The sequence below is a fragment of the Oncorhynchus mykiss genome, chromosome 14 (assembly GCF_057628025.1).
Source record: "Oncorhynchus mykiss isolate SJ-2025 chromosome 14, ASM5762802v1, whole genome shotgun sequence".
NCBI classification, from domain to species: Eukaryota; Metazoa; Chordata; class Actinopteri; order Salmoniformes; family Salmonidae; genus Oncorhynchus; species Oncorhynchus mykiss.
In genome coordinates this window covers 35,250,843-35,395,021 of record NC_143035.1, presented here as the reverse complement: position 1 = coordinate 35,395,021, position 144,179 = coordinate 35,250,843, and the positions used below count along the sequence as shown (strand labels likewise).

Here is a 144,179-nt window from a genome sequence, read left to right as displayed (position 1 = left end):
TAGACGGGTAAGGTATTTGTTCTATTAGAAGTCAGTCCTAGACTAGACGGGTAAGGTATTTGTTTTATTAGAAGTCAGTCCTAGACTAGATGGGTATTTGTTCTATTAGAAGTCAGTCCTAGACTAGACGGGTAAGGTATTTGTTTTATTAGAAGTCAGTCCTAGACTAGAAGGGTATTTGTTCTATTAGAAGTCAGTCCTAGACTAGATGGGTATTTGTTCTATTAGAAGTCAGTCCTAGACTAGAAGGGTATTTGTTCTATTAGAAGTCAGTCCTAGACTAGAAGGGTATTTGTTTTATTTGACTTTGTGTCCGGGAAACCAGCCCTTAACATTACTGCTACTTCAACATTCTTCTCAGGTGACCTGATCCTTTAATAATGAATATACCAATCCTCAATGTAAAAGAGTGATAGCACGATATAAAAAAAGGAATGGAAAGAAATCCAATTGGAATGACTGGGAAAGGGTCGTGTATTGGCATTGGGCTAAATTGCTTTGGGAAATCATAAAATGAACGGCAAGGCACCAACTCCTCGAGGAGAAGGTGATGATGGTTAGTCGTGACACTTCCCAAAATGACTTTGTGCAAATCAGCATTTTCCTTTTTTTCCAAGGCTGCATGACACCGCGACCCACGCAAAGGCAAAATGTTTAGAGAAAACATAGGATGGAGCCTCCAACTAGTTGGCTTTACGGTTCTCTTTAATCTCAGCCCATTAATCACATCACCACACACTAAGAGATATACAGGCATCTATCATGAGGAAATAATGTGATGGATCGAGGAGTCAAGACGTCCTTCTCTCTGTGTCTCACTAGACACCAAACAACTAACCAACCGGTCACCTCTCTTTCAATTCAATCTCAATTCAAGGGGCTTTATTGGCATGGGAAACATACGTTTACATTGCCATAGCAAGTCAAATAGATAATTAACAAAAGTGGAATAAACAATTAAAATTTGACAGTATACATTACACACACAGAAGTTGGAAAAGAAGAGAGACATTTTAAATGTCATATTATGGCTATATACAGTGTTTTAACGATGTGCAAATAGTACAAAAGGGAAAATAAATAAACATAAATATGGGTTGTATTTACAATGGTGTTTGTTCTTCACTGGTTGCCCTTTTTCTCGTGGCAACAGGTCACAAATCTTGCTGCTGTGATGACACACTGTGGTATTTCACCCAATAGATATGGTGGTTTATCAAAATTGGATTTGTTTGGGGATTTTCTCTCTGACTTGCAAATGCAAAAGGAGGGAGGGAGGGAGGGTTGAGCCTGATACTGCTTTCGTTCCAAGCCATACATTGTCTCCCTCACCATACACAAACCCAAAGGGCACCATTCCTCTCTCTCACTATTTATCTCCCCTTCATACAATAAGAGTCTCTGCCCAGCTTACTGCTTTAATGGTGGAATGTTGAATTAGGGGGTAATGAATCAGACAGCCTGGACTGGGCGGTGTGAAAATATATGTGTCTCAAATGACATCCTATTCCCTACATCGTACACTGCTTTTGACCATAGGCCTAAGTCGAAAGTAGTGCACTATGTAGGGAATAGGATGCCATTTTGGGACGCCATCCTCCGCCGTCCCTCTTTACTGCTCCACGTCACGTCCCCCAGTCAACACATTAATCATACGGCAGGAGGAATGAATACTTACAAATGGTGGGCCAGCGCCACTGAAGGACAAGGGAAGGTTGACGCACAACGTAGCCAGCATTAGATGTCTCAGGCACTGTTAGTGGAGTGGAGGAGAAGATCCAAAATGGAGGAGGAAGGAGAAACGCCGTCTCCCCTCCTCGCGCGTGTGCGTGTGTGTGTGCGTGTGCGTGTGTGTGTGCGTGTGTGTGTGTGTGCGTGTGTGTGTGTTCATCCATTCAGCCCAACACACATGAACAGTTATAACTGTGGAGGTATAAAGACAAGGACAGAAGGAGGACATGGAGTCTACAAATGGAACCTAGAAAACTAAGGCTTGTATTTTAGACAAGGACAGGAGGACATTTACATTTTTCACACCAAGCAAAGACAGATAAGGGACCCTGATTGTTTGTGTGTGATGAGGTATTGTGGAGGCAGGGATTGTGTTAACCTGTAATGAAATTGCAGTCAATAGGAAAATGCAATTTACGTAGTATGATATCGAGATAACGTGAGATAGCGTGTCCTTTATAACATGTGCAAACCTTGCCTCAATTTATCAATATTTGTTATTTTCAGTGATGTCATAGCTAAAATGTGAATCGTCGACCCATGCAATCCATATTTATCACAATGCATATCAGTGGTTAATGAGATAGTATCTGGATCATGTTGGACTTTGATTTTTAAGGCTCAACCATATGTGCCTCATTATGTTAGTTAATATGTCTCTGCATTACTTAAAGGCCCACTGTGATTTTCACAGCTATTATATGTGTTTTCAATTCATGAAATCTGTTAAGAGCCTTTTCCTTAATGGCCCACTATGATTTAAGTCTGTTAAGAGCCTTTTCTTTGAATGCCCACTATGATTTAAGTCTGTTAAGAGCCTTTTCCTTAATGGCCCACTATGATTTAAGTCTGTTAAGAGCCTTTTCCTTAACGGCCCACTATGATTTAAGTCTGTTAAGAGCCTTTTCCTTAACGGCCCACTATGATTTAAGTCTGTTAAGAGCCTTTTCCTTAATGGCCCACTATGATTTAAGTCTGTTAAGAGCCTTTTCCTTAATGGCCCACTATGATTTAAGTCTGTTAAGAGCCTTTTCCTTAACGGCCCACTATGATTTAAGTCTGTTAAGAGCCTTTTCCTTAACGGCCCACTATGATTTAAGTCTGTTAAGAGCCTTTTCCTTAATGGCCCACTATGATTTTCAACATATGTTTTTACGACTTACGGTTTGGGCCTTTAAGAGATATACAGAGAGAGAGCAGGCCTGGATATCAAATGTGTAATGTGTTTTTTGATTCCTAACAGAATGAATATTCGGCTGTGTTACAGGAGGATGAGGGCGGTGAGGGCCGGTTCAGCTTCACCGCCTATGGCATGGGCCCTGCCTGCCTGCAGGCCAAAGACGGCATGGCCATCAAAGGGAACAACAACAACGCCCCGACCGCCACTGCCGGCCCTCAGGAGAAAACGGTGGAAGAGATGCGCAAGCTCTTCATCGGCCGCGCGAAGAGGATCGACACGGTCTCTCGCGTGGCTTTCCCGCTAGTCTTCCTCATTTTTAATATTTTCTACTGGCTCGTATACAAGATCATCCGAAGCACGGATGTACACCAGATGACGTAAGCAAGGGAAGAGAGAGAGTTCAATACCACACCATCCTTCTCCCAAACCCAATACTCCTCGCTCTTCACTTGCTCACTTGCTTTTGGTGGCTATCGCCTTGGCAAAGGTAATTTATCAATATTTGTTCTTTTATTTAATTTTTCCCCCCTCTTTTCAACCTGAATAATCCGGACCAGTGCAATAGCAATGCAGTAAAATGCATGATATATGAATGTGGCAAAATATTTACAAAACGATAAATCAGTAAATGTTACGACTTTTACCGATACATCGGGGAATTTATGATAACTGAGAATTTAGAAAGAAAGAGGTGTTCTTCTAAGAAGTGTTCGTTTAATTTTCGCAACTCAAAGAAGACAGACACTGCATTCTAAAGAAGAAGAAGAAGAAGTAGAAGAAGAAGAAGAAGAAGAAGAAGTTGGGAAACATACAGCACTGTAATATAGTATATATCTATCATATATTTAAAAACTGTTATTTCTCTCGAAAGGCAGATGTCTGGATGGAACACTGAGGGATGGATTTTTAAAAGGATACTAAGACGATTTTAGTGTTTCCGTTAATAAAGTGTCGCAAGGATCGTGTGTCCTATATATCGCAATTAGCTTCAATGTGTGTTGCAAGCACTTATCAACGCTCCCTGAGCCCTCAACGAAAAACTGACATTTCATGTGGTTGATGCTGCTATCAACTATATGAAGGAAACTTAATGAGTCAAAATAATATTCTATTGTTTCTAACCGCTGTGGTCAACGTGTTCCTCTGTCGGCCCTTAACTTTATTTCTCAATTGCATATCGTTTTGAATTTTAGTGCCAAGTATATATCATGTTGCTGTAATCAGCTCAAGCTCTTCTTGGGAACTCTAAATTCTAAAGGGACATTTGCCATCATTCACATATCCTCATTGTTGCATTCGTTCATTCATTTATCCATGTGCTTTTTTTTTTTAAGGATTTGGTACTTAAATCAAAATAGGATTCATTAAAAGTGAATCTACACTGGAAAAAATAATAATAATTGAATCCTAATTCTTCCTACTCATTTCATTGAAGCTGTACTGTTAACATTTGTTTTGTTATTTTCATAGTTTATTACCCAGTTACGGTAAGATACCCAGCAGGCAATGGAGAAAAATGTAGTGAGTTAAGATTAAAACAAGAAAACACCTACTGTACCTTAACAATTATTACCATTAATATATTTACACACATTAGGAGAAAGGCAATGGAGAAAAATGTAGTGAGTTAAGATTAAAACAAGAAAACACCTACTGTACCTTAACAATTATTACCATTAATATATTTACACACATTAATAATGTAGCTAAAAAAAAAACATATGCATTATTATCATCATTTACTAAATAGGCCTAAAAGATATTCACTCAAAATCATGGAAAATAGTGTGATACTTTAACAACAACGATCGGCACAATGTTCTCATTGGTGTGTAATACAGTACATGTTATAGTTCACAATACTACAGTATACTGTGAAACTGATTGATTAATACATTCATTCAACTAGTCAGTGGCTTGATTTAAGATACTGAAATCCATTACTTCTCACCAGGCTTTTCTATGCAATGATTAATATATGCAATTATTTTTTTAAATTAGCTTTACCATTTACAAAACATTATCATGAATCTGTTTGAACTTGTGAGCCATCAAGTTTTTTTAATTTAAGACATCACAGATCACAGTGCTCATCTTTCCAAAGGTGGACATACATACCAACACACACGAGGCCTTCAGATCTACACCCTTAAGCATAATGTAAACTATTCACCCTCCTCCTAGGCCCATCATTCTCCACGCATTTACATTCAACTACAAACGGGCCAAGCTACAGTGGCTTTTCATATTGCATATTTAAGACTCTCTGCTCTCTGTAGCCCCACCTCTGGGACATTGTTTAGCTAGCCTAAAGTGCTGTCACCAAGCCCCAGAAATAAAGACTACACTACTGCTACCACAGGAAGTATGGCCTGCGACACATTGTCATGGATGGGAGACTCGGACACAGTTGAAATAAACACTGGTCGAGTGAGTTTTTACATTTAACTTTAATGCCAAATGTTATTTTCCTCTACTTGGTTTTTATTCCAAACCAGATAAGTGTTTTGTTAACCTATGATCATTGCCTTCCTGGTTCGGTTTTGAATATGACGTCATAAGGGGAAAGATGCCAGAACACCTTTGGACACAATATTATATACTGGTTCAGGATATTGTTTAGGTTTTGTTGTCGTAACTTAGATTGATTCAGTTCTTTCCATTGACTTCCCAGTGTGTGGATAAAGTGCTTCCATTTCTTTTTGTGGGAATACGATGCTATTCAATTAACAATATTATATATATTTTGATATGAAACGTTTTCTCTGCTTCTTCATCCCTGTTTTCTTCTTCTTCGTGAAAAGTGTAATCCATTACTTTAACAGGTCATAGATTTTTTCGAATGTGTTAATGATAGTTTGAGGTAGTTTGATGTTTGAGGCTTGATGGACTTGCACAAGAGATTATAACAATATTTTACATTTCGGTCAATTATTTCTTAAATTCATATTTACCTTCCGGTTGAGGCAGTATTTGTCAAAAGATATGTGTGTTTTTAACAGACACAGTCCATGTGGGTAAATTGATTTGAAGGTCTATGTTTTTGCATTAGTGTTATTTTATCCCAGAAAATTAACTTTTCTACATGGGGCATACTTATGTACTTTATAATGTTATGCTTTACCCAAAACTATGCATTTATAAAAGTTCATTGTTAGAATAGGGTTAAAACATAAAGGGCCTTTTAAAATATCAGCACAGTAATCAATATGTTTTGAAAGTGCTGAATGATTTGTTGATACAGATACAGTATTTATTTGTTGGCTGTAATACATCAGTACAGAATTTGACCATGAATCTTTCCTCAGTTTTGACTTCCTCCGACTAAACTATCCATTAAATAAGATTATATCCAGTGTTGAATATGCAACAAACTAGTAACTAGTCATATCATGTACCTCCACTCAACCACCATGATATTCACTCATCCATTCAATAGTTATGGATTGAACTCTATGCCCTGACCATGCGAAGGATCACTGCACTTGGGACAATGCTATATGGATTTACTGTAACCAATTGCTTATTAAGGTGCATTATTACTAGCGACCTGTCCAGGGCGTGTACTTGTACATCAAGCTGCCTCATGCTACAGAAACAGGAGATAGGCTCCAGGGTTGGGGTCAATTCCAATTTAAATTGAATTTTAATTCAATTCAGAATCGAGCTGGAATTAGAATTGAATACATGGGAAATGAATAGGCAGAAAGAATTGAATTGGAATTGAATTTCTGGAATTTACCCTGACCCTGATAGGCTCCTGCCCTACGGGACAAGGGGCAGGGGCTCGGACAAGGCTTACTTTGTTTATTATGTTATTCAAGATGGAAATGACACTTAATGCTCTGAATAGACAACGTCAACAAGGTCTAACGTATTCTAGAACACTGACACATTCTACAACAAGAATTGTATGTTTAACTTAATTGCTCAGCAGATCAATGTTCAAAGTATGGAAGTGGTAGGAATGTTCACTGATGGGGAAAACCCTCCATTGAACAAATAGGACTTCCTCCCCTTCATATCAACCTGACCTATCATAATGTCAAATATTATTGACAATGAAGGAAGTTCATATAATATTTGGCATATAGGACAGTGCAATATGAACATTTTAAAAGTATGAAATTCAACTAGCATGTTATGATTTGTTAGTAATTGCTGATAACAACAGCTGTTTGATTCTGTTTATTGTCTTTTTAATATATCAGATGCCCTGGTTGTGGTGATGCACTCACCGCCCAGTGATAGAGATGGACACAAATAACCAGTCATGAACTGAACTGTACACAAAAATGGAAACGTTTCTATTTATGTATTTTTATTCATTTTTAGCACACAAGTTGGAATGGCCTTAATTTAGTTTTACTTGCTTAAATATTGTGTATTGGCACAAAGTGCACATCTTAATTTGCTAATTACAGTTATGATAATAATCCAAGAGTGCACTTCAGAAGAAGGAAAAAAGTTCAGCAAATCCTTTTTTTTTTATTTGATTAAAATGTGAAAACACTGAATATTTTGCATGAATATAAACACGATGGCAGATATTTTTGGCTTGTACAAAAATGTTAGCAATTTGAAGAAGAAAAAAGGAATGTACAATTTCTGCTGTAACTGTATATAACTAAATATTTATTGAAATATGTCATTATAAGTAATTCTAATTACAATTAAAGGTTTTCTGAACAAAAATCTCTTTGACCTCTTTTTTTTTTTGTTAATTGTCAAGAGTTGGACTATTTCTTTCTGTTTACACAGCTCAAGGATCTGTTTACACAGCTCAAGGATCTGTTCCACAGCTCAAGGATCTGTTCCACAGCTCAAGGATCTGTTCCACAGCTCAAGGATCTGTTCCACAGCTCAAGTATCTGTGTATAATCATTAAAAAAAAATTTGGGGGAAATGTCAAACAATAAATTATGTCCGTAGGTTGTTGTATTCATTCTATCGTTAACTAGCAAAAAGCCCTTGAGGAGACAATTATTTCTCTCTTCCTTTATGATTGGATTAGGCTTGCTATAATTGACTTTTAAAAACATGTTATATAAATGCTACTCATTTAAAAAAATATATAAAAAAATACAAATTGGCATTATTACCATTTGTAAGATCATATTCCTAAGATTCAGTGGCCTAAAGGTAAATTCGCACACAACGGAGATGGAAGGTACAGTAGCAGTGTTTCAATGTCGTCTTTCGCCACAAAAGGAACGGCTCCTCCGGCGTTCCTTCCGCATCCGTGGGGGCAGTGTTGTCACTGCGTTCCTTGATTTGATCTATAGGCTATATAGGCTATTCATCAAAGCGGTCTATTTTTCATTGATAACCAATTGTAATCTCAGCAACTGTTCAAACAGTAAACCAAACATCAAGAATCCACCCAAAACGGTATTTTGTTTACAAGTATAGACGGATTAGCTGACAACATCACGAAAATGATGCACACGCTTCAATGGGGCAAAGGTCCGTGTGCTGTTGTGATTCTGGAAGGCCAGATATCTAGCAAAAATGACAAGAAGCTGAGAGATTTTTTTCTCCCAGCGCTGCTAACGACAATTTTGGTCCGCTCATACAGGAGTAATAAAGGCACAGTGCACTCATTTTATTTAAAAAAAAAATATATATATATACATTACTGTTTTTTAATGGAATATCAAAATAGGCTACAGAGGCCCATTATCAGCAACCATCACTCCTGTGTTCCAAAAACCTTTTTGCAATTATGTTAGCACAGCTGAAAACTGTTGTTCTGATTAAATAAGCAATAAAACTGTCCTTCTTTAGACTAGTTGAGTATCTGGAGCATGCTTTTCGTGCTTTTCTTTCAAAAACAAGGACATTTCTAAGTGATCCTAAACTATTGAACAGTAGTGTATATCTATATACTTATATATATATTTTAAAATTCTGATTTATCAGGGGGTGCTGCAGTACCCTCAGCACCTCTACTTCCTGCTTTTTGGTCTATAGCACATATGTCAGAGTCAAGGCCCGCGGGCCACATCCGGCCCGCAAGAAGGTTTTTTACGGCCCCTGGGATGATCTTGATTTATTATTAGAACCGGCCCGCAGCAAGCCGGCAGCCCGCAGATCTTTTACACGCACCAATACTACATTTCCCACAATGCAAAGGTGACGCACCGAGCAGTAGGCTGCTTCATTTCAATATTTATTGGCACAGCAGTCGTCAGCATCACAGTAAAATTAACTTTCAGATACCCATCAAAAATGGCAAAACGGAAGGTGGATACTGAGAACCGGGGGTTTCAAACAAGGTGGGAGTCGGAGTATATGTTCACGAAGGTAGCTGGAAAACCTGTGTGTCTTCTGTGTGGAGAAAGTGTGGCGGTACTGAAAGAGTATAATCTGAGACGACATTATGAAACGAAACACGCGGACAAAAACAAGAATATGGACATGGAACAAAGGCTACAAAAGGCAGAGGAATTAAAACGAGGCCTCAAATCTCGACAGGCTCTGTTCAAAAAAGCCAAATCACAAGGCCAGGCTGCTGTCAAGGCCAGTTTTATTTTGGCAGAAGAGATCGCTAAATCAGCCCGGCCATTTACGGAGGGGGATTTCATCAAAAACTGCATGATTAAAGTTTGTGACGAAGTTTGCCCAGAAAAAAGGCAACTCTTTTTAAATGTGAGTCTGAGCAGAAACACCATTGCCGAGAGAGTAGACCAGTTGTCCATCAATCTAAAAGAGCAGCTTGTGAAAAAGGGAAAAGATTTTATTGCATATTCCTTGGCTGTGGATGAGAGCACCGACATTTCTGACATTGCCCAGTTGTCAATTTTCATCCGCGGAGTGGACTCCAACCTAAGCGTGACAGAGGAGTTTTTGGCTTTACGTCCTATGCATGGCACAACTACGGGGCATGATTTGTATGAAGAGGTGTCAAGATGTGTAAATGAGATGGAGCTGCCTTGGGAAAAACTCGTGGGTTTGACAACCGACGGAGCACCTGCGATGTGTGGACACAGGAGCGGACTGGTGGCGAAGATACGGGAAAAGATGCAAGAGGAAAACGCGACAGGTGAGCTGACAGCTTATCATTGTATCATACACCAGGAAGCGTTGTGCGGTAAAGCCTTGAAAATGGAGCATGTAATGAGCATCATCACGCGCACAGTTAACTTTATCAGAGCCAAAGGTTTGAATCACCGCCAGTTCAAGGCATTTCTGACGGAGTTAGAAACGGAGCATGGTGATTTGCCTTATCACACAGAGGTGCGATGGCTAAGCCAGGGAAAGGTGCTTCAAAGATGTTTCGAGCTTCGTGAGGAGATTTGTCTGTTCTTGGACAGCAAAGGGAAAGACACAACACAACTCCGAGACGAAATGTTTCTGTGTGAAATGGCTTTTCTGTGTGACATTACGAGTCATCTGAATGCAATAAACTTGCAGCTGCAGGGTCGGGATCGTGTCATCTCTGATATGTACAGTACAGTGAAGGCATTTAAAACCAAACTGACTCTGTGGGAGACGCAGATGCGGAAAGAAAATTTGAGCCACTTTCCCAGCTGCCAGACCATGAAAGAGAAGCTCTCTACCAGTGCGTTCCCGAGCACACAGTTGGCTGATAAAATAGGTATGCTTGCCGCTGACTTTCGACGCCGATTTGCTGACTTTGAAGCACAAAAAAGCAGGTTGGAACTGCTCGGTAACCCATTTGCTGTTGACGTGGAAAGCTCACCACCAAACCTCCAAATGGAGTTGATTGACCTCCAATGCAATGATGCACTGAGGGCAAAATATGCGGCAGTGGGTGCTGCGGAGTTCGCCCGTTTCCTCCCCGGCACAATGCCCCAGCTGCGCATCCAGGCTGCTCAAACGTTGTCTATGTTTGGCAGCACATACCTGTGTGAACAACTGTTTTCTTTGATGAACCTGAACAAAACATCACACAGAAGTCGACTTACTGCTGAACACCTCCACTCAATTCTGAGGATTTCTTCAGCTCAGAGCCTTACCCCGAACATTGATGAACTTGTGGAAAAGATGGGACACCACCAAGTATCACCCTCAACCTCAAACAAGTGAACATTACTGTGCAATCACATATTTAGAGTTTTTACTCAGTTCAAGTTTAAAAGTTAAAATTTAATATTTGTTTTCACTGCATGTTACTTCTCCTTAAACAAAGTGTTGTTTTTGATTAATAGATTTTTGCACTTTATTTTTTTGTATTTCAATCCAATTATATTTTAAAAATATTTCAGTTGAGTGGATGATAGAAAATTGCTATTATTGTTTTTTCTTTGAAGTAAATTTAGCCCACTTTTGCTAAAATATAAAATATAGTCTACTGATGGTGCCTTGAATACCGGTTTCTTTCATTTAATGTTCATGTTATGGGGATATTTATATAAAGGAAATTTGTCTTTTGTGTCTGTTGAAAATTAAAGATTACTGACAGAGCCATAAGAAAATATTGCTTTATTTATCTGATCATATTGTAATATATTTGTTAGGTTTTCAGTAGGTTCAATTAGGTTCACTAGACTATATGCGTCATTTAAAAATTTTTCAATGAACATTCGAACAGTCCGGCCCTCGTCTTGTAGCTGATTTTTTTATTTGGCCCTCCGTCCATTTGACTTTGACACCCCTGGTCTATAGTGACTCCAGGCTGTTGTGAAATGGTAGCCAAATGCTGCAGCCAACTAGCTAGACATGAACTTTTTTGTTATCATGTGACCAAAACATGATGACTAGCGAGGTAATGTGACTCTTTGTTGCTTTCACGAAATGAAATGACAAAACTTAGAATACACTTTGCTCTAGCCTCCTTGTGAATGGGAGTGGGACCAGTGAGAATATCATGTGACCACAATGTGCCCCGATGCTCAAAAAAAAAAAAAAATCCTCCCCCATGCGTACGCACATCATGTTCCTGCCACGTTCCTTCCACGTTCCTGTCACGTTCCTGCCACGTTCCTGTCACGTTCCTGCCACGTTCCTGCCATGTTCCTGCCACGTTCCTGTCACGTTCCTGCCATGTTCCTGCCACGTTCCTGTCACGTTCCTGCCACGTTCCTGCCATGTTCCTGCCACGTTCCTGCCATGTTTCAGCCATGTTTCTGCTTAGGGCCTCGATACTTACATCCACCTGCAGTTGACTGAGCTGTTAATTGTGTTAGATGACAAGCTCACAAACACACACCACACACACACACAGCTGTTAATTGTGTCAGATGACAGTTGGTTGATTGGCTGTGGGTGGTTCACCAGGTGCAGAAATGTATTAATGAATTCATCAGTCAAGGAGCCCAATATACTGTAGACCTACAGATGTATATGTAATGTAAGACATAGTGTTTTCTGACTTATAGAGGGAGACCATAGAGAGAGGGAATCTAGAGAGGGAGACCATAGAGAGGGAGAACCTAGTGAAGGAGACCTTGGAGTGGGAGACCCAAGAGAGGGGAAACCTAGAGAGAGGGAGACCCTAGAGAGAGAGACCCTAGAGAGAGAGACCCTAGAGAGAGAGACCCTAGAGAGAGAGACCCTAGAGAGGGAGACCATAGAGAGGGAGATCATAGAGAGGGAGAACCTAGAGAGGGAGAACCTAGAGAGGGAGAACCTAGAGAGGGAGAACCTAGTGAAGGAGACCTTGGAGTGGGAGACCCAAGAGAGGGGAAACCTAGAGAGAGGGAGACCCTAGAGAGGGAGACCCTAGAGAGGGAAACCCTAGACAGGGAGACCCTAGAAAGGGAGACTGTAGAGTGAGAGACCCTAGAGAGGGGAACCTAGAGAGGGAGACCATAGAGAGGGAGACCCTAGAGAGGGAGAACCTAGAGAGGGAGAACCTAGTGAAGGAGACCTTGGAGTGGGAGACCCAAGAGAGGGGAAACCTAGAGAGAGGGAGACCCTAGAGAGGGAAACCCTAGACAGGGAGAACCTAGAAAGGGAGACTGTAGAGTGAGAGACCCTAGAGAGGGGAACCTAGAGAGGGAGACCATAGAGAGGGAGACCCTAGAGAGAGAGACCCTAGAGAGAGAGACCCTAGAGAGAGAGACCCTAGAGAGAGAGACCCTAGAGAGGGAGACCCAAGAGAGGGGAAACCTAGAGAGAGGGAGACCCTAGAGAGGGGAACCTAGAGAGAGAGACCCTAGAGAGGGAGACCCCAGAGAGGGAGACCGTAGAGTGGGAGACCCTAGAGTGGGATACCCTAGAGAGGGAGAACCTAGAGAGGGAGAACCTAGAGAGGGAGAACCTAGAGAGGGAGAACCTAGTGAAGGAGACCTTGGAGTGGGAGACCCAAGAGAGGGGAAACCTAGAGAGAGGGAGACCCTAGAGAGGGAAACCCTAGACAGGGAGACCCTAGAAAGGGAGACTGTAGAGTGAGAGACCCTAGAGAGGGGAACCTAGAGAGGGAGACCATAGAGAGGGAGACCCTAGAGAGAGAGACCCTAGAGAGAGAGACCCTAGAGAGAGAGACCCTAGAGAGAGAGACCCTAGAGAGGGAGACCCAAGAGAGGGGAAACCTAGAGAGAGGGGGACCCTAGAGAGGGAGACCCTAGAGAGGGGAACCTAGAGAGAGAGACCCTAGAGAGGGAGACCCCAGAGAGGGAGACCGTAGAGTGGGAGACCCTAGAGTGGGATACCCTAGAGAGGGAGACCCCAGAGAGGGAGACCCCAGAGAGGGAGACCCTAGAGAGGGAGACCCTAGAGAGAGAGACCCTAGAGAGGGGAACCTAGAGAGAGAGACCCTAGAGAGAGAGACCCTAGAGAGGGAGACCCCAGAGAGGGAGACCGTAGAGTGGGAGACCCTAGAGTGGGAGACCCTAGAGAGGGAGACCCTAGAGAGGGAGACCCTTGAGAGGGAAACCCCAGAGAGAGGGAACCTAGAGAGGGAGACCATAGAGAGGGGACCCTTGAGAGAGGGAGACACTACAGAGGGAAACCCTAGAGAGGGAGACCGTAAAGTGGGAGACCCTGGAGAGGGAGACCCAAGAGAGGGAACCTAGAGAGAGAGACCCTAGAGAGAGAGACCCTAGAGAGGGAGACCCTTGAGAGGGAAACCCCAGAGAGGGAGACCGTAGAGTGGGAGACCCTAGAGTGGGAGACCCTAGAGAGGGAGACCCTAGAGAGAGAGACCCTAGAGAGGGAGACCCTAAAGAGGGAGACCCTTTAGAAGGAAACCTAGAGAGGGAGACCATAGAGAGGGGGACACTTGAGAGGGAGACACTACAGAGGGAAACCCTAGAGAGAGAGACCCTAGAGAGAGAGACACTACAGAGGGAAACCCTAGAGAGGGAGACCGTAAAGTGGGAAACCCTGGAGAGGGAGACCCAAGAGAGCGAACCTAGAGAGAGGGAACCTAGAGAGGGGGACCCTAGAGAGGGAGACCCTAGAGAGGGGAAACCTAGAGAGGGAGATCCTAAAGAGGTATACCCTAGAGAGAGGGAACCTAGAGAGGGAAACCCTAGAGAAGGAGACCCTAGAGAGGGGAAACCTAGAGAGAGAGTCCCTAAAGAGGTAGACCCTAGAGAGGGAAACCCTAGACAGGGAGACCCTAGAAAGGGAGACCGTAGAGTGAGAGACCCTAGAGAGGGGAACCTAGAGAGGGAGACCATAGAGTGAGAGACCCTAGAGAGGGAGACCCAAGAGAGGGAACCTAGAGAGGGAGACCCTAGAGAAAGGGAACCTAGAGAGGGAGACCCTAGAGAGGGAGACCCTAGAGTGAGAGACCCTAGAGAGGGAGACCCAAGCGAGGGAACCTAGAGAGCGAGACCCTAGAGAAAGGGAACCTAGAGAGGGAGAGCCTAACGAGGGGGACACTTGAGAGGGGATCCTACAGAGGGAAATCCTAGAGAGGAAGACCGTAGAGTGGGAGACCCTAGAGAAAGGGAACCTAGAGAGGGAGACCTTAGAAAGAGGGAACCTAGAGAGGGACACCCTAGAGAGGGGAACCCTAGAGAGGGACACCCTAGAGAGGGGAACCCTAGAGAGGAAGACCCTAGAGAGGAAGACCCTAGAGAAAGGGAACCTAGAGAGGGAGACCTTAGAAAGAGGGAACCTAGAGAGGGACACCCTAGAGAGGGGAACCCTAGAGAGGGACACCCTAGAGAGGAAGACCCTAGAGAGAGGGACACCCTAGGGAGGGAGACCCTAGAGAGAGGGACCCTAGGGAGGGAGACCCTAGAGAGAATGAAACTCTAGAAATAGAGATCAGAATGTATACTGAACACAGAGGGTATGCTATATGAACACAGGCAATATGCTATATGAACACAGGCAATATGCTATATGAACACAGACAATATGCTATATGAACACAGACAATATGCTATATGAACACAGACAGTATGCTATATGAACACAGACAGTATGCATTCTGAACACAGACAGTATGCATTCTGAACACAGACAGTATGCATTCTGAACACAGACAGTATGCTATAGGAAACACAGAGAGTATACATTCTGAACACAGACAGTATGCATTCTGAACACAGACAGTATGCATTCTGAACACAGACAGTATGCATTCTGAACACAGACAGTATGCATTCTGAACACAGACAGTATGCATTCTGAACACAGACAGTATGCATTCTGAACACAGACAGTATGCATTCTGAACACAGACAGTATGCATTCTGAACACGGACAGTATGCATTCTGAACACAGACAGTATGCTATATGACCACAGACAGTATGCATTCTGAACACAGACAATATGCTATATGAACACAGACAGTATGCATTCTGAACACAGACAGTATGCATTCTGAACACAGACAGTATGCATTCTGAACACAGACAGTATGCATTCTGAACACAGACAGTATGCATTCTGAACACAGGCAGTATGCATTCTGAACACAGACAGTATGCATTCTGAACACAGACAGTATGCATTCTGAACACAGACAGTATGCATTCTGAACACAGACAGTATGCATTCTGAACACAGACAGTATGCATTCTGAACACAGACAGTATGCATTCTGAACACAGACAGTATGCATTCTGAACACAGACAGTATGCATTCTGAACACAGACAGTATGCATTCTGAACACAGACAGTATGCATTCTGAACACAGACAGTATGCATTCTGAACACAGACAGTATGCATTCTGAACACAGACAGTATGCATTCTGAACACAGACAGTATGCTATATGAACACAGACAGTATGCTATATGAACACAGACAGTATGCTATATGAACACAGACAGTATGCATTCTGAACACAGACAGTATGCATTCTGAACACAGACAGTATGCATTCTGAACACAGACAGTATGCTATATGAACACAGACAGTATGCATTCTGAACACAGACAGTATGCTATATGACCACAGACAGTATGCATTCTGAACACAGACAGTATGCATTCTGAACACAGACAGTATGCATTCTGAACACAGACAGTATGCATTCTGAACACAGACAGTATGCATTCTGAACACAGACAGTATGCATTCTGAACACAGACAGTATGCTATATGACCACAGACAGTATGCATTCTGAACACAGACAATATGCTATATGAACACAGACAGTATGCATTCTGAACACAGACAGTATGCATTCTGAACACAGACAGTATGCATTCTGAACACAGACAGTATGCATTCTGAACACAGACAGTATGCATTCTGAACACAGGCAGTATGCATTCTGAACACAGACAGTATGCATTCTGAACACAGACAGTATGCATTCTGAACACAGACAGTATGCATTCTGAACACAGACAGTATGCATTCTGAACACAGACAGTATGCATTCTGAACACAGACAGTATGCATTCTGAACACAGACAGTATGCATTCTGAACACAGACAGTATGCATTCTGAACACAGACAGTATGCATTCTGAACACAGACAGTATGCATTCTGAACACAGACAGTATGCATTCTGAACACAGACAGTATGCATTCTGAACACAGACAGTATGCTATATGAACACAGACAGTATGCTATATGAACACAGACAGTATGCTATATGAACACAGACAGTATGCATTCTGAACACAGACAGTATGCATTCTGAACACAGACAGTATGCATTCTGAACACAGACAGTATGCTATATGAACACAGACAGTATGCATTCTGAACACAGACAGTATGCTATATGACCACAGACAGTATGCATTCTGAACACAGACAGTATGCATTCTGAACACAGACAGTATGCATTCTGAACACAGACAGTATGCATTCTGAACACAGACAGTATGCATTCTGAACACAGACAGTATGCATTCTGAACACAGACAGTATACATTCTGAACACAGACAGTATGCTATATGACCACAGACAGTATGCATTCTGAACACAGACAGTATGCATTCTGAACACAGACAGTATGCATTCTGAACACAGACAGTATGCTATATGACCACAGACAGTATGCTATAGGAAACACAGAGAGTATGCATTCTGAACACAGACAGTATGCATTCTGAACACAGACAGTATGCATTCTGAACACAGACAGTATGCATTCTGAACACAGACAGTATGCATTCTGAACACAGACAGTATGCATTCTGAACACAGACAGTATGCATTCTGAACACAGACAGTATGCTATATGAACACAGACAGTATGCATTCTGAACACAGACAGTATGCATTCTGAACACAGACAGTATGCATTCTGAACACAGACAGTATGCATTCTGAACACAGACAGTATGCATTCTGAACACAGACAGTATGCATTCTGAACACAGACAGTATGCATTCTGAACACAGACAGTATGCATTCTGAACACAGACAGTATGCATTCTGAACACAGACAGTATGCATTCTGAACACAGACAGTATGCTATAGGAAACACAGACAGTATGCATTCTGAACACAGACAGTATGCTATAGGAAACACAGACAGTATGCATTCTGAACACAGACAGTATGCATTCTGAACACAGACAGTATGCATTCTGAACACAGACAGTATGCATTCTGAACACAGACAGTATGCTATATGAACACAGACAGTATGCATTCTGAACACAGACAGTATGCATTCTGAACACAGACAGTATGCATTCTGAACACAGACAGTATGCTATATGACCACAGACAGTATGCTATAGGAAACACAGACAGTATGCATTCTGAACACAGACAGTATGCATTCTGAACACAGACAGTATGCATTCTGAACACAGACAGTATGCTATATGAACACAGACAGTATGCTATATGAACACAGACAGTATGCATTCTGAACACAGACAGTATGCATTCTGAACACAGACAGTATGCTATATGAACACAGACAGTATGCTATATGACCACAGACAGTATGCATTCTGAACACAGACAGTATGCATTCTGAACACAGACAGTATGCATTCTGAACACAGACAGTATGCATTCTGAACACAGACAGTATGCTATATGACCACAGACAGTATGCATTCTGAACACAGACAGTATGCATTCTGAACACAGACAGTATGCATTCTGAACACAGACAGTATGCATTCTGAACACAGACAGTATGCATTCTGAACACAGACAGTATGCTATATGACCACAGACAGTATGCTATAGGAAACACAGACAGTATGCATTCTGAACACAGACAGTATGCATTCTGAACACAGACAGTATGCATTCTGACCACAGACAGTATGCATTCTGAACACAGACAGTATGCATTCTGAACACAGACAGTATGCATTCTGACCACAGACAGTATGCATTCTGAACACAGACAGTATGCATTCTGAACACAGACAGTATGCATTCTGAACACAGACAGTATGCATTCTGACCACAGACAGTATGCATTCTGAACACAGACAGTATGCATTCTGAACACAGACAGTATGCATTCTGAACACAGACAGTATGCATTCTGAACACAGACAGTATGCTATAGGAAACACAGACAGTATGCATTCTGAACACAGACAGTATGCATTCTGAACACAGACAGTATGCATTCTGAACACAGACAGTATGCATTCTGACCACAGACAGTATGCATTCTGAACACAGACAGTATGCATTCTGACCACAGACAGTATGCATTCTGAACACAGACAGTATGCATTCTGAACACAGACAGTATGCATTCTGAACACAGACAGTATGCATTCTGACCACAGACAGTATGCATTCTGAACACAGACAGTATGCTATATGAACACAGACAGTATGCATTCTGAACACAGACAGTATGCTATATGAACACAGACAGTATGCATTCTGAACACAGACAGTATGCTATATGAACACAGACAGTATGCTATATGAACACAGACAGTATGCTATATGAACACAGACAGTATGCATTCTGAACACAGACAGTATGCTATATGAACACAGACAGTATGCATTCTGAACACAGACAGTATGCTATCTGAACACAGACAGTATGCTATATGAACACAGACAGTATGCATTCTGAACACAGACAGTATGCATTCTGAACACAGACAGTATGCATTCTGAACACAGACAGTATGCATTCTGAACACAGACAGTATGCATTCTGAACACAGACAGTATGCATTCTGAACACAGACAGTATGCATTCTGAACACAGACAGTATGCATTCTGAACACAGACAGTATGCATTCTGAACACAGACAATATGCTATATGAACACAGACAGTATGCATTCTGAACACAGACAATATGCTATATGAACACAGACAGTATGCATTCTGAACACAGACAGTATGCTATATGAACACAGACAGTATGCTATATGAACACAGACAGTATGCTATATGAACACAGACATTATTCAAAATGCATTGATTAAACACTGATCTGTTTAGGTCTTTTTTTTACAGGTTTAGAGAGTAGATATTTCTGTGAAATTAAATATTATACATCGTAATTGAAAATCATGTAAACACAAAGCTCATTAGTGCAAAGCCTCCCTATAGGTTTCAAGTGAACAGCATCTATCTATATTATACGCATGATTCTGTATTATGTTTCATGTTTTGTGTGGACCCCAGGAAGAGTAGCTTCTGCTTTTACAACAGCTAATGGGGATCCTAATAAAATACTACATACCAAAAATGGGATCCAAATAAAATACCAAAATACAATGTGAAGGATGTCAGTTTCCCTCTTATAGCCCAATGAATGCAAAGGGTCTGATGGTGATGTGCCTAGCAATCCAATAAGAAGCACTTTGGATGCATTTAGACAGCCCGCCCAATTTTGATATACTTTTTTCACTAATTGGTATTTTGACTAATCAGATCAGCTCTGAAAAAGATCTGGTGTGAAAAGATTTGATGTGATGGGTCAAAAGACCCATGTGAGGAAAAAATATCATAAATGGGCTGTCTGCCTTAATATGGCCTCTATAAACATGTTTCCATCCAACCGTTTCATGTGGGTGAATTATCTGATGCATGAAAAACGTCACGACATGGCTAACGGAAACAGGATATGCCAGTACAATTTTATAACTGCCGACAGTCAATTTGTTCATCATTTTTTCACATATTTTTGTGTAGATAAAATTAATTGTGCGAAAAAAATGCGTTGGAAACGCCTTTATCTCCAAATATTTATATAATAAACATCATATTGAAGTAAACTTGGAGTCACGCAATGTTGTGTTGTGTGGTCCTCACAATATTAATCGGGAAACCATGCAGTTTATTATGCTACAGATTAAATAAATGATTATGAACTTCACAGGGTGGTGAATGTGCACACTATGAGCTTGATGCTCATCAAAAATATATATATTTTTTTCTGGTGACATGATGATGCTTAAATATCATATTCTGGTGACATGATGACGCTTGGCTGCCATTTGACAAATAAAACACATATCGCTCTTACCCATTATAATGTCATAATGCCATAATGCAGGTAGTTAACCCGCACTGTGTCTGCGAGCTGTTGGTTAGAGCGCACATAGCAATACCAGAGTGGGCACGTTTTCTAAATAACACAACCGTTTTTGTGACAAAACCATCAGTAGAATTGAAAAAGCCATTAAATTGTATTTTTAAATCAGTAAAATGTAATTTAACCGCAAAATTATTGTTTATGCGTCATCACGCACAGCTTTCCATTTGGGACATAAACGAGCTCTCTCTAATCTACCTACCTCCAATAAACATATTAAGTTATGATGTAAAACAAAATCTCACCACACACGGTGACTGACTGAACTTCCTTCTCCTAAACACACAAGCGCAGGTTTCCATTAACCAAGGTTTTTTTTTTTTTTTTACAAAAGCGATGTCGCAACAAAAAAAATCTTGCGATATGTGTAATGGAAACGTCAGATATAGGATGCATTTTTATCTGTTCGACAGGGGTGGATTTTTCTTTTGGTCGAGCCTTCTTTATTGCGACATGATGGAAACAATATTTTTCAATAAATAATTATTGCCGAATAATTTTGAAGGTACATGGGCACGTCATGTCGTCACTTCACGATAACGCTCCACTTCACATTTGATTCTAAATGCCTGAACTTCCTCCACTGTAATGTGATATTTTTAGCTGTTGGATGATGATGACCCATTAAAGGACTGGGCTCAATCATACGCCCTAAATGGCAGCCTATTTCCTATCAAGTGCACTACTTACCCCATAGGGCTATGGGAAATAGTAGTGCACTATATAGGGAATAATGTGTCTTTTGGGACATTGTCATAGCTCTGACTCCTCTGCCCTTGTTCAAGTGAGTGGGTAACAACTCACTGCCCATCCCCCACCCCCTCTCCCAGACCACCCCGTTGCAGAAACAGTATACTACAGGGGGACTCATTGGAATGACATTACAGCTGACACTGAAAACCACCCCGGGGCCTGAAAAGCCAGTGAAACATGAAGGCTTTGACAGACATTTGTTTCACAGTGTTTGAAATCAGAGCATTAGCATGTTTTTTGTGACCCTGCAAATGCTCCCTAAAATAAGTAATCTGTTTTAGTTGTGTTGATGGTGATGACTAAACCTTTGTGATTTCGCCCCATGATAATGAAGCCTTTTACACTTCTTCCCACGCCAGGATGTGAATGCTAATAGATTCAAACAGTATTAATGAGAGTCTTGATTGCCTCCAACGTGTTTGTGTTTGCTTGACTGCATTCCTGTGTGTGTGTGTGTGTGTGTGTGTGTGTGTGTGTGTGTGTGTGTGTGTGTGTGTGTGTGTGTGTGTGTGACCCAAATGGCGTCCTATTCCCATAGACCCTGGTCAAAAAGTAGTGCACTATGTAGGGAATAAGATGCCATTTTGGGAAGGGTTTGTCCAGCTGGAGGGCCTTATGCTCAGAGGGTTGTTGCCAGCTGTAGCAGGATATTCTCAGCCCATGTGGGTCACAGGGTGGGGGTGCCAAATAGGATACGACCGATACACCCTGAGAGGTTACGTTGCATCCTCCTCCACATCATGAATACTAATGAACACAGTATCTGGCCACCTGCTGGAAGACCTTGTCCTTGTTAGTGAGGAAATCTTCAGGACCCTTTGCTGGGGGTGTATTCATTAGAGCACACTGTAGCCACCCTGTTTCAACCTAAGTTCAGGTAGTACCACCCTGTTTCAACCTAAGTTCAGGTAGTACCACCCTGTTTCAACCTAAGTTCAGGTAGTACCACCCTGTTTCAACCTAAGTTCAGGTAGTACCACCCTGTTTCAACCCTAAACCCTAAATATATTGATTATATTCTTCTTACTATACAATCATAATATAAAATAATGGCACAGGATTTAAGCACGTCTTGTCTGCTAAATGAACAACCCTACGGCATGGTGCAAAGCCAGATAACATACAGTGGGCCAGCTCATATTCTGTTCTTTTGAAATACATTTTCTTCATATCATGTTTCTTTAGAATAGTTATTGTGATAGTGTATATTAAATGGCTTTATTTGTCTTCTAAAGGTGCGCATCAGCAGTTTGTACGCGGCTTATACAGTGGGGCAAAAAAGTATTTAGTCAGCCACCAATTGTGCAAGTTCTCCCACTTAAAAAGATGAGAGAGGCCTGTAATTTTCATCATAGGTACACTTCAACTATGACAGACAAAATGAGAAGAAAAAAAAAATCCAGAAAATCACTTTGTAGGATTTATTTGCAAATTATGGTGGAAAATAAGTATTTGGTCAATAACAAAAGTTCATAGGGCATCATTTTAAATAAGAATTTGTTCTTAACTGACTTGCCTAGTTAAATAAAGGATTTTAAAAAATCATCCCAAAGGTGTTTGATGGGGTTGAGGACAGGGCTCTGTGCAGGCCAGTAAAATTCTTCCAAACTCAACAAAGCAACAGTTATTGTGCTGACGTTGCACCCAGAGGCAGTTTGGAACTCGGTAGTGAGTGTTGTAACCGAGGACAGACATGTGACCTTGTGACCTACCACTTAGGCTTTGATGCTCCTAGACGTTTCCACTCCAAAATAAAAGCACTTACAGTTGACCGGGGCAGCTCTAGCAGGGCAGAAATTTGACAAACTGACTTGTTGGAAAGATAGCATCCTATGACGGTGCCACTTTGAAAGTCACAGAGCTCTTCAGTACGGGCCATTCTACTGCCAATGTTGGCCTATGGAGATTGCATGGCTGTGTGCTCAATTTTATACACTGGTCTGCAATGGGTGTGGCTGAAATAGCTAAATCCACTAATTTGAAGGGGTGTCCACATACTTGTGTGTGTATATATACTTGTGTGTGTGTGTATATATATATATATATATATATATATAGTGTAGGTTGACCTATTCAATTACAGTCAAGGTAATCCCAAAGAGGGTGTTGGCCTGACAATGGTGTGCCCTTTGAAACCCTATGATAGATACAGATGCTCCTGAATAGCACTATAATATGTTATATATATATATAATACTGATTTGACCCATGCCATGGCTATTGTGTACTGTACCAAAGCATCTGTTTTGATGAAGTCCTCCAGAGCCGCCTGTCGTCCATTGCAGTCGGCAATTTCCTCTTCCGTTTGGTGCCGTTCTTAAACTAGTCCACGTGATCTCTAGTTTACATGAACATGCTGTTAAAATGGTTAGCATTGATTTCCATCCGATGTAGGAAACACTGTGTTGACCCTACAAGAGAAGGAAAACTACTTCTTGTAAATGAGACGGAAAAACAGACGTACATCTTAGCAACACATTTGCTCGGTGATAAAATAATGACTTCCTTAATCCTCTTGGTTCCTGTGCGGAACATAAGGCATCGACTACAGGAGTGCCACTGCTTCTGATCTTCTGTCTTTTTTTTTGGGGGGGGGGGGGGGGGGGGGGGAGGCATCTCTTTCACGGTTCGTTGCCAGGTTTCCTTAGGGCGGCCACAGTTCCTTTCCTCATAATGAACAAGGGCTGATTTCCTGGACACAAATTAAGCCTCATCTTGCACTAAAAAGCAAGCTCATTGGACATCTCCAGACATGCTTTATAGTCCAGAAGTAGGACTAATGTGTGTCCAGGAAACCAGCCCATAAAGATGAACTCGATGTATAGACTACAGAAGTCAGGTTTAAAACAGTAAAACATGTTTATTCAGTTCTCTCATCAGCTGATTTGTCATGATGAAGTGCATCAGTAGTGAAAGGCAGACCGGATTTGTTACATGCTCGATAATAACCATTTACAACCATGATTCAACTTCACAATTTAAAATAAAACCATTACTTGCATTTGACCTGAAAAGACAATGGTAGCAATACACAGGACTGCCCAAGCAGTACATACACGTTCCTTTAAGAAACAGGGAGAGAACGCCAAAACCAAACTGGGCTGTTCCAATTCAACTAGTTAGTTTAAGACCCTTTTTAAATTATTCTTTTTTTTTTAACTTTCAAAACAAATTCAAGTTCAGGATGATGTAAAAGATGAGGAGAAAAGCCCAGATCATGTCAAAGTCAGGAGAAAAGGAGAGATGGATCACATTCCAGAATCCCAAGGAACAAAACAAAACGCGAAGGGAGGGAGGGATGTAGAAGCCATCTTTGTTTTATAATACTCGAAGAGTTGGGGCAACTGACATCAGCAGTAGTAGTAGTAGTAACTGGCATGGTAGGACATCAGACCAACTTCAGAGTGACATTCACTGACGAGGTCCCATGTAGCGACCTCCTTCACTGGGTCCAGTACCTCGTCCAGAGCCAAAGCTGGGTTTCTGTGCCATGCCACCCCTGGTGGGGGGGCCCCTGGGCCCTCCTATCCTCTCTCGGGGCCCTCCGGGGCCACCTGGACCTCTGGGGCGGATGTCTCGCCGATCCCCTTCCCGGGCGGAGCGCGTCTTCTTTTCCTCCACGTTCAGTCGGACATCGCCTCTGAACTTAATGGGCTACAAATGAAAGAGGACTGTTAGTATATTAACTAATTTAAATGATCAAAAACTGTAAAGATCAGAGTGGGCTTTTAGAAAGGATCGTCTGTACATGCATTAAGAATTTTTTGAATGACATGTACTGCTTCCAAAACAGACATGGGAATGTGAAGCACCTTTCAATCATCATTGAAATGGAGCCGAAGGCTTGACAAAGTGGAGCCGAAGGCTTGACAAAGTGGAGCCGAAGGCTTGACAAAATGGAGCCGAAGGCTTGACAAAATGGAGCCGAAGGCTTGACAAAATGGAGCAGAGTTCATCAAAACAGCATGTTGGTAATTAAAACACTCAGGCTTAACATAATGTAAAAATAATTAGTACCCGGTTGCTTAGGATTTTCTGTACAGGTTCCGAATCGTCAAACACCACAAACCCAAAGTTAGGAAGCTTTCCTCCGCTGTTGATCCGTAGCTCAAGCACAGTACCATACTCTGTAGGGGGAACCAGATCATATTCAAATGACACAACACTTTCAACCAATCAATTACCTCCATCAGTTGCTGCAAAGCATTCTGTGTTCTGTTGCAGAGACGCAGATCATTTAAAATTAGAAAGATCAATGATTCTAATAAATTATGTCTAACTGTTTTACAGGTCATTTGTGGACTATGATCAATTAAGACTATCCATCTAAAATGTGGTACTACTACACCCCAGGACTGATTACCATGTGCTGTCCCTATTTAAATCAATTATTTGCCAGTTGAAACCATACAAAGCCATTAATTCAAAAGCTTTTTTGCAGACCATTAAAAATAAAAAGAGGGACATTACGTTGGAAAAACTCCTTGAGCTCTGCCTTGTCCACATCATGAGGAACGTTTCCTACAAAGAGCTGGTGAGCGTCTGGATACCGCACCACACGGCCAACCTCCGACGACTCTCCCTGCTCTCCTTCCCGCACTGCAGACCAAGAGCAGAGAACCGACAGAGGCATGAGAGGAGATCACTTTAGGTCACGCATACACGCCTGATGTTTCTTCAAAGAATAAGCACTACACACACACACACTAACAGACAGACAGACAGATTCCCATTCAGAGTTCAGACTAACAGACAGGGTTACATCCAACGTAGACAGCATACTGTAGCAAATATATATATTTTTTTTTACAACGGAAAACAAATCTGTGTTCTTATTGGACGAGAGGTAAGGTAGTACATCACAGTTGCACTTCATTTCGATACATTTTCTACATCCTGAAGATGATCCAGCTTCCTGGTGGATGGTACCGTGTGTTGGGGGCGAGATGTTATCCGGTGGATCATACCTCCAGGTCGGGGTCCTCTGACTGGTGGGGGGCCGGGTCTTGCTTCCCGTGGTCTCTGGTCTCCTCTCGGTTGTGTTCTCTGTGCTGCGGCTTCTGTTTTCACCTCCACCCTGGGCTAAAGCACCAAGACAAGACCCTGAGAAACCAGGCTAGAAGACCAAGACAACAAGGCTCCAAGCTAAATCACTAGTTGATTGTGTTCGTTGTCCTTTTTAAGAGGAACATTGACTTTAAAAAAAGTCACACGTAAATGTTAATTATACCTAATCATAAATATAGTGCATGTGGTCTTTCAACTGGTTGGATACATACAAGATGTGTAATAGGTGATTTTTAATCGCCTTAGTAACCAATATAGAATGTGTGGTTGTTTCTTCTGCTGGTATTTAATACATCATGTCTGCTACAGGAGGACTGTTTTTTTTTTTTACACAGAGAAAATAACATTGTATGTTAACATACCGGTGCTGAGGGAACTTTGACGACGTGAGGGGGGATGCCAGAGACGGGGACAACGCCGCTAGGGGGAAGGTTCTTACTGGTGACAGACGCCCAGGAGAAAGGCTTGAGGAGAGACCAAACAGACGTTATTAAATCAAGCTGAATGAGGTCTGGTAGCTGTACAGGGAAACCACTAGAAGCTACCTTTTTATTTTACCTTTATTTTACTAGGCAAGTCAGTTAAGAACAAATTCTTATTTTCAATGACGGCCTAGGAACAGTGGGACAACTGCCTGTTCAGGGGAAGAACGACAGATTTGTACCTTGTCAGCTCGGGGGTTTGAACTTGCAACCTTCCGGTTACTAGCGCATTTACATGTGACTAGGCTACCCTGCCACCCAAACATCAAGGGTCAAAGGAAGGAATTTCTCAGCAATAGTAGTTAATCTAGAAAATTAGCTAGTAGTTAATCTAGAAAATTAGCTAGTAGTTAATCTAGAAAATTAGCTAGTAGTTCATCTAGAAAATTAGCTAGTAGTTAATCTAGAAAATTAGCTAATCAAAGCTGATGCAACCAAAATGGTTCTTAAACCAAACTGGAATAATCAGAGGTGTAGACAAGTCACATATTGCCTAGTGACCTCTACAGTGGATAACCAGCCAAAACACAGCATCCAGAGAGGAATAGACAGCCAGGTCACACAAAGAAGGAATCACAACCACCATGTTGACATGACCACAGCGTAGCCAACAGAAGGGTTGAGACCTACCCGGTTATCTTCAGCGGGTGCGGGGGCAGGGTCAGCAGTGGCAGAGGGGAGGGGCGAGGAGACTGGACACTGCTCTCCCTGCTCCTCTGTGGCGTGTTCCTGCTGCTGCAGGGTCTCTGGCTCCAGGTCCCCTGGCTCCAGGTCCCGTTTTCCATCCACCACGTTTTGCTCCGCCTCTGGCTCCGCCTCCGCCTCAGGTTCTGCCTCAGGCTCTGGGGTTAAAGCCACCTCTTCCTCTGGTCTCTTGGCCTCGGTGCTGATATAACCCAGACACACACGTCTAATATTAACCCAAGCATAGACTAGAATGAAGTGGCACTAAATAAGTTGCAAGTAATTTATTGGGTAAACCACCACTATTTCGCATCACAGAAAAGCCAATAAATGAAATGTGACATCTAAATTGTCTGGGGGGGGGCGCAGTGCAAAATAATGTTTCCAGTAAAAGTGCAATATGTACCATGTAAAAAAGCTAACATTTAAGTTCCTTGCTCAGAACATATGAAAGCTGGTGGTTCCTTTTAACATGAGTCCTCCAGCTAAGAGGTTTCAGGTTGTAGTTATTATAGGACTATATCTCTATACCATTTGTATTTCATATACCCTTGACTATTGGATGTTCTTATAGGCACTAGAGTATTGCCAGCCTAATCTCCGGAGGTGATAGGCTTGAAGTCATAAACAGCGCTGTGTTTCAAGCATTGCTAAGAGCTGCTGGCAAACGCAGTAAAGTGCTGTTTGAATGAATGCTTAAGCCTGCTGCTGCCTACCACTGATGTCAAACTGCTCTTAAACTTAATTATAATAAACACAGAAATACGAGCTTAATATGGTCAAACCCAGAAACTATCATTTCGAAAACAAAACGTTTATTCTTTAAGTAAACCCTCCCCCAACCCGGACAACACTGGGCCAAACACTCCCCTAACCCGGAGGGCACTGGGCCAAACCCTCCCCTAACCCGGACGGCACTGGGCCAAACCCTCCCCTAACCCGGACGGCGCTGGGCCAAACCCTCCCCTAACCCGGACGGCGCTGGGCCAAACCCTCCCCTAACCCGGACGGCGCTGGGCCAAACCCTCCCCTAACCCGGACGACGCTGGGCCAAACCCTCCCCTAACCCGGACGACGCTGGGCCAAACCCTCCCCTAACCCGGACGACGCTGGGCCAAACCCTCCCCTAACCCGGACGACGCTGGGCCAAACCCTCCCCTAACCCGGACGACGCTGGGCCAAACCCTCCCCTAACCCGGACGACGCTGGGCCAAACCCTCCCCTAACCCGGACGACGCTGGGCCAAACCCTCCCCTAACCCGGACGACGCTGGGCCACAGGTCTTCCGGTTGAGGCCGAATGCAACAGAACCTGGACTCAAACCCAGAATATCTAGTGACACAGCTAGCACTACCTTAGACCACCGCGCCACTCAGGAGGCCCCTAGATTGCGCCTTCCTGAGAACAAAGTAACGAGGCTGATGGATATCGTATGCTGCTTTAATAAAGGAGTGGGACAGTTTTGATTTCCCAACAGCAGCGGCTCACTGAGCAGGCCAAGGACAGTCGCAAATTAGAGACAAATTGTGTTGGTCAGGACAGTTGTAGAAGTTCTGCTCCCCTAGGCAAGATCAACATGTGCTGCCCGTTTCATGTATAGCAGTCTATAAAGATTTGGAATGGATTGATAGACAAGATGATGTGCAATCGGTGCATTTCAGTTGAGCGTATTCAGCAGCCAACTGCCCATAGTACGAAACTGTCGTCAATAGGTCACGTGTAATCACATGACCTCACAATAGTTCAAATTACAATAAGCATAACATTTATTAACATCCTCCAGTAGAAATGTAAACCTATAACACGGTTGTCCAAATTTGATTGGACAACATCAGTGTAAGAACTTCTTAAATTTTGTGGCTGTCTAGTGTTCCCTTTCATTTGCTGTGGTGCTGAATTGCAACGGGAATGGGGCGGACCAGCCCGGGTCATAGCTAGAAGGGATATAGATTGTCAAATGAACGTTAAAAAAAAAAAGTTTCATTTTAGCTAACCCTATTCCTAATTCTCCAAACATGCTCTGTAAATACTCCTAACCTGATACGAAAAGTCAAATCTGATGTTAATTCGACAAGCTGGATCCATTCTAGCCATGACCAGCCTGCTCTAGCGTTCGCAGACAGCCAGATGTGGTTATTTATTTAAAAAATGAAATGTCAAGGCTAAATTAAATTAGACCTAGAGTGTACTTGAAAACCCACGCAGTTTTGTTATTTATTAATTTAAAATGTTTATACAAATAGCCTACAGGACAAATAATATATTTGGAGTTATGGTGTAGTACTGTCTAGGTGACTTGTTCCTTCTAGGTTAAATGTTTGTTTATGATATATAGCTGGGATGAAGATTCAACGGTCAATGTTTTGCTTTTCAATAAAAACCTGTCATGATGGTATAAGAACATAGTTCTACCCTTTACATTCTGTTAAGATTAATTACGATCATCTAAAATAAATAAATAAATAAATAAATAAATAAATAAAATATATATATATATATATATATATTGAGCACCATGGGTGGACACCTCTCTCTGATAAAAGGCATGTTTGCCACCATTCATGTTATAGTATTACAGACTTAACATTGAGGATGAAAAGTGGAATAGGATTGCTGATGCAGTCAAGACTAAGATAGATACGTTTCCTTACCAAGGTGTCTGTTTGTAGAAGGCTGCAGCCTCTTCCTGGGCCACCTCAGGTGATGGTACTCTCTCCTCCATCTCCTCCACATCCTCATCAGACTCTGAAACACCAAGAACATGACCGAGTGCCAATTACAGAAGTTTTAGAGCGAAATTAAATACCTGTTACCTTTTAGTCATTTAGCAGATGCTTCTATATACCTAAACGGTGAAGGCATATTATTCATAATAGTAGCGTTGACCCAGAGGTACAAAGCACCGCAATGGAGTTCAATAAGAGCAACACCTCTAACCATTATGTATTAGTCACGAGACACAAATTACATAAGAAACCAAAACAAGCCAAATGTAAAGAAGCTTCCTAATCTTTAACTGGCTCACCTTCAGGGGGTTCTGAGTCAGAATCCCCAAACACTTCGTCTTGGTAACGGAACACATCGTTGTGAACGTAGAACTTGTTTGTTACAGTGCCCTGAAACACCAAGGTCATTGAGTTTAAAACAATTAATCCTTTAACTGAACTGGACACCAATACATAAATGAAAAACGTTTCAAGGACAAATTTCCAATGTTCCTCTATACAGTTGAAGGACCTACCTCAGGGGCCAGCACGAATGTCTGCATGAATTTGCGCATGGGCTGCATGTCGTTGGACAGCTCCCCCATCACTTGCACCACGACGCCCTCGTTCAAGGTCGCATGGGCGTCCACATGTCTGATCTTGGTGTGGCAGTCACGAAAGTTCAGCGCCAACACTTTTTTATGGATCTCCTTTATACGGAAATAAAGACCTTGATGAGAATCTCAAACTTAAAATGTGTTAGACTTGTATCAGAAAACCTAACTGACATTATATTACCCATCTTTAATATGAACATACTGATAGATCTTTGCCATAAAATCATGTGTGGATGTGTCGCGTTGGATATTTTACAAAGGAAACATATAATACTGCTTCACGAAGTGATGCAAATATAATTTGGGGATATTGTATTGCAGTACTCACCGACTGTCCATAGACTGATTCAACCGGTTTGCCATTGTTGTCCAGACCTCCATGTACATAGGAGGAATTTTTCCCATAAAACCTAAAACAAAAAACATTTAAAATCAGTTATTTCTCATCTTTGTAGTAGAGGGATAGATAACCCATTAATATATTAAAGCAGATCACAATGGAACAGATACTGTTTGGGAACAATTTTCTAGTACTGTACTGGCTTTACCTGTGCAGGTAGTCGGGTGACTGGTTGAGTAGTGTGTAGTACTGTATTGGCTTTACCTGCGCAGGTAGTCAGGTGCCTGGTTGAGTATTGTGTAGTACTGTATTAGCTTTACCTGTGCAGGTAGTCGGGTGCCTGGTTGAGTAGTGTGTAGTACTGTCGGACAAACTCCCGCCCCACGAGCTGGGCACTTGGTTTCTCCATCACCATTTCTTTGGTCAGCTGAAGAGAACTGAAACAAGGTGTGGTTGTCATGGTGTGGATAATGGAGTCTGATCTGTACCAGTCACCATCCGTGTCTGTTCTGTCTGACAAACCCGGCAAGCCACATCACCCAGCTATTTATTTAGCCAATCGTGGCGACAAGAAACGTTAACATTAGCACAAACGTTACAGGAGGCTGTGCAAGAGCATCATTTGCATTCAATCTAATCTATTGGATGACTAGCTCGCTAGACATCTAGTCAATTCAACCAATAATAGGTTTCAGTTTATAGTAGTATGAAATTAATTACAGGAGACAAATGAGTCGCCCAGACCCACCCAGTTAAACTGTCTAACGTTATTTAGCTAAGCTGTGCTTCAAGGGTTTTATGCCCAGAAAGGCCCGACTGCAACACTGGTCACGTCATCGACAGAAAAACAATGTTATCGAAATGTAACGATTTTGGCCGGTTATGTCGATGGCCAGACAACTATATCTTATTACCCAAATGAACTCGGACAGCTGAAAATAGCGAACTACGATATATTGTATCACCAACACGTGTGGTAAATACAATGCTAACTAACTAGCTAGCTAATTAGCCAAGGTTAGCCACGGCTCCTTTTCGCTCAGTTTATTTAAAACTAGCAAAATATTTAGTTACCGAAACGTAGCAGACTAAACAGCAGCCGACTGATAATCTTCGACGTCAAAACTGATATCATAAACATTTGAACAGACAAACATCGCTAACTGGGCAGCCATGGCTCGCTAGGGGAAAGGCCAGTCTTTCAACCACCCCAGTCGGATTAGTTGGCCATTTCGACGGTCCACTCGACTGACTGATTTAACCCACGTCACCCGATGTAAGTCTAATTTCGTGGCACAATCAAATAATTTAAGACAAGTATGTACTAGCTAGGTGACGTTAGTTAACTGGCTAGTTAGCACAACTAAAAATGACTTAGCTTTTATCATGCTAACTAGCGTTAATAAGCTTACTAGTTAGCATCAAACAGCGCCTTAATAAGATTACAAATATTACTGCAGCGGATATTTATTCAATAATTTCAAACAGGGTTTACTTACCAGGAGGCAATTGTTAAAAATGGTTTATTAAAAAATATATATATGTGTGATTTCACTGAATCACCTCCGCTCTGCCAGGCGGTAACTAGAAAGATTGTTCTAGCAGGGCAACGCAAAACGTGTTCGGCTGCTCTTTTACCGGTCTCAAACGTGGAACGTGGACAACCTACCCAGAATTTACAGTCTTAGATGCACGAACCAATGAATTTACTGCGAGAGGAAATATGTCGCCAATCAAACGCAAAAGCAGTTTAGTGAACAACCAATCGTCGTGGAGTATGTGTAGCCCTGTCAGTCTAAATGTAGCCAATAGGAAACGAGTGTGATGGATTCCGATTATGGGTATGATTGGTTAAACATTTTACCGAGCGGCACACGCTGGATCATGCCCCGATCGAAATTAATGGGCGCGTTTTTCGCTGCATTGATTTAACACTCCCACCACACATTTTTTATTTATTTATTGAACCTTTATTTTATTAACAGGAAGTCGTGCTGAGATGAGCCCTGTATACACACCAATACACACCAAACACATCAATAGGCTGGCTATACATTCTGTATATACACATTTAACATTTTAGTCGTTTTAAGATTGCTGGGTGGGACAACTGCATTTCACAGTCATAGTAAGTACATCTTTCCTCAGTAAAGTAACTATCTGCAAAGTCTGAGCTAGTAAAGGGGGGAAAAAAGTCAAGTGCAAGTTGTAGATCACAATAATATATTTTTTTGGGGGGGTGTACTGTGTTTTTTTTTTAAGAGGTAGGGTTTCAGCTGTTTTCAGAGGATGGGCAAGGAGCATGATAATGCATGAAAGGCATTTCAAGAAATTGCCCCTTTCAAGAAATTTAGAACCAGGAACAGATGTAGCCCATGGTTCTCTACAGACCTGACTGCCCTTGACCAGCACAAAAACATCCTGTGGCGTTTCAGAGCTGGTCATGGGTGCTCTTCAGCCATACTCAAGGTCCTAAACGATATCATAACCGCCATCGATAAGAAACAATACTGTGCAGCCGTATTCATCGACCTGGCTAAGGCTTTCGACTCTATCAATCACCACATCCTTATCGGCAGACTCAACAGCCTTGGTATTTCAAATGATTGCCTCGCCTGGTTTACCAACTACTTCTCAGATAGAGTTCAGTGTGTCAAATCGGAGGGCCTGTTGTCCGGACCTCTGGCAGTCTCTATGGGGGTGCCACAGGGTTCAATTCTTGGGCCGACTCTCTTCTCTGTATACATCAATGAAGTCAGTCTTGCTGCTGGTGAGTCTCTGATCCACCTCTACGCAGACGACACCATTCTGTATACTTCTGGCCCTTCTTTGGACACAGTGTTAACTACCCTCCAGATGAGCTTCAATGCCATACAACTCTCCTTATGTGGCCTCCAAATGCTCTTAAATACAAGTAAAACTAAATGCATGCTCTTCAACCGATCGCTGCCCGCACCTGCCCACCCGTCCAGCATCACTACTCTGGACGGACTTAGAATATGTGGACAACTACAAATACCTAGGTGTCTGGTTAGACTGCAAACTCTGATTCCAGACTCACATCAAACATCTCCAATCCTAAATCTAGAATTTGCTTCCTATTTTGCAACAAAGCATCCTTCACTCATGCTGCCAAACATACCCTCGTGAAACTGACCATCCTACCGATCCTCGACTTCGGCGATGTCATTTACAAAATAGCCTCCAAAACTCTACTCAACAAATTGGATGCAGTCTATCACAGTGCCATCCGTTTTGTCACCAAAGCCCCGTATACTACCCACCACTGCGACTTGTACGCTCTCGTTGGCTGGCCCTCGCTTCATACTCGTCGCCAAACCCACTGGCTTTTGGCCATCTACAAGACCCTGCTAGGTAAAGCCCCGCCTTATCTCAGCTCGCTGGTCACCATAGAAGCACCCACCCGTAGCACACGCTCCAGCAGGTATATCTCACTGGTCACCCCCAAAGACAATTCTTCCATTGGCTTCCTCTCCTTCCAGTTCTCTGCTGCCAATGACTGGAATTAACTACAAAAATCACTGAAACTGGAGATACTTATCTCCCTCACTAGCTTTAAGCACCAGCTGTCAGAGCAGCTCACAGATCACCGCACCTGTACATAGCCCATCTGTAAATAGCCCAAACAACTACCTCATCCCCTACTGTATTTATTTATTTATCTTGCTCCTTTGCACCCCAGTATTTCTACTTTGCACATTCATCTACTGCACATCTACCATTCCAGTGTTTTACTTGCTATATTGTATTTACTTCGCCACCATGGCCTTTTTATTGCCTTTACCTCCCTTATCTCACCTCATTTGCTCACTTTGTATATAGACTTGTTTTTCTACTGTATAAATGACTGTATGTTTGTTTTACTCCATGTGTAATTCTGTGTTGTTGTAGGTGTCAAACTGCTTTGCTTTATCTTGGCCAGGTCGCAGTTGTAAATGAGAACTTGTTCTCAACTAGCCTACCTGGTTAAATAAAGGTGTTCTCAACTAGCCTACCTGGTTAAATAAAGGTGTTCTCAACTAGCCTACCTGGTTAGATAAAGGTGTTCTCAACTAGCCTACCTGGTTAAATAAAGGTGTTCTCAACTAGCCTACCTGGTTAGATAAAGGTGTTCTCAACTAGCCTACCTGGTTAGATAAAGGTGTTCTCAACTAGCCTACCTGGTTAAATAAAGGTGTTCTCAACTAGCCTACCTGGTTAAATAAAGGTGTTCTCAACTAGCCTACCTGGTTAAATAAAGGTGTTCTCAACTAGCCTACCTGGTTAAATAAAGGTGTTCTCAACTAGCCTACCTGGTTAAATAAAGGTGTTCTCAACTAGCCTACCTGGTTAAATAAAGGTGTTCTCAACTAGCCTACCTGGTTAGATAAAGGTGTTCTCAACTAGCCTACCTGGTTAAATAAAGGTGTTCTCAACTAGCCTACCTGGTTAAATAAAGGTGTTCTCAACTAGCCTACCTGGTTAAATAAAGGTGTTCTCAACTAGCCTACCTGGTTAGATAAAGGTGTTCTCAACTAGCCTACCTGGTTAGATAAAGGTGTTCTCAACTAGCCTACCTGGTTAGATAAAGGTGTTCTCAAATAGCCTACCTGGTTAAATAAAGGTGTTCTCAACTAGCCTACCTGGTTAAATAAAGGTGTTCTCAACTAGCCTACCTGGTTAAATAAAGGTGTTCTCAACTAGCCTACCTGGTTAAATAAAGGTGTTCTCAACTAGTCTACCTGGTTAAATAAAGGTGTTCTCAACTAGCCTACCTGGTTAAATAAAGGTGTTCTCAACTAGTCTACCTGGTTAAATAAAGGTGTTCTCAACTAGCCTACCTGGTTAGATAAAGGTGTTCTCAACTAGCCTACCTGGTTAGATAAAGGTGTTCTCAACTAGCCTACCTGGTTAAATAAAGGTGTTCTCAACTAGCCTACCTGGTTAGATAAAGGTGTTCTCAACTAGCCTACCTGGTTAGATAAAGGTGTTCTCAACTAGCCTACCTGGTTAGATAAAGGTGTTCTCAACTAGCCTACCTGGTTAAATAAAGGTGTTCTCAACTAGCCTACCTGGTTAAATAAAGGTGTTCTCAACTAGCCTACCTGGTTAAATAAAGGTGTTCTCAACTAGCCTACCTGGTTAGATAAAGGTGTTCTCAACTAGTCTACCTGGTTAAATAAAGGTGTTCTCAACTAGCCTACCTGGTTAAATAAAGGTGTTCTCAACTAGCCTACCTGGTTAAATAAAGGTGTTCTCAACTAGCCTACCTGGTTAAATAAAGGTGTTCTCAACTAGCCTACCTGGTTAAATAAAGGTGTTCTCAACTAGCCTACCTGGTTAAATAAAGGTGTTCTCAACTAGCCTACCTGGTTAAATAAAGGTGTTCTCAACTAGCCTACCTGGTTAAATAAAGGTGTTCTCAACTAGCCTACCTGGTTAAATAAAGGTGTTCTCAACTAGCCTACCTGGTTAAATAAAGGTGTTCTCAACTAGCCTACCTGGTTAAATAAAGGTGAAATATGTTTTACATTTGTTTTGAAACATGAACCTGAGAGTCACTTCTTCAGTGTTTGCATAGAACGACATGGTGTTTTTACAGGTTCACTCCAAAGTTTGTTGCACTCTGGGAATGGGACATCGTGGAGTCAATCATGATGGAACGGTCTTGGAGCTGGCAGGCCTTTCCCAGGAGGAAGAGTAGCTCTGTTTTTTTTAGGTTGAGCTTGAGGTGGTGGGCTGAGATATCTGAGATATCTGCACGCAGAGATGCGTGTTGCCACCTGGGCATAGCCGCGTGAAGTAGGGGTTCTGACGGTGCTGCAGCACCCACTATAAAATGATGATTTTTTTTTATTTTTTAAATGTCACTGGGCCTTTAATAGTCCTATATTAGTGGACCTATATAGCAGTCTGCAGGGCTGGGCCTTTAATAGTCCTATATTAGTGGACCTATATAGCAGTCTGCAGGGCTGGGCCTTTAATAGTCCTATATTAGTGGACCTATATAGCAGTCTGCAGGGCTGGGCCTTTAATAGTCCTATATTAGTGGACCTATATAGCAGTCTGCAGGGCTGGGCCTTTAATAGTCCTATATTAGTGGACCTATATAGCAGTCTGCAGGGCTGGGCCTTTAATAGTCCTATATTAGTGGACCTATATAGCAGTCTGCAGGGCTGGGCCTTTAATAGTCCTATATTAGTGGACCTATATAGCAGTCTGCAGGGCTGGGCCTTTAATAGTCCTATATTAGTGGACCTATATAGCAGTCTGCAGGGCTGGGCCTTTAATAGTCCTATATTAGTGGACCTATATAGCAGTCTGCAGGGCTGGGCCTTTAATAGTCCTATATTAGTGGACCTATATAGCAGTCTGCAGGGCTGGGCCTTTAATAGTCCTATATTAGTGGACCTATATAGCAGTCTGCAGGGCTGGGCATTTAATAGTCCTATATTAGTGGACCTATATAGCAGTCTGCAGGGCTGGGCCTTTAATAGTCCTATATTAGTGGACCTATATAGCAGTCTGCAGGGCTGGGCATTTAATAGTCCTATATTAGTGGACCTATATAGCAGTCTGCAGGGCTGGGCCTTTAATAGTCCTATATTAGTGGACCTATATAGCAGTCTGCAGGGCTGGGCCTTTAATAGTCCTATATTAGTGGACCTATATAGCAGTCTGCAGGGCTGGGCCTTTAATAGTCCTATATTAGTGGACCTATATAGCAGTCTGCAGGGCTGGGCCTTTAATAGTCCTATATTAGTGGACCTATATAGCAGTCTGCAGGGCTGGGCCTTTAATAGTCCTATATTAGTGGACCTATATAGCAGTCTGCAGGGCTGGGCCTTTAATAGTCCTATATTAGTGGACCTATATAGCAGTCTGCAGGGCTGGGCATTTAATAGTCCTATATTAGTGGACCTATATAGCAGTCTGCAGGGCTGGGCCTTTAATAGTCCTATATTAGTGGACCTATATAGCAGTCTGCAGGGCTGGGCATTTAATAGTCCTATATTAGTGGACCTATATAGCAGTCTGCAGGGCTGGGCCTTTAATAGTCCTATATTAGTGGACCTATATAGCAGTCTGCAGGGCTGGGCCTTTAATAGTCCTATATTAGTGGACCTATATAGCAGTCTGCAGGGCTGGGCCTTTAATAGTCCTATATTAGTGGACCTATATAGCAGTCTGCAGGGCTGGGCCTTTAATAGTCCTATATTAGTGGACCTATATAGCAGTCTGCAGGGCTGGGCCTTTAATAGTCCTATATTAGTGGACCTATATAGCAGTCTGCAGGGCTGGGCCTTTAATAGCCCTATATTAGTGGACCTAGAAAATATTCTTACAAAATTTGGAAAGGAGAAAAGTAGTTGAGTGTCGTCCGCATAGCATTGATGAGAGAGACCATGTGAGGATATGACAGCCGAGTGATTTGGTGTATAGAGAGAAGAGGGCCTAGAACTGAGCCCTGAGTATTTGGTGCAGAAAAATCCTCTCTGTGTCACCTGGTAGGAGAGGCCTGCCAGGTAGGATGCAATCCAGGAGTGTGCAGAGTCTAAGATACCCAGCCCTGAGAGGGTGGAGAGGAGGATCTGATAGAGCCTGAGACAGCCAGCCCTGAGAGGGTGGAGAGGAGGATCTGATAGAGCCTGAGACAGCCAGCCCTGAGAGGGTGGAGAGGAGGATCTGATAGAGCCTGAGACAGTCATCCCTGAGAGGGTGGAGAGGAGGATCTGATAGAGCCTGAGACAGCCAGCCCTGAGAGGGTGGAGAGGAGGATCTGATAGAGCCTGAGACAGCCAGCTCTGAGAGGGTGGAGAGGAGGATCTGATAGAGCCTGAGACAGCCAGCCCTGAGAGGGTGGAGAGGAGGATCTGATAGAGCCTGAGACAGCCAGCTCTGAGAGGGTGGAGAGGAGGATCTGATAGAGCCTGAGACAGCCAGCCCTGAGAGGGTGGAGAGGAGGATCTGATAGAGCCTGAGACAGCCAGCCCTGAGAGGGTGGAGAGGAGGATCTGATAGAGCCTGAGACAGCCAGCTCTGAGAGGGTGGAGAGGAGGATCTGATGGTTCATGGTTTCGAAGGCAGCGGATAGATCAAGGAGGATGAGGAGACAGGAGTCTGCTTTGGTAGTGCCAAGAGCCTCCGTGACCTTGGGAGGAGCAGTCTCATCAATATTCACATCAATAATCAATATTCACATCAATATTCTCATCAATATTCACATCAATATTCTCGTCAATATTCACATCAATATTCTCAACAATATTCACATCAATATTCTCATCAATGTTCACATCAATATTCTCAACAATGTTCACATCAATATTCTCAACAATGTTCACATCAATATTCTCAACAATGTTCACATCAATATTCTCAACAATGTTCACATCAATATTCTCAACAATGTTCACATCAATATTCTCAACAATGTTCACATCAATATTCTCAACAATGTTCACATCAATATTCTCAACAATGTTCACATCAATATTCTCAACAATGTTCACATCAATATTCTCAACAATGTTCACATCAATATTCTCAACAATATTCACATCAATATTCTCATCAATGTTCACATCAATATTCTCAACAATATTCACATCAATATTCTCATCAATGTTCACGTCAATATTCTCAACAATGTTCACATCAATATTCTCATCAATGTTCACATCAATATTCTCATCAATGTTCACATCAATATTCTCATCAATATTCACATCAATAAATGAAACACAATCATAGAAAACAAACACATTCTTCCGTAAAAAAGGTATTGAATCAGTCTTTTGAATAGTGCAACAGGCACCAAGTCATCCAACTATAGAGAGTCTTGGAGATCATTCTACATATAAGGTGCAACAAAACTAAAAGCAGATTTACCTCTCATTGGACATCGTAGGGATCTCCAGAGTCAGCTATCCCTGAGACCAGGGCTGCTATCTCGTACGTCTGTAACGATGAAGTAAGGTACAGCGGAAGTTTATGCAGGAGGGCTTTATAAACAAAAAAAGAGTGCAATGATCTACGATCTACGAGACTTCATTGATGTCCAGCTTACTTTCTGATACAGAATACATTGATGTGTCCTGAACCCATCCATTCATTGATTGAACCCATCACCGGTAATAAAGCATAGTGCGCTAAGATAAAACAGTGTTCAATGGCTTCCATACAGTGGCAGCTTCACCTGGTGGGCAGCGTTCTCTTTCAGCACCGATGGAATGAACCCACAACTAAAACTTTGACCAACCGGTGCGACAGGCGAGTTAAATCAAGCGTACCTATATTTTCTAGAGAAGTTATGCATTCATCCACTAGGGGGCGACACAAATACACACAGACTATATGGGTGGTACTGGATGATGTTAAGAGATAGACGGGAGAGGTTGAATAGACCTGAAGGGTGGGACTGGATGATGTTAAGAGATAGATGGGAGAGGTTGAATGGAGCTGAAGGTTGGGACTGGATGATGTTAAGAGATAGACGGGAGAGGTTGAATGGACCTGAAGGGTGGGACTGGATGATGTTAAGAGATAGACGGGAGAGGTTGAATGGACCTGAAGGGTGGGACTAATAACAACAAGATAAAATGTACTGTGTCCGTAATCTGTATATAGGTTCAGAACTTGTGTGAAACAGCACAGTTAAAAATATATGGCATATTCAAATCTAACTGGATGGACATCAGAAATAGATGAAGGTCAGGACTAAAAACAAAACATATAGAACTATTGTAAAATAGACTGTGTCCGTAAAATGTATATAGGATGTATAAACTGGAAGTGTTAACTCCACTAGTGTTTACTCCACTAGTGTTAACTCCACTAGTGTTTACTCCACTAGTGTTTATTCCACTAGTGTTAACTCCACTAGTGTTTACTCCACTAGTGTTAACTCCACTAGTGTTTACTCCACTAGTGTTTACTCCAATAGTGTTAACTCCACAAGTGTTAACTCCACTAGTGTTTACTCCACTAGTGTTTACTCCACTAGGTGTTTACTCCACTAGTGTTAACTCCACTAGTGTTAACTCCACTAGTGTTTACTCCACTAGTGTTTACTCCACTAGTGTTAACTCCACTAGTGTTTACTCCACTAGTGTTTACTCCACTAGTGTTAACTCCACTAGTGTTAACTCCACTAGTGTTTACTCCACTAGGTGTTTACTCCACTAGTGTTAACTCCACTAGTGTTAACTCCACTAGTGTTTACTCCACTAGGTGTTTACTCCACTAGTGTTAACTCCACTAGTGTTAACTCCACTAGTGTTTACTCTACTAGGTGTTTACTCCACTAGTGTTAACTCCACTAGTGTTAACTCCACTAGTGTTTACTCCACTAGGTGTTTACTCCACTAGTGTTAACTCCACTAGTGTTAACTCCACTAGTGTTTACTCCACTAGGTGTTTACTCCACTAGTGTTAACTCCACTAGTGTTAACTCCACTAGTGTTTACTCTACTAGGTGTTTACTCCACTAGTGTTAACTCCACTAGTGTTTACTCCACTAGTGTTAACTCCACTAGTGTTTACTCCAATTAAGGGAGGGGTGGTTAGTGGAAAACAATAAAGGGAAAATATATTTTTAAAAGATATCTATACCGTACTAGTGAACATTTTGGACACACCTACTCATTCAAGGGTTTTTCTTTATTAAAAAAAAACTATTTTCTACATTGTAGAATAATAGTGAAGACATCAAAACTATGAAATAACACATATGGAATCATGCAGTAACCAAAAAAAGTGTTAAACAAATAAAAATGTATTTTAGATTTTAGATTCTTAAAAGTAGCCACAATTTGCATTGATGACAGCTTTGCACACTCTTGGCATTCTCTCAACCAGCTTAATGAGGAATGCTTTTCCAATAATCTTGAAGGAGTTCCCACATATGCTTGAGCACCTGATGGCTGCTTTTCCTTCACTCTGCGGTCCAACTCATCCCAAACAGTCTCAATTAGGTTGAGATCAGGTGATTGAGGAGGCCAGGTCATCTGATGCAGCACTCCATCACTCTCCTTGGTTAAATAGCCCTTACACAGCCCGGAGGTGTGTTTTGGGTCATTGTCCTGTTGAAAAACAAATGATAGAGCAAACCAGATGGGATGGCGTATCGCTGCAGAATCACAGACAGTGTCACAAGCCAAGCACCCCCACACCATCACACCTCCTCCTCTATACTTCACGGTGGGAACCACACATGCAGAGATCATCCGTTCACCTACTCTGCGTCCCACAAAGCCACGGCGGTTGGAACCAAAAATCTTACATTTGGACTCATCAGACCAAAGGACAGATTTCCATCGGTCTAATGTCCATTGCTTGTGTTTCTTGGCCCAAGCAAGTCTCTTCTTATTATTGGCGTCCTTTAGTAGTAGTTTCTTCGCAGCAATTTGACCATGAAGGCCTGATTCACGCTGTCTCTGAACAGTTGATGTTGAGATGTGTCTGTTGCTTGCATTTCTTTAGGCTGCAATTTCTGAGGCTGGTAACTCCAATGAACTTCTTCTTTGCAGCAGAAGTAACTCTTGTGGCGGTCCTCATGAGAGCCAGTTTCATCATAGCGCTTGATGGTTTTTACGACTGCAATTTAATAAACTTTTGCCAGATTGGCTGACCTTCATGTCTTAAAGTAAAGATAGGCTGTTGTTTCTCTTTGCTTATTTGAGCTGTTCTTGCCATAATAACTTGGTATTTTACCAAATAGGGCTATCATCTGTATACCATCTCTACCTTGTCACAACACAACTGATTGGCTGAAATGCATTAAGAAGGAAAGAAATTCCACAAATGAACTTTTAACTAGGCAAACCAGTTTTATTGAAATGTATTCCAGGTGACAACCTCATGAAGCTGGTTGAGAGAATGCCAAGAGTGTGCAAAGCTGTCATTCAGGCAAATGGTGGCTACTTTGAATAATCTCAAATATAAATTATATTTGTTTTTTGTTTAACACTTTTTTGGTTACTACATGATTACATATGTGTTATTTCATAGTTTTGATGTATGTATGTATGTATGTGTGTATGTATGTATGTATGTGTATATATATATACTGTATATATATATATATATATATATTATGCAACATATATATATGGGGAATTGGAAATGATGCAGACAATCTATTAGCAAAAACACTTTCTGGTTTGTTAGTGCATCCTGTGAACGATCAGTATCTCACCAGAACGATACAAATGATCTGTGGTCGATTCAACATTGAACATCATAATAAAGGTGAACACATTTTCTTCTAGTCAGAAAAATGAAGAATATGCCCAAACATTTGTTTAATTCACGTTGTTTATTAATACCCGCAAAACCTGTGAGGGATTGTTGTCAATTATATCATTGTATTCAGCTTTTATTTCCACCGTTTGTCTTGGAGAGAAGGGAGGATATTTTCCCCTTGTGGAGGAAGGGGCGGTGCCTCTGGCTGAGCCTTTGTGGATGAGGCTCTCCAGCTGTTCCCTGTACTGTCTGGCTGAACGGGTGGAGATGGTAACAGGGTGCTGTAATAATGCCCTACGGGCGTCTTCTTTCTTCTCTCTCACGGGACCTTTCTTAGACTGTCTCGAGAGGAAACTCTGAGCTTGTTCAGAGTTTATGGAAGTATGGCCATTTGATCTTCTTTCTCTTGCTTTAGAGAATACATTTCATTAACTTCTCTGATTATAATAGATACTATAATGTTATTATATCTCTAACGATTATAGAAAGCTAAACTAGCCTTGTCCTGGCAAATCTATTCATCTGGGTTCACTGGGACAGGGTGTCCAGCTGGTTGTACAGTATTTTTTTCTCATAAGTTATTGCATTCATGACAACAGAAGCAGACGGGACATTTTATTAACTGCACAAGGTTATTGGTCTAATAAAGAAGTTGTTAGTTGTGCAAAGTGCCGGTTTGAACTTTTTCAAAATAGACTCTTAAATGTAGGGTTAGAAAACGTTTGCATTCTGGCATACCAATGTTTTGACAAAAACATACTGGACTCAAGGACCAGGAGCACACTGGGGTTCTGAAATCTGAAGGCGTTAGTCGTTGCCAGATGAGTCATCACAGGATGTTGAGACGTGCACTGAGCCTGTACTCATAAGTCTAAGGCGTAGCCTACCATGCAGTACAGGACACCTTGTGCTGGAACTGTACATGTGGCATTTAGTTTTTTGTTTTTTTAAAGGGAAAGGTGATTCTTATAAAAAAAAATGTGAATGTATGAATACTTCATGATGATGTACTCCATATCTGTGATATGGACACTTTAGAGGTCTTTTTTCTCAAAAACCTACCAGGTAAATACAACTAATTCCCATGAAGTGCTCTGAGTCCGTGTTAAGATGTTTTCCATTTGTTCCAGTTGAAATGTATCAACGTTGTGAGGATTCTGAAGAAATGCAGATATGAAAGCATGCAACAGTGTTGGACATTTCAGATCATTTTTATTTGAGGAAATAATTCTATTGTGTTCACACGGTATCAAAAAAAAAAGAGTATAAGGAACGTCAGTAAACATGCTACGGTATAGTGTGAGGAAAGAAACGCTCAACCTGCAAGATGCTTTCCTCGTAGAGTTTAAACAATATTTCCTTTTTATTGTCTCAATCATTTTTTCAGTACACTTATGCCCTTGTTGTGTGACAGAATCTATGTCAGAAAACCCACCTGTGGATAGTCAGGCCTTAATTTAAAGCAGTAGTCAAAGTCAGTGAACTAACAAACAAAAGAACAGAGATAACAAAAGGAGTCCACCACCAAAAGAGTGAAAACAACTAAATATGTTTAAAAAGCGAAAGGAGCATTTATTTAGAATTTATTTGATTTTTACAAATTTGTCTCCTTCAAAATAATTTTCAAATTGAAGTTATTAAATCACAGCCCTGATTAAAGTGAGAAAAAAAAGATAAATGTTGTGATTAACATCCATTATCACAACCTGTTCAACATACATTTATATCTCCCTCTCGTCACAAGTCTCTCTCTGTTACTAATCTATCTGTTTTTTTTTTTAAATGCTTATTTCTTTGCCCAAAAACAAGCCAAATTTGAAGTTGCATCATGCTGACGTTTTGTGATTGTTAGTTCAGACGGTGCACATCTCTTTTTTTTTCTTCATCAATGTTAGTGGTATAGGAGGTCGTTAATTAGTTACAGTTAGCACCGTTACAGTGTTCCTTTAACTTAGGGATCAGCTTAGCACCTCGTCCCAATAGAGACTAGTTTTCATACTGGAGGTCAGCGGGGTGAGTTTAGATGACAAGGTCCTTGTTGACATCCTCTGAAAACAAACAACAACAAAAAACACGCCCAGAATTAACAAGCGGTAATGAAATGAACCATTTTAAAATCAACAACCAACCAGTACAATACAAGGACGGGAAGACATGGCTACGTTTGAAATGGCACCCTGTGCCCTATATAGCCCAAAGGGCTCTGGTCAAAAGTAGTGCACTATATAGGGAATAGGGTGCAATTTCAGACGTAAACAAGGAAGACATTTTAACAGCCCAAAGTGTGTCTTGGTCCTCCTGGTTTCTTTTGAGGCAGTAAAATAACGAGTGTAAAACTATGAACGAGGTGTTTTTAAAACTACTCACGCTCCTTGATACTGAAGCAGTTGGCCCACTCCTCCAGGGCGATGTACTTGTCATTGTCAGCGTCGCACTGCTCGAAGAAACGAGTGGTGCAGTGCTCCATGGGGATGAGAGGGGCGCGCAGGGGGGCCAGCTCTGTGTGGGACAGGAACCTACAACACCACAGAAAACATGTTACGAAGCATCTATGTAGGCCTTGTAAAGGATTTATAACGGCTTTATGAAGACTTTCTAAGCTATAGTTTTAGACCATAGAAAACCCATACGATCCTTTAAATAGTCAGCATTATGAAGAACGTAGCATTGTCAGTTGCTTTTTTGCTCATAAAACAATAGATTCAGGCATGCTGCCAATATCCTTTCTGAAACATTGTAGAAATGTTTCATTATTTATGTCCTGACCGGTACCGAGTTGAATCAAAGTTACAGCCCAAGCAAGCCTGTATTTATGTGATGTTGAAACAATACAGCTGAAGCAGAAGTCAGGAAACTCTTCTTCTTCTCCTCAACCTACCCATCGACGGGGTGCTGGTCCAGCTGACCGAACTGCCAGTGGACGGGGAAAATGTACATGTTGTAGTTCTTCTCAAAGTCGTGGGCCAGCAGGTCCAGGGAGTGCTCTCCAGCCTGCAGTCTCTTCTCGTTCTCGTAGATCTTCTTCACCTGCAAGGCAATTCACATTTTTTTTTGCAAACATTAGTTTGTCTAATATTCTTTTGAATTGAACCAACTGATAAATAATTCCCAGTAGGGTTGGATGCACAAAAGGAGTCAACTTCATAGTGAGAGCAGAACATCAAATCCTATAATCATATTTGACTTGCCTAGTTAAATAAAGGTTAATTATATATATATTTTGGCCCATTCGCAGAGTTCGGTAAATGAATGCAAGCAAAATGAATTGGTTCTGTGCTGTGTTTAATAAGGACTATGACCCATCCTCAGTAGGCAAACAGTAAACGGTTTCTGTGCTGTGTTTATAGAAATTGATAATTGGACTTACTCTGAGCATCTGCTTCTCAGTCAGGAGGTTGTTCTCCTCATCGCGCTCGTACAGGCTGACCAGAACGTTCTTCAGCCAGTCCCTCATACGCAGGGGGAACTCATTCAGCTCAGCATCCATGCAGGCCTCGATGACTGGAGAATAAACAGGAAGGAGAATTAGTTATATGTCAGAGCTGTCCACACAGGGCTCAGTGACTGGAGAGACACACAGGAAGGAGAATGAGTTATATGTCAGAGCTGTCCACACAGGGCTCAGTGACTGGAGAGACACACAGGAAGGAGAATTAGTTATATGTCAGAGCTGTCCACACAGGGCTCAGTGACTGGAGAGACACACAGGAAGGAGAATGAGTTATATGTCAGAGCTGTCCACACAGGGCTCAGTGACTGGAGAGACACACAGGAAGGAGAATGAGTTATATGTCAGAGCTGTCCACACAGGGCTCAGTGACTGGAGAGACACACGGGAAGAAACATTAGGTACGGTCAAGAGAGAGAGAAAAGGAAACGGGGAATACCCAGGAACAATTGGAGAAGGCAGGTTCAATGACCTACGGTCCGCAAGGAGCCAAAGGGTTTAATTTAATTAAGTCAAGTAAGTCATGGTCAGAAAGTTGTTTTACAAGTATGACATTTAAGTCCAAATCCATTCTCAAAAGGCCTTTTGTCATAGAACATAAAACCCACAACTCACACAAAATGTGACATTTGTGTCACACAGCCCCTAAGGCAAGTATTCTCTACCTTTTATTTTATTCCTTGGTTGAACACTGTACCTGACATTTAGAGGCCAATAGTTTAAAAAAAAAAAGTGTTCTTTTAAGTTTTTGGATCCACAACGTGCAACAACATGATCTCCATCTGCGCCTTTCAGTCCTAAGGTACTCATCACCAACAGTGAGAGATGCATGGGCTTGGTTCTGTTATTTAATGACAGACATTTAGCTGCAGATTCAGCGGTAGTTTGAGAAGGGCGGCGATGCAGTGAGCATGCTACAGCCTGTCCTCCACTCTGTGTGTTGGAGTCCCTAAGGCAAGGTCCCTCTAGTTCAGCCCATTAATCACTCCCCTGGAGAAGCTTTCAGCAGGGCTTCAGCTCTAAGACAGCATAACCAATTGTAACGGATGTGAAGCGGCTAGCTAGTTAGCGGTGGTGCGCGCTAAGTGGCGTTTCAATCGGTGACGTCACTTGCTCTGTGACCTTGAGGTAGTGGTTCCCCTTGCTCTGTGACCTTGAGGTAGTGGTTCCCCTTGCTCTGAGACCTTGAAGTAGTGGTTCCCTTTGCTCTGCAAGGGCTGCGGCTTTTGTGGAGCGATGGGTAACGATTCTTTGTGGGTGACTGTTGTTGATGTGTGCACAGGGTCCCTGGTTCGCGCCCGGGTATGGGCGAGGGGACGGTCTAAAGTTATACTGTTACATAATCACACTGGGAACGGAGTCTCGGAGGAAAATGTGTCTAAGGGGGATTCTCAAAAAGGTGAAAATTATTTCACTGAATTAAATGGTTGGATTAAAACATTCTCAATGGCCCCTGGGAGGGTTAATACATTGAATTGATATTAATTAAATACAATTTGTAACGATAAAGCATAGCTCACATTTGCATGGCCCGATGTAGTCTAGGTGCAGCTTGTGGCCCTTCTTGGTTCCCTCCAGACTGCACTTCTGGGCAAAGAAGTGGCAGGAAGAGTCGTAGGTTGTATTGTCTGTGGCGCAAACCTGGGATACACAGATTACATTCATGAATCAGATATAAATCAGAATCTATATCAAGAATGAGCCAATGATGCATATCAGTAGTAGCATTAGTGTACAGGGCAAGGTTACACTGTAATAGGAACAGTGTTGTGTATGAGAAATGTCTAGGACTACTTGATGTTGATGCTGAACAGATTAGAATATAATTTCTATGATGATAACTCACATGCTCAAACTCTTCAATGGCAGCAGGGCAGGTAGTGGGGTCCTGGCAGACACACATGGGGGTGTTCTCCTCATCGACCTCACACACCTTTCCCTTCTTGCAGTGGTGGTTCAAACAGGGGTCTAACGGAGGAAAGTGTTAAAAAACAATTCTGGAACATTAAAAATGGAACATATCGGAAGTGTTCTTTTGCCCTTGAATTTCCTACTCAGCTATTCAACAGATACAATGCATTTGGAAAGAATTCGAACCCCTTGACTTTTTCCATATTTTATTACGTTGCAGCCTTATTCTAAAATCTCAGCAATCTACACACAATACCCCAAAATGAAATGAATGAAAATTTCTGGGGAAGGGTACCAAAAATGTTCTGCAGCATTGAAGGTCCCTAAGAGCACAGTGGTCTCCATCATTCTTAAATGGAAGTAGTTTGGAACCACCAAAACTCTTCCTAGAGATGGCCGCCCGGCCAAACTGAGTATTTGGGGGAGAAGGGCCTTGGTCAGGGAGGTGACCAAGAACCCGATGGTCACTCTGACAGAGCTCCAGTTCCACTGTAGAGTGGCTAGATGAAAGCCACTCCTCAGTAAAAGAGTTTGCTTGGAGTTTGCCAAAATGCACCTAAAGACTCCCAGCCCATGAGAAACAAGATTCTTTGGTTTGATAAAACCAAGATAGAACTCTTTGGCTGAATGCCAAGCATCATGTCTGGAGGAAACCTGGCACCATCCCTACGGTGAAGCATGGTGGTGACAGCATCATGCAGTTGGGATGTTTTTCAGAGGCAGGGACTGGGAGACTAGTCAGGATCAAGGCAAAGATGAACGGAGCAAAGTACAAAGAGATCCTTGATGAAAACCTGCTCCAGAGCGCACAGGACCTCAGACTGGTGGAGAAGGTTCACCTTCCAACAGGACAATGACCCTAAGCGCGCAGCTAAGACAATGCAGGAGTGGCTTCGGGACAAGTCTCTGAATGTCCTTGAGTGGCCCAGCCAGAGCCCGGACTTGAACCCCATCGAACATCTCTGGAGAGACCTGAATATAGCCGTGCAGCGATGCTCCCCATCCAACCTGACAGAGCTTGAGAGGATCTGTAGAGAAGAATGGGAGAAACTCCCCAAATACAGGTTTGCCAAGCTTGTAGCGTCATACTCAAGAAGACTCAAAGCTATAATCGCTACCAAAGGTGCTTCAACAAAGTACTGAGTAAAGGGTCTGAATACTTATGTAAATGTGATATTTACATGTTTTATTTTATAAATTAAATAAAAAATGTTTTTGCTTTGTCATTATGGGGTATTGTGTGTAGATTGATGAGGAGAAAAAAACACTTGAACCAATTTTAGAATACGGCTGTAACATAACAAAATGTGGGAAAAAGTCAAGGGGTTTGAATACTTTCCAAATTAATTGTATATATATATATATATATATATATTCCTGGCAGTAGTTAGCAAAGAAGGAGTGTGGTGGAGCCCCTGCCAATTAGGAGAAGGGTTTATTTTTTGTTTCCAAGAAGCTTGGTGGAACCATTGGATGGAACACATAATGAAAGGTCTGTCTTTTGAGACAGAAGAACTCTGTCATTACCAACGTGTACCCCCCCCCCCCCCCCTCTCTCAATTCACAACACAGCTGCTGCAAAGGATCACCAACATACAGCTTCATTTGATTGATGTTGTCACAAATCTTTCCTAAAGCTAATGGTTCCTAAGCAGCTTAAAATATATACTAGCCCAGGGATCCTCAACTAGATTCAGCTGCGGGACAATCTTTTCTTGAACGGATGGTCAGGGGGCCGGTACATAATTACAAATAATTTGTAGACTACAAATTGACCACAAGAAGCCCAAACGGATATAATATTTGACTAAAACATAATCATTTCAAACCTTGCTTACATTTTTTAGATGTTTTACTATTTTCTACGTTGTAGAATAATAGTGAAGACATCAAAACTATGATATAACACATATGGAATAATGTAGTAACCAAAAAAGTGTTAATCAAAAATTAAATATATTTTATATTTGAGATTCTTCAAAGTAGCCACCCTTTGCCTTGATGAAAACTTTGCACACTCTTGGAATTGTCTCAACCAGCTTCTCTCAACCAGCTACAATGTGTATTTACTCACTCTCAGCGATGTCCTCTTCCTCCTCCACAACATCAATGGCCTCGTCAAAGTCTCCAATCTCTACCTGCACTGGGTTGGCTCCCACTTCTGGCTGTGCCTGAGACAAACCAGTCAATACATGGAGCCGCCAATAGAGACGTAGTACTTCCAACAGTTTGACTCATCACATTTAAAGTGAATTATATACCATATCAAAGATGACAGTATTGTACATAAGCTATGGGCAATGGGCATGATTTGGTAGCACAACTTCAGTACCAGAAAATTGAGCTGTAGCTAAATGTCTTTAGTTGTCAAGGTGCAGAAGGAAGTGTAGCCAAAGTCTGTACTTCAGACAGGTCTTGAGAGGTGTAGCAGCCTACAGCTGGATGGGGTGGATAGAGTCTGAGCCACATGTGGTGAAGCCATTAAAACGTCATGGTTTCCTGTCCGCTGTATTTATAACCTGTGGGATTCTACTCTCTCTCTCTCTCGCTCTCGCTCTCTCTCGCTCGCTCTCTCTCTCTCTAACTCTCTCGCTCTCTCTCTCTCTAACTCTCTCGCTTTGGTGGAGAAAAATTATTTTAGTCAAAGTTGTACTGTTTTGTTTTAGTTTGTTAATTTGTCAAAAGACAGAGAGAGTAAAGAATATACATGTAGAGTCATTGCTTTTAATCTGTGTTTTAATTCCTACACTACAATATTTATAATTATTTTAATCTGGCTGTGTTTTAATTCCTACACTACAATATTTCTAATTATTTTAATCTGGCTTTGTTTTTATTCCTACAGTACACTATTCCTAATTCACTCCCACTAGGAACAGACATCAATTCAACATCTAATCCATGACGTGGAAGCAACGTTGATTCAAACAAACCAGTGTGTGCCCAGTGGGTATGTGCAAGCTGTTTAATGTTGTTTTCCCCCCTTATTTAGCACACCTGTCCATAGAATTCTGTAAACAAGTCAATGACCTTACCTCCTCAACGACATCATCAATGATGGGCTCCTCCTCCGTCTGAAATGGTTATGATGATGGTGTTATTATGATTGCTTTTCAGTGACAAAACAAGTGAACACACACACACACACACACACACACACACACACACACACATCAAAGGGACACTTACAATGGAAGCGGTGAACACCTGGCCAGCTAGGCACAGGAGGAAGACGATACACACCCTCATCGTTCAGTCTAGAGAGAGACACAAAGATGAACATTTTAGTACACATTACACACATTCAATTCAACTGACGTTTGGTTTCATAACGAGGTGCAGGTGAGACCATACTCCTTTCCAGTTTACCGCCTGTCTAGATTGCAGCGCTATGTACTTTATAATACACAGTGTATAAAGTGTACGGGCCGGACACGGGCCAGACACGGGCCAGACACGGGCCAGACACGGGCCAGACACGGTCCAGACACGGGCCAGACACGGGCCAGACACGGGCCAGACACGGGCCAGACACGGGCCAGACACGGGCCAGACACAGTCCAGACATTTGCTCAGGTGTGGTCAAACAAGTCATGCAGGGACAAGACAAGATGCTACTTCAAGAATCACAAAAGGCTCATGGGTAGTGTTTGGTTCCAGACAAACCGTTCACTGTCCTGTCTGATTATAAGGAGATCGCTACGTTCACATTCTTTGTGGATAGCTCAAATGACTCTCTTCAATTCAATCACTGGAGCTAAATTCAATCTCCTGATTGACTTTTTGTATTTACACCTAGATAATAGATAATAAGAAAAGTCATTTTGAATGTAGTCTAGTACTAGTGGCCTGCAGTATTACATTGAGGTAAACTTGTATAGACTTTTAGTATAGACTTGGATCACATAACACCTTCTTTATGAACAGGCATCTCACTGGGCACACCACGTCATTTGTGGAAATGTGTGTCACATTTGGTTGAGACGTTTCAACCTATTTTCACCCACTCAAAAAGACTGATATTGATGAATGAGATTCCAACCTATTTTCACCCACTCAAAAAGACTGATATTGATCAATGAGATTCCAACCTATTTTCACCCACTCAAAAAGACTGATATTGATCAATGAGATTCCAACCTATTTTCACCCACTCAAAAAGACAACCAGAAATGTGTTGAATTTCCAATGTGTTATCGCCATGCTTTCAACCAGTCCAACCGGAAAACTATTTCACATTTTTGGGGTTTGGTTGTCATCTAAATGGGTGTTCACTGCACTATCAATGTCAGATATTTTTTGTTATTTTATACAACAACTTATTGTGTTATCACTGTGCTTCATCTAATAGAAGGGGGTGGCAGGGTGGCCTAGTGGTTAGAGCGTTGGACTAGTAACCGGAAGGTTGCAAGTTCAAATCCCTGAGCTGACAAGGTACAAATCTGTTGTTCTGCCCCCCGAACAAGGCAGTTAATGATGGTCCTAGGCCATCATTGAAAATAAGAATTTGTTCTTAACTGACTTGCCTAGTTAAATAAAGGTTAAATTAAATAGAACAATCAAATGACCTAGATTACATCAGTAGTACAGTACATGAACGATGCTGTTCGAGATTCTGAACAGCTTCCTACAGCAATTATGAAGATCTCCACAGACCTGAAACCTTTCACATGCATGATTACATTTAAAGTTACAATAACCTAATTTTAAGGTTATTGTAACCTCTCCCCAGGTCGTTGCTGTAAATGAGAACGTGTTCTCAGTCAACTTACCTGGTAAAATAACGGATAAATAAATAAAATAAATAAAAAACATTTGTTTGTAAGATAGCCTTAACTAAAGTAATCTTGAATTGTGTTTGGTTGACAACCCAACCAAATATCAACTAGGTATTATGGGTATTATGTAATGTTGAATAGTTTCAATCCGTTTCTTTAACTTGTATTGTTTGGTTTAGTTGGAGACTTGAATCCAACATATCATTTTTTTAAACTGAGATCCCAGCTAAAAATGACTTTCATTTGTCCAGCCATTATATTTAGCCTCAAGATTTACCATTTTATTATCACGATAACCAGGGATACAAGTAGAACACAAAATAATTTGACATAAACAGTTGCTTTCATTAATTTTAATGACAAATGTCAAATAAAAAAAACAAGTTGAAAAAGCAAAAAAAAACGGATAAAAATGAATTTATATATTTTTTTCTCAGTGGGAAAGTATTGTCCAACTAGTCAGTGACAACTGTGTGGAGTTTCGAGTTTGTGACAGCAACTATGTGCGCCTATTACAGTATTATAGACACTACGTGTGTGTTTGTGAGACTCTCAGCTTTTCATAGATAACTTTTAATAGTTTGTAGCTCAAACCATTCAAATCCTATAGATGTTTTTGTAAAAAGACCCCCCCCCCCCCCCCCCGCCCATTAATCACACAGACTAATTGTTTTGGTTGAGATGGAGTCGTGATTCCAACATATTAATGATTCATTTGCGGACAATCTGTAATTAAAGCCAGACTAAGTCAGTGGTACAGATAGAAACTATCCAAGCAGAAGAAACATCTCCTTTAAATGTTGATATTTGGTTGCGTTGACAACCGAATACAATTCAATATCCAGTTTACAAATTAATAATTGATATGTTGGATTCACATCTCCATCTCAAAAAAAAAAAATCTAAGTTAAAGACTAGGACGACATCGAACTTTTTAAAACGCACTTTAAATCAAGTTTGATTTGATTTAGACCTATTTTTGGATGAGATGGAGATGTGAATCCCGCACACGAATGATCAACTTGGCAGATCATACTTGAAGCTCTATGGTCTCTGTATGTAGTGTCTGTTTTTAGTTGAATCCTCTGGGAAACAATATCTGGTGAGGACTTCCTTAATAATGCTCCACAGGCCTAAACATCATCCTTGATGATACAGGAGGGATGAAGTATGAGTCACATGTCATTTGCTCTGTTAAACCTACCCTTTTTGGAATGACTTGGATAGCAGCAGTGAATCTATTTCAATTATTTAGAGATCGCTCAATAATCATTCTCACCATAGCACATTGGTAGTAGTCAGTGACACACATCAAAGCTAATCAGGGATTGGTTAAAACTCTGGATGGGAGACCAAAGATCAGCTGTAGATGGATCTGCTCTACACTAGGAGGTGCTGCCCAGTCAATTTTTTAAAACGTTTTTTTTTTTGAGGGGGGGGGGGGGGGGGTAGTTGATATAACGTTGTAGATCTGACGTTGTTTCAAAGGTAAAAAATTAAACATATTTTATAAATAAGTTTGTCTATGTTGAAAATTGGTTGCCATGATGAATGACACAATTCTGTGGTTGAAATGTCAACCTATTTTCCACCGTCAATACGTTGACAATTTACGTTGAAACAATGTTGATTCAACCAGTTTGTGCCCAGTGGGATGTTCCCTCTCCACGCTGGCTTCTTTACTGCTGTCTATGGTGTTATGGTAGGGAGTGTTCCTCTGTCCAGTGTCTGTGTTCTTTGGCCCATCTTAATCTTTTCTTTCTATTGGCCAGTCTGAGATATGACTATTTCTTTGCCCAGCATCCCGGAGGCACCTCTTCACTGTTGATGTTGAGACTGGTGTTTTGTGGGTACTATTTAATGAAGCTACCAGTTGAGGACTTGTGAGGCGTCTGTTTCTCAAACTAGACACTGTAATGTACTTGTCCTCTTGCTCAGTTGTGCACCGGGGCCTCCCACTCCTCTTTCTATTCTGGTTAGAGCCAGTTTGCGCTGTTCTGTGAAGGGAGTAGTACACAGCGTTGTACGAGATCTTCAGTTTCTTGGCAATTTCTCGCATGGAATAGCCTTCATTTCTCAGAACAAGAATAGACTGACGAGATTCAGAAGAAAGGTTTTTGTTTCTGGACATTTTTAGCCTGTAATCAAACCCACAAATGCTGATGCTCCAGATACTCAGCTAGTCTAAAGAAGGCCAGTTTATTGCTTCTTTAATCAGAGCTACAGTTTTCAGCTGTGCTAACAAAATTGCAAAAGGGTTTTCTAATGATCAATTAGCCTTTTAAAATGTTAAACTTGGATTAGCTGACACAATGTGCCATTGGAACACAGGAGTGATGGTTGCTGATAATGGGCCTCTGTATGCCTATGTAGATATTCCATTATAAAATCTGCCGTTTCCAGCTACAGTAGTCATTTACAACATTAACAATGTCTACACTGAATTTCTGATCAATTTGATGTTATTTTAATGGCTTTTCTTTCAAAAACAAGGACATTTCTAATTGACCCCAACACACACACACACACACACACACACACACACACACACACACACACACACACACACACACACACACACACACACACACATCAAAGGGACATTTACAATGGAAGGAGGCCAGCCAGACAGTGAGCCACTAGATAATGGATAAAGGAAGGAATATAAGGGACTATATCTTTGTCCTGTAGAGCAAAACCCCTGTTTTCCATCTCTCTCTTCCATCTCTCTCTTCCATCTCTCTCTGACTGAGCCCTGTGAAGAGTTTGATCTGTGCTTCAAAACAAGGGCCCTTTGTCTCACAGGTGCACTCCACTCTCTCTCTCTCTCTCTCTCTCTCTCTCTCTCTCTCTCTCTCTCTCTCTCTCTCTCTCTCTCTCTCTCTCTCTCTCTCTCTCTCTCTCTCTCTCTCTCTCTCTCTCTCTCTCTCTCTCTCTCTCTCTCTCTCTCTCTCTCTCTCTCTCTCTCTCTCTCTCTCTCTCTGCATGCACGTGGACCCCAAAAAAACGTCTGGGTGTCAGAACAGCCCTGTTCACCTCTCCTATCCTCACTAAACTAGGCTACAGCAAGTGTCGGCAAGGTTTGTTATAGATTATATTATATTACTATGCTCTATATTATCTGGATACTTCTTATATATTTATTTCAAAATATTAAGCTAACAATAGGTTTCCGCACTGCGAGGACGGTCAGCTGTCCGTCCTGTCTCCCTGTAGCGCTGTCTTAGGCATCTCACAGTATGGACATTGCAATTTATTGCCCTGGCCACATCTGCAGTCCTCATGCATCCTTGCAGCATGCCTAAGGCACGTTCACGAAGATGAGCAGGGACCCTGGGCATCTTTCTTTTGGTGTTTTTCAGAGTCAGTCGAAAGGCCTCTTTGGTGTCCTAAGTTTTCATAACTGTGACCTTAATTGCCTACCGTCTGTAAGCTGTTAGTGTCTTAACGACCGTTCCACAGGTGCATGTTCATTAATTGTTTATGGTTCATTGAACAAGCATGGGAAACAGTGTTTAAACCCTTTACAATGAAGATCTGTGAAGTTATTTAGATTTTTACGAATGATCTTTGAAAGACAGCGTCCTGTAAAAGGGAAGATTATTTTTTGTTGCTGAGTTTAGTAATGATAAATAGTGGTATAATGGCCTAAAGTTTTCTGGACATTTGGTTTGAATTATGGCAATGGGCTCATGTTTTACCGGTACGGCCGGCGTTCCACCACGATGTCTTTTGCTCGGATGATGTACCGGACTGTACCGCCTAACTTTCACCCCTGACAGATACTTACGTCACAGATACCCCCCCCCAAAAAAGGCCAGGGCGTGGATCAGAAAACCCGTCAGTATCTGCTGTGACCATAATTTGACTCATGGAGCGCCACACATCTCCTTTGCATAGAGTTAATCAGGCTGTTGATTGTGGCCTGTGGAATGTTGTCCCACTTCTGTTCAAAGGCTGTGCGAAGTTACTGGATATTGGTGGGAACTGGAACACGCTGTCGTACACGTTGATCCAGAGCATCCCAAACATGCTCAATGGGTGATATGTCTGGTAAGTATACAGGCCATGGAAAAACTGGGACATTTTCAGCTTCCAGGAATTGTGTACAGATCCTTCCGACATGGGGCTGTGCATTATCAAGCTGAAACATGACGTGATGGCGGTGGATGAATAGCACGACAATGGACCTCAGGATCTCGTTATGATATCTCTGTGCATTCAAATTGCCATCAATAAAATGCAATTCTGTTCATTGTCTGTAGCTTATGCCTGCCCATACCATAACCCCACTGCCACCATGGGGCACTATTCACAACGTTGACATCAGCAAACCGCTTCTCCCCGGTACAGTTGAAACCGGGATTCATCCATGAAGATCACACTTCTCCAGCGTGCCAGTGGCCATCGAAGGTGCGCATTTATCCACTGAAGTCAATTACTACCCCGAACTTCAGTCAAGTCAAGACCCTGGTGAAGACAATGAGCTTCCCTGAGACGGTTTCTGACAGTTTGTGAATAATTTCTTTGGTTGTGTTTTATCAGCTGTCAACAGACCACTGCTGATGAGGACCATATGCAGTTTGGGTCATGTTCCTGCAAAAGTTGGGTGACAATGTAAGCAGCCAATCACAATGGCCTAAGATGTCACCACAACCAATCATGCCAAGCCTGTTTAGTCTGTTCAATCCCCATTCACATTTTTTTGATTGGCCAGGGAGGAAAACTACCCAGTAGGAGAAGGGATCAAGGCCCTGGTCTAGAGATGAGCCGTGTCAAGCTATGTGTTCCTCTGCTGCGTCTGGAACTCTGGATGTGGAAAAAAACCAGTGACTAGCTGGCAGCAGTTGGGGATGATGACGTCCCAAAAATACTGTGCACAAGGAAAGTTCTCTCTGCTTTGAAAAATTAAAAAAAGGTGTTTATTCACTGAGAACTTGGACTACCACCTCTAACAAACATATAGCTAGGTAGTGTCTGAGAGGAAGCTAAAGATGTGAAAACAAAGATACTGGTATCATCTCCAAGAAATGTCCATATTTAGCTTGGAGGGCTACTGTGTTCCCAAACTTCCTATTTAATGATATTTTAACATATTCGTACTTAGTCTTGTTTTCTTAAATGATGTGTAAGTCAATCAGTTCATTGGGAGGATGACTGACGTAACAGCAAAACAAATTATTTTATTTGGAAAGAAGTGCTCATAATCAAACAGGGTAGAAGTAGAGGAAACTGTGACATAAAGAGGCCCTTTTTCAGCAGGTATTTCATTTGGATGTTTGTTGGGTTGGGGTGTAAACTCGACTATGAGGGGAAAACAGCCCAGGCAGATCTAAACGGTTTTCAAAGAGGCTTTAAACGGCTGCAGGATTAGGGAATTCTTTCTGCTTATCCAGGGTGATATAACCGGTGGTTAAATGTCTTGGAAAAGAAGCCTGGTGGCTATAGGGGGACTAGTGGCTCAGTCTCTGTGCATGTCGGTCAGAGGAGGACCTCAGCATGGTAAATAGACAAACATTTACCGGCATTAAATGTACATTCTGAAAAACACTGGTAAAGTCCCTCTCAAAGACTCAATGCATTTTTTGAACTCATGCACTTATTTAGAAATAAAATCTTAAAAAAAAAAAAAATGAATAAATTAATCTAGTCATAGGTTGTTAGTGTCTTGAGAAATATACTAACAAAATATTTTCTGAATTAGCTGTTTTTCTCTGGACAACTAGGTCCAATGAGATACACGATGCCGTACAGGAACCAGGTGGCATCTGTCACAGGACACACCTGTCCATTCCATTCCTGAACCTTTACTGCAAATCTCACAACATGTCAAATGTTGAGAACCTATTCCAGAACCTTCCGAATAGGTATGTTCACAACGTATATCCCAATCTTGATGTTATCGTTCTTTGAATAGCAAGCTATTTGAATAGCAAGCATATTTTACCGTGCTTTAAATGACACCTTTTCACAACAAATCAAAGTGCTCCATCTGAGAAAAAGTCTCAGGAGTTTTTATATTGACACACATGGGCCATTCATAACACATGGGCCATTCATAACACATGGGCCATTCATAACACATGGGACCTCTAAGCTACACAAAAGAGAACGGGAGAAAAGTCAAGGACTGATATATGGAGTCCATGTAACCCAAGTTAAGACTTAGTCACCTGACCTGTTTAAATCATCCCTATCCCACCATCACCTCTCTCTTTCTTCCTCTCTGTCTCAGAGGGTTAACCTTAAAGCAGTGGGTTGAAACATGTGCCTAAGATACATATCTGAATGGAATTCCTGAGTCCTATAACTTAAATCTGTGTTAAACCCTTTCACTGTCATTCTCTCTGAACTTAAATCCTCTCAGTTTGTCTACTGGTCCCAAACTTCAAACACACGCCTGTCTCACATAAAAAAAAATACAATTTTCCAGAAAGCTGTAACTAATACAAAATCTGTGCCAATCAGGTGTTTGAGTTTGTACTGAGTATGGAGTTTGCTGTACATGTGTTTCTTTAATAAACACATTTCCCTCTGAAGTCTGGCCTGATGTGGCCATATAGAGTATGTCAGTCATTTACAACGTAACACAGAAGCTCTTTTGTCATCTACAGTGGGCTAGTCAGCCTGCAACACTGGATACAGGCCTACAGACCCTCATCGCTCTAGCTGTACTGGCACGGAGCCAGAGGAGTGTCGCTAGACAATACGTACCTGCTTCCTGTAAATCTAAACCTCTCTCCTCTCTCCTCCTCTGAGTCTCTCTCTCTCCCTCTCTCTCACACCCATCCCCCTGTGTTTCCATCCCCTTGTGATTCTGTACATTTGCTCAGTGGTTAAAGAAGTGAAGGAGTGAGATCCGGCGTTCCTGGTCTAGCTAAGGACTCTATGGTTAATTCCATCGTATTTTTTTTAATGCTGACTCGAGTTTAGATTTTTGCCCTGTCCACGTCAGACTGTTGGTGAAGAGATGGCATGAGGACAATAACTTCCTTCCTGTCGAGGATTAGAGCTTTCTAAGGGTTGCCATGCAGCCAATTCAAAATGTCCACAGTCCTTTCTCTCTTTCTTGAATTGGTTTAAACTTTAAACTCTGCACAACAGTAGCTACCCTTCAGCACATAGAACCAAACAACTAGAGGAGGGAAATGCGACCTCCTCTCATACTAAGTTAGACAGTTAAATAAAGTATTTAAATTCACCAAAAGGCAAGAGGATAAGTGTAGAAAAAAAACTTTCCATCGTGTAAACAGTTAGCCATTCTTCAGTCTTTAACTCAAACCTGAATACATTTAGTTCACTGCTAGACTGAAGAAAAAAAATAGATCCTATAAGCCAGCTTTGATTTCTCAACGGGTGAAACGGGCTTTTCCTGAAAAGCTGACAACTTCAAAACACGAGGAAAAAATATAAAAACATTGACTAATACGTCCTAATAGAGTTATATCATTGTACAAAAAGGCAATTGAGAATAGATGGTTTGTCACTTTTCTTGTTTTAAAAGTGTTTATTTGTATTAAAAGTTGCAGTTCTTCTCAGGCAGAACAGTGGACAGAGAGTTTGTCAAACTCAGAGTCCATCAGACAGACATCTGCAAGGTCTCACAAAGCCCCTAAACAGCTGGTGGGGATTGCCATGGTAACATGCATTCCTTTTGATGGAAGTAATTGGGAGTGGAGGGAGGGATCTGTGTTGAAAATAGCTCCTCTCTGTCTATTTCTCTCTCTGTCTCTCTCTTTCTCTCTCTCTCTCTCTCTCTCTCTCTCTGTCTCTCTCTCTCTCTCTCTCTCTCTCTCTGTGTGTCTCTGTCTCTCTGTCTGTCTCTCTCTCTCTCTCTCTCTCTCTCTCTCTGTCTCTCTCTCTCCCTCTCTCTCTCTGTCTCTCTCTCTGTCTCTCTCTCTCTCTCTCTCTCTCTCTCTCTGTGTCTCTGTCTCTCTGTCTGTCTCTCTCTCTCTGTCTCTCTCTCTCTCAGGCTTTGTCGAGCCCCATCCCCCTCCACCACTCCTACTAGTGACTATGTGGCACACAATACTTCTGGAACATTGTGCTGTTCCAAAAGAGAATGAATGAAAAAGGACATCAATTGTTTGACTATAACTTTTCTATATTCTGTTGAAATAAATGTTCTATTAACAATAGTTTCAAAATACATATTTACTAATTTCAAATTTTGCACTAAAACCTTTTAACCTATGCACCATTCAAATATAATAGATATTTTGTCGTGTCATTACTCTCTCACACAATATACTTTAACTTTCAAGGTGTGGTCAAGAAATAAACTAAGATTTTCATGCATAACTTGAATATAACTGTTCTTTTTTTACAACCGCAGGAAATTGGAAAGCCTCCAGTCACTGTTGTGCATATAAACACTGTGAAAACCCTGACATAGTTCAAGTATCACAGCAACTCAAAACACTGCACACTGTTTCTAATGCCACGTTAGCTGAGAAGTCCTTACTGGCTAAATCACAGCAAGTCATTCTGGAGGATACTCAGTCTTACCTTCAGAACACCAACAAGCAGAAGAGACAGAAGAGAAGTCAGCTGTGCAGAGGCTCCTGGGTCAATCTAACTGCTACACAAGTTCACACAGAAGACATTTACAGTGGGCTGGCCCAAGCAGCCCCCCTGATCCCCTCCCCCTAACAGGGGGTGGGAGGGTCTGACAGACGCTCCTAAATTTAACTCTATGCTGCCTTCTAGACAGAAGGCACTCTGAGGTTTGCTTTTTTACTTTATTTTTTGTTGTTGTTGACATTATTTAGAGACTGGGAGGATATGCATTTTCAGAAGTGATTATTCCAATGTTTCTATTTTACAGTAGATATCAGATATTTAACTGTGTATGCATTTTACTTGACAGTGATAACGTTTTGAAAAACATGAAACCACTCCTATGTTCAGCTTCTATGTTGTCTGACGAAGTGTCTGGGAAACCAAGGAGAAGATCTAATGACTGTTATTACTGTGATGTAACCGTCCTGACCAGGATCATGTCATCGTGGTTCAACCCTAACTAATTAGGCCTACAGGTTTCCATCCCCGGTATGATATACACAACCACTAGATGACATTTGACAGTGACAGGTTTCCATCCCCGGTATGATATACACAACCACTAGATGACCTTTGACAGTGACAGGTTTCCATCCCCGGTATGATATACACAACCACTAGATGACCTTTGACAGTGACAGGTTTCCATCCTCGGTATGATATACACAACCACTAGATGACATTTGACAGTGACAGGTTTCCATCCTCGGTATGATATACACAACCACTAGATGACCTTTGACAGTGACAGGTTTCCATCCTCGGTATGATATATACAACCACTAGATGACATTTGACAGTGACAGGTTTCCATCCTCGGCATGATATACACAACCACTAGATGACCTTTGACAGTGACAGGTTTCCATCCTCGGTATGATATACACAACCACTAGATGACATTTGACAGTGACAGGTTTCCATCCCCGGTATGATATACACAACCACTAGATGACATTTGACAGTGACAGGTTTCCATCCCCGGTATGATATACACAACCACTAGATGACATTTGACAGTGACAGGTTTCCATCCTCGGTATGATATACACAACCACTAGATGACCTTTGACAGTGACAGGTTTCCATCCTCGGTATGATATACACAACCATAGATGACATTTGACAGTGACAGGTTTCCATCCTCGGTATGATATACACAACCACTAGATGACATTTGACAGTGACAGGTTTCCATCCTCGGTATGATATACACAACCATAGATGACATTTGACAGTGACAGGTTTCCATCCTCGGTATGATATACACAACCACTAGATGACCTTTGACAGTGACAGGTTTCCATCCCCGGTATGATATACACAACCACTAGATGACATTTGACAGTGACAGGTTTCCATCCTCGGTATGATATACACAACCACTAGATGACATTTGACAGTGACAGGTTTCCATCCTCGGTATGATATACACAACCACTAGATGACCTTTGACAGTGACAGGTTTCCATCCTCGGTATGATATACACAACCACTAGATGACATTTGACAGTGACAGGTTTCCATCCTCGGTATGATATACACAACCACTAGATGACCTTTGACAGTGACAGGTTTCCATCCTCGGTATGATATACACAACCACTAGATGACATTTGACAGTGACAGGTTTCCATCCTCGGTATGATATACACAACCACTAGATGACCTTTGACAGTGACAGGTTTCCATCCTCGGTATGATATACACAACCACTAGATGACATTTGACAGTGACAGGTTTCCATCCCCGGTATGATATACACAACCACTAGATGACATTTGACAGTGACAGGTTTCCATCCTCGGTATGATATACACAACCACTAGATGACATTTGACAGTGACAGGTTTCCATCCTCGGTATGATATACACAACCACTAGATGACATTTGACAGTGACAGGTTTCCATCCTCGGTATGATATACACAACCACTAGATGACCTTTGACAGTGACAGGTTTCCATCCTCGGTATGATATACACAACCACTAGATGACCTTTGACAGTGACAGGTTTCCATCCTCGGTATGATATACACAACCACTAGATGACATTTGACAGCGACAGGTTTCCATCCTCGGTATGATATACAAAACCACTAGATGACCTTTGACAGTGACAGGTTTCCATCCTCGGTATGATATACACAACCAGTAGATGACCTTTGACAGTGACAGGTTTCCATCCTCGGTATGATATACACAACCACTAGATGACATTTGACAGTGACAGGTTTCCATCCTCGGTATGATATACACAACCATTTGATGACCTTTGACAGTGACAGGTTTCCATCCTCGGTATGATATACACAACCACTAGATGACCTTTGACAGTGACTCCACGGGACTAACGATGTACTGTAACTACTGAAAGAAGTTACTGGAAAACAGAACACACCCATTGCCAAATTGTCATGTGTTTCACTCTCAATTTCAATGTCAGATGAGATGAAATATTGATTCACACTATTGTTTCCATAAGTTTAAAACGTTGTTTCAAATATTTCTCATGAACATCAAGGGAACAAATTGAGAGGCAACGTGGAGATCAGTCGTCTTATTGGCCTGCTGCAACAATTTCTCTATCGTTGGGGGGAGTCAGTGACTGGTGCAACGTTGAGCCATCAGACAGAAATAATCAATCTCAAATCACATTTTTGTGAAGTGGGTTACAGGAGTGTTTCCCATCTCCAGTCCTCCAGTACCCTCAACAGCCCACATTTTTGTGAAGTGGGTTACAGGAGTGTTTCCCATCTCCAGTCCTCCAGTACCCTCAACAGCCCACATTTTTGTTGTAGCCCTGGACAAACTCACCTGATTGAACTCATTCAGGGCTTGATGATTAGTTGACAAGGTGAATCAGGTGTGTCCGGGGTTGCAATAGAAACGTGTACTGTTGGGTGTACTGGAGGACTGGAGTTGAGAAACACTGGGTTGAGATACATATATATATATATCGGATGGTGCCTCTCTATGGTGGATTACTAATGTCTGTTTCCCAGTCAAGACCCGTGTGGACGGAGAACAACATCTGGATCAGACAAGGGGAAAATAGCTGCAATGCAACGTGGCATTTTCCATTCTGGCCGGAACAGATTCTTAAACCCCTGGCCCAATGCACGAAGAAGGAGGAGGTGTAATTATACAGAGTTGAACTGAGTCTCACGGTTCCCTGTAGACGTGGCAGCAGTACTGTCTGTACAGGCTGCTGTGTCTGAAATGGCCCACTATTCCCTATGCGGGTTCTGGTCAAAAGTAGTGCACTATAGAAAATAGGGGGCCATATAGTACACAGGCTGTATCTGAACCAACAAGTCGTCACAGATGTAGTTATACAGAAGGGCTGGAAGATTGAATCTAGTGTAGACAGTGGTGATTTTAGAATGTAAATCTTGGTGGGGCAAAAACATAAATATATATATATATATATATTTTTACATTGTTTGCAAACTGATATGTGACACGTGTTACAGTTTTTCTCAATTGCTAAAACACTAAAACCCATTGGCTGAACAAAGTTCTCAGTTGCCTGGACTCATTTAGCTAATTATGCAGTCTGTTGTCAATACCTTAAACCATTTCACATGGTAAAACACAATTTTCAGATCTCACTTAGACTTTTCAGCAAAACTCTAAACACGTTCTCATTCTCAAAACACATTCTGCACTCTAATACACATGTCATCCATACTGGTAAACACAAGTGGCAACAATCAAATACAAATAGAGAACACATGTCATTGATTGAACACAACCACTCAAAATTGATTTATCCTGTTTGAAATGATGCGACACAACCAATATAAGTTGGTTCAGAGAGCAAACAGGTTGTTGAGAAAGTCTGAGAATGGATAGAAGAAACAATGTGAGAGGACAAGGACGAGTGCGTATGCGAGGTGGGCGACGAGGAGGAAGAGGAGGAGGAGGGCAAGAAAGAGGAAGAGAAGGACGAAGAGGAAGAGGAAGACAAAGAGTGGAAATATCTGATGAAATTCCAGCAACAGTTATAGACCATGTTCTTGTCCATGGACTGACAATGAGGGAAGCAGGACTTAGAGTGCAACCCAATTTGAGCTGATGTTCTGTGTCCACCATAGTCAGGACATTCAGAGAAGAGAACAGGTACAGTATACCAGTGTATTTTGTAATTGCACATTTACTGTACTACACTATATGCAGCTGTTTCAATAGACATTTGTAAAGTTAATCACTGTATGTATTGTACTGCATGAATATGTTTTGTAACTGCACTACTACTTTTTGTAGAATTGCAAGGCTGCCACATGCAGGTGGAAGGTCAGCTATATTCACTCAGCAGCAAGAGGCGTTATAGTTGGCATGGTCCTTCAAGATAATGCAATACGACTTAGAGAAATCCAGGAACGAGTGATACAAGACAACACACACTTCCAGGGAATCGACAGTGTGAGCATTTACACAATTGACCGTGTCCTCCATCGTAACAGGATGCGAATGAAACAAGTATACAGAGTACCTTTTGAGCGCAACTCACCAAGGGTGAAAGAACTGCGAGCTCAGTATGTGCAAGTAAGTGTACATTCAGAAACATTTACTGTAATCCAGATTGTCTACAGTACTAACACATACCATGTGAATGACATTACTCTTCAGTACATACAATGTATGTGAATCAGAAACCTAATTGTACTATACAGTATAGCACTGTCTCTGTACGACTTACAAAATCCTACATACAGTATATTGTATTTCTACACAGACAATATTTGACTTGGAATCCTTGGACAGACCCCATGAGTTCATCTCTGTCGGTGAAGCAGGCTTCAATCTAACAAAGAGGAGAAGGAGAGGCCGAAACATGATTGGACAGTGGGCCATTGTTGAAGTCCCTGGTCAACGAGGTGGCAATGTCACAATCTGTGCTGCTATCAGCAACCATGGTGTTCTACATCACCATGTTACACTCGGGCCATATAACACCCAGCACCTTCTAAGATTTATTGCCAATCTAAGAGATATTTTATTTGAGCAGCAGGTTCAAGAGCAGCAGGGTCAAGAGCTAAATGAGAATCTCATTCCCACCTATGTGATAGTGTGGGACAATGTCAGTTTCCACCAAGCTGCTCAGGTAAGGGAATGGTTTAACATCAATGGGCAGTTTATGAACTTGTACCTCCCTCCATACTCGCCTTTCCTGAATCCGATGGAGGAGTTTTTCTCCTCTTGGAGATGGAAAGTGTATGATAGACAACCCTACACCAGAGTAAATCTGCTGCAAGCCATGGATTTAGCCTGTGGTGATATAGGTGAGGAATCATGTCAGGGCTGGATACGACACACAAGAGGCTTCTTCCCCCGTTGCCTCGGGGGGGATAATATTGCTTGTAATGTCGACGAAGTGCTCTGGCCTGACCCAGCCCAAAGACAAGAAGAAGCACATTGATCACATGTTTACTCCTTTGATTTTTGTCCCTTTTAGTATTGCATACTGTAGTACAGTGCATTGTAGGCTGTATACTGTACAATGGACAATTGTATGGCCCTGAACATTGTGCTTTCCATTTATTAACAGTACTGACTGCTCAATAGATCTTGACTGGTTGCAGGTTCATATCAACAAAGAACAAGAATTACAGTATCACAGAGACAAAGGACACGTTTGTGAGATGCAGAGTACAGTACTGTAAAAATAGGGGTACAAGGAGGAGGAAGAACAAAAAACAAAATTGCAAAGAGCAAAGCAGAGTAGTATTTTCTGATCAATTTTGAGCTACTATGATAGAACATGTTTTCGTTCATCAAAAGACAATGACGAAAAAATATGAATATTTTTTTAGATAAAAAATGTACTTCTCCCTGAGAATTGTATGTTTTGAACAATGTGTTTTCTATTTTTCGGTGTATTGTTTACTGACTGCTTGAGAGTGTATATCATTTTGATCACTTTGTTTATGATTTGAGAGCAGTGTTTTGATTTTGAACACAGGTAAAACTGTTTTGAGGCGAATGTTTCATTTTGCGAGAGGAGTCAGAGGTTATGTAAATACTGCTTGAAGATGAGGTTTTGTGTTTAATGTTTTCAGGAAATGGAGCAAGGTTTCAGAAATTGTGTTTTAGCAATTGAGAAAAACTGTAATGCCAAAATAACATGCAAAACAGGCAACCCAGCTGCCTGCCTGCAGTACAGATAACTAGCTGTGTGTGAGCCTCAGATGACCATATACACCTTCATTCTCAAAATGATTATCTGAGAAAGAAAGAATTAGTTGAATAGAGTTGGCAGCAATCACTTGTAGACGGACATCTATAGCTAGGTTTCCATCCAATCGGTGACAGATTTTCATGCAAATATTCTATAATTCAGTGGTAGTTTTCAGAAAATGTACTTACGGTGGATAAAATCTGTGCGTGAAGAGGTAGTACACATACATTGTACTTCTTCGCTTAAATTTTCATGTACCGAAAACAAAATCTAAAGCTTGATTTGTTTCCATTGCATTTTCAACTCTACCTGATAGTTTGGTGACAAAAAACTGTTGTGTTGTATCTACTCTGATCATGGCACCTGCTCTCTAGCCAACAGCTCGCAGATACAGTGCGGGTAGTCTGAGCGGGTTGTCTAGTTTAGTTTAGCCTAGTTTAGTTTATTAGGATCCACATGCAGCAGCTACTCTTCCTGGGACCACATAAAACATACAAATACATGACAAAATACAGAACAGTAAAAGACAAGAACAACGTACTGTAAGATATTACACTAACTTCTACTATAAAAATACTATCTAGTATACTATGCAAATACTATCTAGTATACTATAAAACATACTATCTAGTATGTATCTAGTACTCAATCATCGGTGTAATCGCTCTAGGTCGTGGTTGTTTTCGTTTGGGACCGCGCCCGTTATGGATCGCATGGATTAGTAGCAACATTGTTGCGAAGCTTTAACATACAAACCATCGGACAGTCAGACAGTACACCTGCACGCCTGAAGACCACAGCTAAGATCTCTCTTGTTCTCTTTCTCTTTTTCTCTTCCCTCTATCGTTCCAGTGCTTTACCCTGCAACAGACTCTCTATTTTTCCAATGCACTTCCTATTGAAGTTCATTAGAGCTGGACTATTATTGCCCTGCCAGAAGTATTTGGACATTTCAGTTTAAAGGGAGGTTGCTTGCAAATTGTGTATTGTTATGTGAACTGTATTGAGATGTACTAATGACATGTGGCCGAGAAGACTGGACATTTTTAAGGCCTTTGTTGTGTCGATGAACACCCCCCCCCCACATTCATACCCTCTGCACTCATCCACTAGACAATAATACAGATTATTGCAAATCCTATGTTGATGACTGGGTTCATTCTTGTATGAAGTTGCTGTTGAATTGCTATGCCATTATTAGTATTAGTATTATTGTATGAGGTATTCTTGTTGCGGTTACCCCTGTGCTGTGATGTGGGTTTTATATGGTGTGTATTCTTTTTTCTCTCCACTGGCTATCTGGTAAACAGGCTACACTCTAGGCAGTCTCTTCTGCTGATGTGTGTGGGTCTGGTAGTGGTTCTCTCTATTCTACTCTTTTCCTTTCGACATGGTTAATACCTGCCTGGCGCCCAAACAAAAGCTTTCTTTACCCCTCTCTAATAAATACCGCTACAAACCCTTCAGCATGAGTGAATTAGTAAAGTATATAAGTAAATCCTTCAGCATGAGTGAATTAGTAAAGTATATAAGTAAATCCTTCAGCATGAGTGAATTAGTAAAGTATATAAGTAAATCCTTCAGCATGAGTGAATTAGTAAAGTATATAAGTAAATCCTTCAGCATGAGTGAATTAGTAAAGTATATAAGTAAATCCTTCAGCATGAGTGAATTAGTAAAGTATATAAGTAAATTCTTCAGCATGAGTGCATACCACGGGGAAGCTGGGAAATCCAAAAAGGGGAGAGGGGAGGATTGAACATTAAATGCTGCTGGAAAGATCAAACACCTCAGCCTCATTTTCTCTATGAAGCCCCACTGAGTCCTAAAACAATGACTACTGCACTGGGAGGGACAGAGGTCCCTTTATATGATAGATGTTTGGCTTTATGCTAACCGCTACAAATGGTCAAATCTGCACCCTATGGGCCCTGGTCAAAAGTAGCGCACTACATAGTGAACATTGTCATTCAGGATGCAACTCCAACAGCAGCACAAACACGGACTGGAATAAATGAAAGCCTAGTGAGTTCATTTAGGGTTTTACTCTTTAGTTAAAGTGTAAATTATAGGTTCTTGATTGACCTCTGTTTGAACACCCACAATGATGACAATGCAGGCTGATGCAGCCTTATGCTAAATCCCTTGTTGTTACCTTAAGACTGTACACTGTCATGGTCAAAACATATAGATTCAATGGTTGTAAGGATGGGGAGATGTCTGTCCGTAATAAAGAGATGCTTTTTTGACACCACACTCCACACAGCAAGCCCTGCAGGCAGGAAGAAGATAGAGGAAAACTAAAAGAAATGGAGGAACTTATTCAAGAAAGATCAAGTGTACTATATTTTTTTTTAAATAAAGCAAACTGGATGGAATATGGGGAAAAATGCACCAAATTATTTTTTTATCTCCAACATAGAAATGTTACCAAAAATAATTTACTGAATCTTGTTACAAATGACGGAGTCACCCATGATTCACCAAATTATATTTTGAAAGAGGAAGCAAAGGACTTTAAGCAGTCTTCTCCATCTCCTCTAACCGAAGATAATTGTATGGATTATTTTTTCTATGAATAATGTAAAATTAAGAAAATTACAGAAAGACTCAGGTGGAGGTGAAATTACAGAGGAGGAACTTCTTGATGCAATTAAAGCCTTTAAGTTGGGGAAAACTCCAGGGCTGGATGGCATACCAGTGGAGGTATACCAAACCTTTTTTAGATATACTCAGAGGACCGTTATTAGCATGTTTTAACCACTCCTATGTAAATGGTAGATTATCAGACACTCAACAAGAAGGTCTGATTTAATTACTACTGAAACAGGATCCCATGTGGTATATATAAAGATCCAGTCCATTTAAAAAACAAATGGAGATCCCTTACATTTCAGTGTTGTGATGCAAAAATTCTAGCAAAATGTATAGTGCATAGAATTAAAAAGGTATTGTCGGACATTATTCATTCTAATCAGACAATTTTTTTCCATGGACGATACATTGGAGATACTGCAAATATTGTAAACAAAACACTATGACAAATCTGGGAAACCAGGCCTGCTATTCATAGCTGACCTTGAAAAGGTTTTTGATAAAGTACGACTTGAGTTCATATATAAATGCCTGGAACATTTCAATTTTGAAGAATTTCATAAAATGGGTTAAAATCATGTATAGTACCCCTAGGTGTAAAATAGTAAATAATGGCTACTTCTCATAAAGTTTTAAACTGTCAAGAGGAGTAAAACAAGGTTGTCCACTATCGGCATATCTTTTTATTATGGCCATCACATTGTTAGCTAATAAAATCAGATCCAACAATAGAATCAAGGCATTAGAAATTCATTGCTTAAATACAAAGGTGTCATTGTACGCTGATGATTCATGTTTTCCTTTCAATCCACAACTTGGATCCACAGCCTCATAGAGGATCTAGATCATTTTTCTAACCTTGTCTGGATTACAACCAAATTATGATCAGTGATGATCATATTACGTATTGGATCACTGAAAAATATGACTTTTACATTATCGTGTAGTTCAACAATAAAATGGCTGATGGTGATGTGGATATAATCGGTATACACATTCCAAAATAAATAATTGATCTCACTCCAATACATTTTAATAGAAAGTTAGAAAAAATAGATAAGATCTTGCTCCTGGCTGGCTGGCGGCTCTGGCGCCTCCTGGCTGGCTGGCGGCTCTGGTGGCTCCTGGCTGGTGGCTCCTGGAGGCTCCTGGCTGGCTGGCGGCTCAGGACAGACGGGCGGCTCAGAACAGACTGGCGGCTCTGGCGGCTCAGGACAGACGGGAGACTCTGGCGGCTCAGGACAGACGGGAGATTCTGGTGGCTCAGGACAGACGGGAGACTCTGGCGGCTCTGGGCAGGAGGAAGGATCTGGCAGCGCTGGACAGGCGGGAGCACCTGTAGGGAGAAGACGGAGAGACAGCCTGGTGCAGGGGGCTGCCACCGGAGGGCTGGTGCGTGGAGGTGGCACTGGGTAGACTGGACCGTGCAGGCGCACTGGAGCTCTTGAGCACCGAGCCTGCCCAACCTTACCTGGTTGAATGCTCTCCCTAGCCAGGCCAGTGCGGCGAGGTGGAATAGCCCGCACTGGGCTATGCTGGCGAACCGGGGACACCATGCTGGTGCCATGTACGCCGGCCCGAGGAGACGCACTGGAGACCAGATGCATAGAGCCGGCTTCATGGCACCTGGCTCGATGCCCACTCTAGCCCGGCCGATACGAGGAGCTGGAATGTACCCCACCGGGCCATGCACACGCACCGGGGACACCGTGCACTCCACCGCATAACACGGTGCCTGCCCGGTCCCTCTCGCTCTCCGGTAAGCACGGGAAGTTGGCGCAGGTCCCCTACCTGAACTCGCCACACTCCCCGTGTGTCCCCCCCAAGAAATTTCTGGGGCTGCCTCTCGGGCTTCCTTGCCAGCCGTGTTCCCTCAAAGCGCTGGCTCCCTTTACCTACTGCCTCCGCTCTCCTGGCTGCCTCCACCTGTTCCCATGGGAGGCGATCCCTTCCAGCCAGGATCTCCTTCCATGTGTAGCAACCCTTGCCGTCCAGAATGTCCTCCCATGTCCATTCCTCCTTATAGCGCTGCTCCTGCTGCTGCTGCCTGTTACCACGCTGCTTGGTCCTTTTTTGGTGGGTGGTTCTGTAAGGGTTGTCGTCGGTGGAAGAAGGAGAGGACGAAAGCGCAGCGTGGTTAGTGTTCATCTTTTTAATAAAAAACTGAACACTTCAAAAACACAGAACAACAAAGTGACAACCAAAACAGTTCTATCTGGTGCAGACACACAAAGACTGAAAATATAGAAAAACTAACATAGACTGCACACCCCAACTCACGCCCTGACCATACTAAATAAATACAAAACAAAGGAAATAAAGGTCAGAACGTGACACAGACACAGACACACACACACACACACACACACACACACACACACACACACACACACACACACACACACACACACACACACACATACACACACACACACACACACATACACACACACACACACACACACACACACACACACACACACACACACATACACACACAAACTATATGTCAATGTTTTAAATATGTGTCAATTGTAAACTCTTTTGTCTGTAATGTAATTTTGTGTTATGTGTCAGACCCCACTAAGACTAGCTGTCGCTATTTGCATCGGCCAATGAGGATCCTAATATATCAAAACTAATCCAATCAAATGCATGAATGTTGTTATGCAGAATGTTTTCCCCCTCACCCTAATATGTTCTTTGTTCTTGCTCTGTTGCCCCAACCTGGTCCCATATCTGTGTGTGATGTCTCGCACAAACAACTCTGAGGCCATGCTATCGTAACTGTCTGTCTGACCACATAGTAACCCTGGAGACTTATACTGATTGGCAGTTAGTTGTACTCTCTGTAATTACACAGAGACACACAGAGGACACCAGGTGACGCTGACGGTGATGTCATCGTGTGGAGCAGTTTTTAGGCCCATCCATGATGTGTTTTAGGCTTCACTAGCCTACAGATGTCAAATTGTTAATATTGAGAGAGAAAGTGTATTTGATTATCAAGAAATAAAAGGACCTATTTTGGCAGGATGCACAGAAGAAGACCTATTTTGGCAAGATGCAGAGAAGAAGACCAATTTTTGCAGTTCTTTCATTCTCCCATTAACTGACTGGGATAATAGCTAGAATGCATTGATTACTTAAAATGACTATCAAGGACAGTGAAGAACAGTGCAGAACAGTGAAACCCTATAGACTGTCTGACAGATCTTCTAGCTACATTAATATAGCTAATAGTAGTCATTATCCATTCTTGAAATAGGACAGTATCTTTTACTACGGTCCAACAGGTGAAGAGACCTTTCAACAGGCTATAACTGAGGATTAGCTGCCAGCATGGCAGCCGACTAGTCCTTCTGAGTAGTGAAATGTCTGCAGACGTAGCCCACTGTTTAAAACTCTGACGACGTGGTGTATGGGAGTACTGAATCACAGCCTGTGCTTGGTGTTCTGGTCTGGCCTGGCTCACATCCTGCCCAGCTGGACAGAGGAGATGCCAGTACCGAGTCCATAATAACTTGGCTATATACACAGGGTACCAGTACCGAGTCCATAATAACTTGGCCGTATACACAGGGTACCAGTACCGAGTCCATAATAACTTGGCCGTATACACAGGGTACCAGTACCGAGTCCATAATTACTTGGCCGTATACAAAGGGTACCAGTACCGAGTCCATAATTACTTGGCCGTATACACAGGGTACCAGTACCGAGTCCATAATAACTTGGCCATATACACAGGGTACCAGTACCGAGTTCTTAATTCCATTTTTAGGATGACTCCAATGTCTTTCAGTCACAGCACATGTGGCTTCAACTCTCTCAAATAAACACATTGTCCATTTTGGGTTCTTCCTAGAGGCTAGTCTTTTTCTATTTGAAGTTCTGATAGGGGTTATGTGTGTGTTATGTTAGTGTCTGCATGAGCATGAGAGGATAATCTGTGTCTGGAGTTGTCTTGTGTCTGAAGGTGTCTTTTTCTATGAGGCTCGGATAGAGTCTGAGTCTGTTATTGTCTTCTGTTTGAGCAGTAGAGCAGTCTGTCTATAAATGTCTCTATGTCTCTAAATGTCTCTGTCTCTAAATGTCTCTGTCTCTAAATGTCTCCAGCTATATGTCGCTAAATGTCTCTTGTCACTAAATGTCTCTGTATCTCTAAATGTCTCTGTCTACAAATGTCTCTATGTCTCTAAATGTCTCTATGTCTCTAAATGTATCTATGTCTCTAAATGTCTCTGTCTATAAATGTCTCTATGTCTCTAAATTGGTCTGTCTCTACATTTCGCTGTCTCTAAATGTCTCCATCTATATGTCGCTAAATGTCTCTGTCTCTAAATGTCTCTGTCTCTAAATGTCTCTGTGTCTCTAACTGTCTCTGTCTATAAATGTCTCTATGTCTCTAAATATCTCCGTCTCTAAATGTCTCCATCTATATGTCGCTAAATGTCTCTGTCTCTAAATGTCTCTGATTCTCCAAATGTCTCTGTGTCTCTAAATGTCTCTGTCTATAAATGTCTCTATGTCTCTAAATGTCTCTGTCTCTAAATGTCTCTGTCTATAAATGTCTCTATGTCTCTAAATGTCTCTGTCTCTAAATGTCTCTGTCTATAAATGTCTCTATGTCTCTAAATGTCTCTATGTCTCTGTCTCTAAATGTCTCTGTCTATAAATGTCTCTATGTCTCTAAATGTCTCTATGTCTCTGTCTCTAAATGTCTCTATGTCTCTGTCTATAAATGTCTCTATGTCTCTAAATGTCTCTAAATGTCTCTGTCTCTAAATGTCTCTGTCTATAAATGTCTCTATGTCTCTAAATGTCTCTATGTCTCTGTCTCTAAATGTCTCTGTCTATAAATGTCTCTATGTCTCTAAATGTCTCTATGTCTCTGTCTATAAATGTCTCTATGTCTCTAAATGTCTCTAAATGTCTCTGTCTCTAAATGTCTCTGTCTATAAATGTCTCTATGTCTCTAAATGTCTCTGTCTCTAAATGTCTCTGTCTATAAATGTCTCTATGTCTCTAAATGTCTCTGTCTATAAATGTCTCTGTCTCTAAATGTCTCTGTCTCTAAATGTCTCCATCTATATGTTGCTAAATGTCTCTGTCACTAAATGTCTCTGTATCTCTAAATGTCTCTGTCTACAAATGTATCTATGTCTCTAAATGTCTCTATGTCTCTGTCTATAAATGTCTCTATGTCTCTAAATGTCTCTAAATGTCTCTGTCTCTAAATGTCTCTGTCTATAAATGTCTCTATGTCTCTAAATGTCTCTGTCTCTAAATGTCTCTGTCTATAAATGTCTCTATGTCTCTAAATGTCTCTGTCTATAAATGTCTCTGTCTCTAAATGTCTCTGTCTCTAAATGTCTCCATCTATATGTTGCTAAATGTCTCTGTCACTAAATGTCTCTGTATCTCTAAATGTCTCTGTCTACAAATGTATCTATGTCTCTAAATGTATCTATGTCTCTAAATGTCTATGTCTATAAATGTCTCTATGTCTCTAAATGTCTCTGAATGTCTCTGTCTATAAATGTCTCTATGTCTCTAAATGTCCATGTCTCTAAATGTCTCTATGTCTCTAAATGTCTCTGTCTATAAATGTCTCTATGTCTCTAAATGTCCATGTCTCTAAATGTCTCTATGTCTCTAAATGTCTCTGGGTCTCTACATTTCTCTCTCTAATTTTCTCTGTCTCTAAATGTCTCTTTGTCTGTAATTGTCTCTGTGTCTCGAAATGTCTCGAAATGTCTCTGTGTCTCTAAATGTGTCTGAATGTCTGTGTCTCAAAATGTCTCCGTGTCTCTAAATGTCTCTAAATGTCTCTAAATGTCTCTAAATGTCTCTATGTCGCTAAATGTCTCTGTGTCTCTAAATGTGTCCGAATGTCTCCGTGTCTCTAAATGTCTCTAAATGTCTCTGTGTCTGTATCCGTCTCTGTGTCATGTCTGCAGCTGCCATTTTTATAGATGGAGCCATGATTTTAGAAGAGGAGGAAGTATAAACAAACCACTGATCTGAGATCAGTATACCTGCTCCACGTTATCAGCAGCACTATCAGCCTTCCTGGCCAGAGGAGACATTCAACGTTGGAATGCAATGAAAATCACTGCTGTGAGCTCGTCGGAACAAGCCCAAGGTGTTCTAATGTCCATCATTGCAGCAGCTACACAATAAATGCTGTTTGATTCTTGGTATTTGTTTGAAAAGACAGGCCTCACAGTATCCATCAGCAGCAGCTGGGACTGGATTTATGTTGTCTAAAAAGTATCACTAAGTAATTAATTCGCTTTATTTTGTGCACCTTCAATCATACTAGGAAATGGTATTTAAAGAGGCAAGGCTGCTGTTTGGCTGGTAAACTAATTATAGATTGTGGCTTTAATATTCGGCTTCATTGCGTTCCATTGTTGGCTGTGTAAAGTCAGAATTTAGTCACTGCTACTCTCTGTTGTTATCATCTATACAGTCATTTTAATAACTCTACCTACATGTACATATTACCTCAATTACCTTGACTAACCGGTGCCACCAGCACATTGACTCTGTACCGGTACCCCCTGTATATAGTCTCACTATTGTTATTTTACTGCTGCTCTTTAATTACTTGTTAATTGTATTTCTTATTCTTGTTCATATTCTTTATTATTATTATTATTTTTGTATTCATGTTTGTATTTTTTTTTTTTTAACTACATTGTTGGTTAGGGGCTCGTAAATGAGCATTTCACTGTAAGGTCTACACCAGTTGTATTCAGCATTTCACTGTAAGGTCTAACCTGTTGTATTCAGCATTTCACTGTAAGGTCTAACCTGTTGTATTCAGCATTTCACTGTAAGGTCTAACCTGTTGTATTCAGCATTTCACTGTAAGGTCTAACCTGTTGTATTCAGCATTTCACTGTAAGGTCTACTACACCTGTTGTATTCAGCATTTCACTGTAAGGTCTAACCTGTTGTATTCAGCATTTCACTGTAAGGTCGACACCAGTTGTATTTGGCATTTCACTGTAAGGTCTACTACACCTGTTGTATTCAGCATTTCACTAAGGTCTACTACACCAGTTGTATTCGGCATTTCACTGTAAGGTCGACACCAGTTGTATTCAGCATTTCACTGTAAGGTCGACACCAGCTGTATTCAGCATTTCACTGTAAGGTCTACTACACCTGCTGTATTCAGCATTTCACTGTAAGGTCTACTACACCTGTTGTATTCAGCATTTCACTATAAGGTCTACTACACCTGTTGTATTCAGCATTTCACTGTAAGGTCTACTACACCTGTTGTATTCAGCATTTCACTGTAAGGTCTACCTACACCTGCTGTATTCAGCATTTCACTGTAAGGTCTAACCTGTTGTATTCAGCATTTCACTGTAAGGTCTACCTACACCTGCTGTATTCGGCATTTCACTGTAAGGTCTAACCTGTTGTATTCAGCATTTCACTGTAAGGTCTACCTACACCTGCTGTATTCAGCATTTCACTGTAAGGTCTACTACACCTGTTGTATTCAGCATTTCACTATAAGGTCTACTACACCTGTTGTATTCAGCATTTCACTGTAAGGTCTACTACACCTGTTGTATTCAGCATTTCACTGTAAGGTCTACTACACCTGTTGTATTCAGCATTTCACTGTAAGGTCGACACCAGTTGTATTCAGCATTTCACTGTAAGGTCTACTACACCTGTTGTATTCAGCATTTCACTGTACGGTCTACTACACCTGTTGTATTCAGCATTTCACTGTACGGTCTACTACACCAGTTGTATTCAGCATTTCACTGTAAGGTCGACACCAGTTGTATTCAGCGTATGTGAATAATAAAATGTGATTTGATTTAGATTTGAATTAAATCTAATGACGTGGGCAGTGCAGAAAATAAATACTATTTCAGCCAATCCAACCATGTCTGTATGCCCACTGTTGCATATTTACTCTCAGCACTCAATATGCACATTTAACTAAATTCTCGATAAGTCAGATTTCTGTTTCCTTTGGCAGGGACCACAGGATCTAACAGGAGCGTTTCCCTCCCCTCGGGAGGACGGCCTCTCTGGTCAACTCAGGAAAGAGTCAGACAGGGTAGTGAGAGGAGGGTGAATTTACTGTACCTCCCTGGGATTTCCTATCTAAGCTGTTGAGACACTTGATGGAACAGCCAATTATTCAATCATAGCTCATCAATCAGTCTCTATATTAAACAAGCAACAGTCTTGGGTTGCAGGAATTCCAAAAAGGGACAAATATTTTTATGTACATTTTCACAACACCTACAGTAAGTTATCTTATCTATTACCTAATATCGTGTTTAATTACTGTTTGATTCATTCAGTCGCAAATGTATTTATTTATAAATTATTATTATTACTTTTATTTTTTTTATTTAGAAATATATAAAAAAAAAAAATTGTATGAATTACAAAAATAAGTCTCCCTGTTTCCATAGATCTCCTTCTGCAATTAATAAGTTGAGTGAAGCGTTATAATTGTCACTAGCCTTCATTATTTTGTGGATGAAAGCAATACAGATTATTTTTTACAATAACAAAGTATTTAATAAGCATGTGTTCCCAGATATACCTGCCAACATTGGACAACGTTTGGCAAAATCACAAAAGAAAATAGACTGTATTTGTGACCGTCTAGCTAAGCCAGTATCATTTGTGATAGAATAAACGTGATATCATTGATAGAACGGAATACACATCACATTCTGAATGCAGGAACACAAAGATCCAAGGCTGTCATTGGACACAACCATTTCTGAACCAAAGAAGCCTAACCATTTCAATCAGATCAGGCTATAACGTGTAAACTGAAAGGCTGTCCCTGATCTTCCAGTAATGAATTCATCTGACTGAGCTGCTTGAAAGAGGACCAGCGAGTGCCTGTGTGCCCCCACAGTGGCTGGTCCAACCGGAGGGGACCAGCGAGTGCCTGTGTGCCCCCACGGTTTATTTAACTAGGCAAGTCAGTTAAGAACAAATTCTTATTTTCAATGACGGCCTAGGAACAGTGGGTTAACTGCCTATTCAGGGGCAGAATGACAGATTTGTACCTTGTCAGCTCGGGGATTTGAACTTGCAACCTTCCGGTTACTAGTCCAACGCTCTAACCACTAGGCTACCCATACAAACATGAATACAAAAACAATATCTCTATGTCTCTAAATGTCTCTATGTCTCTAAATGTATCTATGTCTCTAATAATAATAAAGAATATGAACAAGAATAAGAAATAAAATGAACAAGTAATTAAAGAGCAGCAGTAAAATAACAATAGTGAGACTATATACAGTGGGGGTACCGGTACAGAGTCAATGTGCGGGGGGGGGGGGGGGGGGGGACAATGCCTTGTTTTAGGCTCTGCAACAGCTACGAAGGCTTCTCCAGTTGCACCGTGTTCCCAGCATGGACGGGTGAACAACGTTGCCGTTACATGGTGTCCTTTTGTGGAGGGAGAGTGACTACATCCCTAATCGCACCATATTCCCATTATAGTGCACTACTTTTGACCGGAGGCCTATAGAGCGCTACGCTATCGGGGGGGAATAAGGGTGCCATTTGGGATGCATGCAGTGCTATTCCAAACCACTGTACAAGAGAACAATTGGGCCACTGTGACAGTATGTTGGTAGTAGTGTATGTGTGACATACTGTCATCAAACTCAAAGCGTTATGACATCAGGCTCTTTCTTCAGGGTAAGCACATCTTGTCAGGCAGCAGTCTCCCACTCACAAGATGTGATGAATGTGGGCTATTCATTAAACTGGGCTACCTTGACGTACACATTTGTTTTATTCACGAGAACGAGAACAGGTCAATGTAGCACTACAATTAAAGTATATAACTTCAATTGCGGTATATAACTACAATTACAGCATTATTATAACTTGAGGCCTAGTCTCTTTTTAAAATGGTCTCTCTAAATAACACAAACATGTACCTGAAATGGCTGACTGTCTGCCTACTACTATGTGTACAAATGTCAACATAGGCTAAGTTGATGGCATGAACGTCAGATATTTTATAAGTACCTATTTGATTCATTATCAGGTACATATAGTTTGTCTTGGATATTCCTCTCTGGCTCCAGTGCTCTCTCCTTTGCTGCTCTCTTCACTATCAGACCAGCTCTAGACAGTGGTAGGAGAGTCATTGCTGCACTACTCCTCGATATTATCTCAGGTAGGCTATGAAATATGTCTCAGGTAGGTGTTTGTGCACGCTCAAGGATTTGTCACTACATTAGAGCATTATGACATGGTGTGGAATCCAGATTGATATGAATCCAAACAGATATACTCCGTATGGTTAAATGGAGTATCAGTTTGTATTCCAGGTTACATAATGCCCAGGATGTCAAAAAATACTTGCTAGTTTATATGCATGCTGATTTCTGTTGGCTGCAATACATGCTTGGTGGGAATTTGTTTGTGATCGGGATGCAAGATCAGCTTTTATAAGCCAGATGTATTTGATACTTGGAAGGTGTTTTATCTTCATGTTTTAAATTATTTGTTACTTTTATTTTCTATTTTGTTTTTACCTAAAAAACTTTTTTTCTTCTTAAAACTTCTTAACGCGTTGTTGGTTAAAGGCCTGTCAGTAAGCATTTCACTGTAGGGTCTACACTTGTTGTATTCGGCGCACGTGACAAATACAATTCTATTTTGATTTTCCTCTCTGTCAATATATTATTAAGTTTTCAATGTTTTTTTGTTCTATCCCTCCAAGTGGTCCTGTGTACCAGTACTGTAATCCTCTTCCTGGTGTCCATCGAAGAGCAGTCATCACTGATGTTCAGATATCTTGGGTGGTCTTTCTACATCTGCTGTGCCACCCTCTTTTATGAATTGGTAGTGTCCGTTGTCCTGGGACTTGTGGAAGGTCCTGTTCGGATTGTACCAACTAACATAGGGGTAAGGGATGGTTCGCCTGTCATAGCACCGCGGACTCAATCGCAAATTGTCTCAGAGATAGTATATCGTGTCTCATACCATGTCTTCTTAAAAATTTATTTTTTTCGAATAAACTACATAACACTCTTACCCCTTCAGAATAAGCATGAAAAAGCTATATGATTTACAAATCTACTAATTGCAGCTCAATCATTTATCTTTGACGAAAACGGCTGATGTTGGCATTTGCACGGCTGAAGGACATTGCGCCAGAAACTGAAGTCGAATTCCACACAATCGATGAAAAAGGGGCGGGATCCTCCTGTCAAATTAAACCAAGAACCAACACTACCACCTAGTGGCAGTCACATCATACAACCTGGCAAGACATCTCCAAACTAAAATAATATGTTACTCGTCAGAACTTGTATGCGGACCAATTTTGTTTTTATTATTGCTTATGCAAATTAGCAGTATTTTCTTGGGATAACAAACAGCTCTTTAGGACTTCCGCAGAAGGTTTGACTATGTGTGAAAATAAAAAATAAGAGGACAGGTGTCTAGAATCACCGTTCTTTTTTATTTGACATGTGGGTAAACATGAACAATATTCAGACAGCGAAAGGAAAACGTAATACAGGATGGTTGCCGTACCCCCCAAATCAATGTGAATTACAATTGGTGCTTTCATTAAGACAAAGCAGAGACAGCGATCTTTACATCCTTTCATTTCCCTGCGGTAAAGTTAACCCATTTAGATAACATGATATATTTTATCCTGCGCATCAATCACACTGGATATTCACAGTGGATTCGTCCCAAAAGGGTACTCTATTCCGTATACAGTGCCCTACTTTGGACCTGGGCCTTTATAGTGGCATTTGGGACACATAAATAATAGTGCTTAAATTACTGAAAGTGGACAGCTTGGCAGTGCAAGCTCATTCCAGTGGTCCATGAAGACATGTCAGCCAGGGTTCTTTCTTCTCATGATCATCCTTCATATCAGCACCAACCAACAGCTAACACACAGAAACAAGGACACGATAAGGCTAAACAGGTTGCGATGGTGAGAAGAGGAAGGAGCTGTAGGGATGAATGGGAAGTTTGTTCGATATTGAATTGACTGTCACTTAATATATTTAGAGTTCACCTGTTCTATAGAGAAAAGAGGATGATTCGTCACTTGGGGCCGATGTAGTTAGCTGCCTTTCCAGTCTTCTTAAGTGTTTCCAGAAGCACGTCCGTGTCCTTGTCAGACTCAATGAAAACCTTCTTGTTGGGGAGGTCGATCTCAAATTGGACACCACCTTACGCCAACAAATAAGACAGAAAGAGAAAATAAAACAATTTTAGCAAGCCAGTCAATATGACACAAGTAATCTATATTTGTTGAATTTAGCTAAACCAAAGCACACCATTCTCAACAAAGTGTGTGAGCCTGTGTGTGTGTTGTTTAAGAGATGTTCCAGGAAGCTGGATTTGATGTGACATTTAGCGACTCACCCAGTTTATTGAGGACTCGGGTGACATTTAGCTACCCACCCAGTTTATTGAGGACTCGGGTGACATTTAGCGACTCACCCAGTTTATTGAGGACTCGGGTGACATTTAGCGACTCACCCAGTTTATTGAGGACTCGGGTGACATTTAGCGACTCAACCAGTTTATTGAGGACTCGGGTGACATTTAGCTACTCACCCAGTTTATTGAGGACTCGGGTGACATTTAGCTACTCACCCAGTTTATTGAGGACTCGGGTGACTGCCCCAGAGCATCCCTCACATGTCATGTCCACAAAGAATTCGTGCCTCTGTGGGAATAATTCACAAAATGATTCATATTCCAGGGGTTGTGTGTCATTCTCATACTAGTATGGGACAGCTAACCAGTTAGCAAGCAATGACTAGCTAAGCTAGCTAGCTATGTATTCGTTTGATTAAATCAGGCTGTAATAAAATCAGGCTGTAATACACAATTAATTGGCATATACAGCCTTAAACTAATGGCTGAAAAATCATGTAAAATGTTCCTTACAAGCCAGAATGTTGAATAAAATTACATTTAAATGTACTCTACATCGGTTGTCTGTGCGGTTTAATTTGTTCTTCAGCTGCTTGAAATTTGAGACAAAATATCCACAGGAAAGTATTGTTAACCTATAGAGCCCCACAGTGGTGATGTCATAATACCCATAAAATCTAGCGGTCAAACAGGGAAATGGTTCCAATCATTTTTTCCAACATTCATTTTCCCCATAAGGGATTTTAGAAACACTTAAATAAGGGCTGTGTTTCGTGTAGGCTTACCCTGCAGTGACATTTTGATACCCATGTAAATCTCTCTCGGACAAGGTGACTTTGATCAATATATTCGGCAGTGAAAGTGTCCACCACCATGGACTCTCCAGGAGCACCATTCAAACCTTCAACCCTTTTAACATCTGTTGCATATGAAATGCTCTGGACAGCCCTGTCTTTGGGCACCTCGTTGTCTTTCCTTCTTGTGGGGCATTCCAGAGACGTGGCTTCATTGTTCCCTCCACAGTTACAACGTCACATTTTCATCACTTTTATTACACATGACATGATCTTTCCCACAACTTGGACATCTTGTCTTCTCCCTTCTGCAAACACTTGCTACATAACCAAATGCTTCACAGTGATCACACTGCATTGGTCTTGGGATAAATGCTTTGACTCTGTAGTTTATACAGTGCATTCGGAAAGTATTCCGACCCCTGGACTTTTGCCATATTTTGTTACGTTACAGACTTATTCTAAAATTGATTAAATATTTATTTCCCCCTCATCAATCTAAAACACAATAACCCATAATGAAAAAGCAAAAACAGGTTTATATAAATTTTTGGCAAATGTATTACAAATAAAAATACTGAAATATTCAGAGCCTTTACTCAGTACTTTGTTGAAGCACCTTTGGCAGTGATAAACAGCCTCGAGTCTTCTTGGGTATGACGCTACAAGCTTGGCACACCTGTATTTGGGGAATTTCTCCCATTCTTCTCTGCAGATCTTCTCAAGCTCTGTCAGGTTGGATGGGGAACGTCGCTGCACAGCTATTTTCAGGTGTTCGATCGGGTTCAAGTCCGGGCACTGGCTGGGCCACTCAAGGTCATTTAGAAACTGGTCCCGAAGCTACTCCTGTGTTGTCTTGGTTGTGTGCTTAGGGTCGTTGTCCTATTGGAAGGTGAACCTTCGCCCCAGTCTGAGATCCTGAGACCTATGGAGCAGGTTTTCATCAAGGATCTCTCTGTACTTTGCTTCGTTCATCTTTCCCTCGATCCTGACTAGTCTCCCAGACCCTGTCGCTGAAAAACGTCTCAGACACGAGATGTATGTGGCAGGGTCTAAAGACAATCACGAACTACAAAAGGAAAATTAGCCATGTCGCGGACACTAACGTCTTGCTCCTGGACAAGCTAAACAGCTTCTTCACCCACTTTGGGGATAACACAGCTCCACTGATGCCGGCCCACTACCAAGGACTGTGGGCTCTCCTTCTCTGTGGCCGATGTGAGTAAGACATTTAAATGTGTTAACCCTCGCAAGGCTGCTGGTCCAGACAGCATCCCTAGCCACGTCCTCAGAGCATGCACAGACCAAGACCAGCTGGTTGGTGTGTTTATGGACATATTCAATCTCTCCCAATTCCAGTCTGCTGTCCCTACATGCTTCAAAACGGCCACAATTGTTCCTGTACCCAAGAATGCAAAACTGAACTAAATGAACTAAATGACTATTGCCCTGTAGCACTCAACTCTGTCATCATGAAGTGCTTTGAGAGACTAGTCAAGGATCAATTCACCTCCATCTTACCTGCCACCCTGCCACCCACTTAAATTTGCTTACTGCCCCAATAGGTCCACAGACGATGCAATCACCATCACACTGCCCTATCCCATGTGGACAAGAGGAATACCTATGTAAGAATGCTGTTCATTGACTATAGCTTAGCATTCAACACCATAGTACCCTCAAAGCTCATCATTAAGCTTGAGGCCCTGGGTCTGAACCCCACCCTGTGCAATTGGGTCCTGGACTTCCTGATGGACCGCCCCCAGGTGGTGAAGGTAGGAAACAACACATCCACTTCGCTGATCCTCAACACTGGGGCCCCACAAGGGTGCATGCTCAGGCCCCTTCTGTATTCCGTTCACCCATGACTGCGTGGCCACGCACGCCTCCAATTCAATCATCAAGTTTGCAGACAACACTACAGTGGTAGGCTTGATTACCAACAACGAGACAGCCTACAGGGAGGAGGTGAGGGTTACGGGAGTGTGGTGCCGCAAAAACAACCTCTCACTCAACATCAACAAAACAAAGACGTTCATGGACTTCAGGAAACAGCAGAGGGAGCATCCCCCCATCCACATCGACGGGACAGCGGTGGAGAAGGTAGAAAGTTAAGTTCCTCGGTGTACACATCACTGACAAACTGAAATGGTCCACCGACACAGACAGTGTGGTGAAGGAGGTGCAACAACGCATCACAGGGGGCAAATTACCTGCCCTCCATGACACCTACAGCACCCAATGTCGCAGGAAGGCCAAAAAAATCATCAAGGACAACCACCACCCGAGCCACTGCCTGTTCACCCCGCTATCTTCCAGAAGGCGAGGTCAGTACAGGTGCATCAAAGCTGGGACCGAGAGACTGAAAAACAGCTTCTATCTCAAGGCCATCAGACTTTTAAATAGCCATCACTAGCACAGAGGCTGCAGCCGACATACACAGACTTGAAATCATTGGCCACTTTAATAAATGGAACACTAGTCACTTTAATAATGTTTACATATCTTGCATTACTCATTTCATATGTATATACTGTATTCTATTCTACTGTATCTTAGTCTATGCTGCTCTGACATTGCACCTCCTCATATACATATATTTTTTACATTTATTTGAACCTTTATTTAACTAGGCAAGTCAATTAAGAACAAATTCTTATTTACAATTACGGCCTACACCGGCCAAACCCGGATGACGCTGTCCGCTGCCCTAGGGGGTCCCAATCACGGCCGGTTGTGATACAGCCTGGAATCGAACCAGTGTGTCTATAGTGACGCCTCAAGCACTGAGATGCAGTGCCTTAGACCCATTCCTTACTTAGATTTGTGTGTTTTGGGTATATGTTGTGTAATTGTTAGATTACTTATTAGATATTGCTGCACTGTCGGAACTATAAGCACAAGCATTTCGCTACAGGTAAACTAGTTCGTTTCCTGTGGATATTTTGTCTCCAGGACAAACCGCACAGACAACCGGTAGACTACGTGTAAATATAATTGTATTAAACGTTCTGGCCTGTAAGGAACATTTACACGATTTTGCAGGCATTAGTTTCAGGCTGTATATGTATCAAAGCACTGCAATCTCAGCACCAGCTAGCTACTTGACAATGTAACAAGAACACATCTTACGGTCGTCATGTTGCTGTTGTGGTTGAGTTCAAGATCAATTGACGTTCGCCTCTTTCAAAGCTTGCACGACTAACTAGGTAGTGAATGTGTTGCTGCCGGGCTAGCGACATCAAAGTTAGGGACCATCAACACTTTGCTAGATATTGGTGAAAGTAACTTGGCATTTTTGAGGCAAAATTCACATGTATAACGTTAGTGGGATGAGAGCACAAATGTACTGACTAATATCATTTTTTTTCAGAACACTTTACAATGAAATTATTTTGGGAGAAGTCATTTTTTTCACATAGCTACATTGCTGCAGGTAACTTATCCAGATCCCTTAAATGTCACACCGGAATGCGGAAGTTGTTTTATCATTCTGGAACGTTTTGGAATTCTTTTTTTAGGAATCAGCTACAATTTAACCAAATATGAAACAATGGCCGAGTTCGCGAAAAAGTGACACATGTTGTCACAATATCGATAGATTCTGGCGCGGATTTAAATTTTTCAGATAAACAAAAACAAATAAAGACTAGCCCAGTCTTCTCTATGGGCGAACACGCAGCGCTTACGCTTGTATCAACTTGGCCAATTAAATGTTTGTGGTGATGTTTCACACCAAACAATCGGCATCATTTCAGACTAACGATAATTGACTTAGCTAGTTTTGATGGAAATAGATAGTTTGCGTAACAAGACAGCTAGCAAGCTACAAAATCAAGTATCCAACATTTGGTCAGCTGACATGCACCCTCTTCCAAACCATGTGACCAAACGACCTTTGTACCGGTAGTGGTCTTCAAAAAGCTAGCATTAGCAGTTCACTTGTATTTCTACAGAGATCGCCTTTTCCTCTCACATCAAGTACAATATCGACGTGCATAGTAGGAAAACAATACTGCTCTGCCAAGAGATGCCCCTCTAGCGAACTCCTTTGATGTAACACTACCGAGGCAGGAATCACCGCTTTACAGGTGAGTTATCGTGAATGAATCGTATATAACTTGCTAACTAACGTTACTTAGACACGATTGGAGCATGCAAAACAAACTGATTGATGTTTTGTCTACTAACGTTAACCAGCTGGAGGTGATGTAGCTTTAATATATGATCAAACAATGATGTTGATATAGACTAGCTTGGCTAACAAATACAGCTCCAAACCGAACGGTTTCTAATGATGGCTTTGAGACATTGCAAAAAAATGATCTCTGTTTTGAAACTGCAGTAAAAGTGTAATAACTGCAGTCGACTGTGGTATTTTGGACGCAGTAATTGCAGAATGTAATTTTTGGGGGGTAAGTGGATCTAAAGTGCCGTACCTAGCTAACGTTATACCTATAGCTTTTTTTTGTTGTCAGCTAGTAAATTAAGTGGGTAGTTGTGGGTAAGTAGCTAACTGACAGCTACTGTGCCAAAGCCCTTTCGTAGGTACTTCTGTTAATTAACTGATCAATGAATGTCCTTATTATGTCCAGATAAATGAGTAATGACTTCTGACGAAATACAAGGCATTTTAGGCTAATCCAGGCATGTTTATATTCAGATGTAAAGCAAGGGCTAATGGCATGTCCATGCAGTTTTCAAACAATGTACTGGCAAGTGCTAAAATAGAGGTGTGTTCCTGTCACCAGATCTCAGCTAGGGCTGGGCGATTTCAAATTAATGTTGTTTTGTACAACATTCCAAATGCCTATATCGCAGGCAAGAATCAAGTTCTTTTGATGTTTTTTTTAATGAGTGTTTGTCCGCTTGTTCTCATGTTGTGTTTTTGGTCTCGTCTCCTTCACTCCTGTGTTGTGTGCACCTTCTCATTTACACCAGAGATCTGGATATAATGATGTTCACGTCTGCACCCTAACAATGGGAGTCATTGTACCGAAGGCGGGAGGGTAGATGACAAGCCCATAGAAAAGCATTATGCTTATTTTGAGAGCTTTTGGCCTCTTTCTCTCTGTTTTACACACCCATTCATCAAGCCCCTCCCCCTGCCACTCACAAAATCAAGTCAAATTTTATTGGCCACATGCCTCGTCAACAACAGGTGTGTAGACTAACAGTGAAACTCTTACATACGGGTCCTTTTCCAACAGTGCAGAGTTAAAGGTAAACACACAGAGAAAAAATAATAGGAATAAATCCACAATGAGTAAAGATAACTTGGCCGTATACACGGGGTACCAGTACCGAGTCCATAATAACTTTGCTATATACACAGGGTACCAGTACCGAGTCCATAATAACTTGGCTATATACACAGGGTACCAGTACCGAGTCCATAATAACTTGGCTATATACACGGGGTACCAGTACCGAGTCCATAATAACTTGGCTATATACACGGGGTACCAGTACCGAGTCCATAATAACTTGGCTATATACACGGGGTGCCAGTACCGAGTCCATAATAACTTGGCTATATACACGGGGTGCCAGTACCGAGTCCATAATAACTTGGCCGTATACACAGGCTGCCAGTACCAAGTCCATAATAACTTGGCCGTATACACAGGGTGCCAGTACCGAGTCCATAATAACTTGGCCGTATACACAGGGTGCCAGTACCGAGTCCATGTGCAGGGGTACTAGGTCATTGAGGTAGATATGTACATATAGGTAGGGATAAAGTGACTAGGCAACAGGATAGATAATAAACAGTAGCGTATGTTGATGATTTCAAGAGGTATTGCAAAAATGGTCAACACAGATAGTCCGAGTAGCTATTGGTTAACTAATTTATAACTTATTAATAATTATCTATAGGCCCATGCTGAATCTTTTCAGCCTCCTGTGGGGGAAGAGGCATTTTCATGGCCTCTTCATGACTGTGTTGCATTGAGTCTTAAAAAAAAAAAAAAAAAAAATTTTAGTGGGTAGATCAGCTTTAATATTGCAGATTGTGGCTTCTATAAATGTACTTGTCTGCATCATTTCCAATCCCCCGGATTAAAAAAATAATTATATATATATATTCCCCTAACCACCCCTCCCCTAATTGGAGTAAACTAATGGACAACAACATTTAGGCTTTTACTTCCAGCTTATACATACTATATACATTTTAAGGACACAGTCTATTTTCCAATAGTTATCGTTTGTTTGTTTTTTAGGCCCATTCATTCAGCCTCCCTCAACCCCTCCCATCTTATCTCTGAAGACCATCCAGTCCCAGCATTCAGCCTCCCTCAACCCCTCCCATCTTATCTCTGAAGACCATCCAGTCCCAGCATTCAGCCTCCCTCAACCCCTCCCATCTTATCTCTGAAGACCATCCAGTCCCAGCATTCAGCCTCCCTCAACCCCTCCCATCTTATCTCTGAAGACCATCCAGTCCCAGCATTCAGCCTCCCTCAACCCCTCCCATCTTATCTCTGAAGACCATCCAGTCCCAGCATTCAGCCTCCCTCAACCCCTCCCATCTTATCTCTGAAGACCATCCAGTCCCAGCATTCAGCCTCCCTCAACCCCTCCCATCTTATCTCTGAAGACCATCCAGTCCCAGCCTTCAGCCTCCCTCAACCCCTCCCATCTTATCTCTGAAGACCATCCAGTCCCAGCATTCAGCCTCCCTCAACCCCTCCCATCTTATCTCTGAAGACCATCCAGTCCCAGCCTTCAGCCTCCCTCAACCCCTCCCATCTTATCTCTGAAGACCATCCAGTCCCAGCATTCAGCCTCCCTCAACCCCTCCCATCTTATCTCTGAAGACCATCCAGTCCCAGCATTCAGCCTCCCTCAACCCCTCCCATCTTATCTCTGAAGACCATCCAGTCCCAGCATTCAGCCTCCCTCAACCCCTCCCATCTTATCTCTGAAGACCATCCAGTCCCAGCATTCAGCCTCCCTCAACCCCTCCCATCTTATCTCTGAAGACCATCCAGTCCCAGCATTCAGCCTCCCTCAACCACTCCCATCTTATCTCTGAAGACCATCCAGTCCCAGCATTCAGCCTCCCTCAACCACTCCCATCTTATCTCTGAAGACCATCCAGTCCCAGCATTCAGCCTCCCTCAACCCCTCCCATCTTATCTCTGAAGACCATCCAGTCCCAGCATTCAGCCTCCCTCAACCCCTCCCATCTTATCTCTGAAGACCATCCAGTTTTGATGTATATTTGTCAACTGTGATGTTTCAAAAAGGTTCTGAACCTGTATACATTTTTACATGAGTTCTTTTTTATTTTATTTTATTTTATTTTTAGTCCCACCCTTGAGAAATCATTTTACGGTAATGGAGGAGAAGTTGACCTTTCTACTGATAGCCTTTTTATGTCTCAACTCCTCAAATTACGTGCAGAGTAAACACTACTACAACGGGAGTATCCATTAACATTGAATTTTGGGACATGAATCCTCAGTTTGTCGAGCACAGCATTGAGGTAACACGTACCGCTAGCAGCATTTTAGCCAAAGACTGTTATACTAGCTGTCTAGTCTATTTTTATAAATGTGCAAAAAGCATAAAACACAGTTTTATATAAGGATATGGCAACTCGTTCTTATTGTGAGAAATGTGGTAGGCCACTTGATTTCAACATCTGAACAAAGTGGACAGTCTAGTATGCTGTTCAAACAGTCGGAGATAGACAGAAAGGTGGCCATACTTCAACTGTTCAGCATTGTTAACTAGCAAATAGATCCAAATAGATACAAATAGGTTAAACTTGTATTCATAAACTGTTCTCTCTGCTACCGCACAACAACAGTACCGGAGTGCCAAGTCTAGGTCAAAAAGACTTCTTAACAGCTTCTACCCCCCAAGCCATAAGACTCCTATTACAGCTAATCAAATATCTACCCAAACTATTTGCATTCCCCCCCCCCCCCCTCTTTATGCAACTGCTACTCTCTGTTTATTATGTTTGCATAGTCACTTTAATTCTACCTACAGTTGAAGTCAGAAGTTTAAATGCACTTAGGTTGGAGTCATTAACTCGTTTTTAAACCACTCCACACATTTCTTGTTAAAACAAACTATAGTTTTGGCAAGTCAATTAGAACATCTACTTTGTGCATGACACAAGTAATTGTTCCAACAATTATTTACAGACAGATTATTTCACTGTATCACAATTCCAGTGGCTCAGAAGTTTACATACACTAATTTGACTGTGCCTTTCAACAGCTTGGAAAATTCTCAAATGATGTCATGGCTTCTGATAGGCTAATTGACATAATTTGAGACAATTTGAGGTGTACCTCTGGATGTATTTCAAGGCCTACCTTCAAACTCAGTGCCTCTTTGCTTATCATGGGAAAATCGTAGACCACCACAAGTCTGGTTCATCCTTGGGAGCAATTTCCAAACGCCCGAAGGTACCACGTTCATCTGTACAAACAATAGTACGCAAGTATAAACACCATGGGACCATGCAGCCGTCATACCGCTCAGGAAGGAGACACGTTGTCTCCTAGAGTGTGAATAGTGATGTGAATAGTGCAAATCAATCTCAGAACAACAGCAAAGGACCTTGTGAAGATGCTGGAGGAAACAAGTATAAAAGTATCTATATCCACAGTAAAACAGGTCCTATATCGACATAACCTGAAAGGCCTCTCAGCAAGGAAGAAGCCACTGCTCCAAAACCGCCATAAAAAAGCCAGACTATGGTTTGCAACTGCACATGGGGACAAAGATAGTAATTTTTTGAGAAATGTCCTCTGGTCTGATGAAACAAAAAAATAACTGTTTGGCTATAATGACCATTGTTATGTTTGGAGGGAAAAGGGGGAGGCTTGCAAGCCGAAGAACACCATCCCAACCGTGAAGCATGGGGGTGGCAGCATCATGTTGTGGGGGTGCTTTGCTGCAGGAGGGACTGGTGCACTTCACAAAATAGATGGCAGCATGAGGATGGAAAATTGTGTGGATATATTGAAGCAACATCTCAAGGCAGGAGGAATGGGCCAAAATTCACCCAACTTATTGTGGGTAGTTTATGGAAGGCTACCCGATACGTTTGACTCAAGTTAAACATTGTAAAGGCAATGCTACCAAATACTAATTGATTGTATGTAAACTTCTGACCCACTGGGAATGTGATGAAATAAATAAAAGCTGAAATAAATAATTCTCTCTACTATTATTCTGACATTTCACATTCTTAAAATAAAGTGGTGATCCTAACTGACCTAAAACAGGGATTTTTTACTAGGATTAAATGTCAGGAATTATGAAACTGAGTTTAAATGTATTTGGCTAAGGTGTATGTTAACTTTCAACTGTACATATTACCTCGACTAACCGGTGCCCCTGCTCATTGACTCTGTACCAGTACCACCTGTATATAGCCTCCACATTGACTCTGTACCAGTACCCCCTGTATATAACCTCCACATTGACTCTGTACCGTTACCCCTGTATATAGCCTCCACATTGACTCTGTACCGGTACCCCCTGTATATAGCCTCCACATTGACTCTGTACCGGTACCCCCTGTATATAGCCTCCACATTGACTCTGTACCGGTACCCCCTGTATATAGTCTCCACATTGTACCGTACAGGTACAGAGTCAACGTGGAGGCTATATACAGGGGGTACCGGTACAGAGTCAATGTGGAGACTACCGTAATACCCTGTATATAACCTCCACATTGTACCGTAATACCCTGTATATACAATGTGGAGGTTATATACAGGGTATTACGGTAGTCTCCACATTGACTCTGTACCGGTACCCCCTGCATATAGCCTCCACATTGACTCTGTACCGTAATACCCTGTATATAGCCTCCACATTGACTCTGTACCGTAATACCCTGTATATAGCCTCGCTGTTGTTATTTTACTGAAGCTCTTTAATTATTTGTTACTTTTTTATTTTTTACTTATCTGGTTTATACTGTTCTTTCGTTGTCCAGAAGCCAAAGGCTCAATCCTAGTCATATTAGCAACCCCTGCTAGCTGTTGCTATTATATTCCCCCTCTTTCTAAAATTCTGACAGAGATTTTAATCTCTATCACAACTGCTCGCATTAGGTTAAGAAGGGTGTTTTCCGAGAATTACATTTTGGTAAATGTATGAAAATTAAGTTTTATTGGCGGCTTTATTACAGGAGTTGCATGTTCAATAACAGGATATGCCTTTTGGTTTGCTGACTGATAACAGGATATGCCTTTTGGTTTGCTGACTGATAACAGGATATGCCTTTTGGTTTGCTGACTGATAACAGGATATGCCTTTTGGTTTGCTGACTGATAACAGGATATGCCTTTTGGTTTGCTGATTGATAACAGGATATGCCTTTTGGTTTGCTGACTGATAACAGGATATGCCTTTTGGTTTGCTGACTGATAACAGGATATGCCTTTTGGTTTGCTGGGCATTAATATGGAGTTGCACCCCCCCCCCCCCTTTTTGCTGCTATAACAGCCTCCACTCTTCTGGGAAGGATTTCTACTAGATGTTGGAACATTGCTGTGGGGACTTCCATTCTACCACAGCTTCCATTCTACCACTAGCACATTAGTGAGGTAAGGCGCTGACGTTGGGCATTATTTGGCATTCCATTTTATCCCAAAGGTGTTCGATGGGGTTGAAGTCAGGGCTCTGTGCAGGCCAGTCAAGTTCTTCCACACTGATCTCGACAAACCATTTCTGTGTGGGCCTCGCTTTGTGCACGGTGGCATTGTCATGCTGAAACGGGAAAGGGCCTTCCCCAAACTATTGCCACAAAGTTGGAAGCACATAATCGTCCAGAATGTCATTCTATACTATAGCGTTCCCTTCACTTGAAATAAGGGGCCCAAACCATGAAAAACAGCACCAGACCATTATTTCTCTTCCACCAAACTTTACGGTTGGCACTACTATGCATTGGTGCGGGTAGTGTTCTCCTGGCACCCACCAAACCCAGATTCGTCCGTCGTTTGCCAGGTGGTGAAGCGTGATTCATCACGCCAGAGAACACATTACTACTGCTCCAGAGTCCAATGGCGGTGAGCTTTATACTAGTCCAGCCGACGCTTGGCATTGCGCATGGTGATCTTAGGCTTGTGTGCTGCTGCTCGGCCATGGAAACCCATTTCATGAAGCTCCCGACGAACAGTTCTAGTGCTGACGTTGCTTCCAGAGGCAGCTTGGAACTCGGGAGTGAGTGTTGCAACCGAGGACAGACGATTTATACAAGCTACACACTTCAGCACTCGGCGGTCCTGTTCTGTGAACTTGTGTGGCCTGCCACTTCGCGGCTGAGCCATTGTTGCTCCTAGACGTTGGGAAGGTGGCATCATATGACAGTGCCTCGTTGAATGTTACCGAGCTCGTCAGTTAGGCCATTCTACTGCCAATGTTTGTCTATTGAGATTGCATGGCGGTGTGCTCGATTTTTATGTACCTGTCAGCAAAGGATGTTGCTGAAATGGCCGAATCCACTAATTTGAAGGGGTGTTCACATACTTTTGTGTATATGTTGAGCCTAGCCCAGAGCTGAACCTCTAAACTGTCTGTATAACTGAGTCTATAAGGTCCAGTTCTGTGTTAATATTGCATCATCTGTAGAACTGTGCATTTTCCATGTCAGAAGGGATTTTCTTATTTGCATTTCATCATAACCTGGAACAAAGTAAATACATACTGACAACATTCAGCAAATTGTATTGCTTCATGACGCCGACAGGTTAGAGGTCAAAAGTTTGGATCTATGAATATAGTCTCCTAGCTAAGAAGGGTATCATCTCCTAGCTATGTATCTTCAATGCAAGATCATTTTCTATGTTCCTCCTCTGACAAGGAACAAAAATAAAAATAACTGTACTTGATTGTCTAAAAATAATAAATATTGATTAGGTTTAATAGCCATTGTTAAAAACTCACTTGACTACTTGTCTAAGTTGTTCTTCATCACACATGGTAGCACGTTGTGCTGCTAATAACTTTCTGTCCATCACTCCCCTGAGGGAGAGATCTGATGGATTGGTACGTATGTACATAGGCCTACATATGTTGACAAAGAAATTGGAAGTGAAAACCGAGAGACAACAAAATATCAGAAGTCACACTTTTTTTAGGGGAACAGAATGTAGCCAGCCTCGTTGCCTTTTTCAGAACAGGAGAACAGACTGTAGCCTGCCTCGTTGCCTTTTTCAGAACAGGAGAACAGAATCTAGCCTGCCTCGTTGCCTTTTTTAGAACAGGATAACAGAATGTAGCCTGCCTCGTTGCCTTTTTCAGAACAGGATAACAGAATGTAGCCTGCCTCGTTGCCTTTTTCAGAACAGGAGAACAGAATGTAGCCTGCCTCGTTGCCTTTTTCAGAACAGGAGAACAGAATGTAGCCTGCCTCGTTGCCTTTTTCAGAACAGGAGAACAGAATGTAGCCTGCCTCGTTGCTTTTTCAGAACAGCGATGGTCATTTCAAGGTTGTTCAGCAGAGGCAGTCAGCATCTGACTTTGCAGTAGTGTTGCATGGTATACCACTACAATGGTAATATCATTGAACTAGTTGCTGTCAGCATCTGACTTTGCAGTAGTGTTGCATGGTATACCACTACAATGGTAATATCATTGAACTAGTTGCTGTCAGCATCTGACTTTGCAGTAGTGTTGCATGGTATACCACTACAATGGTAATATCATGATACCAAACATTTTAGAATACCGTAGTACCGTTTCGTCTGATAATACTAACTTTTTCAGCCTCACCGATCTAAAGAACCTGCTGACGCCTGGTATAATATGTTATTAAAGTCAGTTCGGTTTATACATTCAGTTGGATTTCAGCAACAGCCTCTAGTCTCTTGTATGTGCTGGTCCAATAATAACCAATTCACTTTCGTGCTTCTATCACGTGTGGCAGCTGTACTCAGCCAGCAGGCAGCCACATTCCCTACCAGCCCTCACTCAGGCAGCCACATTCCCTACCAGCCCTCACTCAGGCAGCCACATTCCCTACCAGCCCTCACTCAGGCAGCCACATTCCCTACCAGCCCTCACTCAGGCAGCCACATTCCCTACCAGCCCTCACTCAGGCAGCCACATTCCCTACCAGCCCTCACTCAGGCAGCCACATTCCCTACCAGCCCTCACTCAGGCAGCCACATTCCCTACCAGCCCTCACTCAGGCAGCCACATTCCCTACCAGCCCTCAATCAGGCAGCCACATTCCCTACCAGCCCTCACTCAGGCAGCCACATTCCCTACCAGCCCTCACTCAGGCAGCCACATTCCCTACCAGCCCTCAATCAGGCAGCCACCTTCCCTACCAGCCCTCACTCAGGCAGCCACATTCCCTACCAGCCCTCACTCAGGCAGCCACATTCCCTACCAGCCCTCACTCAGGCAGCCACATTCCCTACCAGCCCTCAATCAGGCAGCCACATTCCCTACCAGCCCTCACTCAGGCAGCTTTACAGCAAAGAGAACTGCTTGCCTCTACTTAAAATAGCAAAGGGACGCAAAACAATCTGTTTGTGGAACGACCCTTGTGCCGAAAATAACGTGTCTGTGTCTCTCTCCAGTCTACACAACATAAACCCCCAGAAACCATCTCTCATAGGCCATATCTGGTTTACAATCGCATACTTTTGTCAGGGGTTGGAGAGAAAAAAAAAGTACATCAGATATGGCCTATGAGAGATGGTTTCTGTAAAGGTGGTTCTCGCACACGCACACACACACACACGAGAGGTTTTTGAAAACAGTTGTAGGTAAACCGAGACAGTGGTTGGTGGTGGTCATCTTAGACTGTGAACAGATCTACTTTTGGATATCAGGTAAAGTTTCATACCCAAATAAGGAAATGAGATGATGATGATGATGATGAAGCCTAGTATCTGGACTATTAAAAGACATGTTTCCAGGGTAACAAGAAGATATCTTTTTGATCTCTTATAGCATATTCATCATAACATCAATATCATCATCTGACTGGAGAGACACACCACTTATTTTGGTTAATCCACATTCAACTCCCAAAGACCAGGGTAAGAAGTTCTTAATTATTTTTGTACTAATCTGCACACTTAAAAATATTTCATCTTTTTTTTTAAATATTGAAATATCAAGTATCACTCGCATTAGGCAGAATAATTATAATAATAGTAATTTATTGCATTTTTTAAAATTTATTTTCATTATATAAGAGTGAGGTGCATCAGTGTTTACGTGGTAGCTGGGATGCAGACCCTGATGAGTCTTCTGTTTTTAAACTGTTTTGTTACATTGGAGCAGCTTTCAGAGTGAGCAACGTTGATACATTTGTATCATTTCAGCAATGTTGATACATTTGTATCATTTCAGCAATGTTGATACATTTGTATCATTTCAGCAACGTTGATACATTTGTATCATTTCAGCAATGTTGATACATTTGTATCATTTTAGCAATGTTGATACATTTGTATCATTTTAGCAACGTTGATACATTTGTATCATTTTAGCAACGTTGATACATTTGTATCATTTCAGCAACGTTGATACATTTGTATCATTTCAGCAACGTTGATACATTTGTATCATTTCAGCAACGTTGATACATTTGTATCATTTCAGCAACGTTGATACATTTGTATCATTTCAGCAACGTTGATACATTTGTATCATTTCAGCAATGTTGATACATTTGTATCATCGCCTGTTATAACCAATTGCACAGACCAGTCTGAGTAGTCTGAGTAGACTGAGCCAATCAGCCATTCTATGTAGGATTCTATTATCCACTGACCAGTGTGAAGTTAAATTCAATATGTTGCATTGAGTAAAAGTGTGAATTTCCTTGACCGGTATCGTGATACTTGGCCTGGTATCGTTAGTACACTGAACAAAAATATAAAACCCAACATGCAACAATTTCAAAGATTTTACTGAGTTACAGTTCATATAAGGAAATCAGTCAATTTAAATACATTCATTAGGCCCTAATGTACAGATTTCACATCACTGGGAATACAGATATGCATCTGGTCACAGATACCTTAAAAGAAAAGTATGGGCGGGGATCAGAAAGCCAGTCAGTATCTGGGGTGACCACCATTTTGCCCCATGCAGTGTGACACATCTCCTTCACAGAGTTGATCAGGCTGTTGATTGTGGACTGTGAAATGGTGTCCCACTCCTCTTCAATGGCTGTGCGAAGTTTCTGGATATTGGGGGGGAACTGGAACACGCTGTTGTACACATCGATCCAGAGCATCCCAAACATGCACAATGGGTGACCATGTCTCGTGAGTATGCAGGCCATGGAGGAACGAAGACATTTTCAGCTTCCAGGAATTGTGTACAGCATCTTGCGACATGGGGCCGTGCATTATCATGCTGAAACGTGAGGTGATGGCGGCAGATGAATGGCATGAAAATGGCCTCAGGATCTCATCACGGTATCTCTGTGCATTCAAATTACCATAGATAAAATGCATTTGTGTTCATTGTTCGTAGCTTATGCCTGACCCGTACCATAACCCCACCAATGGGATTCTCTGTTAACAACGTTGACATCAACAAACCGCTCTCCCACACGACGTCTGCTATCTGCCCGGTACAGTTGAAACCTGGGATTCATTTGTGAAGACCACACTTCTCCAGCGTGCCAGTAGCCATCACAGGTGAGCAGTTGCCCACTGACGTCGGTTACGACACTGAACTGCAGTCAGGTCAAGACCCAGGTGAGGGTGACGAGCACGCAGATGAGCTTCCATGAGACGGTTTCTGACAGTTTGTGTAGAAATTCTTTGGTTGTACAAACCCCGAGTTTCAGCAGCTGGTGCGGTTGGACGTACTGCCAAATTCTCTAAAATGACATTGGAGCCGGCTTATGGTAGAGAAATTAACATTAAATTATCTGCCAAGAGCTCTATTGGACATTCCGGCTGTCAGCATGCCAATTGCATGCTCTCTCAACTTGAGACATCTGTGGCGCTGTGGGACAAAACTGCTTATTTTAGAGTGGCCTTTTATTGTCCCCAGCACAAGATGCACCTATGTAATGATCATTTGGGTTAATCAGCTTCTAGTTATGCCACACCTCTCAGGTGGATGGATTATCTTGGCAAATGAGAAATGCTCACTAGGGATGTAAACAAAGGTGTGCACACAATTTGAGCGAGAAGGTTTTTGTGCATATGGAACATTTCTGGGATATTTTCATTTCAGCTCATGAAACAATGGGACCAACACTTTTATATTTTAGTTTAGTATAAAATCTTGATATCGTGATGACACTACTGTGCAGTAATAACGCTTAACTAGTTGCTGTCAGCATTTCTGACTGTGCGGTAATAGCATAGAACAAGCCTCAACTCCAGCAGTTCTATGTTTCTCCAGATAAGAACACTGCTGATTCTTTGAGATCTGGTAAGCTAGTATAACATGGAATTCACTTCTGTTACATTGTCCTTACCACAGTGGCTCTGGAGGAGAAATCTGAGACGAAGGCAGCAGGAGGATCCACCCAGCGCCAGCGGACCAACCATGACCTCCAACACTGACAATCGTCAAGACGGTATTTATTTTGAAACCCAGAACAGGGCCTGTATTCATAAAAAGTAGGACTGCTCGTCTGGTATCAGTGTCTCTATATGAGTAGGAGTGCTGATCCAGTCCTTTTTTTTTTTTTATCCTAAGGAATACGTTTATATGGACAGGAGGCGATCTGATGCTAAATTAGTACTCCTACTCTGAGAAGTTTTAGAATTATGAGCCCTGGGCTGCGTTCAACAGGGCACAACCTTGTGGAATGTGCAGATGGCAATCTGGACAAAGAATCCCAATAGGACAAACATGATTCTCTGACACGTGGAAGAAGGAATGAGATCCGGTCTATTCATGACATTTCTACCTACAGCGTTTGCCTAGTGAACATATCCAGGGAACTCATGTACCCTGTGATTGAGTAGAAACACACATTTTCCCACACACGCAGGATATATCTCTATTTCAATACTTTCCATTCAGTGATTCTTCTTTTAGATGAGAAGTAGCCTAAAGTGTCTTGTTAGTGGCCCGTCATGAGATCATTAGCTTACAGCAATAACCCGCTGTTTGCGTCAACAAGCCAGGGCCTAGTCTCGCGGACCGATTTTATGGCTAGAACTCTGGTCCTTCTGTGGGGATTCTGTGTAGTAGAACCCTGCTATCGACAGTATGAAGTCATGTCATCTCAGCGACAGAATTAAGACGTTCTCCTGACTGAGGGAGTTGAATTAAGACTTTCTCCTGACTGAGGGAGTTGAATTAAGACGTTCTCCTGACTGAGGGAGTTGAATTAAGACGTTCTCCTGACTGAGGGAGTTGAATTAAGTATTTATTTGAAGTTTCCCCTTCTACCCATGTATGTAACAACATTGTAGCTACATAGCAACTTAATGTAGACGGACTGTGTGTCCCCGTATTGCAGGCCCAGGTCCAGTTCTCTCCAGGATATCAGCGAGCACCTCTGAGGAGGATGTTCTCTGTCCTACTCCACCTCTCCCCCCAGGACCTGATTCTCAGTATGAGAGAATCGGAGGCCAAACAGGAGCTTCGTAAGTAATGGTTATGTTACATGCAAAGATGTATTTTTTTAAATTCCAGATCTTGGTCGTTACAAAGCGCAACTCAATTGTATTGAAACTGTCACTTTTTTTATTTCCAAAGTAAAAGTCCTTAGCAGCACAGTTTCCATCCTGAGACCTTCCTCAGGCCCCATACAAAGAGCTGATTTTATATGAGAGCGTATGAGAGAGCCTGCATTCATAATTGTTTGGTTCCATTATTGTGTTGCGCAATGTGATTTGACACGGATCATGTTTTATTTGTTATGTTGTAGGTTTTTACAGACCCTGATCCACCTCCTGAAGGGGAACATTGGTACAGGGCTGCTAGGTCTACCTCTGGCTGTCAGGAACGCAGGCCTTGTGGTAAGCAAACAGTTAACAATGAAGTAATAATAATTCCTGATAACCAAATACCTGTTCTACCAGACTCGGGCTTAGAACGGTCACCCTGCCTGTTCTACCAGACTCAGGCTTAGAACGGTCACCCTGCCTGTTCGACCAGACTCAGGCTTAGAACGGTCACCCTGCCTGTTCTACCAGACTCAGGCTTAGAACGGTCACCCTGCCTGTTCTACTAGACTCAGGCTTAGAACGGTCACCCTGCCTGTTCTACCAGACTCAGGCTTAGAACGGTCACCCTGCCTGTTCTACCAGACTCAGGCTTAGAACGGTCACCCTGCCTGTTCTACCAGACTCAGGCTTAGAACGGTCACCCTGCCTGTTCTACCAGACTCAGGCTTAGAACGGTCACCCTGCCTGTTCTACCAGACTTTATTTGTGTTCTCTTGTATTTGTTCAAAACCTTTATCATTATTTAAACAATCTTACTTTGATCTATTCTAGAGCTCCTTAGTAGATGTCCATTGCTAATACATTTATTCTGCAAGTGCAGTGTGAGGGAATGACAGAATCCCAATGGGACAACACCTAATGACAGAATCCCAATGGGACAACGCCTAACGACAGAATCCCAATGGGACAACACCTAACGACAGAATCCCAATGGGACAACGCCTAACGACAGAATCCCAATGGGACAACACCTAATGACAGAATCCCAATGGGACAACACCTAATGACAGAATCCCAATGGGACAACACCTAATGACAGAATCCCAACGGGACAACGCCTAACGACAGAATCCCAACGGGACAACACCTAATGACAGAATCCCAACGGGACAACACCTAATGACAGAATCCCAACGGGACAACACCTAATGACAGAATCCCAATGGGACAACACCTAACGACAGAATCCCAACGGGACAACGCCTAACGACAGAATCCCAACGGGACAACGCCTAACGACAGAATCCCAACGGGACAACGCCTAACGACACTTATCTTCTCTCTTCCTTTCCAGTTAGGACCTCTGAGTCTGTTTGCCATGGGGATAATAGCAGTCCACTGTATGAACCTGCTTGTAATCTGTTCCCACCACCTCAGTGTAAAGTAAGTGGAGCCTTTCTCACACCTTCTGCCTGCAGTGCACCTCAGTTGTTCCATAAACGGATCCTATTGTGGTGGATACTGTTGTGCAACTAGTTTGAGTCGAGCATCAAGAAGAGAAGTACAGTACTTTCACATTGTGCACTTCCTCTTTTTTGAGTTTGACGTCTATGAGGAAATCTCTCACGTTGTCCTGGAAACTGGAATGGTGAAATGTATTCAGTTCATAGATTAGCGTAAGTCAAAGTCACCTAAATGCAGCTATGCCATTTAAGCCCAGTATTGGATAAAGCAGGATTTTTTATGAAGCGAACCAAGCCAGTCATAGGTCCACTGTGTTCACACCATTATGGGTGTGTTCGGACTGCAAGGTATGTTGTTGATCTGGTGCGGTTAGTTTCCTTTATAGGAGAAGTGAAAACCATTGTATTTTGTAATACAAGCAAACCAAACCGTAATGAGCACGGTGTGTGAATGTACTTCTCATTTCTGTAGAATATTCTACATCCATTGTTCACAACCCTGTTCTCTATTAGACAATTAAACACATGATTAACCTATGTTAATACCACTGTCAGATTCCTCACGCTAGTGACCAGGTACCAGGCCCCAGCTGAAGTAACACTGTCACGTTTAGTGAACATGGGGTCAACATTGTGTATGGTCATTTTTGTTTTGTGTTTAGATGGTCATTGAATTCTGGGCCCATTATTCAGTTTAGCCTTTTAGACCATAATGATTCAGATTCCATGGACAGGGTAGACCTGATCCCAGCTCAGGTTCCATGGACAGGGTAGACCTGATCCCAGCTCAGGTTCCATGGACAGGGTAGACCTGATCCCAGCTCAGGTTCCATGGACAGGGTAGACCTGATCCCAGCTCAGGTTCCATGGACAGGGTAGACCTGATCCCAGCTCAGGTTCCATGGACAGGGTAGACCTGATCCCATGTCAGCACTTTTACCCTGAGTGGTGGTCCCTCTGTTCTAGGTTGAACAAGCCCTTTCTGGACTATGGCGATGCTGTGCAGTATGGTATGGAGAATGTCTCGTGGCTGAGAAGGCACTCAATATGGGGGAGGTAAATATAGAACGCGTCTACAGTAGCATGCGTCTACAGTAGCATGCGTCTACAGTAGCATGCGTCTACAGTAGCATGCGTCTACAGGAAGGTGATAATCATGAAATGTATTCTTTAATAACAAGTCAAACTCCCTTTATTCTTATATATTATGACTTGTGATTAGACCTTTATTCAATAAGAGTTCAATTCAGTAAACACTCCTCAGTGTTTGGGGTGGGGGGTCCCTTCTAATGTGTAGGACAGAGGTTGATTTGGGTCCTTTAATATCTTGTGTTTTCAGTCCCCTCTGTGTAGAACGGAGGTTGATTTGGGTCCTTTAATATCTTGTGTTTTCAGTCCCCTCTGTGTAGAACGGAGGTTGATTTGGGTCCTTTCTTCCTGTTTTCCTTCAGGCGGATAGTGAACGTGTTTTTGATCATCACCCAGCTGGGTTTCTGCTGTGTCTACTTCGTCTTCCTCAGTGACAATATCAAACAGGTAGGGGGACATGGTGTCATGTTCATATGTGGTGAGAAACAGTACTAGCCAAAAGGTGGTGGTGTTTACTTCTTCCTGAGCAGTAGCAGCAGTTTAGATGTTATCATCACGATCATCATGATGTTTCTAGAGACAATATCTCTCTCTTCATCACTCAATACCTAGGTTTACCTCCACTGTATTCACATCCTACCTTACCTTTGTCTGTACATTATACCTTGATGCTATTTTATCGCCCCCAGAAACCTCCTTTTACTCTCTGTTCCAGACGTTCTAGACGACCAATTCTTATTGCTTTTAGTCGCACCCTTATTCTACTCCTCCTATGTTCCTCTGGCGATGTAGAGGTGAATCCAGGCCCTGCAGTGCCTAGCTCCACTCCTATTCCCCAGGCGCTCTCTTTTGACGACTTCTGTAACCGTAATAGCCTTGGTTTCATGCATGTTAACATTAGAAGCCTCCTCCCTAAGTTTGTTCTATTCACTGCTTTAGCACACTCTGCCAACCCGGATGTTCTAGCTGTGTCTGAATCCTGGCTTAGGAAGACCACCAAAAATTCAGACATTTTAATTCCAAACTACAACATTTTCAGACAAGATAGAACTGCCAAAAGGGGCCGTGATGCAATCTACTGCAAAGATAGCCTGCAGAGTTCTGTCCTACTATCCAGGTCTGTACCCAAACAATTTGAACTTCTACTTTTTAAAAATCCACCTCTCTAAAAACAAGTCTCTCACCGTTGCCGCCTGCTATAGACCACCCTCTGCCCCCAGCTGTGCTCTGGACACCATATGTGAACTGATTGCCCCCCATCTATCTTCAGAGCTCGTGCTGCTAGGCGACCTAAACTGGAACATGCTTAACACCCCAGCCATCCTACAATCTAAACTTGATGCCCTCAATCTCACACAAATTATCAATGAACCTACCAGGTACCTCCCCAAAGCCTTAAACATGGGCACCCTCATAGATATCATCCTAACCAACTTCCCCTCTAAATACACCTCTGCTGTCTTCAACCAAGATCTCAGCGATCACTGCCTCATTGCCTGCATCCGTAATGGGTCAGCGGTCAAACGACCTCCTCTCATCACTGTAAAACGCTCCCTGAAACACTTCAGCGAGCAGGCCTTTCTAATCAACCTGGCCGGGGTATCCTGGAAGGATATTGACCTCATCCCGTCAGTAGAGGATGCCTGGATATTTTTAAAAAATGCCTTCCTAACCATCTTAAATAAACATGCCCCATTCAAGAAATTTAGAACCAGGAACAGATATAGCCCTTGGTTCTCCCCAGACCTGACTGCCCTTAACCAACACAAAAACATCCTATGGCGTTCTGCATTAGCATCGAACAGCCCCCGTGAAATGCAGCTGTTCAGGGAAGCTAGAAACCATTATACACAGGCAGTTAGAAAAGCCAAGGCTAGCTTTTTCAAGCAGAAATTTGCTTCTTGCTACACTAACTCAAAAAAGTTCTGGGACACTGTAAAGTCCATGGAGAATAAGAACACCTCCTCCCAGCTGCCCACTGCACTGAAGATAGGAAACACTGTCACCACTGATAAATCCACCATAATTGAACATTTCAATAAGCATTTTTCTACTGCTGGCCATGCTTTCCACCTGGCTACTCCTACCCCTGTCAACAGCACTGCACCCCCAACAGCAACTCGCCCAAGCCTTCCCCATTTCTCCTTCTCCCAAATCCATTCAGCTGATGTTCTGAAAGAGCTGCAAAATCTGGACGCCTACAAATCGGCCGGGCTAGACAATCTGGACCCTTTCTTTCTAAAATTATCTGCCGAAATTGTTGCCACCCCTATTACTAGCCTGTTCAACCTCTCTTTCGTGTCGTCTGAGATTCCCAAAGATTGGAAAGCAGCTGCGGTCATCCCCCTCTTCAAAGGGGGGGACACTCTTGACCCAAACTGCTACAGACCTATATCTATCCTACCATGCCTTTCTAAGGTCTTCGAAAGCCAAGTCAACAAACAGATTACCGACCATTTTGAATCTCACCATACCTTCTCTGCTATGCAATCTGGTTTCAGAGCTGGTCATGGGTGCACCTCAGCCACGCTCAAGGTCCTAAACGATATCTTAACCGCCATCGATAAGAAACATTACTGTGCAGCCGTATTCATTGATCTGGCCAAGGCTTTCGACTCTGTCAATCACCACATCCTCATCGGCAGACTCAACAGCCTTGGTTTCTCAAATCATTGCCTCGCCTGGTTCACCAACTACTTCTCTGATAGAGTTCAGTGTGTCAAATCGGAGGGTCTGTTGTCCGGACCTCTGGCAGTCTCTATGGGGGTGCCACAGGGTTCAATTCTTGGACCGACTCTCTTCTCTGTATACATCAATGAGGTCGCTCTTGCTGCTGGTGAGTCTCTGATCCACCTCTACGCAGACGACACCATTCTGTATACTTCCGTCCCTTCTTTGGACACTGTGTTAACAACCCTCCAGGCAAGCTTCAATGCCATACAACTCTCCTTCCGTGGCCTCCAATTGCTCTTAAATACAAGTAAAACTAAATGCATGCTCTTCAACCGATCGCTACCTGCACCTACCCGCCTGTCCAACATCACTACTCTGGACGGCTCTGACTTAGAATACGTGGACAACTACAAATACTTAGGTGTCTGGTTAGACTGTAAACTCTCCTTCCAGACCCATATCAAACATCTCCAATCCAAAGTTAAATCTAGAATTGGCTTCCTATTTCGCAACAAAGCATCCTTCACTCATGCTGCCAAACATACCCTTGTAAAACTGACCATCCTACCAATCCTCGACTTTGGCGATGTAATTTACAAAATAGCCTCCAATACCCTACTCAACAAATTGGATGCAGTCTATCACAGTGCAATCCGTTTTGTCACCAAAGCCCCATATACTACCCACCATTGCGACCTGTACGCTCTCGTTGGCTGGCCCTCGCTTCATACTCGTCGCCAAACCCACTGGCTCCATGTCATCTACAAGACCCTGCTAGGTAAAGTTCCCCCTTATCTCAGCTCGCTGGTCACCATAGCATCTCCCACCTGTAGCACACGCTCCAGCAGGTATATCTCTCTAGTCACCCCCAAAACCAATTCTTTCTTTGGCCGCCTCTCTTTCCAGTTCTCTGCTGCCAATGACTGGAACGAACTACAAAAATCTCTGAAACTGGAAACACTTATCTCCCTCACTAGCTTTAAGCACCAACTGTCAGAGCAGCTCACAGATTACTGCACCTGTACATAGCCCACCTATAATTTAGCCCTATCAACTACCTCTTTCCCAACTGTATTTCATTTATTTATTTATTTTGCTCCTTTGCACCCCATTATTTTTATTTCTACTTTGCACATTCTTCCATTGCAAAACTACCATTCCAGTGTTTTACTTGCTATATTGTATTTACCTTGCCACCAAGGCCTTTTTTGCCTTTACCTCCCTTCTCACCTCATTTGCTCACATTGTATATAGACTTGTTTATACTTTATTATTGACTGTATGTTTGTTTTACTCCATGTGTAACTCTGTGTTGTTGTATCTGTCGAACTGCTTTGCTTTATCTTGGCCAGGTCGCAATTGTAAATGAGAACTTGTTCTCAACTTGCCTACCTGGTTAAATAAAGGTAAAATAAAATAAATAAATAAAATCACTGGAGTGGACAAGATACCAGCAGTGTGGATGTTATCATCACTGGAGTGGACAAGATACCAGCAGTGTGGATGTTATCATCACTGGAGTGGACAAGATACCAGCAGTGTGGATGTTATCATCACTGTGTGGAGAGGACACGATACCAGCAGTTTGGATGTTATCATCACTGGAGTGGACAAGATACCAGCAGTTTAGATGTTATCATCACTGTGTGGAGAGGACACGATACCAGCAGTTTGGATGTTATCATCACTGGAGTGGACAAGATACCAGCAGTACCAGCAGTGTGGATGTTATCATCACTGTGTGGAGAGGACACGATACCAGCATTTTGGATGTTATTATCACTCCTATATAGGTACCAGCAATGTGGATGTTATCATCACTGCCTGGAGTGATCTTCTCCTCATGCTGTTATTCAGCTATACTATACCCTCTGTCCGGCCCTCTGTCCGGCCCTCTGTCCGGCCCTCTGTCCGGTCCTGTCATCACAGTTGCTTGAGCTTTGCTGGGAAGGGTAATGTGAAGAAAATGCTAGATACAATTTAGGTTGCCACGATAGTGTGAAAAGGATACCCTAACTGGTGTTTGTTGTTTTGTGGCTTTCTTTAAGGTGGTGGAAGCTTCTAACGGGACAACCATGAACTGCCACAACAACCAGACGGCTATCACCGTCCCCAGCTTTGACTCCCGTCTCTACATGTTGTGTTTCCTGCCAGCTGTTATACTCTTGGTGTTCACCCGCAACCTGAAGTACCTGGCCCCCCTCTCTCTGGTTGCCAACCTGGCCATGTGTACTAGCCTGGTCCTCATCTACTTCTTCTGCTTCACGGTACGTACTGCAGGACTGTCTTCTGCTTCACGGTACGCACTGCAGGACTGTCTTCTGCTTCACGGTACGTACTGCAGGACTGTCTTCTGCTTCACGGTAGGTACTGCAGGACTGTCTTCTGCTTCACGGTACGTACTGCAGGACTGTCTTCTGCTTCACGGTACGTACTGCAGGACTGTCTTCTGCTTCACGGTACGTACTGCAGGACTGTCTTCTGCTTCACGGTACGTACTGCAGGACTGTCTTCTGCTTCACGGTACGTACTGCAGGACTGTCTTCTGCTTCACGGTACGTACTGCAGGACTGTCTTCTGCTTCACGGTACGTACTGCAGGACTGTCTTCTGCTTCACGGTACGTACTGCAGGACTGTCTTCTGCTTCACGGTACGTACTGCAGGACTGTCTTCTGCTTCACGGTACGTACTGCAGGACTGTCTTCTGCTTCACGGTAGGTACTGCAGGACTGTCTTCTGCTTCATGGTACGTACTGCAGGACTGTCTTCTGCTTCACGGTACGTACTGCAGGACTGTCTTCTGCTTCACGGTACGCACTGCAGGACTGTCTTCTGCTTTACGGTACGTAGTGCAGGACTGTCTTCTGCTTCACGGTACGTACTGCAGGACTGTTTTCTGCTTCACGGTACATACTGTCTTCTTGGGGAGGGACTAACATGATGCTTAAGTACTCTGAAGTGTTACATTTCTAACTCAAAACAGCAGTACAGAATTTCATCAACATCTTTGTTTTCGTTAATAAAATAAAAACATTCTTTCAAAATGTTGATGTTTATTTAGTTATGAATCCATAACGAATTACTATTGGAATAAATGTCAGTGAATTAAAGAAATATTGGAACAAAGTAGTCTAATGAAGGTAAAACAAATGGTTGCTTACTGGAAAATATGCTTTTAAACACACATGGTCACGTTGTACAGCGCCATTATGGCTATTAGCAGGGCTATATATTGGCCTTCATGGGCGGCGCACAATTGGCTCAGAGCTTCTCTCCCTCAAACAGAAATACATGTTTTGGCCTTTATTCAGATTTCAATCGCTCTTTCGTTTTTTTTTTTTTTTCTTCAAACAAAATAACCTCAAATATCGTTATATATTATTAAGTTGATGACACCGTCATATAGCGGCACCTACATAAAGCTGAGTGACTCACTCATTCATGACTTTGGATCAAAATAAATAAGTACTAACATTCTTTCTGATAGTCTTTAATAAAGAAATGTTTTGGTTATCCTGACCTGGACACCATGTACAGTATTATAATAGCCCATTATGGGCTATTAGCAGGACAATAAACCTTTACCAACACCTCTCTGTATTTTGATACTTTGTGGATGGGACTCCAGAGTGGATGGGGGCTCCCACAGTGCAAAATGTGTTGCTACAGATGCAGGTTCGATACCCGTGTCGGCCGCCACCGGGAAACCCACGAGGAGGCTTTTGGTTTTAATTTAGAATCCTTCAATCGTCTATAATCTGTAATCTGTCTGTAATTATTGGCGAAGTGTCGTCATATTTTTCGATGTAGTGTAGGCCTATCGTAGGCGACATGAGTCTCACTCATGTTGAGTAATGTGCTGTTAAAAGTGGTGTAGGTGTTATTTATTTAAGAGCATATTGAAGTTCGAAGCAATAGAATTTGAAGCAAAAGCCTACAACTTTTAGCATCGTTTTGCGCTGCTCTGAGACAAGAATGGGGACTGGTCTTGATAAATCAATTAGAATTTTATTTTCACTTAATCTCTGTTTGAGTATTGGTTAGACTAGAATCAAAAAAATGTTACGCTCTTAATGTAATCTTTATTCAACTAGGCAAGTCAGTTCAGAACAAATTCTTATTTACAAGGACAGTCTACTCTGTCCTACCCATCCGGGAATTGAATCCCGGTCTCCCGCATGCCCTGCACGCACAAGGGGATTCTTTAGTTAAATAGCACAGCACAGTACTGTGCTGCCGATCGGCAGGTTGTACAGCGCCATATTTTCCATTCTATCTTAACGGAAACCCAGAGTTTTTTTTTTTATGGAATAGAAATATGATAATATTAATCAAATGAATTATGCAAGTACCAATCAAAAGTTTTGACACACCTATTCATTCCAGGATCTTTCTTTATTTTGACTATTTCCTACATTGTAGAATAATAACGAAGACATCACAACTATGAAATAACACATATGGAATCAATCACAAATTCTTATTGACAAGGACCGCCTACTCCGTCCTCCATGTCTGTGAATTGAACCCCCGGTCTCCCGCGTTCCCGCATTTTCTAGTACAGCCATTATTGAAGGTACTTGAGGTCAAGGAGAAAGTCTGGAGATGGCCTGCTCTCTCTTATGTGAGGAATTAGGCACTTTCCCATGTTTACTACAGTGTGTATTGTAGGCTATGTTTACTTGCCAGACTGCACAGTAGCCTAATAAACAAATGCTAGCCCTAACACTTTGTAGTTAGTCTAGCAGCAGCTATCTAAACTTATAGTAATCAAGGTCTACCGACCGGGGCCCTCATTGATCATCAGATATATTAAAAACTGCAAAAATGTGTCTCCACCCTACGGCAAAATGTGTAGAATTGCAAGAAATTTGCTGTAAAATTGCACATTTTTCTCTCCGTCAATGGCAAAATGAGTAGAATTGCACCAACAAAATGTTGGTTCGGGCCCCTAAAAGGCTAGGGTTGTCTCTGACCACATGTGGGAGGTATGGATGTAGGTGCAGACCTGTGAGCTACTTCATGATAAGTTCCCATTCTTTTAACGCAAAAGACATTCAGAATGGTGAGAAAGAAAAATGCATGCCGAGGGCAAATGGAGAGTAACTGACAAAATACTTGAGTAAATGAGGGATACAAAGTATATTGAAAGCAGACGCTTCCACACGGGTGCGTTTCCGGCTGAAAGACACAACGTTGCAGTTTTATAGCTAATTTCCTATAATAAAAATAAATAAATATACAACAAAAAAAACTATAGCAGTAGGGGGCCCTCTGCCGTGGGGCTGTGTGCTTTGCCAGGGTTACCACCGCATCAACAAAACATCAAATGATGGAATTTTGTGTGAAATAATGGTGTCACATCCCTCCAACAGAGTCCTAGACACTTGTAGAATCTACGCCAAGGCGCATTGAAGCTCTTCTGGAGAGCCCTATTATGTGAACTGCTAATTATGTTAACTGTTATGCATTTTTTTTCGATTGCCTGACTGTTTGTATCCTTTTTTTTCTCCCCTGTGATTTCCAGAACATACCAAATCGTATCAGCCTGCCGAAGGTGGGTCATGCCAAAGACTATCCTCTCTTCTTTGGAACGGCCATCTTTGCTTTCGAGGGGATAGGAGTGGTAACGTATTACTGTTCATGTTCAACATATGCCGCAAAAATATTACTGTGTACATGTTAACATTACATGTTATTACAACATACTACTACAGTTAGAACGGTGTAGTTTCATAGGTATAATGGCAACTTAAGGTGAAGTGTCACCTAACGTTGTTCCTCTCCACGTCTCAGGTCCTGCCCCTGGAGAACAAGATGCAGAAGCCTCAGAGTTTCAATATGGTTCTATATCTGGGAATGGGCATCGTCACCTTCCTCTATATCAGCTTGGGGACCATAGGGTACATCACCTTTGGAGAGGCCATAGGGGGAAGTATCACCCTTAACTTACCCAACTGCTGGTGAGTTCTTCTTACAATGTCCTGAAGAGATGGTGCTGTATAGAATCACATAGATACTGATGAGATGGTGCTCTATAGAATCACATAGATACTGAAGAGATGGTGCTGTATAGAATCACATAGATACTGATGAGATGGTGCTGTATAGAATCACATAGATACTGAAGAGATGGTGCTGTATAGAATCACATAGATACTGATGAGATGGTGCTCTATAGAATCACATAGATACTGAAGAGATGGTGCTGTATAGAATCACATAGATACTGATGAGATGGTGCTGTATAGAATCACATAGATACTGAAGTGATGGTGCTGTATAGAATCACATAGATACTGATGAGATGGTGCTGTATAGAATCACATAGATACTGAAGAGATGGTGCTGTATAGAATCACATAGATACTGAAGAGATGGTGCTGTATAGAATCACATAGATACTGATGAGATGGTGCTCTATAGAATCACATAGATACTGAAGAGATGGTGCTGTATAGAATCACATAGATACTGATGAGATGGTAATGTATAGAATCACAAAGCACCATTATGTACCACTGGTAATAATTGTATTCATCGATAGGTTTTGGTAATTTTTAGATTGCCTGAAGAATGTGTTATCTCGCAGATTTAGGAATGGTGTCTTATTTAGGAGAGAAAATAACACATATTTCACCAAGATAGGATCCTCTCTCTCTCTCTCTCTCTCTCTCTCTCTCTCTCTCTCTGCTGTGGCCCTAGATAGGATCCTCTCTCTCTCTCTCTCTCTCTCTCTCTGCTGTGGCCCTAAATAGGATCCCCTCTCTCTCTCTGCTGTGGCCCTAAATAGGATCCCCTCTCTCTCTCTGCTGTGGCCCTAGATAGGATCCCCTCTCTCTCTCTGCTGTGGCCCTAGATAGGATCCCCTCTCTCTCTCTGCTGTGGCCCTAGATAGGATCCCCTCTCTCTCTCTGCTGTGGCCCTAGATAGGATCCCCTCTCTCTCTCTGCTGTGGCCCTAGATAGGATCCTCTCTCTCTCTCTGCTGTGGCCCTAGATAGGATCCTCTCTCTTTCTCTGCTGTGGCCCTAGATAGGATCCTCTCTCTCTCTCTGCTGTGGCCCTAGATAGGATCCTCTCTCTCTCTCTCTGCTGTTGCCCTAAATAGGATCCTCTCTCTCTCTCTCTGCTGTTGCCCTAAATAGGATCCCCTCTCTCTCTGCTGTGGCCCTAAATAGTATCCTCTCTCTCTCTGCTGTGGCCCTAAATAGTATCCTCTCTCTCTCTCTCTCTGCTGTGGCCCTAAATAGGATCCTCTCTCTCTCTCTCTCTCTCTCTCTCTGCTGTGGCCCTAGATAGGATCCTCGCTCTCTCTCTGCTGTTGCCCTAAATAGGATCCTCTCTCTCTCTCTGCTGTTGCCCTAAATAGGATCCTCTCTCTCTCTCTCTGCTGTTGCCCTAAATATGATCCTCTCTCTCTCTCTGCTGTGGCCCTAAATAGAATCCTCTCTCTCTCTCTGCTGTTGCCCTAAATAGAATCCTCTCTCTCTCTCTGCTGTGGCCCTAAGTCCAAGTTTAGAATGTTTGTGTGGTTGTTTGCTTGTTTTGTCGTCATAACCTGCTCATTTAGATGCACAGTCGGGTAGAGGCAGAGGGAACCGGTCACAGTCGGGTAGAGGCAGAGGGAACCGGTCACAGTCGGGTAGAGGCAGAGGGAACCGGTCACAGTCGGGTAGAGGCAGAGGGAACCGGTCACAGTCGGGTAGAGGCGGAGGGAACCGGTCACAGTCGGGTAGAGGCGGAGGGAACCGGTCACAGTCGGTCGGGTAGAGGCGGCGGGAACCGGTCACAGTCGGTCGGGTAGAGGCGGAGGGAACCGGTCACAGTCGGTCGGGTAGAGGGGGGGGGAACCGGTCACAGTCGGTCGGGTAGAGGCGGGGGGATTCGGTCACAGTCGGTCGGGTAGAGGCGGGGGGAACCGGTCGGGTAGAGGCGGGGGGAACCGGTCGGGTAGAGGCGGGGGGAACCGGTCACAGTCGGTCGGGTAGAGGCGGGGGGAACCGGTCACAGTCGGTCGGGTAGAGGCGGGGGGAACCGGTCGGGTAGAGGCGGGGGGAACCGGTCGGGTAGAGGCGGGGGGAACCGGTCACAGTCGGTCGGGTAGAGGCGGGGGGAACCGGTCACAGTCGGTCGGGTAGAGACGGGGGGAACCGGTCACAGTCGGTCGGGTAGAGGCGGGGGGAACCGGTCGGGTAGAGGCGGGGGGAACCGGTCACAGTCGGTCGGGTAGAGGCGGGGGGAACCGATTGAATAAGTCAGAGGGAGGTAGCATGATAGAGACCAGTGAGGAGGCGTGGCTCACGACCAAGTCCACTGTGCTCTCGGAGCTGCTCTCAGCTGTCAATAGGGCCAGCATTGCAGGATAGGATAGGGGCCAAACACCTACACACTCCCCACACAAACACACTGACCGCCTGGCTCAAATGACATGAAGATATGCCAACGACCACTCTGCTTCATCCACCTGGACATCTAGACCTGGATACCTTCTGTTCTGACCATCTATAGACCTGGACACCTTCTGTTCTGACCATCTATAGACCTGGATACCTTCTGTTCTGACCATCTATAGACCTGGACACCTTCTGTTCTGACCATCTATAGACCTGGACACCTTCTGTTCTGACCATCTATAGACCTGGACACCTTCTGTTCTGACCATCTATAGACCTGGACACCTTCTGTTCTGACCATCTATAGACCTGGACACCTTCTGTTCTGACCATCTATAGACCTGGATACCTTCTGTTCTGACCATCTATAGACCTGGACACCTTCTGTTCTGACCATCTATAGACCTGGACACCTTCTGTTCTGACCATCTATAGACCTGGACACCTTCTGTTCTGACCATCTATAGACCTGGACACCTTCTGTTCTGACCATCTATAGACCTGGATACCTTCTGTTCTGACCATCTATAGACCTGGACACCTTCTGTTTTGACCATCTATAGACCTGGACACCTTCTGTTCTGACCATCTATAGACCTGGATACCTTCTGTTCTGGCCATCTATAGACCTGGACACCTTCTGTTCTGACCATCTATAGACCTGGACACCTTCTGTTTTGACCATCTATAGACCTGGACACCTTCTGTTCTGACCATCTATAGACTGATTGACCTGATGTTGATGGATACATTCTGTCTATCTATAGACCTGGACACCACCTGTTCTGACTATATATAGACTGATGTTGATGTACACCTTCTGTTCTGTCTATAGACTGATGGGAGACTCTCTTTACCTTGTCATGATGTAAAGCAAGACTCAATGTTCTGGGAAAACAATGCGAGAGAGAGAAACAATGAGAGTTTCGGTACCTTTTTCTGACCCCTGTTTTTCAGTGAGCTGACTGATCAGTGGAATTGATTGGATGTTAAATAGATCTAGCCAGGTCAGCAGGTTATGAGCCTGTAGGAAAGTGGCAGACGATGATGAGCCGTTTATTTAGCCTCATGCAAACCACACATGATAGGAAAATAGCTGCAGCATTCGTTTCCTCAATCACTGACTTGTGGCCATTCATATCACACTATATTAGTGTTATTCAGGGGTTCACTCATATCACACTACATTAGTGTTAATCAGGGGTTCATTCATATCAGACTACATTAGTGTTAATCAGGGGTTCATTCATATCACATCACATCAGTGTTATTCAGGGGTTCATTCATATCACATCAGTGTTAATCAGGGGTTCATTCCTATCAGACTACATTAGTGTTAATCGGGTTCACTCCCAACTCGAGTTGCAGCGGTCAGAAATGCATAGTGTTGTAACCACCGTCTGTTTTGTCGGTCTGCGTGATGTATCATTGACAAAATGCTGTGGGTGTTAACTATCACTAAAGGTGGTTCCTCATTTTAAAGCCCAGTCTGACTTGCTGAGAGCTTGCTGTTTTTAATGCTCCTTTGAAACACTAGAGGGCGTCTTTGAGCACATCTACGCCCGTCTCGTCTTTGTGATCATTCTTTTATTAAGGAAAACACAAAGGTGTTGAACAAGTACTGTTTGGCTCTTTCTATTGGACACATGGTATATATATAGTATATATATATCATGACCTATTGTCAGGTTGTTTCTGATTATTATGTGGATTATAATAAATTAACTTGTTTGTTGAGGGTTGATGCATTTTCGTCAGGGCAAATCAGGGTTGTTATATTGAGTTATAAATGTCTAACTTTATTCTTGTCTGGTGAACTGTTGTCATCTGGTGGTCTGATTTTTTTAATTTAGTTCAAGCATTTTAGTTACATAAAAATAAGTAACTACGGGATCCTTGAATAATTAAACAATAAATTAACAGCAACATGTTGGCTAAAGCAATTGTAATCACAAATGCATGCGGACGTTTTTTTAAAATCTTGTTTTGTTACAATTCTTATTCGCCAATGCCCGTCACGTGATCGGGTCCTTCTCTCAGGCATCGCAGCTCCGATCTAGGCGTGAAGACAGACGGGATGGAATGGTGCACGTTCCTATTCCAAGGCGCATAATTGAAGACGTTGGAAGAACTGTCCACGTTTTACTTTTTGTCTGGCAACAAGATGAGTAGGGGCCTAATGAACAGCAAAAGCACTAGCCTACGAATGTCAATCTACTATCCCTCCATAGTACAACAGTTGACCTATTCTATTGGTCAAATTGTTCTTCTGTGCGAGAAATAAATATTCCAAACATACTCTGGGACAGTTGTGTTGTGGGAGGCGATAGATCCCAAATTAATACAACTGTACATAAAAAAGATTTTAAAAAAACGTTTTGAAAGCAATCAGGCTGATGCAACAGATCACAACGTTTAGCTTAAAATGTTAATAAACCATGAGGCTATTTCTTCACATTATAAGAGCAGCAATACACACACTGCAGTAGGCTTTAAGCACAAATGGTTTTAAATGCAATTAGAGGGGGGAAAACACCGTTCTCTAAAGTGCAAATGAGAGCCCTTACATATGACAGGGATGAACATATCATTCAGACATGTAGGGAGGGAAGATCTAAACATGCCACAACGATCATGTGTTAATATGGGTTGTTAATATGGGTTGTTAATATGGGTTGTTAATATGGGAACGAACAGTGACTCAATATGTCAACAGAATCAAGCCTTTTTTAGATATTAATAAATAATCCTACATTATATTTGTCAAATATGTATTGTGTGTGTGTGTGCGCGTGCTTGCGTAATTAAGTGTCATTAAAGTTTGGCCCTGATGCCCTGGCAGATTGGGCACCTCTTGAAGGGCAAATGGCCTTGCCCTGAAATTCCAGACCTGGTTATACCTAAAACATATATTTCAAGTCCCCCCCCCAAAAAATATATAAATCAACTCAGCAAGTCTATTGTCCTGCTGACATCAAGGGTGGATGGCGTCTCTTTGTATTCCAATTATGGGTTAGGCTGCAGAATGATTTACACCTGGCCCGCAGATGAGGCCTCGCCAGCGGTGAACTCTACAGCATGTTTCAGACAACCCAGGTGAATGTGCCTGTACGTCATGTTGCTACGGTAAAACATTTTGATGGCTATAATTTTCACCTGACACGATAACTTCAGCCTACTATTTAATACTTGCGTTTATATGTTGGCATGCATAGCCTTTATTAAACACATACTGGGTTTTTGAATGGTGTGGTAGACATTACACTGAATCATACAGTATTATGTGGTCATACAGTATTATGTGGTAGACATTACACTGAATCATACAGTATTATGTGGTAGACATGGCACTGAATCATACAGTATTATGTGGTAGACATTACACTGAATCATACAGTATTATGTGGTAGACATTACACTGAATCATACAGTATTATGTGGTCATACAGTATTATGTGGTAGACATGGCACTGAATCATACAGTATTATGTGGTAGACATTACACTGAATCATACAGTATTATGTGGTAGACATTACACTGAATCATACAGTATTATGTGGTAGACATGGCACTGAATCATACAGTATTATGTGGTCATACAGTATTATGTGGTAGACATTACACTGAATCATACAGTATTATGTGGTAGACATTACACTGAATCATACAGTATTATGTGGTAGACATTACACTGAATCATACAGTATTATGTGGTAGACATGGCACTGAATCATACAGTATTATGTGGTAGACATTACACTGAATCATACAGTATTATGTGGTAGACATGGCACTGAATCATACAGTATTATGTGGTCATACAGTATTATGTGGTAGACATTACACTGAATCATACAGTATTATGTGGTAGACATGGCACTGAATCATACAGTATTATGTGGTAGACATTACACTGAATCATACAGTATTATGTGGTAGACATTACACTGAATCATACAGTATTATGTGGTAGACATGGCACTGAATCATACAGTATTATGTGGTAGACATTACACTGAATCATACAGTATTATGTGGTAGACATGGCACTGAATCATACAGTATTATGTGGTAGACATTACACTGAATCATACAGTATTATGTGGTAGACATTACACTGAATCATACAGTATTATGTGGTAGACATTGCACTGAATCATACAGTATTATGTGGTAGACATTGCACTGAATCATACAGTATTATGTGGTAGACATTACACTGAATCATACAGTATTATGTGGTAGACATGGCACTGAATCATACAGTATTATGTGGTAGACATTGCACTGAATCATACAGTATTATGTGGTAGACATTACACTGAATCATACAGTATTATGTGGTAGACATTACACTGAATCATACAGTATTATGTGGTAGACATTGCACTGAATCATACAGTATTATGTGGTAGACATTACACTGAATCATACAGTATTATGTGGTAGACATGGCACTGAATCATACAGTATTATGTGGTAGACATTACACTGAATCATACAGTATTATGTGGTAGACATTACACTGAATCATACAGTATTATGTGGTAGACATGGCACTGAATCATACAGTATTATGTGGTAGACATGGCACTGAATCATACAGTATTATGTGGTAGACATTGCACTGAATCATACAGTATTATGTGGTAGACATTGCACTGAATCATACAGTATTATGTGGTAGACATTACACTGAATCATACAGTATTATGTGGTAGACATTACACTGAATCATACAGTATTATGTGGTAGACATTACACTGAATCATACAGTATTATGTGGTAGACATTGCACTGAATCATACAATATTATGTGGTAGACATTACACTGAATCATACAGTATTATGTGGTAGACATTGCACTGAATCATACAGTATTATGTGGTAGACATTACACTGAATCATACAGTATTATGTGGTAGACATTGCACTGAATCATACAGTATTATGTGGTAGACATTACACTGAATCATACAGTATTATGTGGTAGACATTGCACTGAATCATACAGTATTATGTGGTAGACATTACACTGAATCATACAGTATTATGTGGTAGACATTGCACTGAATCATACAGTATTATGTGGTAGACATGGCACTGAATCATACAGTATTATGTGGTAGACATGGCACTGAATCATACAGTATTATGTGGTAGACATTACACTGAATCATACAGTATTATGTGGTAGACATGGCACTGAATCATACAGTATTATGTGGTCATACAGTATTATGTGGTAGACATTACACTGAATCATACAGTATTATGTGGTAGACATGGCACTGAATCATACAGTATTATGTGGTCATACAGTATTATGTGGTAGACATGGCACTGAATCATACAGTATTATGTGGTAGACATTACACTGAATCATACAGTATTATGTGGTAGACATGGCACTGAATCATACAGTATTATGTTTTTTTTTTTATTTTTTTTATTTCACCTTTATTTAACCAGGTAGGCTAGTTGAGAACAAGTTCTCATTTGCAACTGCGACCTGGCCAAGATAAGGCATAGCAGTGTGAACAGACAACACAAAGTTACACATGGAGTAAACAATTAACAAGTCAATAACACAGTAGAAAAAAGGGGAGTCTATATATACATTGTGTGCAAAAGGCATGAGAAGGTATGCAAATAATTACAATTATGCAGATTAACACTGGAGTGATAAATGATCAGATGGTTATGTAAAGGTAGAGATAGAGATATTGGTGTGCAAAAGAGCAGAAAAATAAATAAATAAAAACAGTATGGGGATGAGGTAGGTGAAAATGGGTGGGCTATTTACCAATAGACTATGTACAGCTGCAGCGATCGGTTAGCTGCTCAGATAGCAGATGTTTGAAGTTGGTGAGGGAGATAAAAGTCTCCAACTTCAGCGATTTTTGCAATTCGTTCCAATCACAGGCAGCAGAGAACTGGAACGAAAGGCGGCCAAATGAGGTGTTGGCTTTAGGGATGATCAGTGAGATACACCTGCTGGAGCGCGTGCTACGGATGGGTGTTGCCATCGTAACCAGTGAACTGAGATAAGGCGGAGCTTTACCTAGCATGGACTTGTAGATGACCTGGAGCCAGTGGGTCTGGCGACGAATATGTAGCGAGGGCCAGCCGACTAGAGCATACAAGTCGCAGTGGTGGGTGGTATAAGGTGCTTTAGTGACAAAACGGATGGCACTGTGATAAACTGCATCCAGTTTGCTGAGTAGAGTGTTGGAAGCAATTTTGTAGATGACATCGCCGAAGTCGAGGATCGGTAGGATAGTCAGTTTTACTAGGGTAAGTTTGGCGGCGTGAGTGAAGGAGGCTTTGTTGCGGAATAGAAAGCCGACTCTTGATTTGATTTTCGATTGGAGATGTTTGATATGGGTCTGGAAGGAGAGTTTAGAGTCTAGCCAGACACCTAGGTACTTATAGATGTCCACATATTCAAGGTCGGAACCATCCAGGGTGGTGATGCTGGTCAGGCGTGCGGGTGCAGGCAGCGAACGGTTGAAAAGCATGCATTTGGTTTTACTAGCGTTTAAGAGCAGTTGGAGGCCACGGAAGGAGTGCTGTATGGCATTGAAGCTCGTTTGGAGGTTAGATAGCACAGTGTCCAAGGACGGGCCGGAAGTATATAGAATGGTGTCGTCTGCGTAGAGGTGGATCAGGGAATCGCCCGCAGCATGAGAAACATCATTGATATATACAGAGAAAAGAGTCGGCCCGAGAATTGAACCCTGTGGCACCCCCATAGAGACTGCCAGAGGACCGGACAGCATGCCCTCCGATTTGACACACTGAACTCTGTCTGCAAAGTAATTGGTGAACCAGGCAAGGCAGTCATCCGAAAAACCGAGGCTACTGAGTCTGCCGATAAGAATGCGGTGATTGACAGAGTCGAAAGCCTTGGCAAGGTCTATGAAGACGGCTGCACAGTACTGTCTTTTATCGATGGCGGTTATGATATCGTTTAGTACCTTGAGCGTGGCTGAGGTACACCCGTGACCGGCTCGGAAACCAGATTGCACAGCGGAGAAGGTACGGTGGGATTCAAGATGGTCAGTGACCTGTTTGTTGACTTGGCTTTCGAAGACCTTAGATAGGCAGGGCAGGATGGATATAGGTCTGTAACAGTTTGGGTCCAGGGTGTCGCCCCCTTTGAAGAGGGGGATGACTGCGGCAGCTTTCCAATCCTTGGGGATCTCAGACGATATGAAAGAGAGGTTGAACAGGCTGGTAATAGGGGTTGCGACAATGGCGGCGGATAGTTTCAGGAATAGAGGGTCCAGATTGTCAAGCCCAGCTGATTTGTACGGGTCCAGGTTTTGCAGCTCTTTCAGAACATCTGCTATCTGGATTTGGGTAAAGGAGAACCTGGAGAGGCTTGGGCGAGTAGCTGCGGGGGGGGGGGAGCTGTTGGACGAGGTTGGAGTAGCCAGGCGGAAGGCATGGCCAGCCGTTGAGAAATGCTTGTTGAAGTTTTCGATAATCATGGATTTATCGGTGGTGACCGTGTTACCTAGCCTCAGTGCAGTGGGCAGCTGGGAGGAGGTGCTCTTGTTCTCCATGGACTTCACAGTGTCCCAGAACTTTTTGGAGTTGGAGCTACAAGATGCAAACTTCTGCCTGAAGAAGTTGGCTTTAGCTTTCCTGACTGACTGTGTGTATTGGTTCCTGACTTCCCTGAACAGTTGCATATCGCGGGGACTGTTCGATGTTAGTGCGGTAGACATTACACTGAATCATACAGTATTATGTGTTAGACATTACACTGAATCATACAGTATTATGTGGTCATACAGTATTATGTGGTAGACATTGCACTGAATCATACAGTATTATGTGGTAGACATGGCACTGAATCATACAGTATTATGTGGTAGACATTGCACTGAATCATACAGTATTATGTGGTAGACATTACACTGAATCATACAGTATTATGTGGTAGACATTGCACTGAATCATACAGTATTATGTGGTAGACATTACACTGAATCATACAGTATTATGTGGTAGACATGGCACTGAATCATACAGTATTATGTGGTAGACATTGCACTGAATCATACAATATTATGTGGTAGACATTACACTGAATCATACAGTATTATGTGGTAGACATTACACTGAATCATACAGTATTATGTGGTAGACATTGCACTGAATCATGCAGTATTATGTGGTAGACATTACACTGAATCATACAGTATTATGTGGTAGACATTGCACTGAATCATACAGTATTATGTGGTAGACATTACACTGAATCATACAGTATTATGTGGTCATACAGTATTATGTGGTAGACATGGCACTGAATCATACAGTATTATGTGGTAGACATGGCACTGAATCATACAGTATTATGTGGTAGACATTACACTGAATCATACAGTATTATGTGGTAGACATGGCACTGAATCATACAGTATTATGTGGTCATACAGTATTATGTGGTAGACATTACACTGAATCATACAGTATTATGTGGTAGACATGGCACTGAATCATACAGTATTATGTGGTCATACAGTATTATGTGGTAGACATGGCACTGAATCATACAGTATTATGTGGTAGACATGGCACTGAATCATACAGTATTATGTGGTAGACATTACACTGAATCATACAGTATTATGTGGTAGACATGGCACTGAATCATACAGTATTATGTGGTAGACATTACACTGAATCATACAGTATTATGTGGTAGACATTACACTGAATCATACAGTATTATGTGGTAGACATTACACTGAATCATACAGTATTATGTGGTAGACATTGCACTGAATCATACAGTATTATGTGGTAGACATGGCACTGAATCATACAGTATTATGTGGTAGACATTACACTGAATCATACAGTATTATGTGGTAGACATTGCACTGAATCATACAGTATTATGTGGTAGACATGGCACTGAATCATACAGTATTATGTGGTAGACATTGCACTGAATCATACAGTATTATGTGGTAGACATGGCACTGAATCATACAGTATTATGTGGTAGACATGGCACTGAATCATACAGTATTATGTGGTAGACATGGCACTGAATCATACAGTATTATGTGGTAGACATGGCACTGAATCATACAGTATTATGTGGTAGACATGGCACTGAATCATACAGTATTATGTGGTAGACATGGCACTGAATCATACAGTATTATGTGGTAGACATGGCACTGAATCATACAGTATTATGTGGTAGACATGGCACTGAATCATACAGTATTATGTGGTAGACATGGCACTGAATCATACAGTATTATGTGGTAGACATTACACTGAATCATACAGTATTATGTGGTAGACATGGCACTGAATCATACAGTATTATGTGGTCATACAGTATTATGTGGTAGACATTACACTGAATCATACAGTATTATGTGGTAGACATGGCACTGAATCATACAGTATTATGTGGTCATACAGTATTATGTGGTAGACATGGCACTGAATCATACAGTATTATGTGGTAGACATGGCACTGAATCATACAGTATTATGTGGTAGACATGGCACTGAATCATACAGTATTATGTGGTAGACATGGCACTGAATCATACAGTATTATGTGGTAGACATTACACTGAATCATACAGTATTATGTGGTAGACATGGCACTGAATCATACAGTATTATGTGGTAGACATTACACTGAATCATACAGTATTATGTGGTAGACATTACACTGAATCATACAGTATTATGTGGTCATACAGTATTATGTGGTAGACATTGCACTGAATCATACAGTATTATGTGGTAGACATTGCACTGAATCATACAGTATTATGTGGTCATACAGTATTATGTGGTAGACATTGCACTGAATCATACAGTATTATGTGGTAGACATTGCACTGAATCATACAGTATTATGTGGTAGACATTACACTGAATCATACAGTATTATGTGGTAGACATTGCACTGAATCATACAGTATTATGTGGTAGACATTACACTGAATCATACAGTATTATGTGGTAGACATTGCACTGAATCATACAGTATTATGTGGTAGACATGGCACTGAATCATACAGTATTATGTGGTAGACATTGCACTGAATCATACAGTATTATGTGGTAGACATGGCACTGAATCATACAGTATTATGTGGTAGACATTACACTGAATCATACAGTATTATGTGGTAGACATTACACTGAATCATACAGTATTATGTGGTCATACAGTATTATGTGGTAGACATTGCACTGAATCATACAGTATTATGTGGTAGACATTGCACTGAATCATACAGTATTATGTGGTAGACATTACACTGAATCATACAGTATTATGTGGTAGACATTACACTGAATCATACAGTATTATGTGGTAGACATTACACTGAATCATACAGTATTATGTGGTAGACATTGCACTGAATCATACAGTATTATGTGGTAGACATGGCACTGAATCATACAGTATTATGTGGTAGACATGGCACTGAATCATACAGTATTATGTGGTAGACATTACACTGAATCATACAGTATTATGTGGTAGACATTACACTGAATCATACAGTATTATGTGGTAGACATTACACTGAATCATACAGTATTATGTGGTCATACAGTATTATGTGGTAGACATTGCACTGAATCATACAGTATTATGTGGTAGACATGGCACTGAATCATACAGTATTATGTGGTAGACATGGCACTGAATCATACAGTATTATGTGGTAGACATTGCACTGAATCATACAGTATTATGTGGTAGACATTGCACTGAATCATACAGTATTATGTGGTAGACATTACACTGAATCATACAGTATTATGTGGTAGACATGGCACTGAATCATACAGTATTATGCTGGTAGACATTACACTGAATCATACAGTATTATGCTGGTAGACATTACACTGAATCATACAGTATTATGTGGTAGACATGGCACTGAATCACACAATATTATGCTGGTTGAAAGAGGAGTTTTAATTTAATATTACCGTTATAGCAACGTTCTCGTTCAACAACTCTAAATTGCTTTTGCATGCCCTTCAAATGGGTAACTTGAAATAACATGATATAGGTTAGGTAAATGATCAAAAGGAACATGTGATTTATTAGCCTAGTGGATGGAAGTATGTTAGGTATATCATGTGAATTAGGCCTCATGTAAAATCATTGTCAAAAGCTATTGGTCTAGATTATTTATCACATCCCGTTGGTCTAGATTATTTATCACATCCCGTTGGTCTAGATTAGATTATTTATCACATCCCGTTGGTCTAGATTTTTTTAAGACAGTGCTGCCCAACCCTCTTCCTGGAGATCTACTGTCCTGTAGGTTTTCAGTCCAACCCTAATTTAGCATATCTGATTCAGCTAGTTAAGCTCTTGTTGAGCAGCTAATTAGTAGAATCAGATGGGTTAACTTAGGGTTGGACTGAAAACCCACAGGACGGTAGATCTCCAGGTAGATCTCCAGGAAGAGGGTTGGGCTGAGAACCCACAGGACGGTAGATCTCCAGTAAGAGGGTTGGGCTGAGAACCCACAGGACGGTAGATCTCCAGGAAGAGGGTTGGGCTGAGAACCCACAGGACGGTAGATCTCCAGTAAGAGCGTTGTGCTGAGAACCTACAGGACGGTAGATCTCCAGGAAGAGGGTTGTGCTGAGAACCTACAGGACGGTAGATCTCCAGGAAGAGGGTTGTGCTGAGAACCTACAGGACGGTAGATCTCCAGGAAGAGGGTTGTGCTGAGAACCTACAGGACGGTAGATCTCCAGGAAGAGGGTTGGGCTGAGAACCTACAGGACGGTAGATCTCCAGTAAGAGGGTTGGGCTGAGAACCTACAGGACGGTAGATCTCCAGGAAGAGGGTTGGGCTGAGAACCCACAGGACGGTAGATCTCCAGGAAGAGGGTTGTGCTGAGAACCTACAGGACGGTAGATCTCCAGGAAGAGGGTTGGGCTGAGAACCTACAGGACGGTAGATCTCCAGGAAGAGGGTTGGGCTGAGAACCCACAGGACGGTAGATCTCCAGGAAGAGGGTTGGGCTGAGAACCTACAGGACGGTAGATCTCCAGGAAGAGGGTTGGGCTGAGAACCTACAGAACGGTAGATCTCCAGGAAGAGGGTTGGGCTGAGAACCCACAGGACGGTAGATCTCCAGGAAGAGTGTTGGGCTGAGAACCTACAGGACGGTAGATCTCCAGGAAGAGGGTTGGGCTGAGAACCCACAGGACGGTAGATCTCCAGGAAGAGGGTTGGGCTGAGAACCCACAGGACGGTAGATCTCCAGGAAGAGGGTTGGGCTGAGAACCCACAGGACGGTAGATCTCCAGGAAGAGGGTTGGACTGAGAACCCACAGGACGGTAGATCTCCAGGAAGAGGGTTGGACTGAAAACCCACAGGACGGTAGATCTCCAGGAAGAGGGTTGGGCAGCCCTGATTTATGAGATCCTGTTGGTCTAGGTTATTTATGGGTTGATCATATAGAAATATAAAAACATTCTTCTTAGGCCCGTAGAAAATTTAAATGACCATTTTTAATTTGTTTGTAGTAACCGATAGCCTTCTGGGAATGTTATGAAGTCCAACATTTTATGGGCGGAGTTAGGAAGTTGGCTGTCAGAAGTATTAAAATGGAAAGGTCATTTTAATCTGTCTGCATATTTCAAGACGTGGCATATGAGGGTACAATCGATGGATTGGAAGATACTTTTCCTGTCAGTCATCTTGAAAAACATATTCTTGAACTGGATATCAACCAATTCTCCATCGTTAACACAATGGAAAGGTCAAATGCTTTATTATGTAAATGTTGAAAGTGTGTGGGGCGACGGACAGAAACAAAATGGTGCAGTTTGAGGCCACGTGGCCGGAGAGAGATGGAGGTGTAAGCAGGTGGGTCTGAGAAGGTGTGATGTTGTCATTTGTATGTGTATGTTTTGTATTGTAAAAAAAATAAAAATAACATTGGAAAAATTATGGCTCACAACCATGGTGGCTGTGTCTGCCTTTGACATTAACCTCTGTCTGTCTCTCTCTCTGTCTCTTCTTTCTGTCTCTCTCTCTCTCTCTCTCTCTCTCTCACTGTTGCTCTCTCTCTTTCTCTCTTTCTTTCTCTCTCTTGCTCTCTCTTTTTCTCTCGGTCTCTCTCTCTCTCTCCCTGTGTCTCTGTCTGTATCTAGGATGTATCAGATTGTAAAGCTGCTCTACTGTTTCGGTATCTACATCACCTTTGCCCTTCAGTTCTACGTGCCAGCTGAGATCCTGATTCCTCCGGTGGTGTCCCGTGTCTCCGAGAGATGGAAACTGCCGGTAGATCTTCTGATCCGCGCTGCGCTCGTTGTTTTTACCTGTGAGTATGACGTCTGTCTTTCTGTCTGACGCCCCCAGGGCAGTCTACTATCCCAAATACCTCCGTGTGTACAGTCGTGGCCAAAAGTTTTGTGAATGACACAATTATTAATTTCCACAACGTTTGCTGCTTCAGTGTCTTTAGATATTTTTGTCAGATGTTACTATGGAATACTGAAGTATAATTACAAGCATTTCATAAGTGTCAAAGGCCTATATTGACAATTGCATGAAGTTGATGCAAAGAGTCAATATTTGCAGTGTTGACCCTTATTTTTCAAGACCTCTGCAATCCACCCTGGCATGATGTCAATTAACTTCTGGGCCACATCCTGACTGATGGCAGCCCATTCTTGCATAATCAATGCTTGGAGTTTGTCAGAATTTGTGGGTTTTTGTTTGTCCACCAGCCTCTTGAGGATTGACCACAAATTCCCAATGGGATTAAGGTCTGGGGAGTTTCCTGACCATGGACCCAAAATACCGATGTTTTGTTCCCCAAGCCACTTAGTTATCACTTTTGCCTTATGGCAAGGTGCTCCGTCATGTTAGAAAAGGCATTGTTCGTCAACAAACTGTTCCTGGATGGGAGAAGTTCCTCTCAGAGGATGTGTTGGTACCATTCTTTATTCATGGCTGTGTTCTTGGGCAAAATTGTGAGTGAGCCCACTCCCTTGGCTGAGAAGCAACCCTGCACAACAATCGGAAAGGGGTTGTTAGCGCGCACTGCGCCCGGCCCGCCACAGGAGTCGCTGGTGCGCGATGAGACAAGGATATCCCTACCGGCCAAACCCTCCCTAACCCGGACGACGCTAGGCCAATTGTGCGTCGCCCCACGGACCTCCCGGTCGCGGCCGGTTACGACAGAGCCTGGGCGCGAACCCAGAGTCTCTGGTGGCACAGCTGGCGCTGCAGTACAGCGCCATTGCGCCACCCGGGAGACCCTCAAGTCCCTTCTTATACAACAGACTTTAAAGGTCCAATGCAGCAGTTTTATCTCAACATCAAATCATTTGTGGGAAATAATTTAGTACCTTACTGTGATTTGTTTAAATTAAAATGGTTGAAAAGAAACAAAAATGGCTTATTAGCAAAGAGCAATTTCTCAAACAAGAATCTAGCTAGGACTGTCTGGGAGTGGTTTAAAGAGGGAGGGGAAAACTAAAAATGAGCTGTTTTTGGCAGAGAGATTTGGAACTCTTTCTCATTCGTCTAACTAATTCGCTGAATGGTGATGTCACCATGGAAGCCCAAAACTCCATCCAACCAAAACGGACTGAAATTTCAGGTGGTCTTTTCAAACAGCTTTTACACTAAAAGGGGCATTATCATTTTCACAATTTCACATACTATTATTCCAACCTCTCTCCCCAGGTGTCCTGGCCATATTGATCCCCCAGCTGGACCTGGTCATCTCTTTAGTGGGGTCCATCAGCAGCAGTTTCCTGGCTCTCATCTTCCCTCCACTCCTCCAGATCCTCACCTACCACAACGAAGGTCTGTCTCCCTGGGTCATCGTCAAGAACACCCTGATCTCTGTCATCGGCTTCATCGGCTTCATCACCGGCACCTATATATCCATCACAGAGATCATCAAACGCAACGGCAGACATGACAATCTGGATGTGACCTTCTTCCAGGTCCAGTGAGAGATTTAGTGAGGAAGAGGAGGATATCTTGACAGTGGTTTGTCTGGCAAACAGTGGAGGCTGGTGGGTGGAGAAATCTGAGGACAGGTTCGTTCTAGAATGGATGGTACCTTCCTCCGATTTAAGGTGACACCAGCCTCCACTGCTGTCAAACAATCAAACCCAGAAGTCCTCACCCTGGCCTCAGCCATGTTTTTTGTTTTCTCACTTTCTCCATTGTCCATTGATTACACATTTATTGATATTGTGAGTCTGCTTACTGTTGTGGTTATTGGTCGCTGTGGAACAATTATTTAATGGAATATAAGTGTTAAATCAACTATTTTCTACACTAGCTGTATAGCCAAGTAGAGAACTTGTTCTTCTGACACGAGCGTCATTCTCTCTGTGCCTCATGAGCTTCGATGTTTTTAACTTCTTAATTTTATGACATACTTTTATATTTTAAACTCTGCTGTGCTGCAAGCGCACCTATTTTACATGTTTTATTATTTTACGTTGAATCATTTAACCAAATCATTGAATATTGAGCAATCGCATTCTCGTAACATTTTATTATTATTGTTAAAACATCCTGGGAGTGGTTAAAGTTGTTTTAAGTGATCAAATGAATTATTATAAACTGGTTACCAATGTAATTAGAGCAGTAAAAATACATGTTTTGTCATACCAGTGGTATATGGTCTGATATACCATGGCTTTCAACCAATCAGCATTCAGGGCTCGAACCACCCGAGTTAATAATATCATTTAAATAACAGTTAAGTGCCATTTTGAATGATATCTTCATTCTACAGACCTTACAAAGAGGAAGATGTATGTTTTTAACCACAGCGTGACTAGACTATTTCCAATAGAATGGTAAATGACTGACCGTGTTTAATAAGACGATCAGAACACAACAACCTGTAGTCTGTTGATCACCATCGTCATTACTGCTGTACATGTCGCTATGACGATGACCGTTGAATACCGTTTACTGATTGGCTACATTTAGAGACCAGATGTAATAGTTGAAAGTTCACTTTTTTTTTTTTTTTTTTAAAAGGTGAAGCTTCATTTACATTTAAGGCAAGCTGACTAGATCACCTACTGTAATACTGATGAAGGGACTGTAAAGAGAAAATACAAAACAATGTGTGTTATTGTAGAGCTAATACCATTTGTGTTATTTCTCAGTTGATGTTATTTATGTTGACATTTTCATTTCTTACATTTGTCTCAGGTTGGGCACTGGATTTATTCATGTTACTAATCTTCCAGTTATCACTACGGCTATTTCATTTGTTTTATCACTTGTACCAACGGTTTGAGTTTTAGACTGAGTGGGCCCAGATTAGACTGGGTTGGACCGAGGCGGGCCCAGATTAGACTGGGTTGGACCGAGGCGGGCCCAGATTAGACTGGGTTGGACCGAGGTGGGCCCAGATTAGACTGGGTTGGACCGAGGCGGGCCCAGATTAGACTGGGTTGGACCGAGGCGGGCCCAGATTAGACTGGGTTGGACCGAGGTGGGCCCAGATTAGACTGGGTTGGACCGAGGCGGGCCCAGATTAGACTGGGTTGGACCGAGGTGGGCCCAGATTAGACTGGGTTGGACCGAGGTGGGCCCAGATTAGACTGGGTTGTACCGAGGCGGGCCCAGATTAGACTGGGTTGGACCGAGGTGGGCCCAGATTAGACTGGGTTGGACTGAGGTGGGCCCAGATTAGACTGGGTTGGACTGAGGTGGGCCCAGATTAGACTGGGTTGGACCGAGGTGGGCCCAGATTAGACTGGGTTGGACCGAGGCGGGCCCAGATTAGACTGGGTTGGACCGAGGCGGGCCCAGATTAGACTGGGTTGGACCGAGGCGGGCCCAGATTAGGCTGGGTTGGACCGAGGCGGGCCCAGATTAGACTGGGTTGGACCGAGGCGGGCCCAGATTAGACTGGGTTGGACCGAGGCGGGCCCAGATTAGACTGGGTTGGACCGAGGCGGGCCCAGATTAGACTGGGTTGGACCGAGGCGGGCCCAGATTAGACTGGGTTGGACCGAGGCGGGCCCAGATTAGACTGGGTTGGACCGAGGCGGGCCCAGCTGGGTTGGATATCATGGTGATGTCACATGGCATTGGGAGAATTTAACTGATAGTTGGTCTCTTCGACTAGCCTTGAATAATGGCAGGTTTGAACTATTGTTGAGTTTGCACTTTATTGTTGCTGAAATATAGTATTCTGAATTCCCGTGAGAGAATACTGCTGAACATTTTATAAGGGGTCTTTTTTTCGTGATCTTGAACATTGTAAAATTAAAATTATGTTTTTATTTCCTTACAGTCTAAATGGGAAACAGTTCACTGTTCTGGAAATTACACTAGCTTTGAATAATGGCAGGTTTGAACTATTGTGAGTTTGCACTTTATTTTAAATCAAATATAGTATTCATGAACATGTCATTTTTTATTTTTTAATCATTTTTTAAATTTTATTTCATTACAACTTAAATGAAATAAGTTCACACTTCTGGAAATTATACTTAAGCATTTTTGTTGCTTGTTGTGGTGTTGACGGGAATTCTGATGTTTACATCCCCTTAAAAATTGTACTCATCATATAGGTAACGTCCCAAATTGCAGCCTATTCCCTCCATAGTGCACTACTGTTGAGCAGAGTCCTATTGGCCCTTGTCAAATGTAGCGCACTATAATAGGGAATTGGGTGGCATTTGGGATGTAGGCAATCACTAGTCTGATGTCTCTGTGGACATTAGCTACAAGGGGATGACTTGGAGGTTACCCATCATAGAACTGAAAGATCCTCTCCAGGTACTTTTGCGTACTTGTTAGCCAGTAGTTCTGGACAAAAGTAGGCCCCCGACAGTGGTGTACTACGGCGTATGTCCCACCACATCATAGCTCTCGCTCCCTCACTCTACTGTGTGTGTCTTGATAGTTGTGACTCAAATGGCGAGGTGCTGAAGCTCTTAATTGCTACGGGGGCTGGCCCACGTGGGGGTAAGTGTAGGGAAAAGAGCGCTGTATAGGTTCCAGAAAACAGCCGCTTTCAAGCTAAGGATTTTATTTTGAATAGAGATAAAACAGTAATTCTGCTCATAGATGATGCATGTATGAACTACACATTGACACATCCAGCCCAAAGCGGGAGTACATGTTTTTTTTTTAAATAGTACTATTTGCCAAAGTACCGGAGCATGTCAGTAGTTGAGGGGGCAGGTAGCCTAGTGGTTAGGGCGTTGGGATAGTAACCGAAAGGTTGCTGGTTTGAATCCCCGAACTGTCAAGGTAAAAATCTGTCATTCTGCCCCTGAACAACGCAGTTAACAAACTGTTCCCCGGTGGCCGTCATTGTAAATAAGAATTTGTTGTGACTTGCCTAGTTAAATAAAGGTACATGTTTATTATCATTTTTTTTTTTTATGTCTTTTAATGGAAATAAATATTTGCATATCATGAATACCTCAACTATCATCACAGCTTGTCTTGGGGTTTTTACAGATGTATGTTAAGCCAGAGTAATATTGTACATTTTGAGTCACTGAATGTACTGTAATTTCAGCAAAAATAAAAACGAGTGCGTATATAATAAAAGATGAGCATATTTCCTCACTATCTGAAATGCTCTCCGCTATCTGAAATGCTCTCCGCTAACTGAAATGCTCTCTGCTATCTGAAATGCTCTCCGCTATCTGAAATGCTCTCCGCTATCTGAAATGCTCTCCGCTATCTGAAATGCTCTCCGCTATCTGAAATGCTCTCCACTTAAGTTGTTTGGACTTCCTTGTATGCTTTCTGTTTAATTGTCCTGTTTTTACTGAGCTGTTGAGTGCCATGGAGAGAGTGGTTTGGGGTGACGTCTTTAACTTCTCTATAGGAGCTACACCAGGGTTCCCCCAAGGTTCCATCCAGGGTTCCCACCAGGGTTCCCACGGGGGTTCCCCAACTGGCGGCCCGCAGGTGGTTTTATTTGGCCCCCCAAGTTTTCGGAGCAAAAATTTTACTTTTATTTTTTACTTTTTCCTTGTTGGAAATCAGCTCCACGTTATTTTGAAGAAATATGTTCAAGTATTCCCACGCATAATAGAGCGATATGTGATTGTATACAAATATAAGCTAGGTTTGAAATTATTTTGTTTTAGTCAAACGTGTTTGGGCTTCTTGCGGTCAATTTGCAGTCTACAAATTATTTTGTAATTACAGTTGAAGTCGGAAGTTTACATACACTCAATTAGTATTTGGCAGCATTGCCTTTAAATCGTTTAACTTGGGTCAAACGCTTTGGGTAGCCTTCCACAAGCTTCCCACAATAAGTTGGGTGAATTTTGGCCCATTCCTCCTGACAGAGCTGGTGTAACTGAGTCAGGTTTGTAGGCCTCCTTACTCGCACATGCTTTTTCAGTTCTGCCCACAATTTTTCTATGGGATTGAGGTCAGGGCTTTGTGATGGCCACTCCACTACCTTGACTCCATTGTTCTTAAGCCATTTTGCCACAACTTTGGAAGTATACTTGGGGTCATTGTCCATTTGGAAGACCCATTTGCGTTCAAGCTTAACTTCCTGACTGATGTCTTGATGTTGCTTCAATATATCCACATAATTGTTCTTCCTCATGAGGCCATCTATTTTGTGAAGTGCACCAGTCCCTCCTGCAGCAAAGCACCCACACAACAGGATGCTGCAACCCTCGTGCTTCACGATTGGGATGGTGTTCTTCGGCTTGCAAGCCTCCCCCTTTTTCCTCCAAACATAACGATGGTCATTATGGCCAAACAGTTCTATTTTTGTTTAATCAGACCAGAAGACATTTTTCCCAAAAATGTGCAGTTGCAAACTAATCTGGCTTGAGCAGTGGCTTCTTCCTTGCTGAGGGGCCTTTCAGGAAATGTCGATATAGGACTCGTTTTACTGTGGATATAGATACTTTTGTACCTGTTTCTTCCAGCATCTTCACAAGGTCTTTCCTGCTGTTCTGGGATTGATTTGCACTTTTCGCACTAAAGTACGTTCATCTCTAGGCGACAGAACGCGTCTCCTTCCTGAGCGGATTAACGGCTGCGTGGTCCCATGGTATTTATACTTGTGTACTATTGTTTGTACAGATGAACGTGGTACTTTCAGGCTTTTGGAAATTGCTCCCAAGGATGAACCAGACTTGTGGTGGTCTACAATTTTTTTCCCGAGGTCTTGGCTGATTTCGTTTGATTTTCCCATGATGTCAAGCAAAGAGTCACTGTGTTCAAAGGTGGTCCTTGAAATACATCCACAGGTACACCTCCAATTGACTCAAATGATGTCAATTAGCCTATCAGAAGCTTCTAAAGCCATGACATCATTTTCTGGAATTTTCCAAGATGTTTAAAGGCACAGTCAACTTAGTGTATGTAAACATCTGACCCACTGGAATTGTGATACAGTGAAATCTGTAATAATTGTTGGAAAAATTACTTGTCATGCACAAAGTAGATGTCCTAACCAACTTGCCAAAACTATAGTTTGTTAACAAGAAATTTGGGGAGTGGCTGAAAAACAAGTTTTAATGACTCCAACCTAAGTGTATGTAAACTTCTGACTTTCAACTGTATGTTCCCTGCTCTACACTGAAAGAAAACATTCACCCATTTCTTAAAAATGTTACATTGTATTTGTGCAAGTCTATGTTCTATCGATTCCCGGGGTCATTTCATGTTTTCATGTGTATCTGAGCTATTAGCCGTTCAAGGAGGCGGAAAAACAGACGGAATGACACATTTTTCATCGTATACAACCCACTTCATTATGTGTACGTTCCACATTGCAGCCAACTTGAAAGGCGTGTCGAGACAGAATAGTTATTTATGATGCAAGGTGATTTGCAGATCAGTTAATAATTTGTAAATCAGTCAGTTACAATTGAACCATGATACATTAAGATTTTGATGGTCTCGAACACGGCCTACTATTTTGTAGATCAGTCACCATTTACCCACAATGCATCATAGATTTGATTCTCTCGAACACGGCCGTTGTACAGTGTATATATCAGTTTTTTTTTTCCATTAAAAAAAGCACATGACAACAAACTGGCATTTTGTCATAATCATCGTATTTTTCACTCAAGACATTCAAATAACTCACAGGATAGATGTACACCTGATATGTAAACAATTAAAACATTAAATAATTGTGAATACGCACTTCTTAATCCCCACAATGCCTTTCAAAGTAGTGTAGTGGACGTATACGCCGTATCAATGAATAATAATTGATAAAATCTTATTTCTTCTCAGTTTAGGCACAGCGATGTGTGGCCTAAGCCAGTATGTTCCTAAATGTATATTTGCGGGAAAACACTGCTCTAAAATGCGCACGTCATGGACGGAGTAAAAATATTTATTAAGAGCGATCTAAAGATGTAACAACTATCATAGGTTGCTAATATGACAATGATACTGCCTTTTGGCTTCTAGACAACAAAAATAATGTGAAAGAAAACCAATAGATTAGGAGCGCATATGACGACAAAGTATTTATAGAATAAACGTCTCCCAAGTTTATATGGTGGGATTTTGGCTACTTTGAAACAAGGTAAGACGCTAACGATAGGCCTTACTGTCTTCTGGTAGATGGAAAGGCTTTCCCAAAAAATGTTAACTAGTTACAAAGCAACCTACTTTGTGCTTTTTTTGTTGTTACAAATTATCATAAAGATGATGAATGCAAGCGATTGCCTAGTCATCTGGCAGAATGATATGATCATTTACACCAATCCAGTGGCCATCAATCCATGCTACAGAAACATCACTAACCAAACAACAGTGCTTGGTGCCTGGGCACTTGAATTAAAGGGTAACTACAACTGCGCACGACTCCCAACACCATCATTAAGGTTTGGGCCACTCAAAGCCTCAAAAAGTTCTACAGCTGCACCATTGAGAGCATCTTGACTGGATGCATCACCGCCTGGTACTGCAACTGCTTGGCATCCAACCGTAAGGCTCTGCAGAGGGTAGTGCGTACACAGCCTGGAGGTGTGTTTTGGGTCATTGTCCTGTTGAAAAACAAATGATAGTCCCATTAAGCGCAAACCAGATGGGATGGCATATCACTGCAGAATGCTGTGCTAGCCATGCTGGTTAAGTGTGCCTTGAATTCTAAATAAATTGCATAAAGTTTCAGCAGCAAAGCACCGCCATACCATCACACCTCCTCCATGCTTCACGGTGGGAACCACACGTGGAGATCATCCGTTCACCTACTCTTTGTCTCACAAAGACATGGCGGTTTGAACCAAAAATCTCAAATTTGGACTCATCACACCAAAGGACATACAGTGAGGCAAAAAAGTATTTAGTCAACCACCAATTGTGCAAGTTCTCCCACTTAAAAAGATGAGAGAGGCCTGTAATTTTCATCATAGGTACACTTCAACTATGACAGACAAAATTAGGGAAAAAATCCAGAAAATCACTGTAGGATTTTTAATGAATTTATTTGCAAATTATGGTGTAAAATAAGTGTACCTTTTTGCCCCAATGTATTTCCACCGGTCTAATGTCCATTGATTGTGTTTCATGGCCCAAGCAAGTCTCTTCTCATTATTGGTGTCCTTTAGTAGTGGGTTCTTTGCAGCAATTCAACCATGAAGGCCTGATTAACAGTCTCCTCTGAACAGCTGAGGTTGAGACCTGTCTGTTACTCTGTGAAGAATCTATTTGGGCTGCAATTCCTGAGGCTGGTAACTCTAATTAACTTATGCTCTGCAGCAGAGGTAACTCTGGGTCTTCCTTTCCTGTGACGGTCCTCATGAGAGCCAGGTAACTCTAATGAACTTATCCTCTGCAGCAGAGGTAACTCTGGGTCTTCCTTTCCTGTGGCGGTCCTCATGAGAGCCAGGTAACTCTAATGAACTTATCCTCTGCAGCAGAGGTAACTCTGGGTCTTCCTTTCCTGTGACGGTCCTCATGAGAGCCAGGTAACTCTAATGAACTTATCCTCTGCAGCAGAGGTAACTCTGGGTCTTCCTTTCCTGTGGCGGTCCTCATGACAGCCAGTTGCAACATAGCGCTTGATGGTTTTTGCGACTGCACTTGAAGAAAAGGGTTATTTTTAGGCCGCCTCAATGTCGTTTTAGAGAATTTGGCAGTACGCCTCAACGACATCACAACCGCAGACCACGTGTATGACGTCGTGTGGGTGAGCGGTTTGCTGATGTCAACATTGTGTCCCATGGTGGCGGTGGGGTTATAGTATGGCCAGGTATAGTCTACAGACAACGAACACAATTGCATTTTAGCGATGGCAATGTGAATGCACAGAGATACCTTGACGATCCTGATGCTCTGGATCCACATGTATGACAACGTGTTGAAGTTCCAGCCAAAATCCAGAAACTTTGCACAGCCATTGAAGATGAGTGGGACACCATTTCACAGCCATTGAAGATGAGTGGGACACCATTTCACAGTCCACAATCAACAACCTGGTCAGCTCTATGTGAAGAAGATGTGTCGTGCTGAATGAGGTAAATGGTGCACACCAAATACTGACTGGTTTTCTGATCTCTGCTTTTTTTTTTTTTACGTATCTGTGACAAACAGATGCATATCTGTATTCCCAGTCATGTAAAATCCATACATTAGGGTTCTAATGAACTTGTTTCAATTAACTGATTTCCTTATATGAATTGTAACTCAATTTTGAAATGTATATTTTCTATTTTTGTTCAGTGTAGTTATGACACTTTAACCAGTGCAGTTACTGCAGGCATTCATCAATACATCTGAATCCTTGGATGTGTCCAGGCAGGCAGGCAGGCAGGTAGGGTGTGTATACTGTATACATCCTTGTCTTTACAGTGCACACCAGCTCATTTACAATTTACTTTGTTCACGCATTACTTGAAAATCCCCTGTGTGTCCTTGTAAATGATGCTGCCCCTATTTTGGTGTAACCCCTGATGTAATCAAACATGCATCCCAAATGGCACCCTTTGCTCAAAAGTAGTTCACTGTGTAGGGAATAGGGTGCCATTTGGGTTGCAGACCTAAGCTATCCCTGGAGTGTTTTGTTTATCTGGTGATGCCACTTGACCTAATAATGAAGTAAGTTGTTGACCCATAACCCTTGACCTTCCGCTAGTATTTACACATACATCACTCTCTACTGTCACCTTTCACAGGTCACGGCATCCAGGTCCACATGCTAGAGCAGAGACAGAATGGCCATAGGGCTATTCTGGTGAATGCCAGATGGTTTGGTGGTCTATCTTTAGCCCAGTAGCTCTGGGCTTGAGGATACGCACATGTGGGCAAAATGATAATTATTTAGCTATTAATGGTGGCCTCGAGGAACAAAATGGACCGTTGTGTTAGAAATGCTTGGCTCGATTTGTGTTCCCAGTCCATGCTAGAGTCATAAATATTCCAGTGTAGTCCCTGTCACACTGAGACAGCTTCATGTCCTTTCACATGCGTAGACTGGTGGAAAGCAATCAAGCCAACGTTGTGGTATGTGAACGGGTAAACGCCCAGCTTGAGGGCACTGTGCAGAGATCTTTCCCCCTGTAGCCTTAGATGAGAGGACACATAGTGCTAGGACACAAACCAAAATACCTCTCGCTGTAATCACTATGGACAGACTGGACAGTAGGGATACCTCTCACTGTAATCACTATAGACAGACTGGACAGTAGGGATACCTCTCACTGTAATCACTATGGACAGACTGGACAGTAGGGATACCTCTCACTGTAATCACTATGGACAGACTGGACAGTAGGGATACCTCTCACTGTAATCACTATGGACAGACTGGACAGTAGAGATACCTCTCACTGTAATCACTATGGACAGACTAGACAATAGGGATACCTCTCACTGTAATCACTATGGACAGACTAGACAATAGGTATACCTCTCACTGTAGTCACTATGGACAGACTGGACAGTAGAGATACCTCTCACTGTAATCACTATAGACATACTGGACAGTAGAGATACCTCTCACTGTAATCACTATAGACAGACTGGACAGTAGGGATACCTCTCACTGTAATCACTATGGACAGACTGGACAGTAGGGATACCTCTCACTGTAATCACTATGGACAGACTGGACAGTAGGGATACCTCTCACTGTAATCACTATGGACAGACTGGACAGTAGGTAATTGGGATTTATCACACTTACATGTGTGTGTGAGATAAAGAGGGCCGTTGGTTATTTAGTTCTGTATGCGCAACCTAGACTCAGGGGTAGACGTAACATAGTAAATCCATTTTTTTTTTTAACTAGGCATGTCAGTTAAGAACAAATTCTTATTTACAATGACGGCCTCGGAACAGTGGGCCTTGTTTAGGGGAACAGTGGGTTAACTGCCTTGTTCAGGGGAACAGTGGGTTAACTGCCTTGTTCAGGGGAACAGTGGGTTAACTGCCTTGTTCAGGGGCAGAACGACAGAGTTGTACCTTTTTAGCTCGGGGATTCGCTCTAGCAACCTTTCTGTTACTGGCCCAATGCTCTAACCACTGGGCTACCTGCCGCCCTGATTTAGTATGATATGTTATGTTTCATATGGTATGTATTCATTTGTGGGTGCCCATCTATTTCGTATGATATGTTACTAATTACAATTTGTACGATATGTTATGAATTTGCTTAACATATATATTATGAATTCCAATTTGTTGTAGCCAACCTTAGCTAGGCTAAGGGTTAGGGTTAGGAGTTAGGTTAAAGGGTTAAGGGAATGGTTAGTTAGCATGCTAAGTAGTAATTAGTTGCAAGGTGGATAATTAGCTACCATGCTCAAGTTGTCCGTGATAAGATTCAAACACGAAACCTTTGGGTTGCCTGACGTTTACGTTATATATGCCCACCCCTTTCCAACCACCCTACTTTCATTTTATACCTTAAGTAACCTTCTGATTTTATGTAACCATACCAAATGTAACATATCATACTCATTTGGTTGTTACTTTACTATGTTACGTCTCGTTCTTGAGACCAGGCTGGTATGCGTTGTTTGATTCTGTAATGCGTAATGAACATACCATCTGTAACACAGGCTATGCAGCGTGTTTCAGTCTGCAGTAGAGAGAAGGTGAAGTGGAGTGATGTCTTGATTCTGAATGACCTAGCCTTAATCATGGGGACACCCTTATCTATGCATGCTCACTAAGGAAATCCTACAGCCCTTAGGTAGGAAATGAATACTCCTCATCAGAATGTCATAAGAGCATTCATCTGACTGGTTGGTGCAACTGACAAGGCTAAGGCTGGTGATGAGATGGATGCGGTGCGTCACCTGAGTGAGTTGATTCACTGATGTGGTCATCCTGTCTGGGTTGGCGCCCCCCCTTGGGTTGTGCCATGGCGGAGATCTTTGTGGGCTATACTCAGCCTTGTCTCAGGATGGTAAGTTGGTTGTTGAAGATATCCCTCTAGTGGTGTGGGGGCTGTGCTTTGGCAAAGTGGGTGGGGTTATATCCTTCCTGTTTGGCCCTGTCCGGGGGTGTCCTCGGATGGGGCCACAGTGTCTCCTGACCCCTCCTGTCTCAGCCTCCAGTATTTATGCTGCAGTAGTTTATGTGTCGGGGGGCTGGGGTCAGTTTGTTATATCTGGAGTACTTCTCCTGTCCTAATCGGTGTCCTGTGTGAATCTAAGTGTGCGTTCTCTAATTCTCTCCTTCTTTCTTTCTCTCTCTCGGAGGACCTGAGCCCTAGGACCATGCCCCAGGACTACCTGACATGATGACTCCTTGCTGTCCCCAGTCCACCTGGCTGTGCTGCTGCTCCAGTTTCAACTGTTCTACCTTATTATTATTCGACCATGCTGGTAATTTATGAACATTTGAACATCTTGGCCATGTTCTGTTATAATCTCCACCCGGCACAGCCAGAAGGGGACTGGCCACCCCACATAGCCTGGTTCCTCTCTAGGTTTCTTCCTAGGTTTTGGCCTTTCTAGGGAGTTTTTCCTAGGCACTGTGCTTCTACACCTGCATTGCTTGCTGTTTGGGGTTTTAGGCTGGGTTTCTGTACAGCACTTTGAGATATCAGCTGATGTACAAAGGGCTATATAAATAAATTTGATTTGATTTGATTTCTACTGCTTCAGTTGGAGCTGACTCACAACTCATTCACTCCCCGGGTAGTGCACATCTATCTCTCTCTTAATAATCTTTGTTCATCTTTCTCTCTCTGACCCTTTTCTCATGATGTACATCCATTAGTTTAGTAGCCAGGATCCACAGACATGTCTGATGAGAAGTATTAACTTATGAGCCCCCCCCCCCCTTGTCCCTTGTCCCTTGTACAGAACATGGGAGACATCTCAATCATCAGTCAACTATCTAAACGATGTCATGCATTTTCCTAGAGAGTGACATCACCATGGAGCTGTTACTCTGAGTAGGCTTAATGTTGGAAAAATATCTGGTCTTCACAAAGGGAAATTGTTTTATAAAATGAGACGTGTAAATGGCAAGGGAGTTTAATTCCACCAATGTGTCAAATTGTGTCTCCTTGTGGTCACCGCTGGTATTGCATGTACATGTTATAGCCGTTATAGACGTCAATCCAGCAGCCTCAGTGCTTTACACATACAAGTATTACAATAAATACTGACAACATATACTTTGTTAATAATATAAGATCATATTTTATTCATGGCGTCTTTCCAGTGCTGAAAACAAATTGGCAATACGACTTAAAATCTCTCACAGAGAAACAACTTCAAAACATGGGGTTCATACACCTCACATTGATACAAAAATAATACACACAAAAACACATTCATGTGAACTCATTGGACTAGCACACACATACACAGCGCGTATAAACACATTGGGGTATCATGATAACTTTGAATTCAGTAATTTTCCCATAATTCCCTGGTTTTCCAGATTAGATGCCACATTGACATGTTCGGACTCAAAATACTTATTACAAAAGAATACCACCAACCAACCTGGTGGGGGGGGGTGGGGTGGGGTGGGGGGGGGCATCAAAGTACTTATTACAAAAGAATACCACCAACCAACCTGGTGGGGGGGGGGGGGGGGGCATCAAAGTACTTATTACAAAAGAATACCACCAACCAACCTGGTGGGGTGGGGTGGGGTGGGGTGGGGGGGGGCATCAAAGTACTTATTACAAAAGAATACCACCAACCTTTACAACTCGATAAAAACATTATTTTATTTTTTTTTTGGGGGGGGGGGGGGGGGGGGTACTTCCACACTATGCACTATTTACACAATTGGCCATATCAGTGATAAAAGTTATATTGAACAGACAATCTGTCTGATGACAAACACACGTCATATTTATGTATATTTACGATCCATTTATTCATTTAAAGATGGATTTCTTCTTACTGTTAGGATCCAGTCCCCTTCATTATTTTGTCTACTTATGTTTACGTCTCAAATCGTACCCTATTCCCTATGTAGTGCCCTCCTTTTGCCCAGGGCCTATAGGGAACAGGGTGCCATTTCAGACGCAATCCATATGACTACATACATACTGTACTGAATGGTGAGGTCATACATATTACC

General features: G+C 42.2%; 6 protein-coding genes across 23 annotated transcripts in view; 2 read left to right on the top strand and 4 right to left on the bottom strand.

Moving 5' to 3' along the window:
* Nucleotides 1–7,606, top strand: part of glra1 (glycine receptor, alpha 1) — a 116,107-nt gene extending 108,501 nt beyond the window's left edge. For all 12 annotated transcript variants that reach the window (XM_090198841.1, XM_036943409.2, XM_090198839.1 and 9 more), the window contains one exon: nt 2,999–7,606. In XM_090198841.1, the coding sequence (XP_090054967.1) occupies nt 2,999–3,292 (294 nt within the window). In that variant the 3' untranslated portion in view covers nt 3,293–7,606. The remainder of the gene's footprint in view (nt 1–2,998) is intronic.
* A 16,785-nt stretch (nt 7,607–24,391) lies between these two features.
* Nucleotides 24,392–33,171, bottom strand: LOC110489214 (G3BP stress granule assembly factor 1). 2 transcript variants are annotated; one of them, XM_021561843.3, is made up of 12 exons: nt 32,946–33,171; nt 31,767–31,883; nt 31,435–31,516; nt 31,026–31,199; nt 30,810–30,900; nt 30,436–30,529; nt 27,731–27,986; nt 26,981–27,082; nt 26,519–26,633; nt 26,022–26,150; nt 25,569–25,678; nt 24,392–25,205 (listed from the first exon to the last, which is right to left on the bottom strand). In XM_021561843.3, exons 2-12 carry the CDS (start codon nt 31,859–31,861, stop codon nt 24,963–24,965), a joined length of 1,491 nt encoding a protein of 496 aa, XP_021417518.3. In that variant the 5' UTR covers nt 31,862–31,883; nt 32,946–33,171; the 3' UTR covers nt 24,392–24,962. The 2 variants fall into 2 exon arrangements, with proteins under 2 accessions (XP_021417518.3, XP_090054961.1); XM_090198835.1 differs by having other exon boundaries at nt 31,655–31,883; nt 32,946–33,054.
* Nucleotides 33,172–45,023: 11,852 nt separating this feature from the next.
* LOC110489215 (SPARC) lies at nt 45,024–52,305 on the bottom strand. Its single transcript, XM_036943407.2, has 9 exons — nt 52,241–52,305; nt 52,087–52,125; nt 51,126–51,222; nt 48,987–49,108; nt 48,661–48,781; nt 47,060–47,193; nt 46,571–46,719; nt 46,060–46,208; nt 45,024–45,740 (listed from the first exon to the last, which is right to left on the bottom strand). Exons 1-9 carry the CDS (start codon nt 52,298–52,300, stop codon nt 45,712–45,714), a joined length of 900 nt encoding a protein of 299 aa, XP_036799302.1. The 5' UTR covers nt 52,301–52,305; the 3' UTR covers nt 45,024–45,711.
* A 30,348-nt stretch (nt 52,306–82,653) lies between these two features.
* On the bottom strand, nt 82,654–87,612 carry atox1 (ATX1 antioxidant protein 1 homolog). The gene is given in 4 exon segments (NM_001160701.1): nt 82,654–83,113; nt 83,245–83,401; nt 83,832–83,904; nt 87,542–87,612. Coding segments are annotated over 3 exon segments (210 nt in total). The 5' UTR covers nt 87,551–87,612; the 3' UTR covers nt 82,654–83,113; nt 83,245–83,273.
* Nucleotides 87,613–87,880: 268 nt separating this feature from the next.
* On the top strand, nt 87,881–134,231 carry LOC110489216 (proton-coupled amino acid transporter 1). Of its 6 annotated transcripts, XM_090198833.1 has the most exons (15): nt 88,303–88,500; nt 94,901–95,001; nt 98,363–98,451; nt 99,902–100,068; nt 100,868–100,964; nt 101,859–101,985; nt 102,270–102,360; nt 103,364–103,452; nt 104,439–104,528; nt 104,924–105,008; nt 109,283–109,501; nt 112,763–112,861; nt 113,032–113,198; nt 128,825–128,994; nt 130,368–134,231. In XM_090198833.1, the coding sequence occupies exons 5-15, from the start codon at nt 100,934–100,936 to the stop codon at nt 130,640–130,642; spliced, it is 1,443 nt and encodes a 480-aa protein (XP_090054959.1). In that variant the 5' UTR covers nt 88,303–88,500; nt 94,901–95,001; nt 98,363–98,451; nt 99,902–100,068; nt 100,868–100,933; the 3' UTR covers nt 130,643–134,231. The 6 variants fall into 6 exon arrangements, with proteins under 6 accessions (XP_036799297.1, XP_036799300.1, XP_036799298.1 ...); XM_036943403.2 differs by lacking the exon at nt 99,902–100,068 and having other exon boundaries at nt 87,900–88,500; XM_090198834.1 differs by lacking the exon at nt 94,901–95,001.
* Nucleotides 134,232–143,257: 9,026 nt separating this feature from the next.
* The window catches only part of LOC110489217 (protocadherin Fat 2), a 68,708-nt gene continuing 67,786 nt past the window's right edge, over nt 143,258–144,179 (bottom strand). The window contains exon 28 of the mRNA XM_021561849.3: nt 143,258–144,179. This exon is cut by the window's right edge and continues 1,019 nt beyond it. The gene's annotated coding sequence lies outside the window, so the exon portion shown is untranslated.

What these genes read in the sequence shown, in the direction of transcription:
- LOC110489215 (XM_036943407.2), bottom strand. Translation starts at nt 52,300, where the DNA reads ATGAGGGTGTGTATCGTCTTCCTCCTGTGCCTAGCTGGCCAGGTGTTC. An exon ending in AGGTGTTCACCGCTTCCATT is followed by an intron (nt 52,126 to 52,240) that starts GTAAGTGTCCCT and finishes TAACCATTTCAG; the next exon opens with ACGGAGGAGGAGCCCATCAT. An exon ending in CCATTGAAGAGTTTGAGCAT is followed by an intron (nt 48,782 to 48,986) that starts GTGAGTTATCAT and finishes TGTGTATCCCAG; the next exon opens with GTTTGCGCCACAGACAATAC.
- LOC110489216 (XM_036943402.2), top strand. Translation starts at nt 100,934, where the DNA reads ATGACCTCCAACACTGACAATCGTCAAGACG. An exon ending in TCAGGAACGCAGGCCTTGTG is followed by an intron (nt 102,361 to 103,363) that starts GTAAGCAAACAG and finishes CTTCCTTTCCAG; the next exon opens with TTAGGACCTCTGAGTCTGTT. An exon ending in CTTAACTTACCCAACTGCTG is followed by an intron (nt 113,199 to 128,824) that starts GTGAGTTCTTCT and finishes GTCTGTATCTAG; the next exon opens with GATGTATCAGATTGTAAAGC.
- LOC110489214 (XM_021561843.3), bottom strand. Translation starts at nt 31,861, where the DNA reads ATGGTGATGGAGAAACCAAGTGCCCAGCTCGTGGGGCGGGAGTTTGTC. An exon ending in TCAAAGTTCCCTCAGCACCG is followed by an intron (nt 26,634 to 26,980) that starts GTATGTTAACAT and finishes TTGGTGCTTTAG; the next exon opens with CCCAGGGTGGAGGTGAAAAC. An exon ending in AGAAAATCCTAAGCAACCGG is followed by an intron (nt 25,206 to 25,568) that starts GTACTAATTATT and finishes TTTCATTTGTAG; the next exon opens with CCCATTAAGTTCAGAGGCGA.